Source organism: Bacillus rossius, chromosome 1 (assembly GCF_032445375.1).
Source record: "Bacillus rossius redtenbacheri isolate Brsri chromosome 1, Brsri_v3, whole genome shotgun sequence".
Classification (NCBI taxonomy): domain Eukaryota; kingdom Metazoa; phylum Arthropoda; class Insecta; order Phasmatodea; family Bacillidae; genus Bacillus; species Bacillus rossius.
Window position 1 is genome coordinate 50,318,150 of NC_086330.1, and position 144,179 is coordinate 50,462,328.

Below are 144,179 nucleotides of genomic sequence, written 5' to 3' on the forward strand. Positions count from 1 at the left end.
GTCTTTAATTTTCGTTTGTTTGTGCGGTATGCGTTCCTATACCATTTATTGAATTGCGATGAAATTTTGGTGATTTGTTATGTGGATGCCCGTGAAGGTTACTGAGACGGTATAACTATTTTGCAATAGTTGGAGCACGAATCGTTTCAAAAATTTGTGTTTATTTCATATTATATAGCAGCACTTCGTCTGTTTTTGTTGTCTAAGTGCGCACGCATTAGACAATTTATTTAAATATAAAAGAGAGATAGAGATAGAGTGATATATACAGAGTGAGATTGAGAGAGACAGAGAGATAAGTTGAGATAGAGCGAGGTATAGAGAATGAAATGGGTTGGATAAAGAAATATATAGATGTATAGTGCTATATAGAGATTAAAATATAGAAGATATAGAAGAGAGATACATATATATAGATGTAAATATAGATAAATATATATTTAGAGATATGGATGGATGATAACTACTTTAAACATATTAAAAAACAAAACTGAATGAGGCATTGCAAAGCATGCTGAGCATTAGCTAGATAATGGAATCATTTCAATATTAGTAATCTCTTATTTTTCAGCTTTTTTTCTCTAGTGCTTTATAAAGTCTAAATTACATACAGACCACCACTTTTTCGATATATACAGGTAAATAACTATACACTGGCAGAACGCCTGTCAGGATCTGAAAGTGATATAAATTATTTTGCACACTTGACATTCAAATTAAGTATATACAATTACTAACTACATCTGATTTAGAAAAAGGTCCCCTTCACCTTGTTTTCAGCCCGGGCAACACCGGGTACTGCAGCTAGTTGTTTATAATTTTTTATTTTAAGTTGATGTTTCATTCAAAAATATATTTTTTTAAACCAAGGAAAATATAATCAAATATTCAATCATTTGACTTTATTTTATTAATACTGGAAAGCTATTTAGTGAACGGTTTAAAAATAATTTTAACTATTGGAGGTACTGGGACAACACAAAGCATAAACGTTTGGGTAAGAATTAAGACCCAGTATTACTGCGAACACACTTTTATGTAAAAATTCACAGTTACCTCTAATTTTACATGAATATTTGTTCCATTTACAAACAGTAATTACAGTGTAGGAGTCTGAAGTAATTCGCACAATACCCACATACACAGTGTCTATGAGTGGCTTAAAAGGGAAGCCTTCTTTTCACAGACGAGAGAGCCAAAACCCGAAGTTCCCCGAAGTTCATGTTTTTTTTCCGTATCTTGAATGTAGGCAGGGGCGCAACAACAAGGGGGGGGGGCGCAAGGGTATTTTGCCCCCCCCCCCTCTAAAACCTTGAAGTGGGGGCAAATGGGGGTAAAGGAAGTGCTGTGTAATCAATTTTTAGATAATAAAACTGCTTAAATAGCACCATTTTCCACCTTGAAATACAAATTTTCCCGGGCGAGGACCCCCGAACCCCTCGCTTCAATAGGGGGGATCGATGATTCTTTATAAAAAAGGTATACTGCCCCCCCCCCCCCTTTTGGAAATTTAGTTGTTGCGCCCCTGAATGTAGGTATCGTAACCAAATCAACCGTCCACAATGTTTTAAAGTATTTATAATGTAGCTAACCTAACCAAATTGACCGTTAATATCCTTTTATCAACACCGCCATATTTATTTACAATGAACAAAAAAAACGAAGATGCACGATCGGGCTTTGGCTCTCTCGTCTGTGAAAATAAGGTTCCCGGCTTAAAATGGCTTCGTGGTTTTCCCGAGAAGAGCCTGCGAGGACACGGCCGCGGCCGCCAGAGCTGCCTCAGAGCGCGGCTGTGTGTCGGCGGCGGGCAGGCTTCTCGGAAGCAAGACGCTGAGATGGAGGCGATGGCAGCACGTGCCGCCGGCGATGAAGAGAGGCGCCCCTTGTCGGGCGCCAATTTTCCGCGCGGCCGCCCGCGGATTGGCGGCGCGGCCCACATCTCCGGCCGAGCACCGCCTCCAATTACCTGCATAACTCGGGTTAACTGAGCCGGCGACATTGTTTATATCAGTCATTCGTGTGCATCTTTTGGGCTAACAGTAGGCCTATAGGCGGGCTATTTATGACACAGGTCATCCCAAATATGCGATACGTTAATGCAATATACATATTTAAAATTTAAATAAAAAAACTAATAAAATGTGTAATTAAAACACTGACAAAGTCTATTTTGCATAATAGTACAAAAAAAACAGTGAATACAGTAATCTCGCATCAAAACTAATAGGAATTTAAATCTAAGGTTTAAAAAAAACTAATTTAAATATTTAAAAAAACGTATGCTTTTCCTAATACTATTTCAAAATTTATACTTTCACGTCAAGATGGATAAATTTTTCTACGAAAACTGCTTCAGACCAATGAAACAATTTCTCCCTGCGGTTCATGACTCGGAGCCCGAGGTGAGCATGTTGAAACTGATGTTCTAAAATATTATAGTCACGTGGCTTCCAGTTTAGCCGCAGATGTCGGCGAGTCGTAGAGCGTTCGGACCATAGACTAAATATGAACGTAGACCACACGAACAACTGGGAAGCAGAAGTTTAATTTTGAGTCCATTATTGAACGGTTTATTTGCCAGTTGAACTGTCGAAAAAGTGTCATGGCTGACGGAAATTTGTGTACCTATCACTTAAGGGCCCCGCCTACCTGGGCACACATATGGTGTGCAGAGCTTCAGGAAAAACAACGCGATTTCAAAACTACTCAAGATATCCGAGTGGGGCCTATTTACGAATAGCATTTAAGAGTTCGCTGAGGACCGAAAGGTACTTTTAATTTCGGATTAAGTTTTTAAACTGTATTTTTAGAAGCGTTAAAATGCCTAAAACGCGTGTTTTCAGAGTAATTTTTAGGCATAAAACAATCAGTACAGATTCTTGCAAGCACTTAAGGGGCTTGCATAACACCTTTATCTTCATTTCTCCGCCATATAATGTTACGGTCACCGCTCAAATTTCACAGTTATCCTGTGACGACGAGACGAATGCGCGCCAGTTCAGACACTTGCGCTTAGAGGCGATACCACGCTGGAAGCACCAGCGAGCGTCGCGCTTATCATCCCGCCTCACTAACACACATACACCCCTGACGAGGCGGGCCCCTTAACTTATAAAAGCTCGCGTCTCTTTGGATGTCCGAATTTTAATACAGACAAATTAGGTACTATTTCGCAGAAGTTTCTTGGCTTGTAAGTTTTTAGCCGCTTTAAATGATAACACAGGCCAACAATAGTTTTATAGCTGATTTAATATGAATTTGGTGCCCTGAATTCAAATATGACACTAGTTTTTGTATAGGAGGTCAAATTTATAAGATATAACATTTTAGTGAAATTTGTTTTTAACATTATTTTAGGTTAAATCCATGAATCAAATCTGAAAATTAATCATGAAATTCGTATTATTAAATTACACAAATCTATAATATAAAAATGAATCGCAAAATATGTTGGTAAGCGCATAACTCAACAACGCCTGGACCAATTTGGCCAATTTTTTTTTAAAATGTTCGTTGAAGTTCAAAGATGGTTTTTACGGCGAGAAAAATTCGAATAATTGCCGGAAAAACCCTAAAACCAGCACTTTTCTTTTTCCCATACATAAGTTTTCTAATTAAAACGAGCACTCATTGTTGTTTAAACAATGTAGGTATGTTCCTAACGTCAAAGAGTCAATTTGCACTTTATTACCTCTGTACAAAGTTCAATCATATCTATCAAAACAGTGTGCGTTGGAGCACAGATAAACAATAAAAAAATAAACCGAAATCGAATAGTTCAATTTGGTCGGCTTCGCGATATTATTTCATTTGTTTTACTTTAAAATGCATCAGTTTTCAAGTCATTACATCAGTCAAACAAAACCAGCGTTACCAAAAGTATTTCATAAGTTTAAGTTTTTATTATTTCATTTCCCTATTTTAAATACGGCTTGAAGGATTTGACTCCAAGTCATATCAAAATTAAAAAAAAAAAAGTTGAAACAACAACAAACTGTCAATGTCAGTGTTTTTTTTTTCTTGGATTTTAGGTTACTTACCCTAATGAGTTTGCTTTTGTCAACTTATACACTAAAGAAATTCTTACCTATATAGTGTTTTGTGCAGTGTTCATTTACCTATGATCGCTAATTATTGCATGTGACAAAATAATCTATAATATAGATATGCCTCCTATTAGACGAATCAATTTAGGTAGAAGAACCCGAAATGCTACAAACCAAGCTAATTACCGATCTAATCATGCACTACAATGAAAATAAAAATGATTATGTTTCACATGATTAACAATAAAGAGATTACTTATTTTTTATTTATCTTTTTATTTATATGTTTTATTTAATTATATTTCTTATTCACAACACCCTATCACCAGGGTGACGGTTCTGTTCAGGAGAATTTTTTGCCCCGACTATAAAATATGTAGGAACAAAAAAATTTCACATTACAAATCATTTTGACAGGACTTTATTGCATTTTAATTAGGCAGTACGAAGTCTGCAGGGACAGCTAGTAATATTATACAAATATCGTCATATTATACAAATATCTTTAATTATTCAACTATCCTTCTATTATACAAATATATTATACAAATATTATTAGTAGTCTATATTCTAATATTATTATATACCTATACTAAAGTAGTACCAAGTCATCGATGGAACCAACTATACACTCAACACTTCGGAATCATCTTTTTTGGTGAACTTCTTAAATATTTTGGAACAGTCCCATTTTAAACTTCAGCAATAATCTGCCATCGTGTGCGTATCCCATATTCATTGATAGCGGTCCTCCATAATTTTAATATCTTGATGAAATCTTTCACCTTACTCCTCACTTCTGTCTCCTAAATTATCAGGAAAACGGTCCAGGTGGCTGTGTAAATAGTGCACCTTAATACCCATGTTCCACTCAAGGGATCTGAATTTTTTAAGCATATCGTTTACCAGTTCAACATGGTTTTCTGCTTTTCGTTGGCCCAAAAACATTCCGACAACTGCAACAAATAAAGTTTAGGATTTTCGCTCAGCCTCATTCATGGAATTTACGAAGGCTTGGTCCTTAATGAATTTTATTATTTCTGGGCCGTTAAATATTCCTGCTTTAATTTTTTCGTTACTCAAGTGAGGCATTTTTTCCCCTATAAATGCAAAGCATGATCCTTCCTTATCAAGAGCCTTTACAAACTGCTATGCAGTGGAGGAAATATGATTTTCTCTCGTTCAACTAAGGGTTCATTAATAACGTTTTTTTCTCCAACGACCATGTCTTCTCTCTTAGGCCACTCTTGTCTAACCCAGTTGTGTGTTTTGTCTCATCAATAAATAGGCTCCAATCAACTGGAAAATATTCAGGAAGACTAATTTTTTCCAGGAGTCCTCTAATGTCCTGACAAAATACAAGATTTTCTTCTTGAGAGAAAAATGGTGGCAGACCCTTTTCTCTTGTACGGTAAAAAGTAATTTTGGTTCCATGTTCCAGTATTTCTGTTTTCCTTCAATCTGGAAGCCAGTAATTCAAAAGCTTCTTTCGACAGGTTAAAATCTCTGACGAGGTCATTTAACTCATCATGGTTGATCACTGTCACTTGCATTAGTATCATAAGGGTGGTTATAGAGACAACACTCGTTCTCTGGAAGCTGGTGAAATGCTGGGATCGGTACTTCCTCTAAGTGAGGGACTGGGCGTCTTGCAGAGACTAAATCAGGATAAGTCCACTTGCTACGGATATTTATTAGACGGAATTAAGAATCATCGAGGTGGTTAATTCTTTTTTTTTCACACTTATCTCAAAAAGTAGAGCTGATAAAAAATTACATTTTTAGATTTAGCGGCCCAAATATAGTTAAAATCAGTTCCAAAATCCTAAGCACGCGCACACACACACACACACACACACATATATATATATTCTTGTTGGTCTGTGTAATAGTTCACCAAAGTTTCGGTCGAGTTTGCAGTCCCCATCATCAGGGTAAACAGTCTCCTCTCGATTCTCCTACGGCAGAGACTGGCATTATGATCGTGACTGCAATTGCGACTGAAATGTTGGTGAACTTTCCCCTTTTGACGGGGCTAAAACCCAAAAGCCAATAAACCTCAGACAATGGCCACGAAATTCTTCGATCACTTAACTATTTTTTTTTTTACAAATTTCCACAATAATTCGTGTATGTTGGTGTACAGTTAGTAAACAAAGCGACGTAAGTTTTTTTTTAATCGGCCGAATTCGACAGTTCTGTCAACAAATCGTAAGCTGGCCTCGTGCGCTGACTTGTGTCCGTCTACAAAGTACACTTATAGCCTGTGCGGCTCACAAAGCTCGCTGACGAATCTAGTGAGCAGGCATCGTGGGTGACGCAGGAGGCAGAGTGTTTTGAAACTGCACGGAATCTCCCGCGCGTTTGCACCGGACGCCTTCCCTATAAACAGCGCAATATGTCGCGTAAGAACACGTCAATGACAACTCGGAGTTTGCAGTGGGCTCGGGTTGCCTTCAGCAGGGTTTCCATAAAAAAATAATCAAAAATTACTACGCAAACAGCACACGTAGCTTTCACGTAAAAAAAAAAACTATTAGGATTGAAACCGCAAATTTAAGATTATAATCTTCATATTATTTTAGCTACATTTTCCCAGTAGTAGAAAAAACAAAACGGTGAAACCAGGACATTGTTCTTAATCAATGTTTCGTCTTCGTAAATACTACATCAAAAAATGTGTGTGTCGCGACCCAACAAAAATTGTCAAGGGCGAAGTGCTTTATTGTCAAATTATTTCACACTAAATCTCTGGCTGATGATATTCCCGTCTCAAACCAGGCCTTGTCACACAAAAAAAAAATTCGTCTTCAACTATATGTGACAACAAAGTTGGAGGGGTTAATATTGGTCGAAATCGGGATTCCAATCTTCTCCGCCAAATAGGAGGTGCATACAGCTTCAAAGTTGTTTCCAATAATTCTGTCACACTATGAAAGTTGATTATTGGACTGAGCCAGCTCAAAATCTTCAGTTTTAAATATAACTTAAAATTAAAATAATGCATTACAGTGATTTATATATGTAATCGCAGTTTTAAATCACAAAAAATACTTGCATAATGAAATGAACGTCCTGTGCTCTTGGTTGAGACGGGAAAGGTCGGTTATTTCCGTCTTCGCTAGACTCGATCCTGATTGGCCGACTCCGTCAAACATCCCACAACATTTCTCCGTGAATACAACAACCGGTCTGTATGCGAGACATGCGATGCGAGCGCTGCTATTGCGGCTGCGGCTCACACGCAAAAAAAAAAAAATAGTTTCCGCTGGGGGGGAAAAAAGGGAAACAATTTTCGCAGTCGATGACGCGTAACGCGCGAGATGCGCAGTGTCGAGGTCGCGGAGGTTACGGGGATCGTCGTGCAGACCGCGGAGCACTCTGGCGGATGAACGAGGAGGTTTGACATCGGCGCTGTCCGCCGGGGCTCTGGCGAGGCGGCGGGGCTGCGGCCTTGGACGGCGGTTTTGAAGAGGCTGCATTCACGACCCTCCAAGAGCTGCGTCGCCGGCCTCGCGTGCTCTTCCAACACTCTTGACGAGCAACGACTGGCATTTGTCGCCCCAACATCGAACGCCTTACCTACACGTCTACAGAACCGTCAGCAAACTGACAACCAACATTCTTGTGAATCGTGTTTGGGAAATCAGCGCAAAACAATCCATACGAATTTTTTTCTTTTAATTTTGTCAAGAATGTTTACACCCTAAACTTTACTTAGGAAATACAACCAGCAGCAAAAAACTCTTTACTCCACCCCTTCACACCTCCCAGTCAAACTGTAATTCAGTAATTACGATTTTTTAATTTGTAGAAAGAATAAGTTTCTTTATAGGATTTTGAACAAAGTCTTCCACAAACAAATATTTTTTTTATAAATAGTACTGTACAAATAAATATTAAAAAATAAAAATAAGAAATTTGCATTTTTTTAAAAAAACTGATAATTCTTCATTTTCGTCAGATTTTCCGACAAGGTATGGCCTCCTTATAATGGGTATTATTCCCTCTTGCATGTGGAAGAGCCCTAAGACTGACAGGTTTATAAGAAATTACATTTTGAACGTACTCCAACAGCACAGCATCCCATTCTTCACAAAGAGCAATTTGAAGCTGATGTGAGTCACTAGGAGGAGGTAGGGAGGAGGATTATGCCTCACACGTCTCCCTATATTATTCCACAAATTCTCTGTCGGGTTCACATTGGGAGACGGTAAAGAGGCCAGTCCAAAACTGTAATTCCCACGTGCTCCAAGTACTCGGTGACAATTCTTGCGGTTTGCGTGCGTGCAGTTTCCTGCATGAAAATGAACGGTTGACTAATAAATGGAGCAAATGGAATAACAGCCTCTAGAATCACTTTCTCATCCATACTTCTGGACAGTCAGAGCTCCATTACATAAAACAAAATATGCCCAGTACGTGTGTGGAAATTTGTTCCTCCTCAAACCATGACCGATTGCCTTTGGGAAAGCACAGACGAGTTCACAGACGAGTCTCTCTTCAGTCTGTAACATTCAGACGGTCAAGACAAAGTGTGGAGACGACCAGGGGAGCAATGTCCTCTTCCGAGTCACAGCCTTTCCAAATGAAAAAAAAAATCGTATTTACTAGAATTATAGGGAAAATATATGTGTGTCCGAATTTGAAGACTGTCTACCTATTGTAGCCGTTACATGGAGCGACTTCCGGAAATTTTCTATTTATATTTTTTATGGACCATAGATACAAAATCAATCGTCAACTCAAAAGTTTATATATATTTATAAATCTATTTATGTGTTACATTTTATGAGCACGATAACTGCCGTAATTTTGCACAAATCACTTCCAAACTGATACATGAAATATAGTAATGGAAAATCTCGGTCGAGTTCATTGTTAGGTATAATCCCACCAAAGGGATAGAAAAAATAAATATAACTAGAAGCCTTGAGGAAATTACATGAATGTACTCTTTCAATTGCAATAACTTATGCATTTGTGAAACTCTTTTAATTAATTGGGTGCATAGACTACTTATGGCCAGTTGCGCCATTGCAACTCTCGAACGGAGTTCGCCTATCGTAGTTCGAAAATGATCTTAGCATTAGCAGTCCGAAAGTTGCGCCAAAACCAAAACCAGGATTCTTTGACTTAAGTTCATTCAACTGTAAAAAACGGCAACAGTGTTGACGAATAGTTAGATTATTTCTATTGGCTGGAATAATTTGACGCCATTTTTTTTTCTGGCAAAAGGAATTTGTTTTGGGCTGATAGTTGAAATTTTCGAAGTTGGCTGCATTTCTTAAGCATCCCACACGAGACCATTAGAGAGAGCTACAGGGAAATGGATACGTCATTTCATCGCGAATTGGGGGTGTTTGGGGAGGAGCTGCAATGAGAGGTCGGGGCAACCCACTCCCCTCAACCCATTCAGATAACCCGTGGTTGCCTCAGAGGAATCCCCATCCTAATAGTATCGCAATTCGCTTTCCCAAGTCATATCACATCTCCGGGACTCCTCAGAAAACCCAGAGAGCTTGTAATCTGGCCGAAGTACATCCAGCGTCTACCAGCTCTCCAGGCCAGTAACGGAGCTGTGTCGCCGCTCACTGGGTCCGCCCGTCGAAGGAGTGGGGACTCCTCTGCACATGCTCTTAGCGACACGAGCCACTAACTTCGTATTCCTGATCGTATTCTTAATCTAGATGCTAATCCGACAAGGGTATGCTATCTGGTATTGTTATCATTGTGAAATTATTTTCTTAAGCTGGTCTTAAGATATTTTTCTTGGGGCTTTCGTTACCTAACCATTTTATAACAGGTGTAATGATTTTCCAATAATCTAATATTCCTTCATAAACACTGAAAATTTTTATAAATATAATATATTCAAACACACTACAAGTTTAATGTTGCAATTTGCCTCACTAACATAGTATGTTGGCGTTATTTATTGTTGCAACATTAAGTATATATATTCACATCGCTCCACTGCGCTGTCATATAGACATTTAATAACTATTTCTTGGGCTGTATTTTAAACGATATTAGTATCCTGCAGATGTCTGGACTTACAATTCTTAAAGAAGTCGTGACCTGTTTAAGTTCTCCGTATATACTCTCCTATTTTCTAACCTAATTGCAGGGTCCACTATTGGTTCCATGCTATTTCTACCACCTTAATCTTCAGCATTCTTGCACCATCCTTTGGTGTGCATGTTAAACAAAAATTGTTGTATTTGCCAGCGAGTCACTGACAGTGTGAGCTTCGTCCAGCCGAGTGCCTGGTAGCGGGCGGCGTGGGGGAACCAGCTGCTATATAAGTGCGTGCTGCGGGCCTGGCGGCTCAGTCGCGCCAGACATCTCCTCCGCGGCAGACATGGGCTCCTGGGCGATCCGCTGTCTCCTGTCGCTGGCCTGCCTGGCCGGCGTCCTGGGCTCCGTAGTCGACAAAGGCCACAGGTACAGACACCACTCATCCTGTAGCGCTGTCCGGCCAGTCCAGTCTGTTTCCGGGCACACTTGTTAAGGAATTACAGTCGATTTACGGACTTTCCAGCCAAGAATTCAACTGAGATAAACGAAGATCTCCTCGTAATTTAAAATAACTAATTCTTCTTAGAAAACACCCCGTATTTTGACTTCCCAGTAGTTGGACAAAATCAGAATGTTCTTACTGTAGACTTCACCAGTTTTTTGAAGGTTTTCTTTAGTATACCAAGAACATTCTCTTTGTATTCATGTTCAAAGTAAGTTATCCCAGTGTCCGTACATTTACGATGATAGCCGGAAATTCACGATGATCGCTGGATAATTTGTAACCAGCATTCTTCGTAAATCGAAGGTGAAAATTTTGAACAGTGTACCTCCTTGACGGATTCTTTAGCCTAAAGGCTTCTTATAGCTTTCGTGAAAGGACACCATCATTTATACCCCCTAACCATGAAAAAGGAATATTATCCATTATAAGTTTTGATCAGAAAAGAAAGGAGGAGGGTCATCAGCCCTTCAAATAATATCTTCTCCCGTAGATAAACCTCTGAGTTAATTAACTTCGGCCATCATACCTGTCCTTAAGGGGCCCGCCTCGTGGCCGATTTTTTCACCGCTCGAGCTCAAGAGTTGTAGTTTTTCCTCCAAGCAGGGTGGCGAGTCGAAGAAACACTGAGCAGGGAGGAGGGCAGCTGGGGAGTGGGGGGGACACAGCTCCGGCCACCTTCCTCTTCCCTTCTTCCTTGACGCGACCTTGAACGCAACGCGGGAGGAGGGGAAAAGACAGACGCAGAGAATGAGAGAATGATAGCAGGCCGTGGTGATAAGGAACGTAGCTGGCGACCGCTCGCTTCCCTGTCCACAGCAATGCATATTTGTGTCCTGAATAATCTACACGCTAGGCTATCCCGTACAAGACGCACAGTATAAGCCTATATTACGCCAACAGTTTCCCAAATTATAATGCTCTATCTGCTTATTATAGAAACACAAGTCTTGCAATTTTTAAGATCGATATAATATTACCTAAAAGTACAGACCTATTAAATTACTGGTAACTGAATGATAAAATTTTCTAGCTCTGCTTGAACCAATAAACATGCCCAGTTTAATACATTTTCCTGTCATTAAACTTTAGCGTAGATTTAACTTATATCGGTTTAAAAAAAAACCTTGTTCTAAAGGGGAGTATGTGCAAGTAAAAAAGGTAAACATAATTTCTGATGAAAAGGAATTTTTGGAATTGGTTTTTAAATGACTTTGAAGAAAGCATTTTTTTTTAAAATTTAGTTGATAACCTAATCTGGAACATATGTTTCGTACGTTGGCGTTTCAACTTCTTACACTTCAGAATTTAATCCTCCAGTTATTGTTTGTGTAGGTTAGGACCGCATATTCTTCATTTAAATTAAGCCCATTACACAGCTGCCAAATTTATGCTATACCTTCAATTATACCCATGGGGATAAAAATGAGCAAAAGTTTATCTAGCAGAAGAGAAGAAATAATTAGTTACTCCATTCACACGATACCTAGAATACTAACAGAAAACCTGCCAACGCATTTGCCGACAAATCATGCTTTTTGGGCTAGGATAGACATGTTATTGTCCATTCAACCAATTACTGAAAATATATAAAAAATCTCACAGTGTATTTAAAAATAATGTAACCTGGTGGATGAACTTGGTATTTAATCTTCCTGACTTCACTTGCAAAAAGTAAAACAAATTTGTGCGGTATTAAAAAAAACCGAGCAATTGTAAAATTAATGAAGTTTGCTCAAATGTAGTTTATTTATTATATATTCATAAGATAACATAAATAAGACAGCTCATTCAACTAATTCACAATATTAAATGTGCTATTTGTATTGTACTAATTCCAAATGGTCCCGATTCACATATTTTATACGCACGTACATACTGATTGGTTACTAACTTATTCTACTACTTAAAAGAAATTGTAACTAACAATTTTCGTTAACAAGTGAGACAAATAAACACGCTCAGTTTAATGTAGTAGTTCGCATAGTAAACTGAAATCTGAAGTGAAGGAAAACCATCGCATTTTCGTTTAGACTAACAGGTGTGGGGTTTCTATGATTTGCTAAGTTTATTCAGTAATAATATATGGAGAATAATTTCCTAATAAATTAAGATAATTAATTATTTGTTAAAACTACTTGTATTAAACAATCAAACCAAATGACTAAGCTATAAATTTAATGTTATTATAACAATAGGATAAACAAATAAAATATTTTAGTAGGTATTTGCTGTAAGCATATTTTTTGAATCAGTAATATTTTATCGAAAAAAAATTATATTCCATTACCTAAGTTGAAAAATAGCGCGCTTTATAGACGCACAACAAAGTAAATGAAAACTTTTGTAGGAGATTATGTATTATCAGTAGAGCAATGCTGTGACTATTTTAGTTTACCAAATATATTTCAGAATACTCCAATACCATAAAATTTAATTTGGGAAACTAATACGTTTCCTAATGTTTGCATAAGTTAATATATACAGGTTTATGTTCTTACACGCGGGTCAATCATCTTGGCAACATTGGCTCGTGGGTAAAGCAGAAAAAATCGAACACGTTCTAGTACGGTTTTAGCTAATGTTTTCGGCATGAAAACCTTTATTCCCAGTTCCAAACCCCTTGAAAGGTTGCTGAAATGCTACCCACACGGGAGCAGGCGCACTAACAGAAAATTTTTATGGAAACTGCTAAGGGAATGGGCATCGTAGTGGTCGCAATCATAAATGTATATATATACATTTGATATGTAAATATGTGTATGCATTTACATATATACATATAAAGTGTGTGTGCATATACAACTAGATTTCTTATTGTTAATTTTTTTTCACATGTATTGTACAACTGTGGAGTTGGTTAAAAACCAGTGATTTTAAACAAGGGACCTTACAGTACAATAAGTTCAAATTAAATTTAAATCTACCAAATTTAGACCAAAGTATCACTCACTTAGATTTACTACACCTCTAATTTACGTCATAAACAGTAGGAAATCAGTCATGGCATATCTCATTTTTATGATTCATGCTTTGCCCAAATTTATGTTTCATAATGTATGTGGCAGTATTGTTTTGTTGTTTACTACATAATTGACACTCTACAGGTCCCATTTCTGTATGGTTCTAACTGCTACAACTACAAATATAATATGTGGTTACGCTAGATAAATTGTAATTATTTCGTATGCTTTAGCCCGAATCAAAAGGAAAGGAACTTGTGTGTCACTGTCATATTAAAACTTACTTAAGCTTTGCCTATTCAGAATTAAAGTAGTTCAATATTGCTGTATGCAAAGTTACTTGCTTACGCAATCCTCCAACATACACTGACTGAATTTCTTCATGGTACTTACAGACATAGTTTTTTACTGTAACAATATGTAAAGCAATTTCGGTTGCGGACAATCCATTTATACAGAGAGCCAAGATGTTAAACATCAAAAATTACAACTCGATCACAAAACATACCACTCAGTCACACTCTTCTTGATAGAGGTGCCTCACGACAGAGGTGTAAGATAGCATAGTTCGAGATTCTCAGCCTGTACCTAATTATTAAGTGCACATCAAACTCGGCATATAGACAGATTTACTTGGAAACAATAAAATAATAATTCAGAATCTAAATTACAAAACATTTCACAGTATTAACTTACGTGACATAGCGTTAGCCTAATAAACACTCTCTCCGAGCGACTGGCTCGGCTCGCCGGGCGCAGAGATGCACGACACAGGGCAAAGCACTCAAGGTCAAAATATCTAACGCGCATTATCTGTTTTGTAAAATGGCTGGCAGAAGATAAAAACAAAAATAATATACAGAATGAAGCACCCAGTGAAATACATTTTTTTAAATATAAACATTAATGTTTATTTTCTTATGAATAAAGTACGATTTTTAGAAGTTGAATAATGCTCTTAAGTTAGATGAAGTCATTATATTATTTTCAGCGAGAGCATTTTGAAACATTAGGCAGCGCAAGGAGCCCCGATATATTTGTATGCAACTTCGTCATATTTTTTGAATAGCCTACTATGTCACAATAAGTGAAAAAAATAATGGAAATAAGAATGCAATTCGACGATATTATAAGGGTTATATATTTACTAGCTGCAGTACCCGGCTTTGCCCGGGCTGAACACCGGGTGATATATTGTCCGCGAGTTACAGCAAAATGGATAGCGATATTCCAGTGTGTTGTACATTAAGAAATGATACATAATTACTGTTTGTGTATCTGTGACCTATGATTTTCTGTTTACCCATGGCGATCGGTTGAAAGGTTTAGAAGTTGATGCGCTACAGCGCCATCTAGCGGCGAGTTACAAAAAAAATGGATAGCATAAAAACCTTCTTCATGATAAAAACACTTCGATGTGCCAAATTTCATGGCGATCGGTCAAACGGTGTAAGAGTTTATCGACGTCATACATGCCAACATCCAATTATATATATTCTTATATTTCGAAATTTTAGGGCTTTCACTTTTGCGGAAAGTGGATGTTCAGGACCTCGAATGGTTTGGAACACTCCATCTCGAAAGAAATGATATTTAAAATTCCTGAAATTTTCGAAATTTTGGGGCATTGTCCCCAGAGGGGGAGTGGTGATTTTGAGGACCCTGAATGGCTGGGAAACAATAAAAATCGAAAGAGAATGATATTTGAATTTTTTTAAATTTTGGGGTTTTGACCCCTGAGGGGGGTGGGTGTGTTGTTGAGGACCACGAATGGCTCGTAAACACTCCAAATCGAAAGAGAATAGGCTTTTGGAAATTTTCCGAAATTTTTTAATTATTGGGTCTTTGACTCCTTGTGGGGGGAGGGTAGTTTGAGGACCCCGAATGGCTTGGAAACACTCCAAATAGTAAAAAAGTATTCTTAAATTTAAGAAATATTTCGAAATTTTGAGGGTTTTGCATCCCCCCCTCCCTCAAAATTGGGTGGGTAGTCGACTTTGGGTAAAAGTTCCACCATGCCCCGGACACTTTAGTTCGTAATGACTTAATTTTAATACAATTTCCTCCAATTTTTCGAAATTTTGTGGCTTTCACTTTTGTGGAAGGGAGAGGGGGGGGGGGGTGGAGGTTCAAGACTTCGAATGTTTCAAAGCACTCCATCTCGAAAGAATAGATATTTGAAATTTCTAAAATTATCGAAATTTTGGGGCTTTTTCCTAGAGGGGGGGGGGGGGGTGTTCGAGGACCCTGAATGACTCGAAAACACTTAAAATCTAAAAAGAAAGATTTTTTAAAAAATTTAAACTTTCGAAATTTTGGGGCTTTAACCACCTGGGGGGGGGGGGGGGTGATGTTGAGGACCCCGAATGGCTCGGGAACACTCCAAAACGAAAGAGATATAAAGGAATATAAGAATGTAGGCATTTACTGTACTCCTATCTACCATAATAACAATATTGACAAATAGAAAAACTTATTACCTACCTATTAATAATTTTCTAAATAAATTAATAAATAACTCTATGTTTAAGAATTTACGTACATACATAATATTAAACTTCAAACTATACAAATATAAATATTAGTAGGCCCTACCAACCTATGAATAAATTTCGAAGAAATTTATAAGTTTACGAATTTATATACCAACTTAATATTAAACTTCAAACTATCCACACAATAAAAACCTAAGAATATTAGTGTAATTAATTTTTTTATTTGTCATAATACCTAAAATACGTATGTTTCAAAAATAAAACAAAGTATAAATAATGACCAATTTGACCAAAAAAAAATTGTACAACTCGAATGACATTGAAAACATACACGTGAAATTTAAAAGAATTATGAGTGCCCTAGGTAGGGAGAAAAAATATAGAAGAAATTAAATTTAAAAAATGGGTGCGTGTACTTGGGTACGCGCATGAGAAGTTATACTTCTTTGGCATCATTAAAAAATAGTTTTTAATTGCATGCAAAAATATTGCGTGGAGTCCCTCCGCGCGGAAGAAGTGAAACTTCGTAATGTGGAAATGAAAATAGGAAGGGGTAAAAATAGATTTTTAGTGAAATCATATTGTATCAAATCAAAATAAAAAAATAAAGGAAATAAATGTGTAACGATTCATAGATTGATCTTCAGAGAGAGAGAGAGAGAGAAAGAGATACCTATTGAATGACTATAAAGCTTACTTTTTTATGAGAGCATATTTTCATGAAATAAATCATAAAATCATTCAACGATAAAAGCTGTTTATTTAATTAAGCGGACGGGTTTGCCCGAAGGAGAAAATTGACGCGGCAACACCTCGTGGACATAGAGAAATGACACACACTCACTATTTATGTGTTTATGAAACATGATTTTTTATTATGATTGTAATATACAAAAACGGTATTGAAAATTGAAACAAATATGGTGACACTACAAACTGTCAAGATCTTTATTTTTTTCTTACTCTCTACTTAGTTCCTTACAATAGAAAAACGTAACGTAATGGCTTGAAAGCTATCGCGCGGCAGGCATAGAGGAATGACACTAACAGTTTGTATATCTATGACACACATTACATAAAATTAAGATATATTTTTTAACACGTTTAAATATTTTTTTTTTAGACAAAATATAGCCTATGTCCATCCCCAGGATATAATCTATCTCCTTGCCAAATTACATTACGATCCGTTCAGCCGTTCAGCCGGGAAAAGGTAACAAACAGACAGACAAACAGACAGACAGTCAGACAGACAGAGTTACTTTCGCATTTATAATATTAGTATTGATGAGAATATTTTAAGGAAAAAATATTAACTAAATATTTTTGACAAAAACAATTTTTTTTTTGTGAAGACGCGTCGTTGTAGATGGAAAAGAAAGGTCCATTTACAGTTCAAAAATTTTCATTACAAAATTTTAAGTTTTCCGTACCATGAAACAACTAGGGTCGGCGTTACATTCTACATCAGCATACAGTATGTGCGAAAGATTCATCCTTGGATCGTCTTTCATCAGATACACATTCCTAAAATAATTTCATTTCTAATGATGCATTATTTTTAATTGCACGTTTCCTTTGAATAAGCACAGCAAGTTTAAAAGGAATGTTGCCTCAAATTTACATATATACGTATTACAAAAATTTAACGAACGATTGTTTCGTCAATAGGCCCTACACGTGTTATTATTACATTATAGGAAAGTTTCACAACAAATGCTGATAATCCTTCGATTGTTTAATATTAGTTATATAGAATACGTTATACATAAAACATGTAAAAATGACAGTGTTCATGAATATCGTAAATAGAAAAAACCTGATATACGACAACGGGCCGGTTTTATTAAAGCTTTAAAATTGGTATTATCATTAATATCGATATTAAAGAAGGTAACATAAAAAATCAATTTTAAAATTTGAGATATTTGCTAAATATTTTCATTGCAGGGTTTTAGGTGGTAAATGATTTTTGTATAATTCCAAAGCAAAATTTAGGATTGCAGTTAGCCTAGCATCGGTAGGCAACACGTAGTTCATAGTCAGCAGTCCGGAGTCGCCAGTCAAAATTACATAACATGACCAAGGGAGTATTTGATTAAACCACATCATCGCGAAAGATTTTCTGATAGGTGAAAATATTTTGGCAGCTGGTGGTATGGCAGTCCGAAATGAAGTTAGATGATATCCCACTGCTCGACTGGCGACTGCTGGACTGCTGTCTGTGGAACAGTTTATCTCCGACTGCCGCCTGCCGGTTGCAAGTTGTCAAACTGCGGACTGCGCATTGTGAATAAGGTCCTAGATGCCGAAACGTCCGGCGTCGCCTCTTCGTAAGCAAAAGAAACTAAAAATTGAACATTTATATCCAAATGGTTTTATTCTGCGGGCTATAATGTCAGGCATGCAGTCCGACTGCCGGGCTCGGGTGCTTGATGAGAATGTGACGTGAGACGAGTGGAACGGTATGTGCACAGACGATAACTTTTTTCCGCAATGCGTAACACGCCAGCGCACAGAGAGGTTTAAGTGACACGAGATATTATTAATGTTACGATCGCGCTTGGCTGCAGTGCTTGGCGTCGCCGCGCTCGTTCGGCCTGTCTGCGCCCCCTTCCACCTGCATCCTCTCCCTGGTATCTCGTGCCATACTATCTCGCGACATCCTGACTGTCGCGGCGCGCACCTGCCTCAGATCGAGTTACTTAAGGGAGGCCGCACTGCGGAATGGAGGGACTCAGACATATTTATCGGTGTGTTTTGTGGGAACCCGATGCTTGTTGAGTTTATCGGCGTTCTTTGAGCAGCCGCCGCGTCCTTCGAGGACTCACGACGCGTTTCTGGGCATTTCGACGACGAAGGTCGCGCGATATCTCGGAGACATGCCCGATTGTTCTGGACGGGAACCCAAGGGCTATTTAAGGAGGTTGGGCCGACCTTCGAGTCAGTCTGAGTAGGAGTTCAGTGGGGAGTTCTCCCGCAGCGGAGTTTCCGGGCGATAGTGCCGCGGGTGCGGCAGAGTGGCGAAGTCCTTGGACGAAGGTTCCAGGGCAGAGAGTCTGAGTAGGAGTTCAGTGGGGAGTTCTCCCGCGGCGGAGTTTCCGGGCGATAGAGTCGCGGGCGCGGCGGAGTCCCGAGTGAAGTTCCGAGTGAGGCGTCGAGTGGGATCTCGGCGAAGGGTGTGACGGCGGCGTCGGAGTGTGGCGACGGAGTCCCGCGGCGGAGACCCACGAGGGGTGCTGCGGCGAGAGTTGCGCCAGAGGTGCGGTCCAGCGAGGTGTGTGAAACGAGTGACCAGGGAATTGACATTTATTTAAGTGTAATTAATTATTTAGAAGATTATTTGTAAGTGACAAGTAGTGGTAATAAATAAAACTGTGTGTGTGAAATAAAATCTATTAATTGGGCTATCCTTTACGAACCCCCACAGGTAAATCGTAACAGTATAAACACAGCGTCGTTTTTTTCTTATTTGAGCGGCGGCTACACATTAAATGTCTCAGTAACCTGTGGAATTCGTCAAGGTTTTACAAGTAGCAGCGGCGATAATGCAATATGATACTTTTTTTGAACCGCTCTCACGGAGTTCCGTTTGTCAACTGTGAGTCTGAGCTTAGCGAGATTGACACGTGTACGTCTCCGAACGCATACACTTCCAACTTCCAGAACCGCACGTATGTTGCTAGACTCCGACGTTTATGGTTTGAATCACCGGAAAAAAAAACATAGAAGTGTGAACTAATCGTACGGCCATTAATAACATGCAACAAAAGCTATTTATGACTTATTATTCTTGTTTGCTGTATAAAAATTTTCAAATGTGTAGAGGTGTTCCCACTACAAACTATCACAGTCAGCCATGGACAGCCGGCAAAATACTATTTGTTTTAATTGTGACTATAATGACAAGCTTCTATGTCCAAATTAAACTTACACTGTCTGAAATACTGCAATATTTATGCATGTTTGCACACACCGAACAGTTTGTAGCTAATTGCTTTGGGCACCAAATTCTGCTTACCAAATAAGAACCCCCCCCCCCTCCAAAAAAAAAGGCTCTTCTTATTCTTACGTTCATTCACAATTGCAGTTAAAAAAATACTTTTTTAAATGTTACGTGAAATTCTTTATTTCAACTTGGCGTTTTTAAAACGGTTAAATGCATATTTTGGTTAAAAGTGTTGATTGCATATAAATTTATACCATTAAAAATATTAATGGCCACATATAAAATAAAATTAATAAATACGTAACTAACAAAGCCATATAAAATCGATTTGAATATATCACTTGTATAATGAAATATTACTTATGCCCAACGATTTGGCGTTTACTTCCTTTAATGGTTTTGTTCTTCTTCCGAGGTGCATTTTGTCGTAACCTTGCCTTATGACCCCGCCTGCAGTCACGCTGAATTCTAATGTCGTTCGGCCTCAACACAACTAACTGTGGAATACGCGTGTACTCAGCCCGGTCTGGTGTCCACAGGCCCGCCCTAGCCGGGGTGGGTATTCAGTCCGGGCGAGCGAAGCACAACTGAAGGAGGACAGGAAGAAAGGCAGCGCGGAGACCCCCCTTCCTCCTGCCTCGTCATCCAAGGTCAAGCGGCCGTGGCGGCGCCACAAGTCGGGGAGTACATTCACGCAAAACACGTCGTAGAAATCACGGGTTTTCTCAAAATTTTCCGTTGTGACCTAGTGCAAATTATATACGCAGCGAAAGAGAAAGGATTGGTGCACGATCCAAAAGTGGTTTTACGCAATAGTAATGAAAACTGTGAGCTTGGCGTGACTCTGAAAATACGCTAATTAGGCTTATTCAGCATGCATTTACTAATCGACTATATGTCTGAGACATCTTAAACAACTTTAGGATCATGCCCGGTACCTTAATCTCTTTTATATCCGAAATCGGTAATCGCATGTCAAATAGTTTCGATAAAAACAACTAATTGTTAAACCTCTGCAGCTCACTTTGCACTGCATGTAGGCGGGCCCCTTAAGGGGGTGCCTCCCATTTCAGGTCATGATTTTATTTTATATTAATCACTGATCAACTTTTAAGACTTTTTCAATTGTTTAACTTTCACGAAATGAAAAAATATATATAGCGCATACTTTTTGCATGATTAGCAGCTAAAGATACATTTTTAACGTTTTTTGGTTGTACAAATAAGGAGAACTTAATTTATTGCACAACTGAAATTTTTTAGTTTTAACTGCAATGCCACTAGCTACTTCATGATATGGTTTGCATTTCTATCACATAAACTCATTTCATGTTTCTTGGCTGTCAAAATCGTAACAAATTTGAGAATTTTGAAATGCCAGGTAAAATTAATTAATATTTTCTGAAAGAAATGCAAACCATTTCTTGAAGTAGCCCGTGGCATTGCAGTTAAACATGAAAAGTTTCAGTTCAGCATTAAATTAAATTCTCCTTATTTGTACAACCCTAAAACGTAAAAAATTTAACTTTGGCAGCTAATCATGCAAAAAGTATGCGCTGGTATATATTTTTCATTTCGTGAAAGTTAAACAATTGAAAAAGTCTACAAGTTTATCTGTAATTACTGTAAACATAAAATCTTGACCTGAAATAGGACGCACCCCCTTAATTTCACAATAATTAACTTAATCACAGCCTGGGCGTGTTTGTTCAAAAATACTATATACTCACATACATATATATAAATATTTTAACTCTTTACTGACTTAAAACAAAAAAATAAAAAATAAAAATGCGTTTCAAAGTTTTTACATTAGCTGGAACTAAATACAAAAACAAAATTTATTCAGAATACACGGGCCTATTAATGACATTAATTTACATTTGCAAAAACAAAATTAAATATTAATTTTCGATTATAGATTTACTCACCATTTATAATGTTTTAAACAAGTTCTCCTTCCTAGTATCTGCACTGATTTACGCCCAGCAACGTTAGGTAAATATTAACTTTTATTTCATTTCAAATTTTCAGAAAGAATAATCACCACTTTGACTGTTAATATTTATCAGAGAGCCTACTATCATGATTTTCTCCACATAACTATGCCTCGTAAAAACCCAAATTGAAATTAACTCGTATGTAACTGTCCACTAACGACCAGATTAATTCTGGAATGTTTGCATATATGTCATTATTTGAATTGAATTTTAGTATCGATACATTTTTGCAATGAAATTACCAAATTCTTGGCGTTCATGGGTGCTATTTTGTGATGGTGATGAGCTGTTTATTGGTAAGATAAGAAATACCATAACAACATGTAACAAACCATTAATATTTAAACTATGTGCAAATTAATTTTTTTAAATCTTAACTAAAATCCGGATTTCACTTCGTTATTTTGTATACAAATAATTTTTGAAAATTTATGTATTGCACGTAAAAGGATACGAGGATACCAGAGGCGAAGCAACGAGGCAGGCCAGCCGGCCAGCGCAGGGGGTCCAGGGGAGGTCTCACCTCCTGGACAGTTAGCTCCACTCCCGCTGCGGTAATCCGATTAGGAGCGGCGCCTCTCTCTCTCTCTCTCTGTCTCTCGAGGGTTAGGCACGTTCCCAGAGCTCCGTCTGCGTGAAGTGGCATAACTAGGACGACACTGTTCTCGGAGCTTCGAGTGTTAGGTCGGGAATTATGATGACGTGACACTTCGGAGGGCTGTACAAGACCTTTCGAGTTCAGGGTTCTGCAGGTATTTAAGACGGAGGCTGGCCTAAGAGGCGTTGGAAGTGATGAAAAACTATGGTAAAGGTAACCGAATAGTTGATGATTGTACGTTATTTTGTTTTACTGTGTTCATTGATGTTCGCGACACAGAGCACGAGTGTCTGGAGCGCGTGCCCGCAGCGGCTGCGGCGAGTGCCGGCCGGAGACGTGCCCGCGGAGCCCGGACAAGTGCCCGGCGGGCGCCGTGCCCGACCCGTGCGGCTGCTGCGCCGCGGGGGTGTGCGGCGCCGCGGAGGGACACAAGTGCCACAACGCCTCGCTGCCGCAGCTGCCGCCCGAGGCGCGCAAGTACCCGCCGTGCGGCGACCACCTCGCCTGCCTGCTGCGCCAGGACCTGCGCCCCTACATGGTGAGCACCTCCCGTCGCCAACACACCCGGCACGTTTCCTGATCTGAGCCAATGAAAAACCCTTCACAAAAGAAGTATTGAATCGCATGATTTGGGAGATCGAGCCTTAAACACTTGAGGCAAAAACAGTGGCGTAGCCAGGATTTGTGAATGGGGAAGGGGGGGGGGGGTTTAAGAAGCATAATTCCCCCCCTAATAAAGCGGGGGGGGGGGGAGATTTTAAGGTGTACAATAGTGCTATTTTAGCAGTTTTCGGTACTTAACTTTAAATATTGTAATGGTAAAAATATTATTAATTTTTTTAATAAAAAATATTGTTTGAGTGATGAAGTAAGAAATTAATTAAAGATATTTTTATCAATCCAAATGCATTGTTTACGTCCACTAAAAATCATAAACCATGTTCGAAGCTCAACAATACAAAAAAAAAAGGAATAAAAAGGGTTGGGTTTCGGCAGAACTGATCTATTCCTGGAAACAATTAGCTTTAGCTTGAAGAGTTACATGACACCATGTCGTTGTCTCAATTCTATACACACACAGCGATCCTTACACTTTTGAAAGCCCAGTCAACACCTGCTTATAATTACCGCGCTGGTTAAATACAGTAGGTGTAAGATATTTGAAAGCTTGGGACCAGTCACGGCGTCACAACCTTATAGCATGCTCGTGACAGGGGTAGGGGAAGGGAAGGAGAATCGGTAGGGCTCGCTTACTCTTCCCCTCCAGTGCAGTGGCCGGTGATAGCAGTAAGACACCCAGGCTTTTAGCTAACCTGCTTTCAGATAAGAAAAAATAATTGGGACTAAGGGGGGGGGGGGTGGGGTTAGAACCCCTAAACCCCCTCCCTGGCTCCGCCCCTGGGAAAAAACCACCACCAGTCTTCAGAATTGTCGTTGGTTTCCTGGAAATGTATGTCAGTACCAATCTTAAAGATTTCACGCGGGTAATTCGTTGAAAGCTTTTGTTTCGTGATCAGTGAGGCACACTTGTAGAAACAGAAATGTTTACTACATACAATTGAAAACTACAACTGAACATGACTCACCGACATACATATCTAAGTCGCAAGTTTTTAAATACCTTCCCCTAAAATATCTTCCTCCTGGAGATGAAGCCTCTCTGAAATAACATCGCAAAGTCGAAGCGGTGCTATGTGCCTGAAGAGTTGTTGATAATTCGGTGCCAAAACTGGGCCTAGCCAGCGATCATTTTCAACTGTCGTAGCGGAGGAGTCAACACAATATTCTAATACCTCCTGAACACCATATAACAGCATCACAAAAATAAAAATGTTAATACCTTCGTCCACTTCACGCACATGCGCAAACGGAGATTTCCCCCCCCCCCCTACCACTCTTTAAGTCTACTTTGCCTGGTTGTCGCCAGGTATCTGGTCCTCTGCCAGCTGTACCTCCATCCCTACAAATCGTCACAGCTAAAATATCACTTTTTTTTCGCTTTCACTTCTGGCAGCTGTCCGTCTCGGGTCATTAGTCGGTCGTCAGGAGGTCTCAGCCACTTGGCCCGTGTTCCTGGCAGCTTATACGAGACACTTAAAATAAATGAGTATTTTGAGTTGTATCAACAAAACATATCTTATCTGCGAGTAGGAACTATAACTGGAGTAGGAAACATTGGACTATTGTTCCCGCGCAATCTTTGCAAGATCTAAGACTATCAGTTGATTTTTTTTCTCGGCTGTTTATAAACACTCTCTTACTTTCCTTTACTGTCACAAAAGAAAAAAACAGCCAACAATGGCACATTTTACCCATTTTTCTTATTTTCCGTGAAGTCAAAGGTCGTGGAAGGCTATTATTAGCTGTTTAAAGAAATATTTCTAGTGTTGTAAACACTGAACCTTTAGAACGCACCATCTGCATGCGGGATGCAAATCATTACCACCGTTTCGCTTTATTCTTCCCACACTCTCTGATATGCCGGGAAGCCTACTATTCACTAACGTGTAGTCAAACGTTCGAAAAGTTCCGAAGATATCCGAAGTTTGCCTCTCGCTCACGCAACTTTGTGATCTGAATAAAAGTACACTAATGTTCGAGAATCGATCTATTTTATTCTATTACAATATTTTAAATGTCAATGACCTAAACCAACCAACCTTTCACTTTAGTTACGACCACCCAGACACGTGAAAACCTATCTTCCTGAAAAAAATTTAAAAACGAATTATTACGAGAATTTTAATTTTTTAGCCCAACTTACATAATCTAACTTATTCTTCTGAAACAGCGAAATAATAAAAAATAGAATACACGCGAACACGGATTATTCGTGCATCTGCCTCGGGGTCAATGAATCTTAGGTTTCTCCTGATACCGTCGCTGACAGAGGCCGCGCTAAGAATACGAATGAACGGCGAAGTCAAAACAACCTCGCACAAACGCTCGGAGCGCATTCAGGATTTGTTTTTTTTCATCCTGTTGTTGCTCGTCTTTACTGCGCCCTTGGCGAGAGACCGAGGATGCTCGCAGTCCGATAAAAAAACAAACAACACATTGTCGAAATGTCAACGGGGATCGGGCTTACAGCGTTATTGCGGGATCATAGTGCATGAGTCCCAAAAAAAAGTCATTTTTATTTCACAAATGAGGGCATTAGGGGTACATGTGCACTGTCGGCACACCGATCATAGCCATCCAGTGCGGAAGCAAACGAGTCCTGAATGGCCCGACCGAATAGGGCAATGGCTTCCCTTGCAGGCGTACGCCAACTACAAGGGTAAACAAATATATCTGGAACGGGCATACCTTATTGTTGCAGTCTAACGAGCGATTGAATATTTCCGCGAAAAATACAAGCCCCTTACCTTGAGAACAAATTGTGTGAATTTACACAAAATGAATGTGGCAGATGAGTCTCTACAGATTGTAGTGTAATTTTATACATATGCCAACATTTATATTTACAGTAAAATTACAATGGTTTGGTAAATACACCATAGCTGTGGGTGAAGCGCTTGTAGCTTATAATCCGCACCGTATCGATACCCAGCTTGTTCGGCCGCACGATGACATCCCTGAAGGTCGTGGGATTGATTCTCTCCTGAGCTTGAGGTAGCTTTCTGCCCAAAGTTTCATTTCGGCCTCGCTCCACCGATTGAGGTTCCGCAGTGACGAGACAAGGTACTCGCATTCCAGAGGACTAGGGTGCGATTCCCCGCGCGATCATCATGGTCTCCCGAAATCTCTCCAAGAAAATTTTGTATTTTTTTTTTTTAAAACTACTCGCTATGACTGCTCCCGTCTCCGACGAAATCGCTGCCAACGAGACGTTACCAAAAAATTAATATCGATTATGAAATGTTATATAACTTCTTCTGTGCAACCGATTGGTTGTGTGCAAGCTTGCTGAAAGGACGTAAAAAAATATATATATATATATATATATATAGGATGATTCACAAGATGTACCACCACCACTCACAGGGATTATGCCCTACATCATTTGGAGCAAAATATGTCTTATAAATATGGACAATGTTAACTCGCTAAATAATCTAAACGCCCATTATACTTCAATAAGGCTGTTTATTCCTTGCAATTGGCGGCCGTCTGCAAGAGAAACTTGTGCCTTATGTGACCGGGCCATTTTGGACGCGTTTTCCTCCGCACTGAATTACTGTGATTGGTGTTTAAGCAGCAGACATCTACTTGAAAGAAACTCACCCGATCTCGAAACACAAACGATGCTACAGTGTTGCAACTCTCAGCTAACTTATGAATCTTTTCCGCGAGAAATGCATGCCCCCACTTATCACGCATGCCGCTCCGGTGACAATGACACTTGCGTGTGGCCAAGTGGAGGAGTACGTGCGGCGAATGAGTGAGCGGCCAAATGTGTGGCAGTGGACTGAAACATTTTTGGACATCTTTTGTAAGCTGATTGCACGCAATTGCAGCGCTCAACTGGAAACAGTGTGGTCTGATGATGCCTCACTTTGTTTATGTTTTGAATAAATTATTATTTTTATAATATCTTGAACTACTCTGTATATATTCGAAGTAGGACCCACCTTTAAATGGCATATTTCGCTCCAAATGATGTGATGACTGAGCCTGTGAATGGAAATACCTTCCCTCGTAAAACACTCTCAATTGGCTACTACTAACCTGAAGATGGCGACTGCAAGGTTGACGTCCGAAACGTCGGTAATATCTTTGCCTTCGACGCAACTACAGCCCAGAAGTCAGGGGGCTTTAATATCAAATACTATCGTAACATGTTTATTTATTTTTCGTTCAGTAGGTATATTAATTGTTGGTAGCGGGATTAATTTTTCGCTAAACAATATGATTGCTATCTAGAGTGCATTACGATATGTCTGCGCCAGCAATTTCTGACTTGTGATTGGCAGCCGTCTATACAAGAGAAGCCTTACTTGGCCAGGCCATTTAAAAAGAGTTTGCTTACGCACAGATTTGCTATGATATGTGTGCCGATAGTGGGAGTGTACCTTAAAAGAAACTCAACCAATCACGAATGACAGATTACACTACAGTGTTTGAACACACAACTGGTCTGCAAATCTAGTAGCAAAAAAATACTGCCTGTACTTAGAGACAGGGAAAATTCTCGGATTCATTTCGCGATGTGCTAGAATGCAAATAAATATCACTTCATATTGCTCCTGGGATTGGTTCATAGTTTATCTGAAAGACTTTTAGACGATGAAAAACCTTCAATACAAAAAAAACGTATCAATTCGCAAACACCCCAGTCGACAGGTCTCACGAGTCAATAGCCAATGAGTAGGTGGCATTTTCCTGAGTATGTAGGGTATTTCGGAGTCTATCCTAGGGGTCACTGAAAGCGCTAATTTTTCCATTCCCTACCTATGATTGTAGTGATACTCAAGCGTTTTATGTATTGTTTAGGAAAATTAAATTCATTATTGTGAAATTTCAAATAGTTGCGTGAGAAATGTGTGGCGGGGAAAGTGCCCCATTTCGCGTTCCTGTTAGCTGGCGCGTCTGGCCCGTCGCGACGCGGGACGCATGGGCGGTCGTCGCGGCCGCTCATTGGGGCCAATCTGGCGGCGAGCGGCGAGCGGGCAGGGCCCTACGGCTGCCCCAGTTGCGTCTCCGAGGGGGGCTTATCCCCGCCGCATCTGTTGGGGCCGCCCACCAGCACTACCACCCCGTATACCGTCACCAACCAACATGTTGAGTGTGCTCCGTCATGACTACAGACCAGACATACATATTGGCGGATTCATTTCGCGAGAGGCTAAAATTAAAATAGTTATACCCCAATGCCGTTTCTGCTACTGGCTCACAGCTCATCTGGAGCACTCTGGGCCAATGAGAAACACCCAACCAAAGCTGTAACGAATCAAAGGCTACTACGTTGGGACGTCTCACAAGACAGCAGCCAATGAGTAGGTGACATTTGCCCGAATATACGGAGAACTGTGGAGTCTATCCTAGCGGTCACTGATCACGCGACATTTTACGGCCCCCAGTCATAACTAGGGGCATTTCTTCCTTCACGAAAATTTATCTAATCGCTCATTAGACTGCAATATGGTATTCCCTTTTCCAATGATTGTTTCTTTGTAGTGCAAGAGAAGCAATTTCTAGGGGCATGCAGATTTCGCGAAAAGATTTTGAGACTAGCTGTAAGTTAAAACACTGTAGCATCGTCTGTGTTTCGTGATTGGGTGAGTTTCTCCCAGACACATATCGATTGTAACAACACCAATCACAGTAATTCAGTACGGAAGCAAATGCGTTCTGAATGGCTCGGCCAAATAAGGCAACGACTTCTCTCGCAGACGGACGCCAATCACAAGGAAGAAACCACAGGTGCGGGTATACCTTGTTTCAGTCTAATAGGCGTACATATCTTTTCGCGAAAAATGCCTGTCCCTAGCCATTTCTCTGTTTGGCCTGGCCATTCAGAACACGTCTGCTTCAACACTGGATGGCTACTATTGGTGTGCCGACAGTAATGTACCTGAAGCAAACTCATACCAGTTTCTAGAGGCATGGACTTCTCGCGAAAAGAACTTGAGACTAGCTGTTTTTTTAAACACAGTGATCGGTTGAATTTCTTTCAGGTAAATTTTAACTTTCGGTAAGCGAATCACAGCCATCCGATACGGAAGTAAACACGTTCTAAGTGGCTCGGTCAAATAAGGCATTAGTTTCTCTTGCAGACGATCACCAATCACAAGTAAGAAACCGCCGGCGCTGGCATAACTTAATGCACTCTAATGAGCGTTCAGATTTTTTCACGAAAATTATCCGTCCCTATCAATTACGAAACATAGGTCATGATACAGAGTTTTAACATACAACTGGTGTGGAATACTTTTCATGAAAATTACATGTGCCTAATTTATAGCCCGAGAGAATTGTGAGACTTGTTGCCGTCGAAGGGCAAGCAACTGCTAAATAAATAACTCGCGTGTTTGTTGACTAACGCTTATTGATGATAACAGATTTTTTTAAATTTTACTTTTTTTTTCAAGCACTGAGGTTTTCGATGATTTATAACCACAAACAATTTTTAGTAGTAATTCTTGATAAACTCGTGAATTGCCAAAACAAACTCGGAATCATACATTTACATAACAAAACTCATAAAAGTTCCAAAATTAATTATTGTTTACGTTAAACTTTAGTCTCGATATTTTTGGCTTTCCAACATACTCATTTATATTGAAATAAATTCTGGCCACTGGTGTGTCAAAATCTCAATTAAATTACATCGCTAACAATTTTTCATTGCTTCATACCACCAACTGATGCACAGTCATCTAGTCAGAATTGGGTTTAATGTAATAAACCGTGAAACAATTAAACAGCAACTGTGTGTTCATTAATTTGAGTCATGCTGGAGTGTTGTGATCGAACCCGCGACCTTGGCAACATGATCGCGACGCATTGAGCGATAATCGCCACCTAAACTAAACAAAAGTGTAATTTTACACTATGTGGCACCAGAGTATTTACCGATGTTTGTGTAATTTAACATCTGCACGTGTTGCGTTTAAGCAAGAAACCTACACGTGTTACTGTTGTTTTACTCTTTTGCATTTGTAAAACTACACCAATACGAGTAGGTGTAAAACCACACAAAAATTGGTGAATACTCAGCTGCCACATACATTTAGAGAAAATTACAATTGCTATGGTTTAGTAAATATGACACATTGGGATATACAAGTGAAATTACACATACAACAAATATTAAATTAATCAATGTTTAGGGACAGGAAAAATTCGCGGGTTCAATGACTTCCAGGATGAACATAGTTCTACGTACACTCGGTCAAATGCCACCCACTCATTGGCTGCTGTCTTGTGAGACGTCCCAACGTAGCAGCCGCTGATACGATAAAGCTTTGGTTGGGTGGTTCTCATTGGCCCAGAGTCACCCAGGTGAGTGGTGAGCCAATAGCAGAGGCAGCACTGACGTATAACTATTTGTATTTTAGCCTATCGCGAAATGAATTTGCGAATTTTTCCGGTCTCTATCAATGTTGTATTTATTTGTCAGTACACTGTATTTGTATATACACACACTTATGTTATTGTAAAAGAGAATACAATTTGTCAAAAGAAATTTGCAATGACAAAGGAACTTAATGAATATTTTTATTTTACTATTCATACTGACAAAAACCAATTTAATTTACATAAGGTTGTTACGATTTATTCATCTATTATGTCGTATATCCAACATAAATATTTGAATCAGAAAAATAATTTAAATGATCTCCGAATTTAATGTATTTTACCTCTGACTACTTGGGGACAATCTCAGCACTCATGAATTCCACTCATGCCTGGGACATGGCTTAGGCAGGGGAGGGGTGGTTTTACTCTAACTCGCTTTCCTCGCCATATGATCACGGCACGTCAGCGATTAACAAGCAGTCCGTCAGGTAAAATCTAGGATGCGCACGTCCTCATTGCCCCAACAAAATTTTTCAATTTTGGAATTGTTTGTTTCAGTTCTTTTCACAGGTTTTGGGCGATCATCATTAAGGTGAATGGTAGACTAAGTTCGTACACACAGTATTTCTTTTAATGGAACAGAAATATTCATGTAAAATTAAAGATATAGGGGAGGACGGGGCAAGTTGACGAGCGGGGCAAGACGACGAATGACTTAGTTACACGTCATGTTACTAGATAGCACCACCTAACAGACACTACTAGCGATCCACACTGGTGGGCACTAAAGAATCGCACAGTGAAGCCGCTGCCACCATTTATTTGTTTGTTAGATGATGTTCGTACATTTGGTCTGACGTATTGTAATTTTCAAGAACTTCGAAGTAATATCTCATGGACAAACAGGTAAGATATTTGGTTATTCAATGCCACACATTATTACCTTAGACAATATACTTTTCTTAATCACTATATATTGTTAACCTTTTATATTTTTTTTCTAGCGAAAAAATCCAATACTAATAACATTGCTGATCGGGGAAAGTTGACTGGGGCAAGATGACGACTCGTCATCTTGCCCCAAGTGCTTTTTTTTACAGTTGTTTCTTAATTGTTCATGCCCTACAGGCTTTCATTAAACAAAAATTCCAATTAAAAAGTATTTAGCCTACCTAATTGTATTTTTTTTCTAGGAAATGCCTATTCATGGTGGAAGATTTCGAGAAGTTTTCACTGAATAGCAGCTAGAAGATTTAAGGAACTACTCGACAGCAATGGATAACATGTTTTTTGGGATGACAAAGCAGCAATGTAGAAGACTTGTGTTTTACTTTGCAGAATATAGTGGAATTTCGCATCCGTTAAATGTGGAGACCAGGATGGCAGGTTAGGATTGGTTGCCTAGTTTTATGAAAAAATGTAAGTTCAGTTTTCGGAGACCAGAGGAAACATCCATTGCCAGAGCAATGGGCTTTAACAAGCCAAATGTTGACAAGTTTTTCTTAATTTTGAAAGAAGTGCGGGAAAAACATAGATTTCCAGCTTCTGCCATTTACAATGCAGATGAATCTGCACTTTCCACTGTACCTAATAGGCTACCAAAGGTTATTTCACCCACAGGAAGTAAGAGAGTTTCCAAGATCGTTTCGGCAGAGAGAGGAAGAAATGTTACTATTATTTGTTGCATTAATGCTTGCGGATATTACCTGCCCCCTTTTTTGGTTTTCGCAAGAAAACGGATGCGACCTGAACTTGTGGAAAGAGCCCCTCCGGGAACCGTTGGGCATTGCAGTGATAATGGTTGGAGCAATGGAGAAATATTTGTGTTGTTTTTGAAACATAACAAACTACATGAAAAACCAACCAGTGAATTTCATGTGCTGTTGCTTGTTGACAACCATAAAACACACGTAACACTGGAGGCTATAAACTTTTGCCGGGAAAATCACATCGTTATGGTCGGATTTCCACCCCACACTACCCATCGTCTTCAACTGATGGATGTTTCCTTTTTTGGGCCATTGAAAACCTATTACAGTCAAGCTTGTGATAACTTCATGGTCACTAATCCAGGGCAAGCCATAACTGACAAAAAAAATTGGTGAGCTACTGAGCACTGCTTATTTAAAAGCAGCTACAGTCGGTAATGAAGTCAATAGGTTCCGAGAATATGGAATCGAGCCTTATGATCCCCTTGTGTTTGCTGAGCATGATTTAGCTGCAGCGAACCCCACCGATCATGATCTTGCTATGGAAAAAGCAGTTAATGAACATCAGGCAGAGAAAACTGAAGAACCAGGACCTTCAATAAATGCTACTTATATTGAGCCAGGACCATTAAGAAATGCTACTCTCATTAAGATAGGGCCTAAAATAAATGCTACTCCTGTTGAGCCAAAAATGTGCCGAAGTGTTTTCGATTTCAAACCATTGCCTAAAGAAAGACCCTATGTGAGAAAAAGGATAAGTAATAAGCAATGTGCAAGTGTCATCACAAGCTCATCCATGAAAGCGATGCTGGTTCAGAGAAAAGCTCAGAGGATAGAACAAGAACGTTTGAAGCAATAAAGACATGAGTCTCGAGATGCCAAAATAGGAACTGTTACTAAGAAACTGAAGTTCGATTCTCGAGAAAAATTCAAGAAGCTCCAACTTTCACCAGGCATGACTTCAGCTCAAATATCCGAAGTGCAGTGTCCTGTGTGTGATGAGATTTATGTCGACCCTCCATCAGAAGACTGGATCGAGTGTTGCAAATGCCACACATGGTGGCACGAGGACTGCTCGAACTTTGAAGGAGGAAAATTTGTTTGCGATTATTGTTTATAAAAACACCAACTCTGAATTAGTTATGTAAGTTAACTATTAATTGTAATTTTCAACAAACCAAGCCTTTAATAATATGTCATATATGTAAAAAAGCATGTAACAATGTTAAATTAGTTAGTTTACATTAGTTTGCATTCTAAGAATAAATATGTTTAAACTTTTGTCAGAAATGTCATCTTACCCCGTAGTCAAAGTCATCTTGCCCCGGTAACGGGGCAAGATGGCACATTTGCACTATATTTTTAAAAGGGCAGAACTTTGGAGATAATATAGAAACATAGATTTTTCCATGTAGTTACACCACGACAAAAGACTATTCTAATCGTGTCTGGAGAGAAGGAAATCGTATTTCCAAAATTAAAATTATAAAAAATGGCGAACTCTTAACATCGCCAACTTGCCCCGTCCTCCCCTACATACATTTATACATTAACATGAAAGCAACTATATTACTCCAAAATAGTGTTCGCAGTAATGCTGGGTTCGGATTCAGCTTCAGGTGCTTTGAGTTGTCTCAGTACCTCCAATAATTAAAATGTATTTGTAAACCGTTCTCTAAATAGCTTTCCACTATAACTGCGCACCTAATACGCATGATTAGATACCTGAAAAATTCGCGAATTCATTTCGCGATAGGCTAAAATACAAATAGTTATACCTCAGTGCTGCCTCTGCTATTGGCTCACAACTCACCTGGATGTCTCCGGGGCCAATTAGAAACACCCAACCTAAGACTTTATCGAATCACAGACTGCTACGTTGGGACGTCTCACAAGACAACAGCCAATGAGTGGTTCACATTTGACCGAGTTTACGTAGAACTATGGAGTTCATCCTACAGGTCATTGTACCCGCGAATTTTTCTGGTCCCTACGCATGATACAACAGAATAAAGTAAAATTGTTGAATATTCGATTATTTTTTTATTGGTTAAAAAAATTCTTGAATGAAACATTAATTAAAATGTAAAATTATGCACTAATTTTCGTAAGAAATACTTAGTATTATTTCGAAAAACGTTTCATATATCCTAAAATAACAATAGCATTAATTTTCTTGTTTAACAATTTTTTTTTGCAACTGGTTTCCAAAGGAATCTTTTGTAAAAGTACAGAATTATTAAATTCTGTGCAGACACACTACTGAATGTTCCCCAAAAGCAAAAGTGCGAAGTTTCACGCGCGCGTGTAGCATGCAGAGTACGTATGGATGCTCGGCCCCATCGAAGCTGGGACAGACCTTGAGGGACAGTGGGTGCGTCGCCAGATGCGCAGCGAGCAGCGGCGATCACGTGGGCGGATCAGCTGGGCGCGACCCAGGGCCTCGCCCCAGTGGGCGGGCTGAATGCAACCTCTCTGCTCCTTTGTCCGCTGCAGGAAGCCTGGCGCGCAGACACCCCGGTCGTTTCATTCAGACGGCGGCCATTACTGCGCGCACACCGCACCGGGCCAGCTGATGGCTCTAGTGAAGCACTGTACTTCAAGGAAGTGGCTGTGTCGAACGTCGGAAATCCTCGTTCGTACTTATTACCGTCATCAAGCACGATCAAGCACCATTTCGGCAATGTTTTGGGCGTTTCAATATGGTGATAGTGAAGTAAGACGTGACTTCATCATAGCATGTCATCACCTGACGATTCCTAACTCCATGATTTCTTGTTAAATATTTAAGTAACCAAAGGCTGGTTTGTACCCTATGGACCAGGAACGTAAATATGTAGGATTTTCAAGGAGTACCGACCGAAATTCGCTTTGTGGGAGGGGGTTACCGCATGGCCCGAGAGTTTTGTGCTCGGGTTTTAACCGACACAAGTCATCTTTGGATAGAGTTCATGCATGTTGTAGACTGCCCATATTTTGGCCTTAATGCACGCAATAAACAGAAATGTTAAAAATAAACAAAACGTTTTCCATTAACAAAATAGTTTTGACGTTTACTTTTATCAACCCCGTTTCACAGTTACGATTTTGCAAGAGCAAGTATTCTCCCTCAGAGAGGGGCTTCTTAATTCCAGGGGGGTGGTCCCACTGACCCCCCTCCCCCCCCGAATCTACGCTCGTGGTACGAGCCATTGATAATTTGACACGCCTCACTCTTCGTTCGATTCGGTCTTGTTGCCTCAGTGGGTAGAGCTTCTGTGTGGTGTAGCCGAAGCTCCCAGTTCGATTCCCGACTGTGCCTTTTGGCACTGAACCTTTTCAGCATATTTTTATAGAGCGAAGTGGGAAAGGCAATGTTTTTTCACTGTCCCACCCACTTCTATCAGCCTTAACTTTGCAAAGAAACGCGCATATATAGAAGAGTGGTTAAAATCTCAATAATGAAATGATCTTATATTTGTGTACTTTTACTATTGCTTAGGGAAATTTAAAAAAAAAAAACCTCTAAACGTTTGAAGTCACAGCCTGTACCCAAGTGCACCATAGGACACGGCCAGTCCCTTATTTTTAGGGAACGGAGTTTGTTGTCCTATCTGTTGCCGATCTAATGCGCATGCACAAGAGCTCACTTTTTCGTTGATTACGACCGTAATCTAACTCGCGGGCCGTATTCCAGAACGTGTCCAAAAACGAATCCCAGTAAGCAAACAAATCAGCATTCGTTTTAATAAACGGTGCCCTGAGCGAGGCTAGAAACGTTTTCCGACGCATTCTAGCGGACGTTGAGCAACCATCGATGCATCGATATGAGCCACCTCAAACGCCACTCTCCCGTCACTGAGGAGGTATGAAGAATGATGTTTTAGAAGAGTTCATTAATGGATCGCATATTTACAGCTCGACACTCGAACATCTCCTAACCTGACTCCTTGTCTTGTGTGGACGCGCACTCGCCCTCTTGCCGTTTTATAATCCACTCGCAAGCAGGTACTCTGAATTACTGACCTAATACATACCAAATTTTAGAGATTACAACTGTCATCACAGCACAAACACATCACTATTTTCCAAGTGGCGTGTGTCTTTTCATATCAACGCGAGAGTTAGAAAGTTGCTCTATGACCCTTTTTTTTGCTACCTAAAATTAGCACCCTATGCAGTATATTTTGCCATAAAACACAATATAATAGTTTGTCATGCACGTTTTATTACAAATAGAGTTGCATTGATCCCCCTTTCTTACGTAATGGGTTTGGTACTACACTCCAAACCTTCATTTTATTTATCTGTTTCGTTAATACATTTCAAATTTGCTTTGCTATACTAAACGTTTAGTTCATAATATCCCACATTAGGATATATTTTCACAAGCCCCCTCCCCATTATTGGTACTCTGCAAGTCTGCAACCCTTCTTGTTTGAGATAGACCTTGGGTGGTTTATCTCAAAACTTATAGTTTCGGTCAGAAATATATTGTCATAGTTTGTATGCATATTGATGAAACACGTTTTAAGTTAATTTAAAAAAAATTTCTTGTTGAAATTATTTAGTTTGAAGATGTTCGAGTGAATATATTTTCCATTTATGTAGGTGTGCACTATAGCTGTCTGAACTCTTGAATGTCCGTTAGAAAAAAAAACATCTGTGCCATTCACATCAGATAACACATGCTCGTCGTCAAATGTCAGAGTTCAACTGCTTGTTGACAGTGTCGGGCAGAAGGACAGCAGCGGCTAATTAACTTCCCACTCGGAGGGGCTATTCGTTTAACGTCTTAACATGCACTGCGAGGGCTTAACGAGTTCAAGACAATCCACAGCTATGAAGAATTATGAACCTGAACGAACTGTTGCTGATCAACCTCACGTCACCTAGTGCGACCGGAAAATAATTGGTAGATTACCTTATTACTGATAAATTAATTAAAACGAAAGAATCTATGAAATTATAAGTTCAATATTCTTAAGAGACGGTCCAGCTTTTCATTGCAGTAAAAATAAGTAATAAAAATTAAATAAAGAGATGTTTCAATGTTTTCGATGATTTAATAAATAAGGTTTTTTTTAAAATAATAAAACGTGCCGATAGTTAAACAGTATCCAAGCAGTCGGAATCAACCCTCGGGCGTATTAATGTGTTTTTATACCACCTTGTCCACCTTTACTGCACCTGTCTATTGGCCGGAAGGTCCTGGGTTCAATCCCCTTCCTATCACGTGCCAGGAGAGGTGAACACTTGCAATAATAAGTAGGAGAATGTATTTTCCGTGAAAATATTTCGAGGCTAGCTGAGTGTTAAAACACTGTAGTATCGTCTGTGTTTGTGTTTCGTGATATGTCGAATTTTTTTTAGGTACATGTATATTGTCAGCACACCGCCAATTACTAGGAAGAAACCGCTGGCGCGGGCGTACAATATTGTAGTCTAATGATCGTTCAGATTTTTTCGCGAAATTTATGTGCCCTTTTTCCATAAGTAAATCAGAAAAAAATCTAAGCGAATAGTTTTGTAGTTGCTTAAGCTAGACCGATGAGTATAAATAATTATTTATTGTCAAAATGTTTTCCACCTGTCTGCAATTGGTAGAAATATTTTTTATGTGACGTAGTTATTTTTAAGGCGAATTCGTATTGCAGTGTTTCCCCTATGGGACAAGTTAACAGCGGACCCAGCTTATTTCGCTGATGAGAGCTAATAAGATGATTGTTGTTGCGAATATGGACAAAATGCGTCGAACCCTAAAACATTGCTGAATTTATCTGCCATTCATGCCAGGTATTTTTCAGGAAAAATATTTATTAATCTACAATGAGGTATGCATGCGTTAACGATTATTCCATTGATACTGGCGTATGTTTGCAAGAGAAGCCATTGCCATATTTGGTCAGGCCATTTAAGAAGCGTTTGCTTCCGCAGTGGATGGCTATGATTGGTGTGCTGACAGCGTACATGCACATGAAAGAAACACAGCCAACCACGAAACACGTAGACATTGTTACAAAGTTTTAACACACAACTGGTCTGAAAATCTTTTCGCACGCATGCATATTTTGCTAAAACATTCCGAGACTAGCTGAAAGTTAAATCACCGTAGCATAATCTGTGTTTCGTGATTGGGTAAGTTTCTTTTATCTACATGTTGAGTGTTACAACACCAATCACAGTAGTTCAGTGTGGCAGCGAACGCGTCCTGAGTGGTTCGGTCAAGTAATGCAACGACTTCTATTGCAGGCGGCCGCCAAGTACAAGGAAGAAACCGCTGGTGCAGGTATACCTTATTGCAGTTAATAGGCGTTAAGATGTTTTTTCGCGAAATATTCCTGCCCCTATACATGACTCTAATCATATTCTCTGATGCCGAGGAGATATTACTGCAGGAGACGCGCAATACACTTCCGTCAACAGCAGAGCAGATGGTTCACAGGGCCATCTGACTGGAGGTCGACCACGCTGCGAAGTAAGCAGTTCAAGGTCCAAACTTCGCGACAACACTCGACCCGAGGATCCGCTCACAGATTATCGTCAGTAGTATAGGAATGGGGCTTCTGGCACTGGCTTCTGGCTGTGGAGCTGTGTGTCCTTTCCGCCATCTTGGATTGTGACGTCACGGCGGCCATCTTGGATGAGTGTAACGGGACATAGCGTAACAGGACATGTTTGACCTTGACCCCGGCGGCCATTTTGGATCCTCCATCTTGGATCCGCCATTTTGGATGATGTCATTATGTTCTCGAAAATTCCGGCATTGTGTTTTCCGCCATTTTGAATTATGACGTCACCGTTGCAATTTCCGTTACGGCCGCCATCTTTAACTTTTTTATTTATTATCCGATTTTAAAAAAAAAATTTAAAATTTATTAAAAAATTCATTTAATAAAATTTTTTTTTAAAAATCATACATTAACGACACGGAGCTCGGAGTCCGCGGTTCGAACCCGACGAGTGCAAAAAAAATTAAAAATGGCGACCGATCCTTCCCCCTAGGTGACTGCAGGCAGACTGACTCCCACCACTTTTTTTCAAAGCATATATATCGTCACCTAGTATGACGTCATGTCCGCCATCTTGTCTTCGATGCTGGAGACCACCATCTTGTTTTCGGGCACTAGAGTACGCTGACGCCATGTTAGTTTAACTCTTACCCGCTAGAGTGCAGTAATCATTTATTATTGCTGTGACACCCGCCATCTTGTCATTTGGCCGCCATCTTGAAAATCCGTAATTATTTAGCTAGAAATTCGGGAAAAGGTCCAAAATTCATTAAATAAATCACTCATTAATTTACATATTGATTCGATGGATTCCTGTCCTCGGTTCGATACCCGATCGATGCAATAATGTTTAATTTTATGAAGAAAAAAACAATAACTTCAATAAACCATGTTCAACATTCTTAAAGAGATTTTAAATCCTCTACTACCATCATCCTATAAGCCATCAAGACCAACATATTGGAAATTCGTTATTTTAATGCTAGAGATTCGGGAAAAAGTTCAAAATTCATTAAATAAATTTGTAATCTATATACTGACTGATTAGATCGACTAAGCTCCTTGGTTCGATCCCTGGATGATACAAAACAACTTTAATTTTAAAAAAGTACCACTAATGTGTAAGGTTTGAGAAAATAAAAACACCGCAAGTTCTTTTAAAAAAAACTTTTATTACATACATACTACACTACTACAAGTACAAAAAAATTACACAGACAAATTACTAAAGCCTTGTGGATTTCTCGACGTCTGCATCTGCCACCCACGAATTGAAGCGAGGTGGAAAGCCCCACCACTTGACGTAGGACAGTCCATTTCTTCGTTTTATAATCTTCTCCACCAAGTACGTATCGGGATACAACGTAGGCTGAATCTCTTCGGCATAGAAGCCGCCATGGATAGGTTTGTGGTCCAAATCTTCGAGGTAGTAGGTCCTAGGCTCTGATTCACGAACATGTGTCACACGGAAAAGTTCGGGACTCCAGTTCGCAGTGAAACCTTTCTCGAAGATACCTTTCTGCTTGGAGATTCGCACAATGTCGCCGACGTTAGCTTTACGCTTTCGTGGATCTTTCTTCTTCGTGTTGGGAAAAACTGTTTGAAGCAGGCGATTATCCTTTACATCCTTTGGCTTCATTTTCGTGGTAGAATGCACAGTGGAATTATACTCGCTTATTAGTTTCGGCAAGATGTCAAGCCACTTGTAATTTCCGTTAGCCGTGAACTGCCGCCACATCTTGGAACGCAAAGTTCTGTTAAACCTTTCGACAACGGAGGCTTTGACGTTACTAAATGTAGAGTAGTGTTTGATGCCATACTTCTTCACCAAAGCCTTGAAGGTCGCATTGTAGAATTCTTTCCCGAGGTCCGTTTGCAGGTGCGACGGTACACGTCCATCACGCAAAATATTGTTCATGGCCTTGGCTACGTCAGTTGCAGTCTTTGATTTGACAGGTCTAGCCCAAGCGAACTTGCTATAAACATCGATGACTGTCAACATGTACTTGAAACCTTTATTCAATCGGGAATACGGTATCATCTCAACAAGGTCCGCCTGGAATAAATCATCAATTCCACGAACTATGACTTTGCGACGAAGGTATTTCCGTCTAGCAGGAGCATGAAGTTCGCGAGCGATTCCGGTTCGACTCATTGTATGTAGCCGGCTTCCTTCAGTTCTTCAAGTATGGAGACTATTTCGTTGATGTGCGAATAGTTTCCTACACTAAGCGATGCATGTAGAATTCTAAGGCGATCAACTAATTCATTAGGGTCGTTCCAATATACATAGTCAAATGTCTGACCACTTTCTAGCTTTTTTAAACCTTCGCCATGTATTGTTAGTTCACTGAAGAGATTAGCGAGAATGTCGATTTTTTCATGATCTACGTCTTTATATACACCACTATCTGGATCGTTATCGCGAAAATGTGCATTGGTTAGCTCTAGCAGTTTTTTGTACTCTTGTAAGTCGTTGTGAGAATATCCTTTAGGCTCCCTGCGAAACAGCAATTCGTACAGACCCGGAGTCCCGCGCGTTTTGAACTCTGCTACGCGCACGATATTTCCTGGTAGAAAGTCTATTTCTTTAGCACCGAGGAACCATTTATTATGTTTTCTGTACACTCCGTAGGTCGTGTCATTATTCCGGCTCGTAAACGATATCAGGTATGGTCGGACCATTGCATTAACTTGATGTCCCTTTTTCGGTATTTTCTTCTTGTGCATGGACTCTGTACTTGTTAAGTCCTCTTCTTCTCGATCCGGTTCATACTTTCTCTTCTTTACAGTCGGTATTTCATCTTCAACTTCTGTCTTCACAATGATGGCTGGTTCTTCCTTGTTTTTAAGTTCGTCGAGGCGACTAGTGATTGGTTTAAATATCTCCTCATTTTCCATCTCACGTGCAAGTCTGGTTCGTCTAGCAAGTAAATATTTTTCGCGAACAGACTGTATAGCTCGATGAAGGTCACCGGCCAGGTCCGACATTGTACTGGCTGAAAACTTATTACAAGACCTCCTTATATACTTTTTTATTCGTTCGCAGAAACTTCTTTCTTGTGTTTGGACAAATCTGAATTTGTTGACAAGTGAGATAGCGATGCTTTCAGACTACTTTGAAAAGTCCTCAAATCGTCACGTCTTTGTGCATTCGATACTTCGATCATGTCACGAATGCGGGAATCCGAAGCTTCCACGCGCTGGTCTATGGCTACGAGGTACTCAAGTAATTCCTTTTTCACACTGTCTACTTTTTGAGCCAGTAGCGAAATGTATTTGCGGATAACGTCGTCATGAGACTTGAGAGAAGTACGTAAGTCTCGACTGCTACGTCCAAATTTAGAAATGCTATGACTCATGTTTGGCGATAAACTGATCGAAACCTCGTCTGTACCTGCCCTTATATAGCGGCCAGTCTTTGACTATAACTAGGAATCCGTGTTCTTCTTTCCAACACAAGGAGCACATGTCTTTGAATTCCTGAAACGACATGTCGGTGTTTACGTGATCGTCATAAGCGTGGCGTAAATTAAGTTCGTCCATGCGAAACAAAACTATGACATTCGCGTTGTCTCGTAGGAGATGTTTTGGTATTCTACCGTACGTCTGACACTGGTATACGCAGTCTACCTTGGCGTGTCGACCCATGGAAAAGTACTCTTGTATTATGCCTTGTTTCTCGCACATTACATCGTCGAACACAAACACGGAATTGGCTTTTGCTTCGCTTGGAGGTACAACATCGGTATTATCGCTAAACGGAAAATACTCCAGACCATCCACCGAGCGCAGAACAGCGGCCAAGCGCTGGTACTTTGGCTGTTGCAACGACTTGGAATACAAGTAGACGTTCTCGAACCGAAGACCATTTGGTTCCTCCAGTAAACTCAGTAAAACACACGTCTTGCCACAGTTTGACGGTCCCGCCATTATGCATCGTACGGCGGACGGTAATAATATACCATGTCGTGATTCACGTGCACTAAATACATCGTCTTGCGTAATGCGCACGGGCAAACACACGGCTTGCTTGACGACCTGCATTGTACTAAAGTATTTGTATAAAAGAAGCGTATTTATACTTTCTGGTCAGTTGCATGTAATGTCTCGAAGAGGCAGGAACAAACAACACATCGGTGCGGGACTCGTAAACTCGCTGATAAACAATCTACCATTCGAGCTACACATTCCCGGCTACAGATTTTGCGGCCCCGGCACGAAACTATCGAAAAGGTTGGCTCGCGGTGACGTGGGCATTAATTCTCTGGACGAAAAGTGCAAGCAGCACGATATCGCATATTCATTAAGCAAGGACCTGGAATCCAGACACCGGGCCGACGAGATATTGGCACAGGAAGCCGAAGATATAAGCAAATCGTCGAACGCGGGACTAGGAGAGAAAATCGCAGCGTGGGGCGTATCTAAAATCATGAAGGCAAAGACGAAATTAGGACTGGGTGCTCGTCGAGCCAGCTCCATCAAGTCAAAGACTAACTCACGCAAGACCAAGAAGCGCAAGATCGGTGCAGGCGTGCAAAAATCCAAGCAAAAACTACAGACTCTCGACAAGAAGATTATAGGAGGATTTCTTCCTTTGCTTTTGCCTGCATTGGGTGCTCTCGGAGGCCTTATCGGTGCAACGAGCGGTATAGTGCGGGCAGTCAACACTTCGAAGAATGAGCGCAAGCAGTTAAAAGAAGCACAGCGACACAATGCTAGCATGGAAGCCATTGCCATCGGTAAAAAAAACGGCGCAGGACTGTACTTGCATCCTCACAAGACAGGACGAGGCATGAGAAAGAAACGTGTAAAGAGAAAATCCTAAGTTCCCTACCGAAACGACCGCTCACCAACGTAGATTTAATAAAGTACGCACGCAAACTGAAAATACCAAATTTCCGCGGCGTGTTTATGCGAGACACTTTGCCCAGCAAGCCAAAGACACGTGAGTGCGCCATAATTAATTTAGACACGTCGGCGGGTCGCGGCACGCACTGGGTGGCGTATATAAAGTCTGGAAAAAAAGCTACTTACTACGACAGTTTTGGAAATTTACGCCCTCCGCCCGAACTTAGGCGGTACCTGGGCCCGTCCACTACATTGTTTTACAATTACGAAACGGAACAGAAGCCTAATCAAACAAACTGCGGACACTTGTGTCTTCGCTTTTTAACAAACAAAAATTAGCTGACAAATAAAAAGTGCTACTTAAAGGTTGTGCAGTGATGTTAATTTATTAGTCATGTCGATAACACTTACCCTGACAGGTCACGCATCTGAGCTGCGGGCGGTTCATTTCCCGCCTCTGGATTTAGACGGAGAATGGTGTATCGGACTCGTAGATTTTCAAACGTATAATGCCATACCGAACATTGACGAAGAAAATTGCAAGATCTGCTTCCTGAAAAGTGATGGGACCGCTCATGAAATACGGTTACCTGTTGGCTCTTACGAAATTGACGACATTGCAAATTACATCAGGGATATGTTACCACAGGATGTAGACTTTCAACTGCGTGGAAATCCAAACACGCTACAATGCGAACTTTACTGCAGTGAAAATGTCGACTTTACGAAACCCAGGACCATAGGTTCTATGCTAGGATTCGAACCGAAAATATACGCGGCCAAGACCTTGCACGTCTCCTCGTTACCCGTACAAATAATGCCTGTGAATGTAATACGTGTAAACTGCAATTTGGCAAGTGGAACATACCTCAACGGACGACTAAACAACATGCTGCACGAGTTTTCGCCGATGGTCCCGCCAGGATATAAACTGGTCGAAGTACCGCAAAGTATCATTTACGTTCCAGTCGTCGTGAAGTGCGCACACGAAGTCGTCGTCCGAATCGTTGACCAGCGAGGACGATTGGTGAATTTTCAAGACGAAGAAATTACATTACGTCTGCACTTGAAGCGATGGGCATAAAGTTCGTAACACCGAACAATTATAAAAGAAATCGTATTGCCGTGAACAAGAACAGTTCTCTACCAGACATCGGTGCATTAACACCTGACAACATAAAGTATCTTCTCAGTATTGGACAAGTGCCGAATAAATATGGAAGACGAAATCCTCAACGTGGAAGATCCAGTCATTTTTGATGACAGCATTACGAAAATGGAATTGCACGAGTACCAGCCTTTCCTGCTCGGACCGTACGCACTACCATCGGAAGTACGCATTGCAGTACAGCACCAAGATATTTATACTTTACCTTCGCAGTCATTTCTACGTATAAGAGGCACGCTTACAAAAGCGGATGGTACGCATCCGACAACGACGTCAATATCCTGCAATGGTATTCTTCACCTAATCGAGCGCATTACTTATGTACTTAATGGTGTCGAGGTAGACCAGACGAGAGATGTAGGCATAACATCTGCTATGAAAAATTACCTTTCGCTCACGCCAAATGAACTGTCTGCTGCAAAGATGGCCGGTTGGGCTCTCGAGGATGAATATAAGCTTCCGGTTTATGCCGAAGGGAAGTTCGAAGTTTGTGTTCCTCTGTCCATGCTTCTTGGATTCGCTGAGGACTACAAGCATATAATCATTAATTCGAAACAAGAGCTCGTACTGCTTCTAGCCAACACGCACATTAATGCAATTGTCGCCGCTGCAGAAAACCCTCAAGATGTCTCGCTAACACTACAGTCTATCGAGTGGATGCTGCCCCACATCCAAGTGAGCACCGTTGAACGAGTCAAGATGTTGAAGAACATAGAAAATGGCAAGAATTTCGATGTGCCATTCCGATCCTGGAGCCTGGAAACTTATCCTGGTTTGCCTCATAGTCAGCGTATCAATTGGATAGTAAAGTCCAGCTTCGCTACGGAAAAACCAAGATACATCATCGTCGGGCTTCAGACCGGAAGACAGCTCAATGCAGGAGTAAGTCGCTCCGTATTCGATAACTGTCAAATACGTAATGTAAAAATATTTTTAAACAGCGAAAGTTATCCGTACGTTGACATGAACATGGACTTTGAAAGTGGAAGATTTCTTCTCGCATATCAAATGTATGCCAAGTTTCAGCAAGCTTACTATGGGCGGAGACAGTCACCGATACTGAGTCCCGACAGTTTCAAGAACAAGGCACCGTTAATGGTGTTTGACGTTTCCAAACAGGATGATCGAATAAATTCAAACATCATCGACTGTAGGATCGAGATAACGACTAGCGGAAATATTCCGCCAAACACCTATGCTTTTTGTCTGATACTTCACGATCGGCTTGCATCGTACAATTGTCGAGACAAACTTGTGAAAATCCTGACATAAATACTGTTTCGTTTTCGATAATAATTTAGTTACGACCGAGCATTGCTAGCGACAACATGTACTGCAACCTGCAAGGTTTCCAGAGTCAAAATGGATTCGTGCTCAAGGAAATTGCCGTCACTCACGACGGCCGGACTCGAATCCGCAGCTTCCGACCTCCGTATCCGTGGAAACTACTAGACGAAAAAAGTAAACGGTCGAACGAATGGCTATGTAAATACTATCACGGACTAGAGTGGGACGAAGGAAAAATTCCGTACCACCAAGTGAAAAACACACTTCAAGATTTACTAGTTCAAAACGAAATAATCTACGTTGCCGGACCCGAACAGAAGAAATGGCTACGAGAACTGTGCGACGTTGGAGCAGCTGAAATCGTAGATATACAGACCGACTACGGCTGTCCTTCCCTGCGCAAGCTTAGTGCAATATACGACATGCAGCCATGTGACAAGTTTGAACGTGTCTGTGCCTGTACAAACTTGCAGCTAATGCAGAAATGGCACACACATTGTTAGTAGGAGCCTGCATATATAAATGGCGTACATACGTACGTGCCTTCAGTTGACGTTCGACCTGCAAGAAGATGTTTACGTTTCATCCTGCTAACGTGTACGTGAGCGCAAGACCTAGCTTCAGCAGTGTTGAGTACAGCTACTGGGATTCCGGATATCTACGTACATATACAGAAACCTGTGATGGAGGTGCTCAGCATTGGCGGTTTGCGCACTTTCCTGTGTCCTACGAACCGACTCAGCAGCTGGTAGCTTGTTGCGAACCTGGAAACTGTGCCGTCTATCACATGAGACCACACACAATCCTTCCTGCTAGCATCGATGAGGTAGTCGCCTCGTCTGCATGTGCAACACCAAACATGAGCGTGTTGCAACCTGTTGCGACCTGTGATGCTTCTACGCAGACGCCCAAACGGTGTGTGTCTCGTCGTCGCAGTTCAGGCAGTGAATCTGTCCCAACTAGCACTGAGCCAAAGCCCAGGCGTAGACGTGGTCACAGACGTCATCGACCATGTCTTGTCGGAGTTGTCAACGTCACAGAAGATGACCAGCTGGAAACCTGTGTTCCTGATCCTGTGGCCTGCGAACCAGTTGGAACCGGAGTCAACGAACCAGTTGGAACCGGAGTCAACGAACCAGTTGGGACCGGAGTCGACGTGTCAGTTCGTGCGGCATTAAAGACTTTGCTTGTGAAAATGCTTGATTCCTTAACCTAATATGTATTTGTGTAATTTTTATAAATAAATGTGTAAATCTTGAACTCGTATGCTTTTTATTTCTACAATTTTTAGGTACCTAATAGGAAAAAAAAATAATTTTAAATACAGACATTATTTTGACTCATGAGGTATACCAGTAGACCACGGGTATATAAGCGAGGTTCAGACGACTGGACCCGCAGTTCACCTCTGGTCGCGGTGCAGTACGGGCGTGCTCTCTCCATTAAGTTTCGTGAGATTTAGTTATGTCGACCGGAATAGAATGTTTACCGACAGCAGCTGGGACCTCGATGGCAGCAACGATGATGGAGTCGGAGATCCCGATACTGACTGCAGAGGAGACCACGGTGGCGGTGGAGATCCCGATACCTGCTGCAGAGGAGACAACGATACGTGCTGTTCCATCATCAGCTGAAGTTTCACCATCTGCATTCCAGACTTCAATTCATGAAGAACATACATCGCATCAATGCAAATATTGTGACGCATCATTTACTTTCACTTCAAATGCGCGCAGACATGAAAGAAGCAGCTGTCAGAATAATGCTCAAAGAATACTGTTTCAGTGCAAAAAGTGCAATAAACTAATTTCACGTCTCGATAGCTTACATCGTCATTATAAAAAATGCTCCGAGACGTATAATGAACATGGTTATTGATTTGACTCATGTGTTGTACCGGCTAATGAGACTATATAAGTGAGACCCCAGGTGATATGGACTTCAGTCCGCCTCTGGCTGCGGTGATGAACGGCTCGGATAGTTAGACTTGTATAACATAATGGACCAGTATCTATCTATTCTTGAGAACTCGATGGCATCATTACCAGTATCAACACCAACCTGGATCGAAGGTCTACCATCATCAGTGCAGAGCCCGATGACAACGATGTCTACAGCTACACCTGCTCTCTCAGCACAGCGGGAGATTTCGACGCGTGCAACATCTTCTGCAGAGCAGACCTCAACGGCTTCAGAAGTTAACATGTCAGCAGTGTTACAATGGTTGTCAACAGTTCCAGTGGCATTGATGAAGGAAGGTGCATCCAACGGTGTTCCATCATCCGGCTGCACGTACTGCGAGAAGATCAAAAACTTGAAATTACGTGATTATGTAATACACAATTGTAGTGATAACTCTGAACGCATTAAATATCAGTGCAACAGATGTTTAAGCAAGTTTGTACAATATGGAAGATTAAAACGACACCTCAGGAATTGTGATAGACTGGCTGTACATTCATCGGAATCAAGCTGTATATTTTGTAACAAAACATTGGCAAATATTCAAAGTGCACAACGACACGAAATATATCACTGTCCTTTTAATGAAGTCGATAATTCTGCTTTGTGTGCAAATTGTGGTGTACCAATATGTCGACCTGATAAACTGAATAGACATTTAAAGTCATGTAAAAGGCTTAGTCCGTACAATAAGAAGACTGTTTCAATCGAGAAATCCTCAAGGCTTTAGTAATTTGTCTGTGTATTTTTTTTGTACTTGTAGTAGTGTAGTATGTATGTAACAAAAGTTTTTTTTAAAAGAACTTGCGGTGTTTTTATTTTCTCAAACCTTACACATTAGTGGTACTTTTTTAAAATTAAAGTTGTTTTGTATCATCCAGGGATCGAACCAAGGAGCTTAGTCGATCTAATCAGTCAGTATATAGATTACAAATTTATTTAATGAATTTTGAACTTTTTCCCGAATCTCTAGCATTAAAATAACGAATTTCCAATATGTTGGTCTTGATGGCTTATAGGATGATGGTAGTAGAGGATTTAAAGTCTCTTTAAGAATGTTGAACATGGTTTATTGAAGTTATTGTTTTTTTCTTCATAAAATTAAACATTATTGCATCGATCGGGTATCGAACCGAGGACAGGAATCCATCGAATCAATATGTAAATTAATGAGTGATTTATTTAATGAATTTTGGACCTTTTCCCGAATTTCTAGCTAAATAATTACGGATTTTCAAGATGGCGGCCAAATGACAAGATGGCGGGTGTCACAGCAATAATAAATGATTACTGCACTCTAGCGGGTAAGAGTTAAACTAACATGGCGTCAGCGTACTCTAGCGCCCGAAAACAAGATGGTGGTCTCCAGCATCGAAGACAAGATGGCGGACATGACGTCATACTAGGTGACGATATATATGCTTTGAAAAAAAGTGGTGGGAGTCAGTCTGCCTGCAGTCACCTAGGGGGAAGGATCGGTCGCCATTTTTAATTTTTTTTGCACTCGTCGGGTTCGAACCGCGGACTCCGAGCTCCGTGTCGTTAATGTATGATTTTTAAAAAAAAATTTTATTAAATGAATTTTTTAATAAATTTTAAATTTTTTTTTTAAAATCGGATAATAAATAAAAAAGTTAAAGATGGCGGCCGTAACGGAAATTGCAACGGTGACGTCATAATTCAAAATGGCGGAAAACACAATGCCGGAATTTTCGAGAACATAATGACGTCATCCAAAATGGCGGATCCAAGATGGAGGATACAAAATGGCCGCCGGGGTCAAGGTCAAACTTGTCCCGTTACGCTATGTCCCGTTACACTCATCCAAGATGGCCGCCGTGACGTCACAATCCTAGATGGCGGAAAGGACACACAGCTCCACAGCCAGAAGCCAGTGCCAGAAGCCCCATTCCTATACTACTATCGTCGGAGAGAGAAATGGGAAATTTTTACCCCATACCTAACTAAAACTAAGTTTACTATTTTCTAGGAAGGGTCCGAGTTCGGGAGGTACCTAGGTGCGTCTCAGGGAGAAGCCACGCCATGCAGGGTATCAACCGTACAGTGAGAAGGTAGCCATGTTCGTCAGCCATGGTCAGCCGTGGCGACGAGCGATGCCATGACTAACTCACTTATCTTAAATATATATATGCGTAGGACTGCTTGCAGGACGTGTTGGAGGGCGTAGTATTTCCTGACCATCCTAGTCAAGCCTCCCTCACATAAACATCTACCGCATGGGAGAGAGCGTTAGTGGAGTAATCATTGAGCAAAACATCCTAGAAACTCAGTTGATACGCATGATTTTACCTCAATGATAGTTGAACTATTGGCCCAAAACTCATCTGGAGGACTTTGGGCCAATGAAAAATACTAAACTTATGCTACTTTGGGACATCTCACATGACAACAGCCAATGAGTGGGTGACATTTGCCCGAATATACGTATAACATCGAGTCCATCCTAGAGATAATTGAACCCACGATTTTTTCCGGTCTATAGATCTGTCTACGATTATTTAGCAGATTTATTGAGTGGACAAATAGACTTGACGCACATATGCATCTGTAAGACGTTGACAATGCGCTTGGCACGCTCTTGAAGACATGGAGCCAGTTATGAACAAGAAGTGAGTTAATTAACTACTTGTAACCCGCCAATGGACTTGACCTTGTTTATCGTCGAATGAACTTTCTAACAATGCTTGATTATGTATAGGCCCGTTGAATCCAGCCTGGAGTGAAATGAATCAACGAAACAATCATGGCTCTATTTAAAGAACAAAAGTTGATTTACTTACCAATATGGAGGGCGACAATTGTTTTTATTCCCACAACAACTATTATTGGTATAAATCTTATGTACACCACAGTACTGAAACATCTCAAGCTCAGCGATATCTATTCTATACACTATTCCTTGTATTTTATGTTTCCTAATTGAATAGAGAACCGGGAAGTTCGCGTATTCGTCTGGCCTCAGGGTAGAATTCAAATTCATACGTGTGCTAAACCCACATTTACTTTCCAATTGATTGATTTATTATCTAGAACATTTTTATCCTTGTTAATTGGCATTACCTGATTAACTTACTTTTCTTATAGCTAGGCATCGTTGGCCCATGGTCGTAGAGGGGCATACCCAAATAACTGCGACCCAATCATGAACACAGTGCGAGATGTGAAGGTTTGCGACTAAATGAATGTATGAAATTTCCCATCTCTATAAATGATTGGAATAGTTGAATGTTCAAATATAAAAAAAAATAAAAACATGTGACATTGATAAACGTGAATTACACTTAGAACTGTGTCCTTAATATCGTTTCTATAAATATTGATTTTTAAGTCTTACTGCGCAAAGAGGTGCTGCAAGGATTTTTTTTTTTTGCTTTATATTAAGTGATGCAGTAATACTCAAAGTGTGTTATATTCGGACGTATTCATTACAGTTTTTATTTCTACAACTCCTACTTCTATTTTTAATTTAACTCCTTTTTATATTACAACTCCTGTTTTTTTTTAAACTTTAAACCACTACTCCACTTACTCCTATTTATACTCCTCCTGCTACTACTCTTACTCCTCCTACCCCTGCTATTTCTACTTCTCTTTTTAATGCTACTATTAATAATCCAACTATCTCTACCAATACTCTTATCTATACTCCTCCATGCGTGTGAAGCAACTAGGAAGTGAACCAAGGGGAACAGAACAATGCAGCTATTGCATGCGTGTTCCATGCGCGAGCCCGCACGCCTGACAGGTCACGGCAGTTGCAGCTGAGCCAACTCGGTGAGGAGAAGTGATTGGCGCTGCAACGAGTGTGTTTGACCCGCGCTGAACCCCCTGCCTCCTCGAGGACCCGGGTCTAGCATGCTGTGGAGAGAGCGGCGCTCTGCTTCCAACAACCCTGGCAGCTTGTCGCTAGCTCGAGTACACTCCACTTGCCCTAAAGTCATTCGACCTAAAATGAATTTAGGCTGAATGCCTGTTAGGTCGAATGAATATTAGGGAAAATGACTTTTAGGCGAATTGACTTTTAGGGCAAGTGACGTTTAGTAGATATGACTTTTAGGGCAACTGACTTTTAGGCCAAGTGACTTTTAGGTCAAGTGACATTTAGGAGATATGACTTTTAGGGCAAATGACTTTTAGGGCAAATGACTTTTAGGGCAACTGACTTTTAGGTCAAGTGAATTTTAGGAGATATGAATTTTAGGTCAAATGACGCACACTCGCTAGCTCACCAGTGACAGCCGTACTTACAGAGAAACATTCTGTACTCTTACAGAAGATTCCTCTGGAAACCAGTTTCCAAGGAATAGCAGATTACAAGAAAGTTAAGTGAATTTATACAATTCGTAAATATTTTTCAGTTACTCGTATCCGCCTTGTTATAATTAGGGGCAGGAACAATTCGCGGGTTCAGTGACCTCCAGGATAGAATACCTGATCCTCTGCATACTTGGGCAAATACAACCTGTTGATTGGCTGCTGACTTGCAAGGTGTCTCAACTGGGTAACTTATCCGATTCTTCTTTGATAAAATGGCTTCTAACTATCTGAAAGTCTCCAGATTAACAGTGAACCAATAGTATAAGTAGCATCAAGGTATAGTTAGTTGTAATCACAGCATATCACAAAATGAACTCATGGATTTTTCCGTTTTGGTACTTATAACCGAGCGTTGTGACAACGCGGTGGCCTTGAACGCCTGGCCTCTCACAAGGGTGGCCGTGGGAACCGCTATGGCTATTGCCAGCTGACGACGTCGGGTGACCTCGCACCGATTCTTTTTATTCCATTTTTTAGATTTTTTTAATCTCCCCAGCTGCATCGGCAACCACGCAGCCTACAATGTTCATCATCTTCTTGTGGTCTGTAGCAAGAACGTACGCAAAGGGGGAGCAGGATGGGAGGATATTACCGAAATACTCAAAATCCTAAACTATATATATATAATCCATCATTCCCTCCAAGAAAAGGAAAGAATTGGAAAGCAAACAGCGGGAAAAGTGGTTCCATCTACCTCCCTCTCCTACCGAAATTCAAATTCCGCATACACTCCTGGTCGCCAGCCCACGAGTGATGCTGATTCCTTCACAACTCGTATCGGGTGATCCTGCTGCCGTCTGCGCTCGTCTCCCGCGGCGTGAAGGTGGCAGCACGACACAGCCACCAGTCCTGGACCCGCGAAGGACATTGTCCTCGAGCGGAAAATACCCGACACGGTCAGGGATCCATCCTGGTACCTTAGATTCACTAGCGAAGAGCTCTAACATTGTTTTTCTGTTTGTTTTATAATATTCATTATTTTTATTTTATTTTAAAATAATTGGTTTTCTAACATTCCAACCATTAAGAGAAACACGTAGGTAGTCAGGAGTGTGTTTGTGTTAGTGAGGTGGAATGATTAACGTTTGATACTCACTGGTGCTTCTAATGCGGTATCGTCTCTAAGGGCGTTATGCCATGATATTCGGGTAAAGGTGCGCGCCCACTGGCGCGAGGCGGCCAGCAATACAGCAAGGAACTCGATTCGCGCTACTGCGTATAGGGGATATTAAGGGAATATGGCACACCTTAAAATAAAAGCCAACTTGACACACTGAGTTGTAATTTCAGTTGTGCACAATACACTTTATTAATATTAATTATATATAAAACTTGTACGCATTTTACAATTTGTACTGCAGTGGATGAACAAAACCTAGACTTACCACGGGTAAAATAAAGCATTTATTTGGGCAATATGACGCACAAAAAATTTGGGAGAAAGCCTTATACTTGACATGTAATGGACATAAGTAATAATATATGATAGTAAAAGTTGAATAATTGATATAGTTATTTAATAACATAAAACTGATTTAAATGTAGAAGGATATTTTTGTAGTCCTTTTAATTATTATTATTATTTGTGGAATTGTTTTAATGTTTTTACTACGAGCCGATTGTGGTGAAAATTTCACGTTCATTAATAACTCTTGCTATCTACATTATTTAGAAAACAAAAATAAAGTGCTTAAAATTTTTTGTCTGTTTTTTCCAGCACCAATTGAATTTTTTCCATTAGTTAGGTCTTTGGATAACTGAAAAAATAGGCTATATATAATTACATAATTTCACCCTTAAGGGGGTGAAAAAGAGGTAAATATGGTTTTAAGATAATTAATAATATCTCCGAATATAATCAAGCTGAGGAAAAGATTTTGGGTTCCAGTGATAAACATACGAATACTATCAACAGAAATGTTATCATTTGGCGAAAAAGGGGCAAATATCGGTTTCAGATAGTTAATTATATCACTGAAACTAATACAGCATATCAAGTTACCAATAATGCACATAAAAATAAGTAAACAACCAACCAAAATTTTACGATTTTGCGAAATTCAATCCCTAATGTCTGAAAATAGGTAAATATGGTTTAAAGTAAAAAAAAAAATATGTAAATCTCAATCCAGTCAAGAATTATAAAAGATATTGGGTATCAATAATAAACAACCAAAAATACCAACAAAAATTAACCATTTTTTTTTTTTTTAGATTTTTCATGTGAAAAGGGGTGAAAAAATTATTTCTGAATCTAATCAAGCATAGTAAAAGATTTTGGGTAACATAATAAAAATAACAAACCCTACCAACTACAATGTTGCCATTTTACGAAATTCAACACCTCAACACTAATGAGCACTTCCGATTGTTTTAGAACTATGTGTTAAAATCTAAGTAATAACATTAAAAAAAACTAAGAAAGAACAACGTGCATGTCGAGTTACGTAACGAATTTCTTTCATTTATCGAAATTAATCGTTCAAACGGGTGACATATGGATAGGGTTTAATTTGTTTTAAAGTATATATAATATTGGAAACGAACCGAATAAGAGGTACATAATTTGAAGAATAATGAAAATAAATCATACATTACTATTTTACCACTTTGCGAGATTCTGGCCCTAAGGGGTGTAAAAGAGATAAGCTCAGTTTTAAGAAAATATGCACACTTCCGAACTTACTAGATGTAAGGGTAAGAAATTAAGAATGAACAATAAGCATAACTTAGAGAGTTACGATTTTTATTTTTCCAATTTTATGGAATTTTACTTTTAAGCACTGTTAATTTTTTTGTACTTGTTACAAGGAAAGTCATTGGAAACCCAGTTTCCAACGATATATATCACTTGTAAAACTACAAGGTAGAGCTTTGTAAAATTGCATATATCACAAAGCCCTGCTTTGCAGTTTTACAAGTGATATCGTTGGCAACAGGGTTTCCAAGGACTATCCTCGTAAAAGTAAAAGTAAAAAAAAAAAAAAAAAATTACACTGAGGGTAGATAAGGGGGTTAAGTTTTTATTTATAATGATAAAATTATAGCTCCATAGCAAATTAAGCTGTATGTAAGGAACTGAGTGTGAATAACTTAAATAATTTATTACTTAGGGTGATTTTATTATGTTTCTAAAATAGACCTCAAATGCAGTTAATAGGAGGTTCGTTATTTTTGATAGAAATAGATCATATATCCATGTAAATTAAGATGGATGTTATAAAACTGAGCAAGAATAACGTCAATTATATTATTTAAAAGCATTTTTGCCTTTACCATTTATATATATTCAATTGCAAAAGGTGTAAAAATGCAGTCAGTTTGGTTTTATTATAAAATAAATATGTACTCTGAAGCTAATCAAGCGGGATTTACCCGACCATATATTTGTACGTTCTTTGAATGATTCTTGGAATGAAAAAAAAAATCGATTTAAAATTTTTAGTGAACACGCGCTGTTGCTTGTTTACACAATATGTCATTAAAAAAAACCTAATGATGAAGAAAAAAGAACAGATATCAACAAAGATACTCATTGTACAACCATGAGTTTTATTTATTAACACACATTTAAAACCAGAAATAGCATATAACCAAAAACTATTTAAAATATATACATATATTTTGGTTATAAGAACAAAAGGTTTCTGGTCTTGAATTTTTTTTCTAATTTAAGACCTTAGTTTTTAAATTTTTAATTTTAAGAATAAGAAAGGGCATGAAGTTTCGTGGAAAGATTCATAAGACTTGCTGTGTGTTGTTATTATAGAATGTGTTTCATGACTGGTTGAATTATCTTTTAAGCACAGATAAACTGTCGATGTATCAATCACAACAAATTTTACCCTGCAGCTTATCTTGCAGACGGCCACAATTTTCAAAGAAATGGTGATATACCTCACTTCAGTCTAATAAGAGTGTAAGTGTAATTTGCTGTCGCCTTAGAGTGACCGATAAGGTGGCAATTCAGTGATTCTTGGCTTCTGGGTTAAGGCTTTTGGAGATGACTGCAACAAGTCATGTTGAAACGTAGGGCGTGGTCTCTCAACCCAGAAGCCAAGATGTTGTGTCTCTGGCCACAAGTGTATTTACGGACTTATCAACGAATAAATTACCTTAAATGAACGAAGTTCCTCTAAATTTCAGATAACTACGCCGTATTCCGAATTCCTAGTTCCATGCTACGCTGTAAACAGGCAAGCGTCAATTGCTGTTGACTTGACAAGTTTTTGAATGGTTTTGTTGGTAGACTAAGATGACGCTTGTAGATTCATGTTCAATGAAAGTGAAATCATTAGCCGTAAACTTACGAAGACAACCGAAAATTAACGAAGATTCCTGCACAATTTGTAACCAGCTTTATTCTTAAATGTAAGGTGAAAAATTTTAACAGTGTATGAGCTAGAAGGTTTAGGATTGACAACATGTTTAGCGGCACTCACAAGACCTAGTGTGGGTCGTGTTAAGAGACCTGCCTAGTAAGGGGTCTATTTGTGTTGTTGAGGCGAGATGATAAGGTCGACACTTGCTGGTGCTTCTGGCACGCTATTTGTGGACCGGTGCGCAGTTTCCTCATCGTGCATAGGACACCTATGAGACTTGTGTGGTAACCGCAAAATTTTATGGCAGGGAAATAAAGATAAAGGTGTAAACCAAGTCTCTTAAGAGCTTTCAAAAATCTCAACCGGTTGATTTCATGCCTAAATATTATTCTGAATTCACGCGTTTCAGCCTCTTTCACGCTTCTAAAAAAAAGAGTTTAAAAACGAAAAACGGGAGCAGTACTATTCATCCACCACTCGAATGTGTATAGTATTTTTTAAATCACGTGTATTTTTTTTCCCTGGTGCTCTTCACACCCTGACGTGTGCACTGATAAAAATTTTCACCTCCAATAAACGAAGAACTCCGGTTAAAAATTATACAGGGATCTTCGTGAATTTACGGTCATCTTCGTAAATTTACGGACACTGAGTTAACTTACTTTGAACATGAAATGATGTTTTCTTGGTTTTATTAGCAAATACATTCAAGAACTGGCGAAGACTACAGCAAGAAACACTGTTCTTTTGTCCACCTTTTAGTTACAACTCGTAAGGCGAGATACGGAGTAGTTTCCAGGGAGATTAAGCCATTTGAAATGACGATTGAAGGATGGATGGATTGTTCGTGGTGAAGTCCGTGAAACTCCCGGCTGACAGGAGGTGGTCTGTGCCTCGCCGGCAGGACCTGCCCGAGGCGCTGTGCGCGTGCCGGGAGACGGAGGTCGCGTGCGGCTCCGACAACAGGACCTACGACAGCGTCTGCCAGCTGAAGCAGGAGGCGCGCCTGAAGGGGTTCCCCAACGACCTGTTCCTCAAGCACTGGGGGCCCTGCCGCTCAGGTACTCGCCGCGTCGTCAGCCTCTCGCGACCCGACTCCACCGCCATAACACTCAACATTTCGAGGGCATCATACCAAAAGGGCGTATCAACGAAAATGCAAGTTTACAGGGGAGTCATTTTAAAGTTTGGCTGTTTTTCCCTTCCTTTGTCTACATAACATGGTATTATCATTCGATTCATGGTTATGTTTTTCAGAAGCTCTGAATAAGTGTTTATGAACCTAATTGGGTTATATTACATTTATCTCGATTTTGCAAAAAGTGTTGATACGCCCTTCTGTAATGATGCCCTCGATTCATCTCTGGAAATGCAGCAGAAATGTTCACTGGAAATTACAACTTAACAATTGTAATATTACAAAACAGTGTCCGCAGTAATACACTGTCTGAATTCTTGCTCGGGAATTTATGCTCTGTGTCGTCCCAGTATCTTTAATAGTAAAAAGTTATTTATAAACCTTTCCCTGAATAACTTTCTAGGATTAACTGCGCACAATAATAAGAATAAAAATCAAAATAAAGTCCGATTATTGAATATTCGATAATAGTAGTAGTAAGTATGTCCTGGGACTGGTTCTTGTTCGTGGTGCGTGGTGCCGATTGTCATATGGCGTCACGACGGCCATTTTTTGTATCAAATGTCATCAAAATTCCTCAAAATTTCTAGAAATTCACCTATTTCGAGGTAATAATTCCCGCTGAGAGGAAAAATTTCCCGTTTATATTCCGGAAAATTTCAAAAATTCTGTATGTTCCCAATTGAGACTTAAATTCCCAGATTAAGGTCAAAGGTCAAGGTTAAAGTTCATGGTCATAGCTCCACTTCAGAGGCTTATTGGAGGCTTGACCTTGGGAAATTGAAGCCTCAATGGGAATACTTCGAATTTTGTAATTTTTCTGGAATAAAAATGGGAAATTTTTCCTCAAAATGGGAATTTTTCTCTCGAAATAGGGATTTCTAGATTTTTTTAAAGGAATTTTGAGTACTAATTGAGGAGTTTTGATGAAATTTGACACCAAAAATGGCCACCTTGACGTCAGAGGTCGTTTGGCACCACGTACCACGAATCAGAACCTGGCGCAGGATATTTTAATTTACTAGTGATAATCTTTACCACGGTTTTAAATAATCATGCGCCAATTTTTTGTAAGAAATACTCAGGATTATCTTGATAAACGTGTTTCTTATGTGCAAAAATTAAACATAATCACGTTGTGTGCAAAGTTTTAATATATTTCTTGTAGTATTACAAACTAATTCTTGGCAACTTGTTTACAAAGTAATCTTTTATGAAAGAACAGAATTTTTTTTTTAGTGTAGTGTACATGATCACTAGCCAATGGCTTCACCGCTCCCTAGTGCTCCCCGCTCTGACTTGCGTGGCTGTTGACGCGGTGTTGCAGTGCCGGAGATAGTGTCCGGGCCGCAGGACTCGTCCAGCGCGCCGGGGGAGGCCCTCGCCCTGGACTGCGAGGTGAAGGGCTACCCCATCCCCGCCGTCGACTGGGAGTTCCGCTCCGAGGACGGCTCCACCAGGATGCTGCCCAGTGAGTCTTCTCGTGTCACTCGTCTCGGATCCGACAGTTCTCGAAAATCAGTCCCGGTGGAGCGCGTTTTCCGAATGTCACTTGCGAAGAATCACGCGATGTTTGTTTAATATCGTTGTCGAAAGAACAATACTGACTCAGCTACGCGGCTTCAGGGTAGTTTAACGTGCTGTGTTTGGATGGCAACTACTCCCTGGAGTGAGTTGGCCTTATCACCAACATGGGCTCCCTAGAGCCGTAGGGCAACGGACACGCCCATTCAACGCAACTTAGAGGTGTTTGAGGAGGAGCTACAACGAGAGGCTGAGGAAACCCAAACCAGCATCATTGCCTCCCCTCTATTCGGCTAACCTGTGATTGACTTAAAGGAATCCCCATGCTAAGAGCATCACAAGGCACCTAACCAAGTCTTTTACATCTTTGGGACCCCTCAGAATACCCAGAGAGCCTGACAGAACAACATAGTCAGAAGAATACATAGACCACTTGCACAACCTTTGAGAACTATCAAAGTTGAGACCAGCTGTTTGTTAAAACTTTGATGCATTTTCTGTGTTTCGTGGTTGGCTGGGTTTATTTCAGGCACATGTCTACTGTCAGTAAGCCAATCATGGTATTCCAGTGCGGAAGCAAACACATCCTCAATGTCCTGGGCGTATAAGACAATGGATTCTCTTACAGACGGCCGCCAGTAATGAGGAAACAATAGCTAGCACGGGTATGCCTTATTGCAGTCTAATGAGCGATTAGATTATTTCACAAAAAAATACATGCCCCCAACCATACTCCACAATGTCCCAATCTCTCTCGGACTATGCTGATATTCCCAAAATTTCAAAGAGATGGCATGCTTTCGTATGGATTCAATTGGCTTGTGTTTTTTTTTTAATTTGTGGGAAGGGGGGTGGAGGGCTAAAATTTCGTGAAGCCACTGTTTGTCGAGATCATGGTCTCCGCCATGTTTGAAGAACACCTAAAAGTGCAGTTTTTGATTTTCGGAAACAGCTTTGAAGAAATGTATTTCACAGAAGCAAATATGTTTAACAACCGAAATTTAATTATTGTTTGTTAACCATCTTCACGGGTATATCTGCGCCAATGCTGCAGATTTCACTCACGATTCAGCCACAAAGACAAGGGAAGTATTCGAATGGTTCACTTGAAACGAGAAGGCTTTCGGACGAAATGAGTGTAGCCAACAGATGGAAGGGTGAACGGTAAAATTCACACACCAACGTGGCGACCATTTGCTACATTTATGTAAGCTGTTGTAGACAACATTACACTTTTATTCATTACAAATACATCATGTTAGCAAAATAAACACATGACACCCATGAACCTATTCAGTTAGGCATGGCTTGAAGAGAAAATAATATACGAAATAATAGAGGCTCTATTTGTGATAATGACCGGAGACTTGCTAAATTTGAATTATTATTTGGTACCATAACAGTTTTGATTGAAAAAATGTAAGTAAATTGAATGATCCTAGTTACTAAAGTACATGTTATTTGATACTAGTTGTAGGACCAGAAACCCATGACTGGAGACACGGAAATTTCGCGGATTCCTTTGGTTGCAAGGTTGACAGCAAAAATGTATAATTTTGACTTACTTTGATGATTGTCTCACATTTCTCTTAACACTTCTCTTTACGACTGTAGGATAGCCAGAGGTCGAGTGGCCGAATAACATCGAATACTCAAAATAATGGAGTTCCTGCAATAATAAACCAGCCAATAAGAAAGTTTATGTGGGCAGAGTGTACATAGGACCGTGAGTTTTAGCATTACAACAAATGAATCCGCGAAATTTCCGGGTCTCTAACCATAACTAGGGCCAGTGATTTTTCGCGAAAAGATCTCTAGACAAGCTGTGTGATAAAACACTGTATCCTCCATTGGGTTTCGTGATTAGTTGAGTTACTTAGGGGCATTCCCATTGTCGACACACGAATTAAAGCAATGCTTTGCTGAAGTAAACACATTTTAAATGGCCTGGCCAAATATGGTAATGACCTCTCTTGCAAACAGCTGTCAATCACAAAACAGAAATATCATACTGCAGTCTAGTAAGCCAACAGTTTTTTTTTTCGTGAATAATCAACGCCTCTACGCATAACAAACAATTTAATATCATCAAACAGAATCAAGTGCGACCAAATGAGAGAAATTAGAATGAAGCAGCAGCCTATGATCACCTGTTATTGACTAGTGATGACTAGGGGGATGCATTGTTCGCGTTACAATCTGAGGGTTCGGTATAGACTGCAGTGAAGTTTGCCCACGCCAAAAGTTTCTTCACTTTAATTGGCAGCCACCTGCAAGATAAGCTATCTCCACCGTTGACCAGGCCAATCAGGATGAGTTCTGCGCAAAATTGTTGTTATTCGTGTGCCAACACAGTTCTACTTATACTCGGGAAAATGTCACTCACTCATTGGCTGCTGTCTTGTAAGACGCCCCAACGTAGTAACCTGTGAATCGTTACATCTTTGGTTGAGCGATTTCATTGGCCTAGAGTCCTCCATATGAGTTGTGAGCCAATAGCAGAGGCAGCATTGGGGTGTAACTATTTTAATTTTAACCTAATTGAAAGCGCGAATTTTTCCAGTACCGGAAATTTCGCGGATTCGTCTGGCCACAGGGCAGAATTCAAAGACAAATGTGTCCATGTTTGCTTTCCTGTTGGTCGATTTCTTAGCGAGAACATTTATATCCTTATTAATTAGCTCTACCTGATTCATTTAATTCTCTCCTAGATGAGCATCATTAGTAAGGGCTTGCATTGTTCGCGAAAAGATTCCAAGAGTAGAAGAAAGTTAAGACACTGTAGCATCGTCTCTGCTTCGTGATTAGGTGAGTTTCTTTTAAGGACATGTCTACTCTTACAACACCAATCAAAGTAATTGTAATTCAGTGCAGAAGCAAACGCGTACTGAGTGGCTGAGTTAAACAAGTCAATGGAGTTTCTTGCAGGTGGCCGCCAATCACAAATAAGAAACCGCTGTTAGGGCTATAGCTTAATGCAGTCTAATAGGCGTAAATTATTATTTTTTAAACTAAAAGTGCCTGCCGCTAATCATTAGCTCACGGTCTAAAAAAAGGCGTGTTCAATCATGACCGCAGTGTTAAAGTGTGGCGGTTTGAATTCTAACTTGCGACTAAGTGGATGCGCGAAATCACTAGGGACCGGAAAAATTCGCGGGTTCAGTGACCTGTAGGATGAACTCCGTAGTTCTACGTACACTCGGTCAAATGTCACCCACTCATTGGCTGCTGTCTTGTGAGACGTCCCAACGTAGTAGCCTGTGATTCGACAAAGCTTCGGTCGGGTGTTTATCATTGGCCCAGAGTCATCCAGGTGAGTTGTGAGCCAATAGAAGAGGCAGCACTGAGGTATTTGTATTTTAGCAAATTTTTCCGGTCTCCATAAATAACGTATTTGCAACTGGAAGGTTGGCACGTGGAGCAGTGCAGGCGTGCTTGCGTGCTTGCAGGTGACGACCAGTACGTGGCGGTGCAGGTCCGCGGCGGGCCCGAGCCCTACATGGTGACGTCGTGGGTGCAGATCGCCAGCCTGCGGCACAAGGACTCAGGGGTGTACACGTGCGTGGCCGCCAGCTCGGAGGGCGTCAGCCGCGCCGCCGCCACCGTCGGCGTCAGGGGCTAGCGCTCCCTGGGCGCCCCTGAGACTGCAGTCGAGGTCGGCACACGTGCGCTCTTACAGCGGGTCTCATCCTCAGTCTGCAGCTCGGAGATTAGCCGTGAAGCCTTTTTTCCAGCCAATTTTTATTTTTATTTTCACCCACCAAGTTGGCGAACGTTTATTAAAATCAGTATCAGCTGTTATTGCCTGCTTTTATTAACAACTGTAGTTAAGCAGTACGGAAGAAAATTATATCAAATTATTACTGGTTATCATCAATATTAAAAGTCGAAAACAAATCTTAATAATACAATTGTAATGATATGAGTTGACTCTTTTATCCAATACAGACAGATGATACATTTGTAAACGAACGTCCGCCATATTGGTACGTGTAGTATACTGAAGTCCCCTTCCCTATTTGGCTTCTCCCCCCTCGTCTAGAATAGGACCTTTTTCTCCATCTGTATATTTCCCTAATCTCTGCTGCAGTCTTCACTTTGAGGGGCGTGCCTGGACGGTGCTCGAAGCACGGAATATCCGCTGAACAGGCGCTTAGAGCAACTGTGAGATTAGAGCGGAAACAATAACATTATATGGCGGAGAAATGAAGGTTTCTATGTAATGCAACGCCATGGGGTGATTTGTGTAATCTCTGCCTGGAGTTTCATGTCTAAAGATTTTTCTGAAAACACGTATTTTAGCTCTTTTAATTCGCCTAGAAATGCAGTTAAAAATAAATTCGGAAACATAATTGCTCGTCCGCCCTCAGCGTTTTCTTAAAAGCTTTTCGCAAACAGACCCCACTAGGACATGTTGACAAGTTTTAAATCGCGGGGTAACTTCTGAAGCTCTGCACACCGTATATGTGTTCTGGTAGACGGAAGGTGTCAACAAGTGGCGTACAGAGTTAAGGTTTAAACGCGCCATATACAGACACTTAAAGATTTATTGAAAGTATTTGATTAGGAATAGCACATAAGAGCCCCTGCACTTGCCTAAACAACATTTCATTTCATGTTTTCGCCCTTCAAGTTGTATTTTTTGGACGTCGAAAAAGGTTAAAACAGGTGTTCCCACGGGAGATTTTTGATATGAAAAATTATAGAGTCATCGCTACGAATCTCATAGAGGTGCATTACCGATGAACAGTTCAGCGCCTGGCGCGTTTAGGCGAAGACACGCATGATGTGCGAATCAGTGTAGCTCTTAGCGCCCAGCTAGGCATAGACACAACTCTATATAGTGCAAGGAAAATGTTTTAAAATATATCTGAAATCTCGTATTTCGTAAAGAAAAATTCTGTATGAGAATTCTGGAAAAAAAATATTTTTTGTTGTATTTCATTTCTGGTAATTTCATCTTCAAGTAATATTGAATTATTATCGTGAAGAAGACTAAACTGAATCAAGCCAAGTTATTTTTGACCATTTTTCCAACAAATATTTTGATATAATTTAATATTAAAAATATTTGCCTCTGTTTGAGCATAGTACAGAATTTAATGAATTGTCTTGTTATTTATAGGGACCGACTGTTACAAATGTTGGCGTTTAGCAAATATTTTTTTTTCCTTTCAGAATAATACTGTCACTATACATTATTTTATTGTCTTCAGAAAACTCAACAAATATTAAAATTAAACACATTCAACTTGTTATAATTAATGTTGGTATTCGAAATAATATTTTAAATGTTATCAAGCCGGATAGTATTAATCCCGCAACAGGGGCTGCAACTTACTCTGTAAGGCTAACTGAGAAAGAGATACTCTATAGCATAGACTCACTGAGCTGTCTGCTATTGAACTTTGGTCTCCTACTGTATTTGGTGATGAATTTTTTAAAGCTTAGTTCATCGTGTGGTAATTGGAATAAATAGGTAAGTCCAGTGTCTGAAATCTAGTTTTTTTTTGTAATAACAAAGGTGAAAAGAACACTTTCCTTGTCCAAAAAAAAAGGTCATGAAGTGTAAAACATATCTCTTACAGAAGTTTCAGACATCAGAAAATTTTGAAAAGTACAATTTTGTCACGATGTTATTAACACTGTTTCTGCAGGTCACCACTTTACTTTCCCAATTAACACACTATATTTTTAGCGAGGTACAGGCTCAGTGCTCATGAATTAGTCATGACAAGGGTTGGGATAGAACTCACGACCTTTGTCACAAAAGTGTGATTCTTTAGCGATAACGGCCAACAGTGAACGTATGCATCGCGAAACTTGACTTAAGAATTTTTCCATCAATTAAATTTGGAGCTCACAGACTGTTCACCAAACTTTTTTATTTTATCTTTTTAAAATTCTATAGTATTTAAAATATTTAAATTTTATGTAATTGCTGTGAAAGTCTCATCATTAAAAAAATTTGGTGTCAAGTAACATCAATTCGCACTGCATGATAAGATTCATAATTAACGGTCATTTAAATCTATGATGTCATTCATATTGTCCAGCAATATTATCCTACATTACACATAAAATTCAGATGAACATAATGTAACACATTTACACCTCTTTTATTTCCAAAGCTCCATACACCAATTTAAAGATCCGTTAAGTATGGAAAGGCAGCACTTTTGTGGTTTTTATGAGGTAAGATTGTGCTTGGCTGATTGTATTAAAAGGATTTGAAAGAAATCTAATTTCTGGTACGATAACCTTCAAGATTTATTGGAAGGAGTTGGATGTCAGCAATGTTATGAAGTTTATATTTATATCATTATTGGCAAAAAACTAAAAACTTGATACAGTTATTATTATGTTAGCTGCATGCGATGTTTTAGTAATTTTGGTTGCTATTATAACTCTAAAATTATTATTTATTTTTTTATTTCGCTAAGTTAATTTTTAAATTTAGAAACATAGTATTGATTATAATTAACCGCACTAGGATGTTGCTAAACTTTCCTTTCACACGGATTTAAATAATTTAAGTGAGTTATTACCCACAGAGGAATAGATTTTGTTCTGGGGCCCTCAGAACCCCCCACCCCCCGGTTCCCGTGAAGCGATGACGGAATGCGTGAAAACTCACAGTCCATCAACATACGCTATTAAAAAAAATGTTTGATTTTATACTAATTGTAGGCTATGTGGCAGTAAGGTCTCCACCGATTTTGGTGTAATTTTACACGTATATGTGTTGGTGTATTTTTACTTAAACAAAGGAGTAAAAATACACCAATGCGTGTAGGTGTAAAATTACACTGACATCGGTGGAGACTTAACTACCACACACATTTCGTGTATATTTTTACTGCATAATTGTCTAAATATACAATGAAACATTGAACGTGTTATTTTCCGCTAGTTACAAAACGTGTAATTGAGATTTAATTTATTCTAAAGATCAGCAGTTACCTAGCGGAGGATAGAATAACCTTCTAATTATTAGCAAAGGACCTTAACCTCACGACCATCGTGTACAACATCAAGCAAAAAGAAATGAGAATACTTCTTTCTTAAACTAATTTCAATTAAATGGGGTTTCGTTCAGTATAAAAAGTAAAAGAAAAAGTAGTTTTGTAGTTCCTTGGTCGTTGTTAATCTACTGTAACAAATGTCAAGCATTTTGACAATCACCTAAGTGTGTATATGTGGTAATGCTAGAAGAAGTAAACCCACGTTTGCTTACCCGGGTTAGTTAATCATTATCCAAGTTTGTTGGTTAAAGTCCGAATAATTACTAAAATAAATTTTAATTCAGCATGTACACCAAGGTCTACCCAACGGTGACTAGGTAATGTTAGAAAAACCAAATGATTGATAACTTTAGTTGAATTTAATGAATTTAAGACCCAACAAAACCTTAATACCTTAACTAAACATACATATTTAAAATATTTTGAATGAGAAAATTTGTAACGTAATGGTATCAATATAATTATCATGAAAATAGTTCATAAAATAGTACTCACAGGTATAAGAAATTGTCATATATTTTAGCATGACAAACTGCCTTGACATTTCAAATGGCAAAATTTTCCCGCAACCTTGCATTTACACTTATTTGAAGCACATTTTGTTTTACAATTACACCTTTCATAACCTTGACCTCCTGAAAGCTATTGTTCATTTGCAAGTAGTCACCGGTATTGCAAAGTAGTAGTCGATTTGTCTTATTTTGCACGTTTAACAGAGCTGATTCATTGACCGTTAATTATTAAATTAAAAGCAATTCGATCCCTTCACAGACAATAACTCTTGAATCCTTTTATAAAAAAAAACGCTCATGGAAGGCCGTTCGTGCTCTCTGCTCGGCCGCCATTCTGTCACTGAATGACGGTGGGGAAGGATTGACCTGGGGGGGGGGGAGGGTTAGCGCCCGAGCGTCTTGTGTCACGTGCTCGAAAATGATTCAATATCTAACATCACCCATTCAGCGTTGAGCAGACCTAGGTGTGCACGGGTAAACGCCGAATTAAAATTTATTTGAGTGTTTATTCGGACTTTACACAACAAATTGGATAATGCTAAGTTAACCTTTATATACATATGTTTACTTCTTCTAGCATTACCCGTAACATATATTCATCTACAGTGTGCTGACAAATAAATAGGATTTGATTAATTTAACACTTGTTTTATGTGTAATTTTATATGCACATTAAAATGTGTTGTTTCTCACATAAGTTATAGAAATACAATATTTACATTTGTGTATTTTTAACGAAGCTTGTACCACAGTTTGGTTATCTAGGAACATTCGCGTACAATTACACAAAATGTACTTTTTTAAAAATTACAATAAACATGTAAAATTACTAAACGTTTGCATATGTAAATTTACGAAATATTTTTCAGTGAAAGTGTTAAATTAAAAACAAAATGTTAATTTACATGACAACTGTATTACAAAAGTGTAGAGTTTTAGAATTTAAACCTACATTTGGTATATTTTTACACGGTGTCGAGGTGATTTTGTACTAGGAATGTTGGGTGGCAGGCACACAGAGATAAAAAGTGAGTAAATATAGGGGAAGGTCGGGCAGTACCGGACACCTTAGGTTTTCTTTTAATAAAAATATAACTTACTGCAAAAAATGAAATGTACATATGTCTCTGGAATTGTACTTTAATTATTTATAATGCCTAATAAAGAAAATGGGCCAAAACATTTAGAAATATTAGTATTTTACATTTGAACAAACAGTGGTATTTGGAAGTTTCAGTAAACTGGAGGGTTATATCGGACAGTCATTTCCCCTTCAGATTTTTACAAAATACCGCCTGTAAATAACATTTAGGTTTTCTTACAAACATCACACTTATAAAATACAGCATCCCCTTCAAGGTCAGCACAGTTTTCATGTGCCCATCCTTTACATATGGTACATTGTATCCAATCCTCACTGAAATTTTCACCGCAAATGATACAGTCAGTAGTCTCTTCGTTTGTTGCACATGGAACTTTTGGTTGGGGTGTTCTATGCATTGATGTTTTTCTGAGATGTTTCCCTTTTAGTTTCTTAGTGGTTTGCGACTTTTGATTCACGTTCAACTTGCATCTTTTTGCTTCAAGCTCATTTTTGTATGGGCTAGATGTTAGAACTTCACTTCTGTCTCCCCGTCGTTTTCGTGAGGCCAACTTGGCAACTGCACTGCTAGGAAGTGGAGAAATTTGTTCTACTACATTGAAGGCTGAAGTGTGCAGTACAGTGCTTTCAGAACCTTCCATTCTGGAGCATGATGGAGTTGACATTTGCTGTGTTGTTAGACCTACTGCTTGATCTGAAGTTGAAGGCTCTGGTGAACTCTGTCTTCGAACACACGGTGGAGATTCTTCTTGAACAGTGATTGGTAAGTCATTCAAACTAGTATGGAAATCCAAGTCTGTGAATATGCTACGGTTGAGTGGGTAAATTCCAGTGCACATGAATGCTGATTGAGCGAGTTCCATTCTGCAGACTTTTGCTAATGCATAGTTAACCAGTCCAGCTATGTCCTTGAGAGCAATTTTCAGCTTTGGATATTTTCGCATCCACAAAGAACATGCTTCATTGAAAGCATTCTTAAATGGCTTCATAACTACTCTGTCCAGTGGTTGCATTTTGTGAGTTGTATGAGGTGGTAAACTCAGGATATGGACGTGGTGGGAACGAGCAAACAGAATCACTTCTAAGTCCTTGTGACTTGAATGACCATCAACAATTAACAGTGTAGGGTTCTTTTCACTTGGCACAACTCGTTCAACAAATAATTTGAACCATTTTAGGAATCCATCTTTGGTTATCCAACCACTTTGTTGTCCGTCAAACACACTTCCAACAGGAGCATCTTTAGTGAGATCCTTATCGATGCGAACTCTGGGGAAAACAAAGAGTGGGGGAACAAACATGTCTCCAGAAGCATTGATGCATAAGAGAACAGTTACATTTCTTCCTCTTTCGCCTGATGTTAATTTCCCCACTTGTTTCTTTCCCTTTATTGTCATGACTTTCAGTTGATTGTTGTGAACACAGGATACCCCAGTTTCATCTGCATTAAAGATCCGCGATGGACTAAATGAATATTTGTCCATTAATTCAGTCAGCTTTTCATAAAACCGATCAACTTGTTCTTTATTAAACCCTGCAGCTCGCTGCAAACTTGTGGATTCTGCAGACCTTAGGCTCAAATCGGGGTGCCTCTTCATGAACTCATAATAGAAGTCTTTCCCAGCCCTCTCTTTTTGCTTATTGAAGCGATGATCAATATTTAGGTGTTCTGCCAAGTCAAAAGATAATTTAAGAAATTCATCTCGAGTTAATGGCATGAGTTGTCTATCTAAAGCTTTAACATGGTTGTATAACTGCTCCTCGTGTGCATCACTGAATGTATTACTGAAAGTACCCATGTGTGGTTTCATAATTGCCTCATTTCCCGAACCAAGTTTAATGAGTCGATCACCTAGTGTACTCTTCGGAACAGAAAATTGTTCACTTGCTTCTCTAATGCTCATTTCTTTATTTATAACATGCTCTACTGCTAATTTCATATCTTCTTCTTTCCACCTTCCCCTTCTTTTCTCCATTTTCTGCAAATAGAAAGAATACTTGAATCAGAATAGACGGGAAATTACTCTACCATTGTGTCCGATACCACCCGCAACCGTCCGATATAACCCTCCAGCAGGTTGTCCGATATTACCCGACGGACATGCCATCGAAATTACGTCATAAAATATTTAGTATTTGTCGCACACAGATGTTACACTGTATGGTAATATATAAATGGTTAGTACACAAGTTACTATACTTAAACTTATAAATATCTTACTTGTTATGTTGTAACAACCCGGCAAAGTTATCTTCGTGCAGAAGATCTTGGCCTAAAATCAATAAAACGTAGCACTACTCAACAAGCAGACAACGCACGAACTCATAATGGCGACACTGCGTGTCCTTCACAGAGACCTACGAGACAAACGACCGACTGGTGCTGCCCCTAGCGCGCACCTCTGGAAACTGGTACTGTCCGGTATCACCCGCTGTCCGGTATTACCCGACCTTCCCCTACACTTGCTAATAGTGTTTTTAAAGGCATTCTGTTTTTTGTAAAATTACATATACCCATAGGTGTATTATTGGGGACATGTTTTTTTCGCGAAAAGGTTTCGAGACTAGCTGGAAGTTAAAACACTGTAGCATCGTCCGTGTTTCATGTTTGGACGAGTTTCTTTTAGGTACATGTTTACTGTCAGTACACCAATCATCGTAATTCAAAGCGGAAGCAAACGTGTCCTGAAAGGTCAGGTCAAATCAGGCAATAGTATATCTTGCATACGGCCGCCAATCACAAGTAAGAAACCGCTGGCGATTAAATACTGTATTGCAGTATAATGATCGTTCAGATGTTTTTTCGTGAAAATTTACTACCATTGTGTATCCCAACAGAACGTATTATTTTACTTCGAGTTAATAAAATTGTACTATCACATTGTGGGTGTAAAACCTTCAGAAGAATCGTTAATTTACACGGAAACTGTGTATTTTTTTTTACAAAAATGGTAAATATTTAAAATATAAACCTACATTTGGTGTAAAATGACACGATTCAGTTCTTCTTTTGTACTAGATATGTGCAAAAATACACAAACTGTATGATTTTTTTCCGAATAGCACGACAGAAATGTAAAAATACACTAACATCAATTGTGTAACTTAACATTTTTACAGGATACGTAGAGACAGGAAAAATTCGCGAATTCATTTCTCGATAGGCTAAAATACAAATATTTGTACCTCAGTGCTGCCTCTGCTATTGGCTCACAACTCACCTGGATGACTCTGGGCCAATGAGAAACGCCCGACCAAAGCTTTATCGAATCACAGGATACTACGCTGGGACGTCTCACAAGACAGCAGCCAATGAGTGGGTGGCATTTGACCGAGTGTACGAAGAACTATGGAGTTCATCCTACAGGTCATTGAACCCGCGAATTTTTCCGGTCCCTAAGGATACGTTATCCTATTCAAAAATCTCTTTTTCAACTTAACTTTATTTTGCATTATTAGGGACAGATAATTTTTTGCAAAAATATTTGACCACTCATTAGACTGCAAAAGTTATGTCGGTTCCGTCCTTTGGTTGGCGGTCGTCTGCAAGAAAAGGTTGGTTTTTCCTTCCGCACAGAGTCACTCTGATTCGTGTGTTTACAGGAAACTTGTGCGTGAAGAAAACTCAACCAATAATGAAACAGAGACGATGCTAGTATTTTAACATGCAACTAGTTTGGAAATCGTTTCGCGAAAAATACACTTTCCTATACATTAGTAAAGAAAAGTTAAAAACCATACATACGTAAATCTAAAATAATACTAATTTTCAACACAAACCCATGAAATATTTCATGTCTACGCTATTACAACCAAAAGCGTACGTAGAAAGGTGGGGGAAATCGGAAATATATTACCCTAAAATCCTAAAAAAAAAATATATATATATAATATATTATTTCTACCAACAAAAGGAAAGAATTAATTAAAAGACAGCGGGAAATATGCCCCCCCCCCCCCACTTTCCACCTGAAGGGCAGTGAGGATGAAAACTTACTCCACTCCCCCCCCCCCCCCCAAAAACCCTATAACTAAAAGCAACTGGGGTGATAACAAAAATAATCAACTCCATATCACACCTATACTTTGAACTCAGATGAATTATAATAAATTGTTGTAAAATATGTGTAATTCTTCATTTATTTTAGTGCTACATCACTATGTATTTTTTATAAAACTTTTCAAGTCGTTATAAATGAGTTAAAATAGGTTTTTTAAGTTTATATATGTATATAAACTTATAATTTAACTGGAAGGTATTTATTCCACACCCCCCAAAAATTCACCGGTCATCGGGCCCTCCCCAAAATTAGAGTTTTAGTTCGCCACTGCCCCCAGCCTCCCCTAATCGAAATGTAACACTTTTGATATCTACTAAGAATTATCCATGGATGATGTTTTATTGCTCGATTTTTATCTTATTTATATTTTAAATCTGATCCATTGTTTTGCATTTAAATCAGCTTAATGGGAATTTTCTTAAAGAATCTAAGTATATGTTCAGATGTTAAGCTAAATTTTGATGCCTCAGAAATTAATATGAACTCTTTTATGTTACAGGTGGAAGATTTTGATTGGTGCCGCTTGATTAACAACAAACTGCTAAATAGAGAGTACCTGAACTAATACGTTTAGTATAATAACAATGTAGATGATAAGTTGACTAAATATTAAAAAAAGTGTGAAATGTTTAAACGTGCCATATGATGTAGAATATTTTGTTTTTAATGTGTTGCACTATCAGAAAAGGAAATTGAGAATATAACGAATAAGGTAGCTGTTGTTAATTTTGATACAGTTGTACACATGTTTCTATATTTTGTTGAGCTGATGTGGTAACAAATTTTGTAAACATTTTATACAAGTTTTCACTAAATATTAAAACAAAAAACTCAAATTGCAAAGTTTTGTTTTATTAGTTTACATTTATATTAGTTCCAATGGCGATATTATGTAACTGAGTTAAAAATTCTGGACACCCACCAATGATACACTTGTTCACTCGGTTACTTCACCCACGCTAAAAATATCGCTCATGAAAGAAGGATTTTATTAGCCTAGTAGTAGGTGCGGTTTTTCAAATTTCAATTTAAACTCCATTAGGCTGCTCTATTCATATTCAACCATGAAAAATGCCCAACTTCATGAATGATTATAATTAACTCATACAAAGGCCTTCTCTTTTCCTGACGATGGTTGAAATTCAGGCTGGTATCACGTAATATATTGATATTTTTATTATTATAATGCACATATAATGATGTTCGTTAAAATACGTGTTATTGAAGTCACGAAACTAAAACCATATTTACAAAAAAAACAACACTTAAAGCCTATTGGCTGTATGTTCAACTCTAATAGACCAGAAATTACAGCTAATTAAAAAAATGTATATAGGGTCTACCTTGCATGAACAAGCAAAGAATGACTTTCGATGTCAATACTGTCAGGATAACAGTGATTTTCTAAACAAACAAAAGAGAACTAAAACGATGTCTATAAAATGAAAAGCTACACCGCAAGGTTTTATTGGATCTAGACCGTGGCCTGGCCACTTGAATAAAGTGCCTTTAAAACGGTTGTCGCCTAGAACCCCGCAGCGTTTTCTAACCGTTGATTAACTATTATTTGTAGTCAATAATTTATATACGTTGACAGAGAACTTTCGACTTTCTGAACACGCACTAAATATCTTATCGGTAGGGGGAAGTATTTTTTGCGGAAAAAAAAAATCGGATAGTCTATTCAACTGAAACAGAATGTACCAGCACCAGTGGTTTCTTCTTTGTTATTGGTAGACGTTTGCGAGAGAAGTCGTTGCCTTATTTTACCTGACAATTCAGGACGTGTTTGCTTCCGCACTGAACTGCTGTGGTTGGTGTTGCAACAATTGACATGTACCTGAAAGAAACTCAATCATTCACGGAACACAGACTATGTTATAGTGTTTTAACTCTCAGCTAGTCTTGAAAATGTTTTCGTGAAATATGCATGCTCCTACTTATGGGCCTCAATTTTATTGACAAGTAATAAAATGGAAGTTAACTGGTGACTATGGTTATGCAAAACAAGTGTAGTGACAGCCAAAATTAGACAAATAAACATATTAAAACATTTATAACTAAATTCACGTATTAAAAAAACACTAAATTATCTGAATTTACTTGTTTGAAAATTATTAGTGTAAAATATATTAATTTATTTAGTTCAAGTTAGTCATAAATGTACCAACAGTTCATCACGGCTCCGTGAGCTTCAAGCGCTACTTAAGCAAGAGATAGCATGTGGAAGAATGACCATCCATTATCTTGCTATTCAGGGAAGATATGGCAGCTGGGGATAGTGACGTCATCTTGCTCAATTGTGGCCTACCAGCGCTTGTGCTGCGCTAACGTCTAGGGTCACAGCTATTCGCGACAAGCAACTGGCCAGTTTGACTTGACTGTCGGGGCTTTCTGCCACTTACATACTTATACCACCATGAACGTTACTACTGGCAAAACTATGTTCTTCATTTAACTACAAAATAAAATATTTTTAGATATTAACCAAATTTGACCTCTGGATCACTGTTACATGGTTTTCTTGACAGTGGCCTAGAAATAAATGACTCATACTTATAACAATATGGAGACTCCCACTTTTAGCAGTATTTTAACATCGAATCTAAAATGATTGGGTAATCTTACATACACTTAATATATCTAAGTTGTAGGATGGTTTCCGTTTTTTTAACATTTCAAAACTATGACAAGGAAAATCGTTACAGTTAACCTGCAAATAGTGAATCCTCATGATTGTGTTTTGATGGGTATCTAAAACAGTTTTAAAATACCCGCTGGCCTTTTGTATGGATGGACGGGGATACACAAATTCACTAAGTCACAAGTAATTTAATAAAACACTCAATTTTTATTAATATAATTACATTCGATGACATTTATTCTGTACTTAAAAATATCACTTTCATACATTTGAAGTTACTACTGAAATAGAGCTAACTCTACAATAACTGGAGGACAAAACATAGATGCTGAATATTCTATTAAAATTAACAACCATATGTTTTATAAGCATTGCTTGACATAATAGACATTTCAGAGATATGTTAAATTAACATTTCTGAAATATTTTTATTATTCAGTAGTTGTAATTAACAATATTAAAATAATAAGATACACAGAGAAATATAAGTATGGCTTTAAGACCCAAGCTTCGGCATCCATAACTTACTTAGAATGTAAATATTGAGACAATTTTCTGAAGAGTTGTAGGCACCATAAAGGCTGGGTCTGAATTGACCAACGATCTTCGGCTGTATATTCATCACATAAAACTAAATTGAAAATATTGACGACACTTGGTTTTACGTGCTTCCCAGGACTTGTATACGCCTGTAAAGTTTCAGCTGAACCGGTTGGTTTTTGAAAATAATAAATAAACCATTTATGATGAAACGCCAAACATCTGGTTTATTTTTTAGTTGAACCAAGTTATACAAACACTGAAAATCTTGAAACTGTAATAATATTAAGTAGTAGAAATAATTTAGAGTAACACCCTTATTTCCCATACATTTTTGTGACCGGAAGGAAAAATGCGGTTTTTAATGGCTGATTATTTATCTAAATGTCAAAAGTAACGAAAAAGGTCACCGTTTTGTACTACCCTTTACCACACCGATTTCAAGGAAAATTAGTGTAAAATTTAGAATGAAATACTTCGACGCCTGGTAGGTTTGTTAACACTCACAACACACAGTTTGAAACAGCTGCCAAAAATCAGGGGCACTGATAATTCATCTTAAATAACTGCAGATGTAACTTAAAGCACATGAACGTGAATTCTGAACAAACCATGAATGTCACCAAATACTACAAGAAAAAAATGTGGCTACGCCTTTATTTGTGAAGAAATATCTCCTCATAAAACATAACTTGTTAATTAAATGGCATTTTACTTTAGTTCACAAAATTTACCACTAAAAATCTGAAGATTACGTTTTAAATATGGAAGTCAGGCAGCACGCTTAATAACTGCCCGCACTTACATCAACATGAACACTACTATTCTTAGTGCATGTCAGGGCTATGATACATTTACATGTTCCGGCGGTAAATGGGGCATCCTATTTCAAGCGGCCGTGTCTTGTGGCGGGCGACTTCCATAATTGGAATGCATTCACCACACTTTACATGCTGAATTTTGTGAACTGTGCTCTTAAAAGTAAAACGTCCCTTTATTAATAATATGTATTTGATGAGGAGATAGTTCTTCACAAATAAAATGTAGCCAAAATGTTTTTCTCTTGTGGTATTTGTTGAAATGCATGGTTTGTTCAGCATTAAAGTTTATGTGCTTTAAGTTATATCACCAGCTTTTTTATTTTAATTATTAGTTCAATGTTTTCTTCGATATACCTTCATTGGCGTTTACATCACTTAACAATCAGTGTCCCTGATTTTAGGGAAGCTGTTTCAAAATGGGTGCTGTGAATGTTGCACAACTCCCAGGCATCCAAGCATCTCGTTCTAAAATTATATTATATTTTCTTGAAAATGGTACGGTGAAACTTTTGACATTATTACTTTTGACGGTGTTACTTTTGACATTGATATTAATAATTAGCCATTAAAAACCACATTACTCATTCCGGCAAAAAAATGTTTGAGAAATAAGGGTATTTCTATAAATTATTTCAACTAATAATTTTAATTCAGCAACAAGATATTCAGTGTTTGTATGACTTTGTTCAATTCGACATTATCCAGATGGTGGTAGTTTCATCATAAATAGTTTGATTCTTATTCAAAAATAACAAATGGTTCAGCTGCAACGTCAAAAGCGTATACCAGTTTTAGGAAGCACTTTAAACTATATGTAGTAAATGTTTTCAACTTATTTTTACGTGGTGAACATGCGATTCATCGGTTAATTTCAGACACATCCTGTACAACTGTTTCTCTATTTCACAGAACTGTTTTATTGTTTGATTTAGTATTTTCTATGCTCAGATAATTCTGTTGCTGATAATAAAGTTTGGTCAACGCTGAATTTGTAAACCTATTACAGTTTCTGTTGTCATTTCACTACTCGTTTATCTCAGTGAAGTAAAATGTTTTAGAAAATATTTGCTTCGAAACCACTAAAATACCATTTTTGTGACAGCATTCCACAAGATTCGCAGGTAAAAATTGGTAGAGTCGAAAGTTGTTGCAGCGTTGCCAAAATGACGCCATCCCAAAGCGAGGACCACATTTGGGCGATGTTTCCACTTCGTCACCAGCCGTCAGATTCGACTGGCCTGGAACATCAAGTAACTTTAACCATATGATCATAACTTAAAGTCATGAAACAGCACAAAGAAAAATTGAGAACATATCAAAGGAACAGAAGGCATGAAGCTTGTTGTACACCAATTAGTATAACTGAGATATTAACAGATACACTACGTTTTATTTATCCAGAAAGGTTTTTAACAAGTGGTGTCAACAAGTTTGAATGATTAGACAAAGAAAATATGGTTTTAAATTATTCAAAACTATATAAGATATGTAATTAAGAATCAACTGTTAAACAGAATCTAAGGCATCTTGATTAACTTAGTGACATGGCTAAACGATTTTAAGTTTGCCAGTGAGATTTACATGTTTACTGCTCTAGTCATTTTTATTGTTACACAATCCCATTGACTCTTGGAGTCTTCTGAAACAATTAGATATTTATCAACTTTGTAAAGCATACGATTCAGCTAAACTTTATTACGCACCTAAATGATCTTGGCATTACGTTCGTGTGGCTTAGTAGATTGTGTTATTATGCATGCTCGAATAATTTTCTTTCATAAAAATATTGGAATTGACGAAATATTTTTAAAGGACTCAGAAATATCGTCCATTTAATTGCCCATTATGGTTTGATAAGGTATAAAAATAATTCTTATATATCATATAAATAGTTTTTAGCTGTGGACTTGACATTGTGTAGTATTATTTATACCTACCCTTGGTATAAATTAATGAACAGTTAATCTATTAAATGAGTGAGTTAGGTTAGGCCTCACCTAAATTTAACGGAATGTAGTTATACGTGAGTGGTCTCCCACTAAGTCCACAGCCATAACAGTTTCTAACAACGTTATCTAAAGAACTTTAAAAAAATTACCCTCAAAAATGAAGGTTTTTTATTTAGTATTTAACCACGTCAAAGTCTTACCGATTGTTAGAGGCCCAGGTATTGCTTTCAGGCATCATCAGTGCCTCAGATGGGCTGCTGTAACATGCACAATTCGGTAGTGTCAAACATAATGCTGTCTCAACATCACACAGCACAGAACTGACAAAAATATCCCTATCAGCTCAGCCTACAGGTGGGTAGATTTATAAGTTTATAAGTATTACTTATGGAAGATTATATAAATTTACGGAACGTTCTGGAATCTTCTGAAACATTCTGGAAACTTAATTTTCAAATCACCATACATGTCTTCAAATTTTCCAAAAGATTCTATCGAATATTTTCTCTTATTCCATACTACCAAAATGTTTGAAAAGTTTTATTTTCAATACATCCAGAATTTTCATAAAACTGTTTTTAGAATAAGTATTCTAGATAAGAATTATGTTTTAAAAATGATGCGTGAATAAAACATTAAAACTCAGTATTATCTCGAAAAACGTGTTTCATACATGCAAAAAAAAACTATAGCCAGGTGTTGTACAAAATTAAAATACATTTATAACAGTATTACAAGCTATTTCTTGGCATTCTGTTACCAAACGAACATTTTGTAAACGCACAGAATTTTTTTTCTGTGTACAACAGTGCACACCTTAATATATAAGTTCCTCATTGTTCCTTCTTATGGTCACCTAGACTGTAAGGCCTGTAGCTTCATTACTACGCTGTGCATTCAACGGATAACTCGACATTCTCATGTAAAAATAGTTGAAGTGTCAAGTGCAACATTGGGCACTACTAACAGTTCATGTGCGATCAGCTGAGATTATGAACAGAATTGGTCCGGAACACACCATAACACAAGAATACCTCTTGTCTTACCGAGAAAAGATTGGAACAAAGTGAAATCATCTTTTGCAAGACTGTAAAACACATCCCCTAAACAATGCCGTCAACCAATTCTAAATAATGCTTACTCTCAGCCCACACACACACACTGGTTCACTCACCAATGAATTCGGACAGAAAACTGGGCACACTAGTCCCAATTACTAGGGCCATCCACTTTTCGTCGCGAGAATATTTCCAGACCAGATGTGTGTTAACACTTTGTAGCATTGTCTGCGTTTCGTGGTTGGCTGGGTTTATTTCAGGTGCGTGCCTGCTGTCAGCACAACAATCATAGCCATCTAGTGTACTGTACAGTACAGTATCAATTCCATAGGGAGTTACCCCTAGTTTTTTTTTTGACCCGGCTCTCTTAGGCAAAGTCCCTTCCATCCTGGGGCCACCACGGGCGTTGATACGGAATACGCCGTATATGCGAAACAGGAGAGGTGTTAGAGATCCAGCTATGTCCAGAGGCTGAGGCTACCCATCCCAGCTTAGACACCACCTTCACCTCCCGCCTCACTCAGCTAACCAGACAATTGGCTGCGTCCTAAGCTCTTAGACGTTATCAGCACTGCTGGCGCCTACCCTGTTCTACCACATAACACTGGGAACCCTCAATCACCCAGTCAACCCGTGGTCCGGTGGACTGTCCAACCTCTCCTAGCTGTCCAGGATAGTACTGGAGTTGTATCGCCACTCACTGCGTCGACTCCGCATAGGGCTAGAGAACCCTTGGAGTCTGCACCAAGAGATCGGAGCACCACCACCAAGTACGAGTACTACCCAATCAGATCCAGTGCCTAGAGGAAACCTCAACGGGGAACCATTCACTTTCATTGATCGTTCCCGTACTACTACCAATTTCGGTGAATATACAGTATAAGACTGTTTGTCATAAAGTCAGCCTGACCGCCACAGTTCAGAGTCACTCCGCTGGATGTCCTCGTAACCTCGGACTATCTTCTGTCCTGCCGTACCTCAGTCCGACAGGTTTACTGCCGATTAAGGCCAGGACGCGCCTGGACTCCTCCGGCGGCGACCGCGAAGGCCCTAGCCATCTAGCGTGGAAATAAACGCGTCCCAAGTGGTCCGGCCGAATAGGGCAATGTGGCTTCGCTTGCAGACGCCTGCCAAATACAAGAGAGCAATCTTTAGCACGGGCATACCCCATCATAATCTAATAAATTATAGATCAAATTATTTTGAGAAAAATGCATGCTCCCACCAACTACACGTTATTGCGCATCAGCTGGCTAAAAAATCGTGGAGGTATAGGAAAATGTAAATAATTCCAGTTTCTTAATTCTTATGGAAGTTTGTTTGGTGCCATCCGCAAAAGATGGCAGCACCGTGGTTACACATTTCCGTTCCATGCGATTTCCATTATATTAATGAAATCACTCCTACAAAGTATTGCATACCTACCGAGAGCTAAGATGTTACACATAAAATAAAGTGAGTGTGTGTGGAGTCCATGCGCTCTTAGAAGTGAAATGTCTTGCTTATTAGGTGTATATAGAGATAAATTATTAGAATTTTTATCGAAAAAGAGATAATAATTGAGAATAGTAATACTGTGGGTATATATGATATGAAAACAAAAATTGTGGAGTAGACAATTACATGCAACGTTACGAGGATTCCGTAGCATCACTGCACCTCTCCCCTGCCTTGTCCTCTTCCGAGCGTTACAACTAGCATGTAGCCCTTTTCTGTCTTCTCATTCGACCGCTAGCGCATGCGTTGGAGTAGCGTCGCCGCTGACGCTCTCTCCTGCTCTACCGGTTCCCCCACCACGAACCTGACTATTCCCCTCGTGCTATCGGAATTTTATTAACGCTCGAAATTGTAGCTCCCTCAGTTAAGAAGTTAAAAAAAAAAGGAACATAATGTTCGGTGCCGCAGTCAAAACACGAGTTCAATGAAAAGCACAGCCACAATCGATGGCGGTTACGAAAGGACTGTTTCGTACTGACTCGGAGCTGCCGGGCTGCATGAGTCCCCCGTCGCGGCACAGGTCCGCCAGCTTGAGGCACAGCGGGCAGGCGACCAGGAATAGCAGCAGGCAGCACACGCACGAGAACCAGAAGCCATTCTGCAACACAGCCAGCGTTCCGTCACGGCACCCGCACATACGGTGTGCAGAGCTTCACAGAAAACCACACCCAACATATCCCAGTGGTATCTGTTTACAGAAAACATTTTTAAGAATGCGCTGAGGGCACATGAGAAGTTATGTTCACGTATTTTGTTTTAAAACTGTAATGACTAAAACGCGATATAATTTTCTTTCGGAATAATCTTTAGTCATGAAGCACCCGGTACAGATTCTTCAAATCACTCGAGAGACTTGCATTATAACTTTATCTACATTTCTCCGCCATATAATTTTATGGTTACCGCCCAAATCTCACAGTTGCCCTATGCACGACGAGAAGGCTGCGCGCCAGTTCAGAGCCTTGCGCTCTAGAATCACCAGCGAGCGTCGCACTTATCATCATACCTCATTTACACAAATACACGTTTGTATAGGCGGGCACCTTAAGAATATAACGTGCGTTGCATCGTTCCATGCACACATAGAGGATTATGAAAAATAACTCTTAAGATCACAGTGGGTTCCAAACCACTCGGGGTTTGACACGGTGCTCATGAGTTTTAATATAAGTCCTGCTGGAGGCCTAACTGATCACAACCAACGAGGTTCTCCGCAAAGAGGAGGCCAATCGACGATCCAAATCTGAACGCCAAGTAAGATCAAATCTTAACGGTTGGGCAACATGAACACCACTGTGCATCTAACATGCCAAACTTTATGTTATCGGGTACGAGAATCCCGTGGTAAACACAACCTGCTTGGAGATACTGTCTCCCTAATTTTTGTTGAATTCAAGATGTAATCTTAATAATTGGCAGGGAATGAAAAGTTTACCAGTACTTAAGAATGCATAGGACTATGGAGCCCAGCCTCGAGGCCAAACAATCCCCCAAATCGCAAGGTTCTCTATCGACTAGACGATGCGCAGGTGGCCGAAGTAAGCTCACTCCGCCACTGGTTTAGGGTATATTCCCTTCAACACTACCAGCAGCTGAGGTAACTTAGACAAGCAATCCTTCTATGTCTTGAGGCTGCCGAGTGGCAGATCAGGAATGATGCTTTAGGTGTCTGGATCTGCATATACTGAAGTACATAAGGCTAGGCAGGTTCAGCAGTAGCATAAGACGAAATAAATTGGTGGCCATAGGAGACGCTCCTAATATTCTGCATGTTTCAGGGAACTGGTTTAGAAATTAAAATTGTAAAATTGTAAAAGTGTATTGCCTTTATATATTAAAAATTTATACATATTTTTTTAAAAGAGTCAACTTTGAAGCTACAATGATTGATGATGTAAAAAATTTAGGTTCAAATTCCAGAGCAGACGTAATTTTTCCTGGAATGTTAAAATTCTTCAAAATCAATTGTTCAAGATTACAGGAATTTTTTTATATATTTAAGGGTACTTCTTTCACTTTATTTTAACAAAAGACTTTTTAAAAAACCTATTTAGTCTGCAACAGAAACGCTCTTCCTCCTACAACGTGCATGTTTACATATACATACATTATATTTTTAACAGAACACAGAACTAGGAATTCAGAATCTAACGTAGTTTCTACGAAGATGTAACCATCTGGGAGTTGTTTAGAAGCAAACGTGTATATGAGTCGCATTATTCTTTTGAAAATCAAAAAAAAAATTAATGTAATTTCTAAAATTGTCATCAATACATAGACAGAATAAAAATTTTCTCAGACATCTCTTCATAGAACATATGATTGATTCAGAAATTCAGGGTTTGTGTTCTGCTGTATAGTTGAAGAAAAACGAGTTTTTTTTAAGTAGACGTAACAAGTTTTTAAAGGTTTGGTTAACAATTCAATTATGGTTTTGGTAAGTTCGTGTCCAAAGTAAGTAACCTCAGTGCTTATTATCTGGAACGAAGATGTGTACGAATATTCCTCAACAGTGCATGACCAATATTGTTGGTGAATTTATGGTGACAGTTTAATTAACAGTATGCCAACCAGAACGACGTTGGCGTACGAACGCTAACGTTCTTGCAAAGTTTTTTTTTGAAATGAAAGCAACAATAGCATAGCAACTGCGGGAAACAAAAGGTGGTGGCTAAATGGATACTGCATGGATAGGGACTGGAAAAAATTCGCGGTTTCAATGACCTTCAGGGTAGACTCCATAAGCCCCTACCTACTCGGGCAAATACAACCTGATCATTGGCTACTGACTCGAGAGACCTGTCATTTGGGATGCTTGCGATTCGATACATGTTTGGTTAATGTTTTTTTTTTTCATTGGAGCAGAGCCCTTTGTATAAGCTGTGAGCCAATCGCAGAAGCAATAGGGAGGAGGCACGTGTGTTTGGATTCTAGCTTAACGCGATTTGAACCTGTCTCCATGCACGGAACGTCTGAACGTCGCAGTGTTTCCGAGTGCGTCCGGACGGGTCCCCGCTCACCAGCGGGTCCAGGATGTGGCGGCACAGCAGCTGCCGGAGCGCGTGGAAGACGTCCCACAGCGGCCGGCAAGGAGCCAGGCGCTCGCCCGTCGCCGCCAGCACGTGGTCGCGGCACTGGTCCGCGTAGCCCAGCAGCCGCCGCGCGTACTCCTTGGTTTTCTGCGGGCAGCCGCGCCTCATCATCGACACATCTCAGTCACGACAGTGCTTCAAAACTACACCGGAGGGGCCTTTTACCTTAAATCCCACTTGCAAACTATCAATAGATTATTATTTTTTGACGTGACAACGTCTGATAAATCGCTGAACGCCGACTGCACGCACGAAAAAGGGTCCCGTTACGCACATTGTCCCATTACGCTGTGTCCCGTTACGCTAACTGTACGCTTGCGCCGCATCTATCTCTCTTCCACTCGTTCGGAACAACCATCGATTTGGCATTTTCGATGCACATTAATCTTGAAACACTCCCATTCGTTTCTTACTTTTCCTATCATCGTCCTATCCTTAACAGAATAACATAGATTGGAAGAAGTTAAATTGCCAACATGTATAAAAGTTATAGTTCAAATAATATCTTCGTTAAAGTAATAAACATATTTGAATTAATGAGTGCAAATAAAAGTAAATTTATCAATTAAATTGTAGATTTAATTTCACTCCTCCTTTGTATACTTACAAAATAGCGATAATTCAATAAAAATGAATCAATTTTATTTATAAAAGTATGCAATAATTTCATCAATGTTTTGTTATGACGTTGTCACGTTAAACTATCGTCCGTAAACCGAATTTACAGACAACCAATTTTTTTTAACTAAAACTAACAATCACATGAAGTTGTTGACAAATATAATTTTTTTCCCGGAAAGACAGTGACAGAATGATCTTTAAAAAACTTTTGTATAACTAAATTGGTATGAGTTTTATTACATGGGTTCTTCATGGAAAGCACAGACAATCGAAAAATTCTCAGAAATTTATCACTACTACTACATGGATGATACTGCATGAAGATTCGTTCGTTCAGCTGATGGTCTGCACCGGTTCTTAAAGTGCAGTGTTTGCACACTGGGAACAGTTTTAAGGCCAGTTATTCATGGATAAAGTTTTTTTTTACGGAGGAGAAAGTAATTCGTACTCATTAACTGTCATCATGCGTGGCTAAGTACCATTCTCGCAATGTTTTGGGTGTGACTGGTGATGGCCAGATGTAAAGTGACTTTACGTACGTGACAGAATCCCATCCACTGACCATTCCTAACCTATCAGGAAACCAGTCTTCTTAAAATTAATTCTGGTGCTATATAGCTAGGTCTCCAAAGTCATTTGTAGGGTTTTTATTTTCATTTTTCTTCCATTTTAAAAAAAAGTTATTCAATTTCAATAGTTCTTTTGCAATTTAAGTTTCATCAAAAATGTCGTCACCAGATACTTGTCATCTTATAGCGCTTTGCGTGGTATTTTACAGCTTACAAACATTTTCTCGTACCTATTCTATTCTGACGACCAAATCTGCGAACGAAAAACAAGTGCAAAATTTCAATAGTTATTTCTCTATAACGATATTCTTAAACGGAATAAATCTCATAAAAATAAAATAACCAATAGGTAATATGAAATGATTCTCAAAAATCCTACCTGCCTACCCTCAGGCCTGTAACCTGGCGGAATGATGTATATGAGGTCCAGGCACTTGAAAATTTTCCTGGAAATTCTAAAAAATTAGTAATAAATATTATACAATAGCTGATCAGAAACACTCCTATATGAGTGTGTTTTAGAAATATTCCGCAGAAATTACTTGTTCAATATTTTAAGTATAAAAATTAACAATTAGAATATTATAACAGCCTGGGATAAGAACAGCACGACTGTTTGAAACTCATTTAAATAAAGTCCTGGAAACTATAGCCTTTATCGTAAAAAATATGTGTTTTGAAAAAAAGGGTTTTGAGAAACTTCACAAGTTCGTATATTTTGTTCTGTTTCTTTAATGCTTGGTAAGTAGTCTTATAATGCGTACCGTACTAAAAATAGGTTAAAAGTGTAATTTTGAAGCAAGTTTTTAATGAGAATATATCAGATTTTATTATACTTAATCACTAAAGAAACTCAAAGACCAAATGTTTGTATCTGGCCGAGTGCAACACAAGTGTTGGGTTATATCTTAAAAGTCCTACAGTTACAGAGTTGTAGTGTAATGAAAAAAAAAAAAAAAACAACCTTCCACGTCTGTTCGTGCATTGCACAAATGAGTAATACGAACCTGATGAGCCAGTTGGTGCCAACTTTTCGCTTTACAACAAATATGGTTTGGTGGCCACGAAACCAATTTTTAGGATTGATAATTACCAACATTAACTTTATTTTGGCTTGACGACTAAATTAACAAATATAAAATTTACCCACAAATTGAACAACTACCATGCCTAAACACGAATATGACCCCAATATTTTAGCACAATAAGTTTCTCTCACAACCAACACTGCTTAGCGGGCACCAAAAGTAATTTAGACAATGTCACGAATTTGTACTTACTGGACTAGAAACAAAACGTGGCAGAGGTTATTATTAAACATATTCAGTTAATGTTTTTAAATATGGTTTTGTCACAATGCCAAATAAAACAAATATCTGAAGCACACCGTGGGTACAGATTTTTAAGATCACATGTTCTTTCATACTAAAATCCTGATTGTTAGAGACATGCAAAATTCGCGGATATATTTCGCGATAGGCTAGCATCAAAACAACTATACCTTCGTACCGCTTCTGAGATTGGCCCACATTTTATCCGGGGAACTGTAAGCCAATGGGAAACACAAAACCAAGAAAGTGCCGAATTACGGACAGCCTAGTTGAGACGTCTCACGCGTCAGTAGCCAATGAACAGGTGTCATTTCCGCGAGTATTTAAAGGACTGTGGAGTCTATCCTAGAGGTCAATGAATCCGCGAATTTTGCAGGTCTCTACTGATTGTTGATGAAGCAGTTTGTAAATAACTTCTCCTTGATTGTTGACGAAGAAGCACTACCTGTTTGCAGATACTGTCTCTCTGATTGTTGATAAATAAATACTACATGTTTGGATATACTTGTCCCTAATTGTTTGCGAAGTAGTACTACTTGTTTGGAGATAACTTTTCCTTGATTGTTGGCTAAGAAACATTACCTGTTTGCTGAAACTGTCTGTCGGATTTTTGACGAATGAGAGACCCTGTTTGGATATACTTCATCCCTAACATTTGACGAAGCAGTACTACCTGTTAGGAGATACCTTATCATTATTTGTTGACAAATAAGCAGATATTGTCTCCCTGATTGTTAATGAATGAGTACTACCGGTTTGTATATACTTTATCCCTAATATTTTATTAATTAGTACTACCTTTTTGGAGATACCTCCTCCTTGATTGTTGACGAAGCAGCACTACCTGTTTGCAGATACTGTCTCCCTGATTGTTGATGAAGTACTGGATGGTCTTGAGGTGCGACAGGGACTGGTTCACCTGCCTCTGCAGCGGCTGCATCTGAACCTCAAGAGCTGTCAGCTGGTACACCAGGTCCTCCTGCGCAGTCCGAGCATCCACGCTCGTCAGCCATTCCAAACCACGCATCATATCATAAGTACTTCAAACTAAACGGTTTGTGTTCCCTACGTTCGCACTGAAATTTTTTGAAAATGGATCAGAAACATTAATATAAAATTACAGACATATATTTTTTAATTTGTACATTTACATTAAAACTACTCTATAACTACAAAATAGTGTTCGCAGCAATACTGGTTTCAGATTATTACCCGGGAATTTATACTTTGTGTTGTCCCAGTACCTCCAAACAAAACGTTATTTGTAAACCGTTCCCAGAATAGCTTTCCAGTTTTAATTTCGCGCATTAATAAGCATAACAACACAAAATAAAGTTCAATTAGTGAATATTCGATTATACTTTCTATGGTGTGAAAATATTATGCTTGAAAAAAATATCAATAAAATGTATAGTTATGCGCTAATTTCCGTAATAAATATACTCAGTATTTTCTCAGTATTATCTAAAAAATTCAAGTTTCCATAGGAATATTTTTTAAACATACAGAAAATATTATTTCTGAGCAGGACATTCAAAGCTTCATACCGTTGGGAAATTGTTTTACGAGGCTAAAATAACATCTATATGTACACCGTTCTAATTTTTTGTCTTAAATTAACTAAGAACATTGTTTACTAATTATACAGGGATATTCGTAGATTTATGCATATCTTAGTAAATTAACAAGTACAGTGTTTACTTATTTGAAAATGTACTAAAAGTCCAATTGGCATGTTAAAAAAAACCTTCAAAAATTGTTTAATTGTTCAGCAAACCAACTGTTCTTTCTTCTAAGTATCTGTTTAACCTTTTTGAAACGTAAAACTGAACTCGAAGAATGTAATTTAGCGTAGTTTCCTTGAAGATCGAGTTATTTGAAACAGCGAAGAATTATTCGTGTGTTTAAGGTGTACTTTTCGTCAAAAATTCCGTAAACTTACTCCTTTTACTAATAGTGTAAGTAAAGCTTGTTCGGAGAACCCAGATAAGTCGTTTACGGGTGTGTGAAAATGATTAGACTTAAGATGATTATCTTTATATATATATTTCTTGTGTGCGTGTGTATGTCACTGAACTCCTCCTAGACGGCTGGACCGATTTTGATGAAATTTTGTGTGTGAGTTCACGGGGATTCGAGGATGGTTTAGATTCACAATTGGATATTTTATCTCGATTCTGAGTTAAGAAAAACTAAAAAAAAACACGCTTTAAAAGCAAAAATTGCAACGCATTATTAGAAGCCATTAGGTTTTGCTATTGTAAGGAACTAAGTAGAGAGTAGGAAAAAAATAAAGATCCTGACAGTTTATAGCGTCGCCATATTTGTTTCAATTTTCAATAACCTTTTTGTATATTACAATTTAAATTGCAGAAAAAAAATCATGTTTCATAGCCACACAAAAGGTGAGGATGGTTTAGATTCACAATTGGATATTTTATCTCGATTCTGAGTTAATAAAAACTAAAAAAACACGCTTTAAAAGCAAAAATTGCAACGCATTATTAGAAGCCATTATGTTTTGCTATTGTAAGGAACTAAGTAGAGAGTAAGAAAAAAATAAAGATCCTGACAGTTTATAGTGTCGCCATATTTGTTTCAATTATCAATACCCTTTTTGTATATTACAATTTAAATTGCAGAAAAAAAATCATGTTTCATAGCCACACAAATAGTGAGGATGGTTTAGATTCACAATTGGATATTTTATCTCGATTCTGAGTTAATAAAAACTAAAAAAACACGCTTTAAAAGCAAAAATTGCAACGCATTATTAGAATCCATTAAGTTTTGCTATTGTAAGGAACTAAGTAGAGAGTAAGAAAAAAATAAATATCCTAACAGTTTATAGTGTCGCCATATTTGTTTCAATTTTCAATACCCTTTTTGTATATTACAATTTAAATTGCAGAAAAAAATCATGTTTCATAGCCACACAAATAGTGAGTGTGTGTCATTTATGTCCACGAGTTCTCGCCGCGTCAATTTTCTCCTTGGAGCGAACCCGTCCGCTTAATTAAATAAACAGCTTTTATCGTTGAATGATTTCATGATTTATTTAATGAAAATATGCTCTCAAAAAAATTAGTTAGATAGACATTCAATAGGTGTCTTTCTCTCACTCTCTCTCTCTCTCTCTCTCTCTCTCTGAAATGTATGTAGCTTGCTCGCGGGTCAGTAATGCAGACAATCTTTACATTCTAGCTCAATACGGAAAAAACAGTAAATGTGGTTTACAAAGACATTTTAAGTGTCTTCCCGTCATTACATTTGAAAGTAGAAACATATTTACTCAAAATTTAGGTAGTAACATATTTTTATTGCAAAGACTGAAATAGAGGTGAGAAAAATTATCATTTGTGAACATAAGAAAACTACTAAAACTGTATCAACTGTTATGTTATAATGTTTAAATTTCTAAATGGTGCAAGATAATACAAAATTCCATGCGGAAAAAGTCGTGGGCAGCAGATACGTATAGTTATAGGTGTGGGGCTATGCATGCTGATATTTCATTAACTGCATGGATGCGAACATGTAAGAATAATCTATCTATCTTACTATAATAAAACAGTACTTTTTCTGTCTGTTTGTACGCGATTTTGATGAAATTTTGTGTGTGAGTTCACGGGGATTCGAGGATGGTTTAGATTCACAATTGGATATTTTATCTCGATTCTGAGTTAAGAAAAACTAAAAATACACGCTTTAAAAGCAAAAAAACTAAGCATTGTTGATAATTAGCCTCCATGGCAACGGGCTTTTGCATTGTTGTTGCCTTCTGCGTAACCATTTGAAAGGTTTTTGGTAACGGCAGTGGCGTGCCCAAGAGGAGGGGTATGTATAATGAGAAGATACAAAATGTCCAGCGTAGAAATACTTACCGCCATATCCATATCTCACAAAAAGTACATTTGGGCAGGACAATGTCTGTCGGGTCCGCTAGAAAGATATATAGAGAGATAGAGATATAAATAGAAAGATAGAGAGAGTTATAAAGATATACATAGAGAGATAGAGAATTAGAGAGATAAAGAGAGATGCTTAGTATACGTTTAAAAAATTACAAAAAAAAATTGATTGAGGCATTGCAACGCATGCCGGGCATTATCTAGTCTTTATATATATTTCTTGTGTGTGTGTGTATGTCACTGAACTCCTCCTAGACGGCTGGACCGATTTTGATGAAATTTTTTGTGTGAGTTCACGGGGATTCGAGGATGGTTTAGATTCACAATTGGATATCTTTCTCGATTCTGAGTTAAGAAAAAACTAAAAAAAACACGCTTTAAAAGCAAAAAAACTGAGTATTGTTGATAATTAGCCTCCATGGCAACGGGCTTTTGCATTGTTGTTGCCTTCTGCGTAACCATGGGAAAGGTTTTTGGTAACGGCAGTGGCGTGCCCAAGAGGAGGGGTATGTATAATGAGAAGATACAAAATGTCCAGCGTAGAAATACTTACCGCCATATCCATATCTCACAAAAAGTACATTTGGGCAGGACAATGTCTGTCGGGTCCGCTAGAAAGATATATAGAGATATATATGTAGAAAGATATGTAGATAGAGATATAAATCGAAAGATAGAGAGAGTTATAGAGATATACATAGAGAGATAGAGAATTAGAGAGATAAAGAGAGATGCTTAGTATACGTTTAAAAAATGAAAAAATTGATTGAGGCATTGCAACGCATGCCGGGCATTATCTAGTTTTTTATAAAATGAAAACATTTTACTGTCTAATAACGTTTTCACCAACTAAACAGTAGCTTAGTATTTTGTATTCATTAAATTGAGTTAATTTCTTTAATATTGCACAGATGAGTGATTATAGAATATTTTAGAGTAAAGGAAACTAGAAAATATAAAAAAAAATTATATGTTTTTACTGAATAAGAAATAGAGAGAAAATACGTTTTCTGGGAAGGTATTAACTGTTAAGTGAGCTATTAAAGATTAAGTGAGTGACATCACAACTCCTGCTATGTTCCAGAGAGGCATAAAGGTTGAGAGTGTTACTCTGACTGTACCAGATTCTGGGTATCATTTGGGTACTTACACTCTAAATTATAACTAGCCGAAATTACTCCAAATCAGCTATCTCAACTGACATTTTGCTAAAACTAATACCATTTTAAAAAAATATTTTACAAAATTAATTTTGGTGAATAAACTTGATTATTTTACAGTGGTGATTACTAATTTTCCGATTGCAGTACACACTTGAAAATCGGTGTCCTGCGTGCGATGGAAGCTGGTTTCAACGCAATATAGCGGACGTTTCGCCACCATCGATACAATTGTTACAGAAAAAAATTCTAGAGATAACAGCAGAGTCACCCGAATTAAATTGTGTTATTTTAATACAATCAAGCACTTTTTAAGTTGCGATTGTTTCTTGTTATGACTATTAAAATGTAGATACAAAATGTATTCCAGAATTTTTTCGCTACCATACATCTTCATTTGGCACACTAATGAGTTCGGTATGTCCCTCGAGATTCATGAAATAAAATAAAATATATACGAGTTAATGGCGCCAGACGTGGGTCCACCCGCCATCTGGACGAAATCAATGAAAAAGTGAGCTCTGCGCATGCGCGGAATTCGGACAACAGATTGGTCACAGATAGGACACCGAAAAAACGTTCCCTAAAAATAAAGGACTGGCCGTGTCCTATCGTGGACTAGGAATACTACTAGGGAACAGGTGTAGTATATTCAAAATCTAAACCCTTATTTTTGTGTATTGTAATTCCGGCCTTAGATTAGTTGTTGTAATGTGGGATGTGTGTTGTGTGGCAAATTGTTGAATAAAACACTTTTTCTTAAATTCATAATTCCGTCTCTTCCTGTTATGTTCCTCATAATTTCACAAGACAGCGCGTACTGCCCTCTAGAGCTTCACTGGTTAAGTTCCGAGCAGATATTGTATATTGACCAGTGCTTGTATAGTTGTATTTAATCATCCCCTAAATTATCTACAAGGAATTTTCAAACAGTCTGTATATAATTCTTCACCAAGACTGACGTTGCTAACATTGCCCTAAGGGTTAGTCACCTATTCTCATTGACGGGTCTCTTTACCAGACCAATAAACCTGACGAACTTTTATCCTCCACGCACAGCCAGTGCCGGTTCTACGGTAAGGGCTACCCCTCTCCCCCGCAAACACCCAATGGATCTGAAAAATTGTAGAGATAACAACAAATAATCTAATTGGTATCTATAGTAGTGAATTTTAAAGATGTGAGAAATGCGTTCAATTAACCTTTTAACGAATTTTTCTTTCAAAATTTATGAGCTTCCTTAAACTGGCTGGTATTTCATACTACCCCAAATCCTCCATCATTCACCCCTCCTAAGATTCGAAGCTGGATCAGCGACTAAAACCAGGCAACACGCGAAACCTAATGACAATAACCTGAACAGGACGATGCTCACACCATGTCATTCACACACCATTGACTTGACGACATTATGCTGATCTATGACTAAATGCCAATGACCTCACAATTCCAGCCAGTCGCTATTATCTTCAACGTTCCAGTAGATTTTGTACTAAACTCTTTACAAAGCAAGTCTTGAAATTAAAATGACAAAAATTGTATATTGTCTTAAAAATATTGAAACCAATATGTCGTCTTTTGTTCTTATCACTCTCCCCCCTCCTTTTAAGGCTTGTATCTATGTGGACTTTTTCGAAGACGAGTGGTTACCAGAAATTAAAGGATATGCGTCGTAGCAATGAAAAGGTATGTGTAATCTTTATGTTTAGGCGTAGTGAAGGAACACGCCCTTCTCTAAATAAACTTCTGCACTTATCATATTTTTTCTGCAAGGCTCAGCTAAAACGTCAGAAGGGTACACATACGGTGTGCAAAGCTTCATAAAGAAAAACACAGCGCGATTTAAAAACTGCTCAGGATATCCGAGTGGAGTCTGTTTACAAAAACCATTTAACAACGCGCTGAGGGGGGATAAGTAATTATATTACCGGATTTTGTTTTTAAATTGTATTTTTATGAGAGTGAAAATTATTTCAGAATAATTTTTTGGGCTCGAAGTTCCCGGTAGAGATTCTTCAGAACACTCGAGGGACTTGCATTACACCTTTAGCTTAAGTTATCCGCCATAATGTGATACACTTGTCAATCAGATCTCGTAGTTGCCGTACGCACTTCGAGAAGACCGCGCCACTCCACGGCCTAGAGGCGACACCGCGCTAGAAGCACCAGCGAGCTAACACCAGCTGACACAAATACACCGCTGACTAGGCGGGTCCCTTAAAAGAAGCCAGCTTCTTGAGAAGGGTAGTATTTTACAGGGTTACTAGTGTTTGAGTCAGGGCCCCCACATGGCCGGTGCTACCGTTGCTATGGCAACGGGGCCCATGGGTCTAGGGGCCCTGCGAAGGAAAAAAAAAAACCTAAAACAAAAAAGTAGACAATTTTAAATAAATCATAGAAAACAATTAAACAGTAAGGACTAAATTTAGTTACCGATGAAATATTACACCAGAGTAATATTATTCGGAATATGATGTGCGTACAGAACGTGTCTGAATCTACAACTGTGAGTAACAAAACCACCACCAATTGACGTGACACCATGTTGACAGTGCAGAACACTTACACTCATTTATTTGCCATTATTCAAAATCAATTTACGTTGACAATCGGAACACTGACTTGTTTTAATGTGTTTTAAAAATAATTGTGAAAAAGTTAAAAAAATATATAACTAAAACAATGTACATAAAGGAAAATAAAAACATTTTTTTAATCTCTGTTAGAAAAAAAGGGGGGGACTTCTAGCAACGGGGTCCACAGAATGATGTGGGGGGTCTGGTTTGAGTAAGAGATGACGTGTTTCCGTGACGCGATGAGGCGCAGGCTCCGCGGACCGCTTCGAGTGTTCACCTTGCGTTGCTCCAGCGGCTGGACGTGGCTGACGAGCAGCCGTCTGGTCCTGGAGGCGAGCGTCTCCAGCCGGGAAGCCGTGGCCAGGTCCTTGATCTGATTGGCCACGCTCTCCAGTTGGTCGGCGAACGACGACAGGTCTTTCCCCGTCACTGGCCGGGATAGCTGACGGGAAAGAACTAATATTAATAACCTGAGCGAGTCTCGCAGTACTCGACAGAGATCTGTAACATCCAACTTTGGTAACGAGTAAATTCACATGTTATCATGTTTCATATACTCTTACAATACACAACTTGGACAGGAAATATAACGTAGAATTCTTTAAAATAATGCCGAGCGTGATAAATATACACTTAAATGTGTATTTAACTAAATTTCTGGAGGCGAATCACACGTAGTTTCCACACCGGCCACTAGAATTCGTTGTCGGAGCAGCTACGTTGACTATCGTATCATTACATTTCCAAACCGTAATTGTTAACTATATAATGAAACTGATCTGATGAAAGAGAGAAAAAAAAAAAAAAACACTTCTGAATATACTAAACCTAGGCTTTGGACCTGATTTTTGTCTAGGATGTTTTTCAAAATACTGCCCATCTTGTTAACATTTATTAAACAGTTAATACTATAAAGTTTACCCTTGTATTTGTGAATTGCATTTCGTGCCATCTGCTACAGATGGTTACATTTCCGTTCCATGTGACTTTTGTTTTATTCATCTAATTACTCCTGCCAAATGGCGTATACCGAGAGCTAAGATGTTACAAATTATTAATATACTTAGGTGTATGTTTATTTTCAGGCAGGCTGATCTCCGTAGCGTAATTGAATCAACGTCGGCTTTCTAAGCGAGGGATTCTGGTTCGAGTCCCGGGAAAGACGTGGGTGTAAAATTGTCACAAAATTAGAGGGGGCGGCAGTTGGGCAGACAAATATTTTCGTACTCTACAAAAAAAAGATGACATGTAAGACAAATTTAACAAAAATATATATAACTCTAACACTTTGTGATTTGCTACACATAAAGAGTACGAGAAATAAAATATAAACTTAAATGTGCACGGATGCTCAACGAATTATGCCTGGAACGTCTATTGATGTTTCGGTCTTTGGAAAAAGGATGTGGTGGATAAGGTGGGGAGGAGGGTGCTAAACACAATTTCAGCCCCCGGCGAAGGAGAGTTTCGATCCGTGTCTGGGCCTTCGTTGGATTGAGGAATGGTGCGCACGAACGAGGACTTGGTGCAATCTCGCGAGTCCTCGACGGAGGGGAAGCCAGAGGACGTGAGCCAGCGGCGCGGGACAGTGGGCACCTGGAGGCGGTGCGCGGTGAGGTTGACGGCGGAGGACGCGACGAGGCCGGCCAGCTGGCGCTGCAGCTCCGGGGTCAGCAGCTGCAGCCCCGTCAGGTCCACGCGCAGCCGGGACAGCTCCTCGTGCAGCGGGTCCCAGGTGCGGTGGTCCGCCGCCGCGCCCACGTCGTACACGGTCCGCAGTCTGAAGGTCGGGTAGGCGGGCCGGTTGTCGCGGCACTCCCTGCCGCACCGCGCCACACCACCACCATGCCACGTCACACCAAACCATGACAACACGTCACACTATTATATATCACACCATACCATGTCACGCCATTACCATATGTCACAACATACCATGTCACACCATACTAAGACACGTAATACCTTGTCATACCGTGTCACACCATACCATGGCACGCCATTACCATATGCCACAACATACCATGTCACACCATACTAAGACACGTAATACCATGTCATACCGTGTCACACCATACCATGACAATACGTCACACTATTATATATCACACCATACCATGTCACACCATACTAAGACACGTAATACCATGTCATACCGTGTCATACCATACCAATACGTCACACTATTATATATCACACCATACCACGTCACGCCATTACCATATGTCACAACATACGATGTCACACCATACTAAGACACGTAATACCATATCATACTGTGTCATACCATACCATGACAATACGTCACACTATTGTTTACCACACCATACCACGTCATGCCATTACCGTATGTCACAACATACCATGTCACACCATACTAAGACACGTAATACCATGTCGTACCGTGTCACACCATACCGTGGCACACCAAAATATAACGGACCATGATGTAATTAATACAGCGAAAGATCGTTTAATCTTTAATCCGGCACGTTACAGGACCACGGCAATGACGTAGTAACTATTTATCACATGTCACTATAGTTTTAAAAGGGAGCTCAGAAGGAAAATTTAAATAATACATAAACCGTTAAGGGGTATTTAAAATATATTAGAAAAAAATTACGGATGAGCGTTGGCATTTTAAAACGAGTCCCTGATATCACTTTGCTTCCGTATTTTAGAGCTATTTTTAAAAATCATTACGGGAATGTAACCCACCAGAAAACAGGAAACCCTGTATTGAAATGAAAAGTAAAGACAGTAACAATAAACTCAAGTGAAATATAAAATTGCGTTAATATTATCTGGAGAGTGGTTCAGTTATCGCTGGATTACTAAATGTGCCGAATCCCAGAATGCCGTATTATACACCTTTCATTGCTATCTATATATAAAAAAACAGGACAGATTAAAGGTTTGTGTACACACACCAGGCGTACGAATGGCACAAGTGTGAAATATTAACTATGGAGGTCGAAATCTATGAAATGGGAGTGTGATCTAAAGTTGAAGTATCTGTGGTTAGCAAAAAATAGCGCAGCAGTACAAAGTCTGATGCTAAAAGTTTGTTTAATAGATTGGAAGGAAATCACTTGGAAGAACCGCAAAAATGTCATTTTTCTAGTGATATTCTTTAGACAGCCATTACAAATTAGACATGAATTACCATGCAACTTTATTATAAACAAATCTTTTTGCTATTTAGTACAACCAATAGTGGGAAACGTCATTCTCATTTTTTTTTTTACTTGAGTTAGTAACATAACAAATATTAAACACACTAAATCCCTATTTTTTCCCTCTTACCTAATAATTTTATTTGATTAAAATTTATGACACTACTAGCTGCACCCCGCGGCCTCACCCGCGGTTTAACAGTGAAAGTTTGCTGAACAACCGGTCAAGTGCGAGTCTGACTCGCGCACCAAAGGTTCTGTAACTCCACATCATGCGGCGATTAGCTCGAGTCCGACTCGCACTTGGCCAAGTTATATTATTTGTTGTTTTTGCTTTAGAGTTTGGACTATACTCACACTAAGATTGACTATTGCATGTATTTACGATTTTACGATATATCTAAAACAAACAAAAAAATAGTTGAAAAAATTTAAGTTATCAAAACCGCTTTATTTGGAAGACTTTTCTCACACATTGTCAAGAGACACTAATGTTTCTGTAGAGACAGGGGGACCTCAACACGGGCTAAAAAGACTGTACATAATAGTTTCAGGGTGTTTTGAGAGCCAAAAATTTACTGCAATACGTCTATGTAAACACTGTTTCGAAACTCATTGTTTTTGGTGTATATGTAGAGATTTTTGGCTCTCGACGCACGCGAGCAGCCAACATATAGCTGCCAGTGCGATAAAAACATGGGGTCCCCAGATGTATTCCTGCCACTTTTAGTGTTTGTTCTTGACTTTTGTTAACAGTAATTAATAAAGGGCGCTTTTAAAGGGAACTAAATCTTCATAATAATATTATGTACATTAATAGGTATATATATATATATATATATATATATATACACTTTTAGTTGACGATGGTTTTGGGTTCTATGGTCTATGAAACGATAAACTATATAAAATTCTTCCAGAAGTCGCACCATTATAATGGCTATTCTCCAAAATCTACATTAAATTATGTTTTCTCAAATTCCTGATGATTACACTTTAAAGCATTTTAGAAATTTTTTATATTAAATAAAAAATTAATAAAATCTGAATAAATTTAAAGAACCATATATAAACATTTATTCGTAGTTTTATTATGAATTTCGAAACATTATAAAAATGCTCGTATTGATAGAAGAGGTAACAATTGAGGTCACTACCACCTCAACATACATCTCGGAAGGTATCAAGCATGGAAATATTTACACCCGGCTGTATGCCCTCCAGGAACCAGGCACCAGGAAATAACAATGGATCGACGGCGTGCAACGAGATAGCGATATATCGACGACGTGCAAGAAGCTAGCGATGGATAGAGAACATGCAAGGAGCTAGCGATGGATCGACGCCGTGCAAGGAGCTAGCGATGGATCGACGAAGTGCGAGTAGTTAGCGATATATCGACGACGTGCAAGAGGCTAGCGATGGATAGATAACGTGCAAGGAGATAGCGATATATCGACGACGTGCAAGAAGCTAGCGATGGATAGATAACATGCAAGGAGATATCGATATATCGACGACGTGCAAGAAGCTAGCGATGGGTATATAATATGTAAGGAGATAGCGATATATCGACGACGTGCAAGAAGCTAGCGATGGTTAGAGAACGTGCAAGAAGCTAGCGATGGATAGATAACATGCAAGGAGATAGCGATATATCGACGACGTGCAAGGAGCTAGCGATGGATAGAGAACGTAGAAGGAGATAGCGATATATCGACGACGTGCAAGAAGCTAGCGATGGATAGATAACGTGCAAGGAGATAGCGATATATCGACGACGTGCAAGAAGCTAGCGATGGATAGATAACATGCGAGGAGATAGCAATATATCGACGACGTGTAAGAAGCTAGCGATTGATAGATAACGTGCAAGGAGATAGCGATAAATCGACGACGTGCAAGAAGCTAGCCATGGATAGATAACGTGCAAGGAGATAGCGATATATCGACGACGTGCAAGAAGCTAGCGATGGATAGAGAACGTGCAAGGAGATAGCGATACATCGACGACGTGTAAGAAGCTAGCGATGGATAGATAATGTGCAAGGAGATAGCGATAAATCGACGACGCGCAAGAAGCTAGCGACGGATAGAGAACGTGCAAGAAGCTAGCGATGGATAGATAACGTGCGAGGAGATAGCGATATATCAACGACGTGCAAGGAGCTAGCGATGGATAGATAACGTGCGAGGAGATAGCGATATATCGACGACGTGCAAGGAGCTAGCGATGGATAGATAACGTGCAAGGAGATAGCGGTATACCGACGACGTGCAAGGAGATAGCGATGGATCGACGACGTGCAAGAAGCCAGCGATGGACCGACGACGTGGAAGGAGCTAGCTGTGGATCGAGCGACTCACGTGAGCACCTCCTGGAGCGGCACGTCCAAGGTGTCGTTGCCGTAGAGCAGGCCGGACAGGAAGCCGCCGCCGGGGCGCCTGAACAGCACCCCGGGCCGGTCCAGCAGGCCGGCGAGCGCCGGGAAGCCGGGCTCGTCGTACAGGGGGCGGCACACGAACACCTCGCCGTGGCCGCCCGCCGCCAGCGCCGCCAGCGCCACCAGCCACAGCGCCACCGACAGCAGGCTGGTCGCCACCGCGCTCCTGCACGGACACGCGTCTCTCAGCACCGGGACCGAGGGCGTATCCGGACAGGGGAAAGGGTCAGGCTGGGTCGTCATTACGTCGTGTAACTGGGAACTTTAAATCCAAGCTGGGCGACGTCCACCGTCTCAGATTTGTTCCTCTCCTTCCAGATTATGGTACGTTCGACACAAGTGGGTCTTTCTTCTAACCGTCCTTTCCTTGCGATTCCTAGTGTATAAATTCGCCATCTGCCTCTACGTTGTAATGTTTTTGCACTGTTCTCTATAATTTTGTCCACATTTGTTTTATCATAAAAATTTTTTAATTTTAAACCTGGTTTTATAAATATCACTTATTTTGCGATGAATAAAATAAATTTTATTTAATTCGAATTGGAAAATGCGTGTGTCCAATATTTTCTCTCAGAGTTGATGAGTCACTCGAAATAAAAAGTTTGAGAAACTTGCCTACTATTCGTAGTAACTTTAATATATATAAAAAATGTTTATAATGGCTCATGCTTAAAAAACTTTTCGTACAATTATACATACACACATCTTAACTATACTGATATATTTTTTATATTTTATACAGTTTCAAAATATATCTTATTTTCGTTACATTCCACTTCTCAAACTCGAACTCCTATTTATAGGACGTATTAACGACAAAAATAATAAAACAGAAGTGTATTTATAAATTTTTAAACTAATTAACACACAAATTATTAATCAATTTTTTAATAATAAAAAAGTTATATTTCTCTAATTATTGTTTGTTATTATATGGCATCATGAACAAACCTCCCCCATTCCGCAACATTGTCACCCCCCTTCCCTTCATTCAGTTCGTTTTTAGTTGGGTACGCTCTTGGTCGCAATACCTCATCGCCATATAAGTCATATACAAGTGGGGAATCCCACTGGTTCGCCGTAAGGGCCGCCAAGTATCCTTATATTTTGCGGAAAATCCCGCGTTCAACCCCGCGGGGAATTGAAGCCACACTTCGTGAGTATGCGAGTGATGTGACTTCTTCTAGTCTGGTAGTATTATTCCATTAAAGAAACGTATTTGAAAATTGCGTGTTGCTTGGGGATGATATCTCATGTGATGATGGTGGCGCTGGCGGGGCTGCTGGCTCCAGTCATCGCTACGAGGAGCAGGCTGTGCCGTGACTGGGGGAAATGATACTGCGGTGGCTCGACATTGCCTTAAAGAAGTATGGATGGAAGGTACATCACAGCTGCCAGAGTTGAATATTGAATGGAAATATTCCACAAGCGAAAAATTGTACCGAGCAGGAATCGAAGCGTACAGAGAATTTCATTTCAGGCATTTGCCTGCTTTTTGCTTTCAAGTCATTTCCTCTTGTTGATGGAAATTATTATTATCATTATTTTTTGAGGAATTTCGGGGTTAGGGTGAGGGTATATCACCCTCTCCCAGTGTACGCCACTGGTATCTTTGGCTCATCAAGAAGCTCTAAATACTGACTGAATGTAGCTGATAAATAGTTCACCAATGCCCTCAGTATCTGCAGGGCTATGAAGTCCACCGCGGTGGTTAAACTACAGACTGCAGACTACAGACTACAAACTACAGTCGAACTAAGATCAAGCAGTGGCGGTCATTAGCCCAGTCATATTATGTAAAAAAAGGGGTCAACCTCGGAATGAAAGATAATAAGCTGTAAATTGGTATAAACCTTTGTTTTGTCGTTCTAAATGTTGTCTCAAAAGTCACAAATTTTATTGTGTCCGGGTCTTAAGATATTGAAGGTCAAATGTCATAAAAGTCGAATTTTCGCGAATATCTCGCTTTCTATTGCTTAAATGAGATTTGCACCTATTATAAAAGTTATAGAGTAAAACAATTTTCTACAACTTTTGTTCGAACTTTTTTTCATACGATCAACCGTTGTTGCGGTAGACCGCGAAGAGTGCGCCGCGTACAGTCATATATGGCCTAATGCAAGGTCAAGCATGAGTTACGGTTATCAGTACGATGTATAAAGTTAATTATTTACTAAAAAATTATAATTATTAAACAATGCCCATTATTTATGCACTAATTATTAATTATTTATATTTAATTTAAATAAGTGACTTAATTATTTATATTTAATTTACCTATTTAACTATAGTATTTTAATAATTCTGGAATGTATATTTTAGTTATATTTTAAGTTAAAACGACATTATATACGTTTTCTTTAAAACGTGTAAATTTTTTAATACTTATATATCTGGAAATACTTGTCCCTACCATATGACCTTTTCTATTTATAGCCGGGACAGATGTTCTATTGTATTCAAGGCCACTTTCTCTTTTAAGGGACCACTTTGTATTAGTCAAGATTATTCGTTAGTTTGAAATTGTATCTTCGCAACGACGGACGTACGGTTTTAAGACCTATGGCTGATTTGTGTTTTATATGTGATAAGTTACTTTCAGAAGGGTTTCTGTGAATGTCGTACGTGGCCATATATGACTGTACGCGGCGCACTCTTCGCGGTCTACCGCAAAAACGGTTGATCGTATGAAAAAGATGTTTAAACAAAAGTTGTAGAGAGTTTTATACTATACAACTTTTATAATAGGTGCAAATCTCATTTGAGCAATAGAAAGCGAGATATTCGCGAAAATCCGATTTTTATGACCTTTGACCTTCAATATCTTAAGACACGGACACGATAACATTTGTGACTTTTGAGACAACATTTAGAACGACAAAACAAAGGTTTATACCAATTTACAGCTTATTATCTTTCATTCCGAGGTGAAATCCCTAATATGACTGGGCTAATAGAGGAGGGGCGATGGGATGGATCCCTCCCGCCCCTGTCATACTTTCCATAAACCCCTTAGAACTTAAAGTAATGGAGTGAAAAAAACCACATTATGTGGACTCGTGAAAAAAACCACATTATGTGGACTCTATTCCACAGCATACATTTTAAGTTGAAGTAGGTAACTGCTTCCTGATGATGGCGACTGCATTGTCAACCAAAACGTTGGTGAATTATTTGCCAAGGACACGGCTACAACCTAGAAGCCAAGCTACTTCAGACAATGGCCGTGAAAGCCTGCGAACAATATTAACATTTTAAGTTGGTTAGTGTTTTGTAAAATGTATTATTTTACATTTTAATGATAATATAATGTATGCATTTCTTAATACTTTAGCACACTTTAATATTAGATAAAAAAACGGGCTTCGATTCTAGTAGGAGGAGGCAGGGGGCCAGTTCCCCCTGGACTCAAAATGCCCCTCTCAGAAGGGGGCCCAGTTGTGCTTGCAAAATCGTAATTTTGAAATGGGAATGATAAGCGTTAACCTCCGGCCCCTTCTGGGAATATTACAGATTTCCACAAATGAATAAAACCCATAATTTTTTATTGAAATCTCAATACATCAGAAATGCGTTAGAAAAAGGCCTTTAATGAGTTATTATATTTTCAAAGTTTCTGACTTCTTATTAAACTGTACAAGTATTCCAGAAGAAACAGTATCTTGTGTTCCTCGGCCCTCTCCATAATCCTATGCCGGGTGGGCCACTGCGAGCAGAGGGTTCAACTGCCCAGGAGACTCACGCCAGCAAGACAGGGGCCGCCTGACGCGGGGCGCCGCAGCAGCCACACAGCAGTCCCGCCACCATCAGCAGCCACAGCGCCAGCACGCAGATGGACGCCCCTGGAACAATGCCGGCCGGTCCGAGAGCCTGTCGGCGCTGCTGTTGCTGCTAGACGCCGGTCCACGCGCAACGTTCTGAGCAACGATCTACCTGCGCAGTTCAAGTTTTGGACAGGAAAACTCTTGGGAGTGATCCTGACTCCTGCGGGTGAAGGTGTCAGAAATGTTGCTGGTTCTGTTATCCAAAAACGGTAACGAAAAGGTTGCATGGATGCGAATTTTTATAGCATCTTCACACCAAGACAACTTATTATCTCCTCGTGGTACCAAGGGTGTTTACCAAAGTGATCTATGCCGAGCGTTATTGTTCCTTAACATCCTCAGATGCTGGAAAGAGGTATCTGGTGAGGTGGTAAAGTACCTATCTCCAGGAAACCACAAAATATTCGGAAAATTTACAATGAAGTCAGCACGGCCGAGCTCTCAGGCCGTTGGGTCCAAAATACCTTGGCTCTTCGTGAAGGACCAACGATGTAATGGAGAAGTCTAGTCTGGCTGCGGCTTATGACAAGTGAATGAAAAATCTAGGCTCCAGTGCGGGTCTATCCTTGTTGACACTGGGACGTGGGACTACCCACTGAGGTTTTCTCTACCGGCCCAAGTCACATGGTGAAGACTCGCACTGGCAGTTGGTGGCTCTGATCGCTCAGAGCACGCCCGGAGAGGTTCACACCCCGTTGAAGGACTCAAAGAGCGGCGGGCGACATGGCTTGGCACTAGCCTGGACAGCTAATTGTAGCTGGATGCACTTCGGCCATATCACAGGCATTCTGGGTTACCTGGGGAGTCCCAGAGATGTTTTAGACTTAGTTAAGCTCCTTGTGATACTCTTAGAATGGGGAATCCTTTAAGTCAACCATAGGTTATCCGAATGGTTAAGGAGAGAGTGGGGGAGGAGTAGTGATGCTGGGATGGGTCACCTCAGCCTCTCATTGTACCTCCTCCTCAAACAATTCCAAGTCACACTGACATGCGGCATACATTTCCCTATGGCTCTAGGAAGCCCGTGTCGGTGGTGATTTAGCCCTCACCAGAGAGCAGTTGCCAACAAATCCAGCAGTTTAAACACCGGCGCAGTCGTAGCTGACTTAGGGCCGGTTTCACCAAGCAGGTTTAATTTTGTTACAAAACGAGATTTACAAATCTAGATGAAGAATAATCGTAAGTTTAATTCCGACGTGTGTTTCACCATCGTTACATAAGTTTAAATTAATCTAGATTTACAAAACTGGATTTATAAATGCCTTCCACATAAAAACACTCATTACCTAACGAATATACCCTAATATCTGTCGGAGATACCCGAATATGTATTTTTTCCCCCTCTTGTAGATGCAGCTTTTGGTCGAGCGTAATTTATGGTGGCCGCATCAACCTAAAAAAACTTGTTTTTATTTTTTTGAAAAATTAGTAATACCGTGGAAATTGTCAGATCGCATATAAACATGATTGGCAATGGTGCAGTTTCAGCTGCAATTAAAGAAAAGCGACAAAGAAGTCGAAATCTTTTGCCACATGAGAAGACAGTTTTATTAGATCAGGTAACGGAACATTTCTCTGTGATTGAAAATCGTCGTACAGATGCTGTCATATAAAGCAGAAGGCGAAAGAATGGGAGATTATTGCGGCCGAATTCAATTCGATTTGCAATCAATACCACCGAATGCCAGACCAGCTGAAATCGTCGTGGGAGAAACTGACGAGAAAGATACATGCCGACAACCGAATTGAAACGTTATGCACAGGTAAGGTATTTTATGGCATTCATGCTGTTTGTTTTAGTTGCAGTGGCCTTTTTTTTCTCCATCCGAATCTTCTTCTTCAAATATAACATTGTAAGCTGCTCGAGCCATTTGTTTACATACGTTAAGCGAGATTAGCTGCGCAAACTGGAAGAACTTGGCCAGTTAATATAAAATCTCGCTTTACTCTGGAAAATCGAGATTACGCATGTGGTGAAACGCACAATCGACTAAACAAGTTTATATTGAAACTAATCGAGATTAATTTGCTTAAAATACGTTGGTGAAACCGGCCCTTAGTGTGGCCTGGAAAACTGCGCAGTACTGTCAAAAGACGGAACACGGAGTCGCAAGACTGAGCAGATTAGCTAAAACCTCATATATTTACGACGATACGTCGCGCAGGTAAGTTGGTGCACATGGTCCGTCTCCATTCTGTTTAGACAGCTGTTTTCGTTCGAGGGTTGCACAAAAATTGAAGACAGTAACATGGCTGACATTCGTCAGTGCTCTAAAGAGTGTCTGATAGAGTTTATTGAACTGTTTTAAAGTTACCCTTGTTTGTGGCGAGTTAAAATTAGAGTGTAATAGTGATAGGGATAAGAAAGTGCAGGTGTACAAAGTATTGATACAGAAATGTAAGGAGGTAGATCGTGCGGTAAAAATCTTAGAGTAATTCTTGAGCAGAACATGTTTCAGATATTTTTGTACTCTGACAATGTTTGAACATAATCTTCGTAATTTCTAAGTCCGTGTAGCTCCTATCCATTCTGCAAGAAACCTTAACGTTGAAGCCAGCCTCTCATGGGCAGAAAATGACTATCTCATACCGGTGACTTTACTGTTTGATATGCGTAGTCACTAATAGTAGTGAGTGATTTATGTACTGACGTACAGACGTAAGCAATCTTCAAATTCACCTTGCAATTCTCCAAGTAATCTTATTTGGGCGGTCAGTGACTGCACCATATTGAACATTGTTTCCTGACATGGTTTGTCCGTTGAAATTTAATGAATAAGTTTGAAAATAATTTACCAAAGCAGCAATTCAACCATGAAGGTCTCGTAAAAATCGCTGGGTAAAACATTGTGTATGGATGTTCCCAGCTGTTACAGTTTTCTCTGCACAGGTTTAACTGCGCAGGGGTAGATCGTGGCTCAAAACATTGCGTGTGGACCGGCCTTGGAAGAGGAAGGCAGTATCAAAGCGTTACTGATCTCACATTGACTGAAGTTTAGTGTTTGTATCGTGGAAAAAGTTTTTAATTGATTGTATTTGATGGAAGTGACTCTGTTTAACGGCGTAAATTCTAGTTCATAATCATTAACCATAATCAGGTGTGGTAACGCACCATTTTTGCAATGTTTTTGGTGTTGCAATTATGGACACTGCAAGGCAGGGCCATCAATACAAACTAAGGGGCCGGGGTCAAATAATCACTCAATGTACAAGTTTTCAAAAAAAATATTAAAAAAAACCTCTAAAAACTGGAAACCTTGCAGTGGCTATAACTGCAAATGTGATCTGTGCTACTGCATGTAAATTAATTATTTTAGCATTAGATTTTTAATTTCGTGATACTTTCGGGGTAAGTTGATGCATTCAAAAAATCATGAAACTCAACCGGGTCCTCTGCGCCACTGCCATACCACCCACCCCCTCCCCCTTCCCACCTTGTGTACTCTCGACGGCCCTGCAGTTAGGTATAGCGGTTCTCGCCCTTAGTTTCTAGTCTACATTAAAATTGGCATTCATTATAGCTTTCCAATGTACGATTGCTGCCAATATCGCTGTTTTTTTAGACCATAGATCACAAAAAAAATAAGTTTAGACACAACTTAGTAAATGTTAGAGCAGTTTTTTTTTTCAAAAATTGTATCTGAAACATTTATTTCGTAAAGTAAAATTTGGAATGAGAATCTTGGAATTACATTTTCCTGTCTAAATTTCAACAAGAGAATCATATGATAACAAACTACATATTGTTTAAAATCTAAAAACAAATTTTTTTTTCTTTTTAGCATAGCACATAATTTAATGGAATACCTTGTTATTACAAATCACCGACTGCTACAAACATTTTAATGTGGGATGATAATTGGTGTTTAGCATCAAAAATTTTTTTTGTCAGAAATATTCCAACTGTAATAATTCTGTCAATACGCATTAATTTATAGTCTTATAAAAATCAACAAATAGTGAAATTATGGAATATGAAAACTTATTATAAATAAAGACAGTACACAGCTAACTAGCCAGATGGTGGGAAACCTACAACTCACGTGGTTTCGGTTCCCTACCACGTTCGTGCAACTTCGGATTTCTCTCAAACATTGAAATTAAAAAAATCGAAGGGTTAGGTTAGGTTAGGTCAGTCACAACATGTTTGTTTTCATTGGAAACTTCTGATTTAGCGGCTGAAGTGGCGTTAATACCGAAACGCAAAACTTCGGAAATCTTCGGAGATTCTTGCAGGGAATCGAAACTACGTGAGTTGTAGGCTTCCCCCAGATGGTATCAACCAGGCCACAGTGCACGAGATGGCCAGATAGCGCGCGACATGTACGGCACGCACCGAGTCCCGCGAGCCAGCGCCAGCGCTCCACGTCGGCGAGACCGCGAACCAGCAGGAGCGCCTTGTCGCGGGCGGCTTCCACCGCGGCCGCCAGGTCACGCGCCACGGCGTCCAGCGCCCACGCGTCGTCTTCCGCCTGCGCGCGCCGCCGGTCCAGCTGGCGCCGCACGGCTGCCAACACACGCGTCACTTGTCGCGTCCCGGGCAGCAGGGTGTCCACAGTCAGTGGCGTAGCCGAGATTCGTGTATGGGGGGTGTTAAGAGGCCACTCCAGTGTATCAGGGGCACTACGCAACCCGCGTTAACATCATAAGATTCAATGCTATTTTCATTTTGCTTATAACTTATTAACTAATATAGATTTAGAAATGATGCTTGCTTGATATGTAAGACAACGATGCTCTTATCAAAGCCCCTTTCTTCAAAAACGTGCATAAATTATGGTTTTATACTAATCTTTACTAATATGCATAAGTGTATTGTCTAGGTTTGAACCATAATTTATGCACATTTTTGAAGAAAGGGGCTTTGTTAAGAGCATCGTTGTCTTAAATATCAAGCAAGCATCATTTCTAAATCTATATTAGTTAATAAGTTATAAGCAAAATGAAAATAGCATTGAATCTTATGAGGTTAACGCGGGTTGCGTAGTGCCCCTGAAACACTGGAGTGGCCTCTTAAGAAGCATGGACACCCCCCCCCCCCGTATTAAAGCGGGCGGTCCGGGAGTCCTCCTCCGGGAAAATTGGGATTTTAAGCTGTAAAATAGTGCTATTTTAGTTGTTTCCCGTACTTAAATTTAAATATTGTAATGGTAAATATTTTATCAATTTTAATATGAAATTTGTTTGAGTGATGAATAAGAAGTTAATTAAAGATTGGTTCCTAAGGGGGTGGGAGGGGGGGGGTTTAAACCCCTAAACCCCCCCACCCCCCTGGCTACGCCACCTGTCCACAGTTAGTTCTTTCGTACTAGATCTAGTACTTTTATCAAAAAAAATTTTTTAGTGGTCTAGTACAGATCTAGCACATTTTTATTTAATATAATAATACTATAGTAACTCCAATATGTTTTATTATTAAGCGTAATTATTTTTAAAAAACTATGGAATGTATGTTTGTGTGGTGTGATATTTAAGTTCGAGCATTGCAATATCATAATAACTTCCTAAATTGTTAAAAACCATAACAAATTATGATTTAGTACTTTTTTTTTTTTTCAAATCTAGTACTTTTTTCTCACCTAAGTTGGTACGAAATATTTTTTTCCTTGTGGACACCCTGCCGGGCAGTCTCCGCCACGGCGACAACATGACGACCACGCCCCCTCTTACGCACGCGCGTTAGAAGTTATACTTACTTGGCGTGATAAAAAACTAAATTTAATTTTGCATGCAAAAGGACTAGAGGGATATTATAAATACGGTTGGTAAATTTTAAAATCAATCAAAATAAAAATGTGAAATAAAAACTCAGTGTACAATATTAATATAGCCATGCGCAAAAAATAATTTTTTTAATTTAGTAAAATAATCTAAGTCAATTTTAGTCAGTTAAGAAAATCTATAAATATGTTGATTGTATATTTCACTTATTAATTTGGATTATTTACTAAAAAAAATAATGTAATAATCTATAACGCAAATACTTTATATGTATGGGAACATAACATCGCCCATACAAATACACTTGAAAAAGTTTATAAACACCATTTATATCACCAATATTCACAATAAATCAATGTTTTTAATCATATGAATTATAATTCAGTATCGTTAACTTAAGTGTAAGGTTTAATATATATGTATATATATAATTTTTATTTATATGTCGTTATTTTTCGTCCTGTGAAAATTTCGTTGCATAATTTTTTCTTTACTCGTTTAAAGAAGTATAACTTCAAAAACATTTTCTTCTGGTTATAATTAGAGACCAAAAATGTTCACGGATTCATTTCGCGATATGCTAAAATTACAATAGTTACACCCCAATGCTGCTTCTGCTGTTCGCTCACAACGCATATGGAGGAATCTGGCCCAATGAGAAACACTCTACCAAAGCTGCAACGAATCACAGACTACTACGTTGAGACGCCTCACAAGACAGCAGCCAATGAGTGAGTGAGATGTGCCCGAGTATACATATGATGTGGAGTCCATCCTAGCGGTCACTGAAATCACGGATTTTTTCCGGTCTCTAGTTATAATGAAGTGGCAACGTCTGTATGGTTACATGGAGGCCAAGTGAAATCGTTTTTGTTCCAGCTCATCATCAACTCCACGTTAGTTGGACGCCCAAAAAATTTTCGCAAGCGCAGTGCTTACATTGCGGAAAATGTTCTAAATGACTGTATTTCATGGAGGTGATTGTGTCTGACGACGGAGATTCTAATTCATACTAACCATCAGACGTGGCCAATAACCATTTCCCTCAATTTTTCGGGCATATACAATATGGCGATGGTGAGGTAAAAATGTGACGCCACAGCATGCCGTCTCTTGACAATTCTTAATTCCGCGAGTTTAACGCTTATTCCATATTACTCACTTCACAGTGTGGATTTTTTTTTCCTTCTTGCGAGTTGCTTCCTAGCATTGGCTTTTATATGGTGGCGGTTTTTTTTATGCCAACTGCGTATTTAATAACCAGAGTCACCTCAACATCAGAACAGACCACCCAATCCACAGACTAATGAATACATCAATTAGACGGACACGCTCAACATCTCAGTTTAAGGGAACTGGAGGAAGAATAACCCCATTGCCCATAGCGATTAACCATCAGCGTTCGACCGGCGTGATTTCGGGCAAACCACAGAGAACAGAAATCGGGTGGTCCGTGGCGGTATTCGAACCACGGTCTTCTGGAAGAGAGTCGAGTGCCTTATCTACTGCGTAGCCTCTCTCCCACCGCATCACACCGCAGTATCACTGCATGGGCACTTGTCCAAGTCCTGGCACTCGGAGGAGAGATGAGAACGGAATTAAGTCCAAATGATCTATTATTTATAATTAAAAACCTGGCTGCATTGAACATTTCGTACGCATAATTTAAATAGAAAATGCCTTTAAGCGATTGTAATTTACGGCAAGTGTTTTTTTCCCCGCCTTGAAATCATCGACGTTCAGCAGTGAATTCCGTTAATTAGCATAATTATAACTCTCATAACATTATCACCAATGATCAGGTAATATATTGATGAGTGTGTTTAATTTGCCATAACGAAGGGAAAGCTAATAATAAAAAATTGGTTGTCTGTGAAGTCGGTTTACGGACGATAGTTTAACGTGACATCATAACAAAACATTGATGAAATGATTGCATACTTTTAAGAATAAAATTGAATAATTTTTATTGAATTATCACTATTTTGTATGGATACAAAGAAGGAGTCAAATGAAATCTACAATTTAATTGATAATTTTACTTTTACTTGCACTTATTAATTAAAATATGTTTAATACTTTAACGAATAGATTATTTTAACTATAACTTTTATACATGTTTGCTATTTAACTTCTTCCAATCTGTGTTATTCTGTTAAGGATAAGACGATGATAGGAAAAGTAGGAACCGAATGGGAGTATTTCAAGTTTAAAGTGCCTCGAAAAAGTCATCGATGGTTGTTCCAATCGAGTGGAAGAGAGATAGATGCGGCGCAAGCGTACAATGAGCGTAACGGGACAGCGAAACGGGACAATGTGCGTAACGGGACACTTTTTCGTGCGTGCAGCCGGCGTTCATCGATTTATTAGACGTTGCCACGAATTTTTCCAGTCTCTACCCATAGGTAATTCGTAATTAATTAAAATAGTTAACCAATGATGAGCGCACTCTAAGAGAAAGAAGAAGAGTAGGGGGACTGTGCTTACCGGGAGAGAGAGAGAGAGAGAGAGAGAGAGAGAAGCGCGAGTTACTAGGTACTGCTTACTGTCTCTCAGCGCGCCAAGAGTATAAGGGGGCAAGCAGCAGTAAGCAAACGTGTGTGTATGTGTGTGTGTGTGTCTGAGTAAATGTGTGTGCGTATTATTTATTTCTTAAACAAATTAGATTTTAACTTCCTGCTAAAAGAAATTTAGTTACAATGATCAAATAAAGTTTTTAAGACCTGTCTCAGAAATTTATTCTCTATCTGATAAAAAAAAAAAAAAAAACGTGTGTTCTTTCACGGACACCCTATATATTTGTAACGGAAGTTGTAAAGACATTTTGAAAATTCTGTGTCTAGATAGCATTAATATTTAAAAAATATATATTTGTTAACATTATTGTAAAGTGTCATACATTTCAGTCGGTTCTGTTATCGAGCAAAGTTTTTGAGTTGTAACGAAAACATTTTTTAGCGTCAGATATATTTGTAATGATGAAAGAGAAAGTTTACTTAAAAATCAATATTTTTGCTCTCTTTACTGTAACCGTGCCACCAGCCGAAACTTAACAAAGTATTATTGAATTGTCCATTTTATCTGCTCTGCTGAGCTCATCAGTAGTAATGTTTTCGTACTCCTTCACACTTAATGACATAGGACTTGTGATTTAGAATCGTCAGGTAACACTCTAAAAAAAATTGTCGCGAGGGCGAAAATGGGCCGTCAAACATGGGTATTTGGTACTTTAACTGCTGTGAATATTAGTGGTGAGCACGCTCTTAAAGCAATCACGATGCAAGCAGCTTTAAACAACTATCAGGATGAAAATAAACACAACAAGCTAAGATCTAGTTAGAGTCACTTAATGGAAATCTAACTAAGAATCTGGCATTAGCTAGAAACGTAGCAAACAAAACCTTTTTTCTTAAAACAAAATTGGCCCTGTCCAACAGGACTAAGTTAAAAAATGTGTCCAATTAAACATTTACGAACATAATTAAGCTTAACCAAACACTATTATGAATAACTATATAAACTTACCGTGGCGTTCATAGTTATGGTTAAACATTTTTAACACGGAACATTGAATTACTGAGGTAGGCTATTTAAGAATAATCGTCACTAACTAAGCACGACTGAGCGAGGAAAGCTTCAACGCATCGGTTAGGACTTTAGTGCATTGGAAATACCACCGTCGTGTGATGCCATCTGATATTTATTTTGCACGTAAAGGACGTAAAAATGATATCCATTAACATTAGCATACAGTACAGTTAGTGTAATACGGTTAAAAGTAAAAAAAAAACATTAGAAATAATTTCATCACTTTATGAGCACAGGGGAAATAACGCTGATTGTATTTTGTTTCATTGGATGCTGACTTATCTCAAAATTCTTGAAAAAGGTTTTATTTTTTTTTCGAATTAACTTAACGTAGGGACATATTAAACTTTTTTTTCTTCAGCGTTACTTTGCTTATAAGAACACCGGTAGCGAACATTCAACCTCATAAGTTATTCAAGGTTTCACATAAATTATTCAGGATTCCAGAAAATGTTTTTTTAAGGACTTTATCATAAGTCTTATTTAAGGTTTCCGCTTTATAAATTCTGAGCCGACTGTCCTAAGTACTTTGTTTTTTACACAATATTTTTTATTTATATAATTTTTTAAATAAATTACTAGCTGTCAAAAATAAAATAAAAATTAAGAAAAGCTTTGCAAAATTTATTATCCAAGATTAAGGTGCTTATTCGCACGTAAATAAAAAAAACAGCCAAGTGCGAATTGCGAGTTGGATTTACGCACCAAGGCTTTCGTTCCACATGCTTTTTTGTTTCAAGCCTGAAAAATCTTTTAGATACAATCGTTTTTATTTACTTTTGTTTGCACGATGAAAACATTTTATTTCACATAACTATACTTTTCCAATATGAGTGGAAAGGAAAATTATTTCTAATTAGCAATTAAGATGATTTCTCACGTCCTTGAAATTTATCTAAAAGAAAATTAAATTAAATAGTTTCACTTCACATGGTTCCGGGTTGTACCCTGCCAGAAATAGAACACAGTATGCTTGATAGTGATAGAGGGGGACAGAGATCTGACCACCCATTCACAGTATCCTCTTCCTAAAATAAAAATTATTCTAATTAGTTAGAAATGTTTTCTACATCCATTTTTAATACTCAGTACCTACCACTGTAAATTGCTTTTAAAATTTTTTGGTTAAAATAATTTCTTATCTGTAAAAATTCTAACTTTCACTTTTTTATCATGTATTAGCTAATAGTAACAGTCAGGTGGACATGCAGGTTATCGGAAAACAAAGGATTTCTTTGGACTATGTGTGTATCAAAGCATAATCATTATTAAAATATCCCTAATGTAATTTCAACAATTTATTTATCATTGTAAGTGTAAGAAAAAAGTAAATATTTACATAAGCTGTATGTAATTCTAATAAATATTTTGCTTGGTTTTTTAAATAGCAGAAATCCAAAATAAACCTTTACATAACCGTATGAGGACACAGAAAATATTTTAAAGAAATGTTTAATAATAAATAAATTTTCGTTTCAAAATGCATAGTTAATTAATTTACAACCTTTGTTTTTTGTATCAGCTCCATGGTGAAACTCATTTTTCGAATGATCTGAGCTGGTGACGCTCTGGACACTGACTTCCCACCACGTGACTGCTATTGAATACCAGAGTCGACGTTCATATCGACCTGGACCAACAAAATCGCGCGCTATCCAAAGATGTTCCAAGAACTTTTGTTACAAAACATATTGATGATCAAATATCGTTAATGAGTCTGTGTGTTTCAAATAACATTTAAATAGTTTGAGAACGCTAGCAATTTTCTTTTACATTTATTTTTTTAATATCCTGTAGTAAAGTTACAAAACATTGGTTACATTTTATTAACACATTTGAAGAGTAAAGATACTTTTAACATATAGCTTGTGGTAAACATATCAAATAGGGTTTAGTACGAAAACGTTTGGTTTTTGTTAAGGGTTTAGCACGAAAACGTTTGGTTTTTGTTAAACATTATGTTTGTAAAAAATACCCAAATATCGGAAAAGAAATAAACAAAGTTTAAAATATTTTTAACTAACATAACATAATAATAAAGAGTGGTTCGAATGTCACCCTTAAAAATAATTTCACTGATTAGTTGTTTGATATTACTTATAAATGTTGTTATTGTAACAAACAATACACTTAAAAATATTTTTGAAAACGTTTTTACACATAATTTTTTAATAGTTTCATATTTTGCTTGTAAACGTTTTTACATAGATTATAAATAACTGTTTTACTTTTTCAGTTTATTTATATTTTGTTAAAACGAAAAAAATGTAAATTTGCTTGAACTACTCAACCACTAGAACTATTGTTTAAGTGGGGAAAGAGTTGGAAAGGGGATAGCGTGGGTCGATTCACAAACACATCTTTCAGCACAGTTCCTGGCTATGTATCTTACTCGACTATGCTTTTTAATCGTGCGTGCAATCACGGGATTCTATTCGCTTGCTGCCTACAGATCTAAATCATTAATCGTTGGACAGTCCGCAGCATAGTTCCTTACAGTTCCTTGGAGAAGTTTACACAATCATTAATGTGGCCGGTGGCAAAGATAATTTTTTAGCGGTATACCGACACCATTATTTATTTTTGAAGGGAAATAAATTGTAATAATGCAATCAATATACTTTTAAGGGAATAAAAACTCCCATTTTTGGTAGAAAAAAAGGTTTCTTAAATAAAATCCGAGTATAACTATTTGACATTATTCGAAATTTTACCTAGAAGAATTTCACACACAGTTTATTCCCCCACCAAACTTCGTTAGCTTCAGTATATATTTACAAAACAAATGAATAATTAAGCTTTGTATTTAATTGTTCAAAATAACTTTCATCTTAAACCCAGGTTAAACCCACCCATGATTAAGATTGAATCAAATTATTATTGTAAAAACCAGCTAAAAACGATTTATCATGCACGTAAAAATTTCGATTACAACGGACTATGTTCAACACCCATTAACAACTTAAACTGAATAGTTTTTTTTGTTGTAATTCTGACGGTTGGAAAGATTTATACAATTACAGTCTCCAGGATTCAGGATCATTTTTCACCGCAAACATAAAAACTAGCCAGCATAATTTATTAAATATCAGTGAGTTTTTGCTAGTGTAGTAGGACTTAATATATTAACAATTATGTTAATGTACAAAGCGATAGTTTTCATTCGCCTGTAAATAAGTTAGAAAATAAAAGCCGAACTTTTTTTTAGGTAACTGAAAATGAAAACCACCTTCTACCACGGACCTTAATTCACCGCTGTAACGTAAAAAAAAAAGCTTGTAAAATACGTGCACTTATGAAAAATTTGAGATTTTATCATGATAATTTAAAAGTCAGATTAGTCTCTCGAGATTTTTTTTTTTTACAGAGAGGCAAGGTTACCACTCGAAATACTGGGAACAACTTATTTCCTGGACGTTGGCACAGCGACGTCATAAAACCAAATATGAATTCCGTCCGCGCGCGTAGCTCGACTTTATCATTGTTTCCCTTTCCCCCCTCTTTCACCAGCAGGGCCTTGGCCTGCCATCTCCATGAACGCTTCACGTGACTCTCGCAGGGAAGTAGGCACACACACACATACACACTCACACACCTCTTTCCTGGAGCGGGTGGGTTACTCTTGTACCGGGGAACGCTGAGTGGTGAGTGAGACTGTGAATTTGCCTCGCACATGACGTTTGCAATAAAAATAATGTGTCGGTGTGTGTGTATGTGTGTGTGGAGGGTCCACGCGCGACTGAAGTGAAGCTGCTTGCTTATTACGTAGGTAAAGATGGAGATATATTACTTACATTTCCAATCGTACTATTCACATAAAAAATGAATGATACTTATAAAGTTGATTGCATATATCAATAACTCTTTACCACATCTTAATATATATAAATCCAGCGTCCTGATGTTTGTTTCCAGTGAACTCTTCACCAAGTCAACCGATTTCAATGAAAATTTGCATTTATGTGTAATTTTTTCCAACTTGAGGGATAGGATAGTTTTTATTTAGATTAATGGTCTTAATAATTTATAATAAATAATAAATAACCGATCGCCATGGGTAAACAAAAAATCATAGGTCATAGACATACAAACAGTAATTGTGTGACATTTCTCTATGTCCAACACACTGTCATATAGCGCTATCCAGTTTGCTTTAACTCGCAGAAAATAAAGCTCCATGTGTTTAGCCCGGGCAACGCCGGGTTCTGAAGCTAGTGAATAAATAAATTGTAGATACTTTAAATGAAATAAAAAAATATGATACCATCAATCGTTAGCCATTTCGAAAAATGAGTAGACAAACACAAGCAGCGTTACGATAATTCCGTAGCATCACTGGTGCGTGTCATTTCTATCTCTCCCATGCAGTCTTCTCTTTCGGCCGTTACAACTAGCATGCGATCGGTATTTTCGTAACGCTCGAAAATTGTAGTCCCCTTCAGCAAATCAGTTTCATTAAAAAAAAAATCCAATTTCCTCGTGTTTATGATAAGTACCTATATTTATTGCTATACTTACTGTAACGCAAACCCTGCAATATTAACGTATTATCATAATGCAGAAAAAAACTATTGCTTAAAATGGCATGTAAGAAATACTGTCCAAAAAGGGGGAAGGCATACCAATAACTTAAAAGCACATTTTCTTTTGGCAATTTGGCATTTATCGCTACTAAACACATTTTTTTTTTAGTTTAACTTCTTTTCTTGAGGGGGGGGGGGGGGCGCTACAATTTTCGAGCGGTACGAAAATTCCGATCGCATGAGGGGAATAGTTAGGTAAATGGTGAGGGGGGGGGGGCGGGTACGTGGTGGGGGACCGATTAGAATACTTTTACACACTTGCATACTTGTGTATTTGCATCCAGCTTCCCTCAGTTCTTTAAGTATAGTGGCTACTTCGTTGAGGTGCGTTTAGTTTCCTGCCCAAAGCGAAGCTTGCAGCAGTCTCAGACCATCGACCAATATGTTAGAATCTTCCCATGACGAGTAATCAATCTTTTCTGTTACTGTCATCTTTATTGTGCGTTTATAATTAATATTTTTTACTATCTCTCAAGTCTTCCGTTTTAATACCGGCCTCAAAGTCACTTTCGTTTTAGTCCCAATGACCATCACTAACTTGACCAAAGTAATTTATTTTACCACGTCGTTTCCAGCATTTTGGTCAATTGAAATTATATTTAACTAAGTTAGTATTTTTCGCATTGACCAAGGATCAGAGAGAGGACAGGGATCCATCGAATAAAATTAATAAGTATTTTTTTTATAGTTTTTCCCGAATTTCGAGCTTATTAATTACGAATTACTAATATTGCGGCCCAGATAGCCAACATGATGGCAATGGATGCCACGATGGTCTGGTAATAAATACTTTAGTAAAATATTAAATTGATGTTATATTTAATCATATATAGCCTATGTATATATTTTTCCTATTATCCAGGGATCCAACCAAGGATTGAAATCAGTTTTTTTCAATGAATATATTAATGCGTAAATTTTAAAATGATATATAGGATTAATCCTAAAGTTCTAGGTTAATTATTGCAAATCTCCAAGATGGCTGCCAGTATAGTCTACAAAATGGTGGATGTCAATGTAATAAATATTACTGAACCCTAGCAGGTAAACGTTAAACTAATATGGTGGCAGCGCACTCTAGCAAAACTAAAAAACAACATGGTGGATCCAAGATGGCTGCAATGATGTTAACTTGGCTGCCGTAATATGACAAGAGTCTAGCGGCAACAATGCCACCTTCCTGCAACTGGCTGCAAATGCCGATCCTTTCCGAAGTTGGCCGATCGGGAGCGCCTACCCCCTGGATGTTTTTTTATTTTTACGCGCGCGTTTTTTCTCTCCAGTATAAAAATGCTACATAGACTGTTAAGTGGATGGTTGGTTATGTTAGGTAAGTATAGCTACATTAAAAATACTGTAAAATCATTTTATGGTTGCTTAGCAAATAACTTTTTAATATGTAGCTATCCAGCGCAGCGCTAGGAAACCGTTTACATGATTTCCAGGTATCTTTAATGTAGCTATCCTAACCAAATCAACCGTCCACAAAGTTTTAAAGTATTTATAATGTAGCTAACCTATAGCCTAATTGACCATTAGTTATCATGTCCGTACCTGAAAATTACAAGTTGCGTAAAATTGCAAGGGAATATAGGGCGTCCCGAGAATATTTGTGGAAGACAAAGACTTTCTAGATTTTATAAGGTATGAAAAAATATACAAATCCACGAAGTACGTTTCTTCAATTAGGTATTTTCCTCTAAAAACAATTACAAATAAATGTTGTTGCCTTGTTTATGGTCTTTCCTTTTATCAACAGCTCCATATTTATTTACAATGAACAAAAATAAAGAAAAAGAAAATGCACGATCGGACGTTTTGCTCTCTCGTCAGTGAAAAGGATTCGCTTCAGGCTTCCCGTTGCGGGATCGTGCCGCCGGCCCCGGAACGAGCGTGAGCGGTGCGGCATTTGCAGCCAGTTGCAGGAAGTAGCATTGCTGCCACTAGACTCTTGTGTAATATATTCCTCAATATTGGTGGTGGGAGGTCAGTCTGCCGGTGGCCTCCATGGAAGAAGGATCTGTCGTCATTTTTTTACTGCCCTCACTGGGTTAGAACTGAAGACTCCGAGCTCCATGAAATAATAGTGTTTTCTAAATAAAATCTTATTAAAATTGTATTTCAATAATTTTTTTAATTAAATTTTTTTAAAATTTTCTAGCTTAATAATTTCGGGTTTTCAATACGGCAGCCATAACGAAAATCAGAACGGTTACATCATAATTAAACATGACGGAAAACAAAATGACAATTTTTTAAAATAAAATTTTAATATTAAATTGTTTTATAAAATTTACAATTCTTCCCTATTTTTCTGATAATAATTACGGATTTTCAAGATGGCAACCATAACGAAAATTGCAACAATTGATCATAATTAAAAATGGCGGAAATTTCTAGAATAAAAGTTGTTGGAAAACAAAATGGAATTATGTGACTTCATAATTGAAAATGATGTAAAGATATGTATAGCAAAAAAAGGTGGATGTGACATCATAATTCAAAATGGCAGAATCCAAGAAGGCAGTCGGAGTCAAGGTCATCCAAGATGGCCGCCATGACGGCACAATCCAAATGGCGGACCGACAATTCAATCCTGGCACCAGCACCATTAGCAGGAGCCCCTTTTATATACTACTTAAACTATCTTGGCTTGCGAGGTTCACATTCGTTTCAATGGTAGTGAGTGTATACAGACATTTTACTCTACACTGCAAGAGGCACCTTCAGTGTAGGTGGGGCCCTGCCGCCCCCCAGCGCTCAGATGATTGATCGATCCTGAAGTTTCCAGCTGTAACGCAGAGCGAAACTTCAGCACATAATAACCACTGCGATGCATCGAAAGTAGAGGTGGTTTAGTCACACAAACGCTGCTGAAGGCTGCAGTCTAATTTTTGTGTTAAATGATTATTTTCTTTTCTAACCTAACTTTTACAAATGTTTTGGGTTGCGAGAGGTTTGTGTTAGGGAATACTAGGCGCATACACCTTATTATGTAGGGTTTCAAACATGAATAAAGGGTAGGATTCGCCTGTACATTGGGATGGGGTGAAGGGGAGATTTAGAAATAAATAAATAAATTCAAAGTTTAATACATATATTCAAAAAAGTCTATTCCTACCGATACTTACACAACGCCATATGGGACCAGTGGCGTAGCCAGGATTTGTGTATGGGGGGTGTTAAGAAGAATGCCCCCTCCCCCCACGTATTAAAGCGGGGATCCGGGGGTCCTCCCCCGGGAAAATTAGGATTTGAAGGTGTAAAATAGTGCTATTTTAGCAGTTTTCTGTTCTTAAAATTAAATATTTTAATGGTAAAAATTTTATTAATGTTAATATGAAATTTGTTTGAGTGAAGAATAAGAAATTAATTAAAGATTTGGTGCTAGGGGGGGGGGGGGGTTAACCCCTAACCCCCCCCCCCTGGCTACGCCCCTGAATGGGACTACAGTAAATGTTGTAGCGTAGGCGACGTGCTTTATCCCACAGTAAAACACTGAGTTCACTCATATTTTGCCAATTTTTTTCATTACTTCAAAGGGGAAACATCACCCCTATCACTACTTCTTAGTCCTCCATTGAATGTATTTAATTAGGGATTGGCCAGCCATGTTATCGATTGATGTCATGGGTAACTCCCCTATCTTAATTTTTGACTGTAACTAGTTACGTATGGCCCAGGTAAAACACCTGCAAGGTGGTTGGTCTTGGTGAAGTGTTGGGATGGGCTGGAAAGAAATCTTAAGTATGAAATAACGTCGTGTAACGGGAAACTAACGGGTGCTTACCGGCAAACATTAGAATTAAGATGGCGGCCATGACGTCATGCAAAATGGCCGTCAACGCAAACAACAGCAGCAGGCGAAATCAGGGACTGGCAGGTGTGGGAGGCCAGGTGTAACATAATTTACTCCTTTGCCACAAACAGCGAAAAGTGAAGCAGGAAAAACAATAGTCCGTCGCCTCCGTTCGCCTGTCTTCCTTCCGTCGATAACATGACCTACAGCCAACCATATGGTCCGAAAAACCTCCATCTTTCTGTCTCTTAAAAGCTTGGTAACTTTATACTTTTGACGGATGGATGAATTTATAATCTCCAAATGGTTGCAAAGGTTTTGGGTGTCAAATTTTATTATATTAGACGTTTTTGAAGTTTGGTTTAGTGTTAAAAATGTTTACACAATTATTTTAAAATTCTATTTTTAAAGTTTGTGTTTTGAAACAAAAAATTGTCCGATTCACAGAAGTGTAATTAATTATTCACGGTAACTCGGAAATTGTTTTAAAAAATATCAGAGTGAAAAATATTGAGTTTAATGAGTTATAAGAGAAAAGCTTACATTATTGTCAAAATAATCCCATTATACGAGATACTTTTTCTCCAAAGTTTACGTTTTCTCAATAAGGGATTATTATTATTATGACAGGAAACTGATTGTTGCAAATCGTCGGCGGCTGGCTGACGAATGAGCGACGGACGGAAGCAAAGGGTTTAGTAATTCCAACTTTATTTCTCACTTACTTGTTCAAGATCAGCATACTATAATTTCCTCCACTGCTTACCATAATTCCCTCCACTGCATACCCTAATTCCCACACAACACAACATAAATCCCCACAACTTACCATAATTACCACACAGCACACCATTATTCCCTCAGAATACAATACTTCCCCCACAGTACGCCACAATTCCCCAGGATACCATAATACCCTCACAACGTACCATTATTTATACACATAACACCATAATTCTCCCCACAACATACCATAATTCCCCACAGTACACCATAATTCCCCTAAAGTACACCATAATTCAGAATACCATAATTCCACCACAGCATACCATAATTCCACCACAGCATACCATAATTCCACCACAGCATACCACAGTTCTCATAGGAAGTGGGCAGTAGCTGGTGGGGTCGGCGACGCTCACCTAGCCTCGCCTCGCGGGTCTGCTCGGCCACGAGCTGCGGCACCTTGTGGAACTCGGCGCGCACCTGCTGGGCCAGCGAGCTGAGGTTCGCCTCGCGCAGGTCGTGCAGCTCCGCCAGCCGCCTGTCCCCCAGCAGCTGTGGAGCACCGAGGTAATTATGGTATTTCTGCTCCACAACTCACGTGCATCTATCTGTACCAACTCATGCACGCACAGGAAAAAAAAAATTTCCTTTGGAAACAAGTTGCCACAAAAAAAGTTCAAACACGTGGCTATGGTTATATTTGTTTATACGAAATGCTTTTTTTTTGAGATAATAATGAGTATTTCTTACAAATAATTGGCTCATAATTTTATATTTTAATTTATGTTTAATTCAAACTATTATTTAGCCTAAAACATGGAAAAATATATAATAAATTAAATATTTGAACTTTTATTTTATTTTGTTATGCTTATTAATGTGCGCACTTAATACCGGAAAGCTTCTTGAGATAAATCTGCGAAAACCATGGTTGACATTGAAATAGGGAGGGTTGATCTGCCCCAGAGAGAAAGACCGTGAGAAGGTAAACGGGGGACAGGGCGCACCTGGTCGAGCCGCAGGGCGGCGTCCAGCCCCGCCGGGTCCACGGTGTCGCAGAGCGGGCGGTCGCGCGCCGGGCACTGCCGCCGGAAGGAGTCCACCTGCTGCCGCAAGTCGCGCAGTCGCGCGCGCGCCTCCTGCACCAGGTCGCGCGTCTCGGCGGCGTGCGCCAGCGTGAAGCCGGCCTTGGCCGCGACTCCCGCGGCCGCTGCGCACACAGCGCGCACCGCAGCTTAGTCACCTCTCTAGTCACTCACTCACGATCAGACACCTGCAAAATTCGCAGGATTCATTTCGTGTTATGCTACAAATTCAAATAATTATACCTTAGAGCTGCTTCCGCCATTGGTTCACTGTTAATCTGGAGGACTGAGGGCCAATTAGAGACCTTCACTCATAGACGTGTCGAATCACAGGCCACCCAGTCGAGACGTCTCACAAGTCAGCAGCCAATGAACAGTTGGCATTTGCCCGAGTGTGTAGTGGATACTGGAGTCTATCCTGAAGGTCATTGAACCCGCGAATTTTTCCGGTCTCTACTTATAATTAGAGACCAAAATAATTCGCGGATTCATTTCGTGATAGGCTGAAATTCAAACATGCGTACAATTCTGCTGATTCTGCTATTGGCTCGCAGTTTATCTGGAGCTCTCTGGGCCAATGAGAGACTATCGACCAAAGAAGGGTCGAATCACAAGCTACCCAGTTGAGACGCCTCACAATTTAGTACCCAATGAACACGCGTGTTTACTTGAGATGTGTAGAGGATAATGGAGGCTATCCTAGAGGTCATTGATTCCGCGAAATGTTTCCGGTCCCTACTTATAATATAAGATATCGACTTACTTAGTTATTCACGCTTGATACAGAATTCGCGGATTCATTTCGTGATATACTACAAATTCAAATAATCATACCTCAGCGCTGCTTCTAGCACTGGTTCACTGTTAATCTGGATTAATGATGGAAAATTAGAGACCCTCGCTCAAAGAAGTGTCGAATCACAGACACTCAGTCGAGACGACTCACAAGTCAGCAGCCAATGAACAGGTGGCATTTGCCCGAGTGTGTAGAGTGTAGTAGAGTCTATCCTGGAGGTCATTGAACCCGCGAATTTTGCAGGTCTCTACTCATAATTAAATAATTATTGAAATGTTTAAAACCGAATTAAACGTAGGATTTTAATAATAAATAGTAGTCAAACAATAAATTATTATTTAATATTACTGTTTTTCAAAAGTGGTTTTTTTTTTACGGTAATGAGTTACCGCCTGATCGCTTCCATAATAACTGAAGAAAATGAATTAGCAGGTTTTATATAGTCAATAACGTAAAGAAAAAATTGTTTTAAATTCAGCATTCTGATACCAATACGAGTCTGAAAACTGTTGGTAATCAATTTGTTTTAATACATTCCATCCCACGCACTATTAAGGACGTTACTTCGTTTGCAGATTCACACATGACTGTGTAGTCGGTGACTGTATGCGGGTACAGAAAAAAAAAACTTTGAGTTCCCAGTATTTCAGAGGTATAGTCTCGGCTTCTCGCTACGGAGCATTAGTGTTCAGGCGTGATTTAACGTCATTCACCGGCTTTATCGTGGCCCCATCACATTTCCTGCTGTACCGTGGTTATTTGAGCGCTCCAGGAAGGTCATTGGGAACTTAGAGATGAACCGACAGTCGTGGCAATTCTTCACAATAATCTAGAATCGACGCTGTGAGAGCTGACTTGTCCAGAATATTTACCGACTTTTTGCAAGTTAATGCATTAATTTAGCTTTTCATTGCAAAATGCACCATGAAATTTTGTTGGATAACTCCAAATTCGGATTCGGCACCCAAAAAGAAAGGAATGAAAATGAAAACGACTACCTACTGGATTTTGTGCAACGTGAAAACACCATTTGCCTATATTAAACTTCTAACCTCCATTCGTAGGCATAGTAGCGGCGTGACTGTTGCAAATCCATAAAAGAATATCAATGACAATTCCTGAGCGAAAATAGTATAGGGTGAACCTGTAAACTTTATTTGGCAACAGGATGGAGCCCCTTCCCATTGGGATGTCTTTGTACGAGAGTGGTTAAACGTCGAATTCCCTATCGTTGGCTTGGTCGTAATGGTCGTAACGTCAGAGCTCTTTTTCGCTGGCCTCCATGTTCACCTGACACAACGCCATGCGATTTTTTTTTCCTTTGGGGCTTTATAAAAGTTTGTGTCTACGTTCGCAGCTATCTTATGATTTGCCAGAGCTGAGACACAGAATTGAAGATGCTATTGCTTCCATTACTCCGGACTTGTTAACCAAAGTTTGGTAAGAATCTGACTTTAGGTTGGATGTGTGCCGTATAACTAAAGGTACACATATTGAACATTTGTAAGAAAAAATAGGTTATTATACCTTAAATTTGATGTATGATTTGTTGTTAATAGTCAAAATTAAACTGTTATACCATTGAAACTGGGACATTCTTTTATGGGAATTTTGTATAATCCTGATCTTAATATCGAACATCCAGCGGAAGGTTTCCAAACCACTATCTAGACTTTGCAATTTAGTATCCTTGTGTATAAGTGCAATTAAAAAAATTAAATTCATTACTTTATTAGCTTGTACATTAGACAAATATTCACTAGAATACATATTTAAATATTTCGACTACAAATTTCATAACACCATAGCTTCTTTAGGAAAAAAAAAATAGTTACGCCGTTGTGGACATAACAAATTTTAGACAAACAGTATTTCCGCTTAAAGTCCAAGATTTGTCATGCGGGCAAGAATAAAACCCCCTATTTATTTTCTTCACACACTCTCTCACACACATTCACACAAAACACCTATACGTATACTCAGGGCGAGTCAGAATTCGATCGAGAAACTTCGGCCGCAGGTACATCATGACCAAATAAGTTGAAAATATCTATACGACATATTGTCTGGTCAAGGCTGGTATACTTATTTGATGCTGGGGCTTAACAATACTTTATTGCAAATAATAGAGACAGTATTTAAGATGGCGCTCTGAGAGTCCGGAATTTTGCGGCAGTAGAAAAAATAATTTGTTGAAATAATTTGCGGTAGAATCACATCACAAAACTATGTATAAAACAACCATTTATTCCCCATTAATTCAATAAAATAACTATTTTTATAGCCAAAAAAAATTCTTCGTTCAGTTAAACATAAACCAGCATGTCTGTGTTCCAGCTTAAAAAAACTTTCTCAATCATTTACAATTAAATAGTTGTTCAGCCCCAACTTCAAATACGTATGCCTTGGAAAGCACTCTAGACCATAGCTCGCATAGAGTTTTCAAAACTTATTTTGTCGTGATGAACCTGCGCACGGAGTTTGTCGCCCGAATACAGACTGTATATGTAATGATTGCACTGACGCTTTGATGTAAACTAGCAAGCAATTTTTTTTTGGGAAAGTAAACTTTTGTTTTTTGGAGCGAACTTACCGTCTCCAGCAGTAATAATCAAATAATCGACTTAATCGACTTGTATCAAGGTCTAACCTGATATGGTTATCCAAAGTCAAATTAAAATAATCGACTTGTATCAAGGTCTAACCTGATACGGTTATACACAGTAAAATTAAAATAATCGACTTAATCGACTTGTATCAAGGTCCAACCTGATACGGTTATTCACAGTCAAATTAAAATAATCGACTTGTATCAAGGTCTAACCTGATATGGTTATACACAGTCAAATTAAAATAATCGACTAAATAGACTTGTATCAAGGTCTAACCTGATACGGTTATACACAGTCAAATTAAAATAATCGACTTAATCGACTTGTATCAAGGTCCAACCTGATACGGTTATTCACAGTCAAATTAAAATAATCGACTTGTATCAAGGTCTAACCTGATATGGTTATCCACAGTTAAATTAAAATAATGGACTTAATCGACTTGTATGAAGGAATAACCACAGATTTCTCCAATAAATAATAAAGGCATTATTTCTATTGCTTCATTCCTATATGTAATCCCTGTTAGGGTATAATAGGAGATTTATCAATCTAGTAATATTTTATCTTCAAATCATATAATCTTTATATTAACTTATTTTCAAAAGGTTTATCGGGGTTAGTAAGAGATTATATTGACTTGTCCCCATAGTTAATGTTATATGCATATTATATATCTTCATGTAAGATTAATTTCCTCTATCCAAATAAATGTTAAAGTAAACATAATAAATAATATTAAACAAAAATTTTCTTCTTTCTTCAGAATCTTCTGAACATATACCATCACCAAAAATTATAATAAATATTTTCTTCACCTAAAATGGGTTTTAGACTATTATATTTATCACATCTTGAAAGTGAACAAATTTTCCTTCTTGCTTCAAACCTTAATTATATTCCATAACCAGAACTAAGTTTTCTTCATCTATATTTAGAGTTTATCTTCATAATGTTTATCACATAAATCAACTGGAGAGAAATTCCTCTAAAATTTTCTTACAGTCAATCTTCATCGCTGTCCGTTTCCACAGATGCATACCACCGGTCAAATTCTTCTAACCGTTTCCCCATTTCTGTTAGGTTTCTCCAAATTTCAAAAGAATTCTTATTATGGATAAGACTTCGAAGATCTTGAAAGTCATATCCTAGTGTCAGTAATTCTTGAGTATAGTTTTCTCTGATATCTTCTGTCTTCTTACATTGATTTAAAACATGCAGTACTGTATCTTCTACTTCACAAATCTGACAAAGAGGTGACTGTACTAATCCAAGTGAATAGAGTTTTGATTTAAAATTTCCGTGGCCACTGAGAAATTGCGATACATAATAGTCCGGTGTGATCCACCGACATTTAAGTCTTGCGTTAATGTCAGGTATAATATTGTACGTATGTCTTCCTGTTGTTGAGGAGTCCCAAGCTTCCTGCCATCTTGATATAACATTCCGCCGAAGTTCCTTCTTCTCTGCCACAGAGATCTTCCTATCCCTATTTAACTGGGATACTTGCCCACGTTCATATATAACTAGGTCAATGGGTATGAGTCCGGCTATAACTAGGAGTGCATCTGTTGAAATTGTTCTATAAGATTTAGTTATAGCAATAAGTACAGTTCGTTGGCTGGATAATAAAGTTCTTCGAGGATGAACTTGACAAGCAATGCGACTCCAAGCACCAGCTGCATATGTTAAAATACTCACATAAACTCCTTTATAAATAATCTCTAGGGTCTTATAGTTTAAGCCCCAATTAACAGGTGTAGTAGATCGTAATCGGTGGAATAATATTGCAGATTTCTTCGTTATGTACTTGATATGCTCGTGGAATCGGAATCCAGTCCCAATCTGTACTCCCAAATATTTAACAAGTTGTTTAATTCTTACAACACGTCCCTCGTAGCGAACTGTGGGAGGTCTATTAACACTAAGTTTACCCTTGAGTAAAATACCTTCCATTTTTTCTGGAGCAATCTTTAGTTTAGAAGCAGTTGCCCATTGGTGAACAATACCTAAAGCCTCTTCAGACTTCTTTTCTAACATGAATCTTGAATTAGCAGGGATTAATAAAAATCCATCATCGGCGTAGCCGTATATGACACAATCTTCTGGTAACTCTTCTCTAAGAAGTGGATCAAATAGCACATTCCAAAGAAGTGGACCAAGGACTGAGCCTTGAGGACAGCCTTTGGTTAATGTCTTATTATATACTACGTGTCCCTGTTGACATGTACATTCTCTATCACATAAGAAATCAAGTATCACTTTATAAATGTTTGAGGGACACCTCAGTTGCTTCAATCGAAACATAATCTGGGGCCACCAAGCATTGTCGAAGGCCCCAGATATGTCGATTGTTATTCCCATTATATATTCATAAGAACTTGATTCAACTGTAGAAAGCACATCCATCAGAGCCAGCTCTGTACTTTTGCCTCTGCGAAATCCATATTGGCGATTATGTAAACCATGAACTTTCTCCAAGTAAGCATGTAGTCTTTTACTTATTAGGCGCTCATATATTTTACCCAAAATGGGTAACATAGTAAGAGGCCTGTAAGATTTAACCAGCGAAGGGTCCTTCCCATATCCTTTGTATATAACTTTCAATAAACCCTTTTTCCAGGCACTGGGGAAAACTTCTTGGAGCAAGGCCCTATTATACATTTTCAACAATACATCTTCCATTCTAGTATATACTCTCCAGAGCATTTCTACAGTTACATTATCCAGTCCAGGTGCTTTCTTCGGCTTTAGCTCCTTTATAATTTTCCTTAACTCCTGTATTGTAAACTCAGGTATGGGAAGAGTAGCAGGAACTTGATTCATTTCTTCCCTCTTCTGTTTGCATAATTCATCCTCGTCTGCAGAACAATCATCCGGTAGAAGTCCATCCAGAATAATTTTTAAATTCTTTGATATAGAGCATATCTGTAATCCATCAACAACAAGGCCTGGTATTTCTGTAGGAAGCTTATTCTTCTCAGCACATAGTCGATATATTACACCCCAAGGATCTTCATTTCCTTTCTTGGTAACTAAATTAAGCCAAGATGATCTTCTTTTTTCTCTAATTAACATCTTGTATTTTTTCTTCGTATCTTTATAATTTTCTTTAAGTGTGTGCATTACTTCATAAGTCCACATCTGTTTCAATTTTCTTCTTAAATTTTTAAGTTTGATCCTTAGTTTCTCAAGTTCATCATCCCACCAGGGATGTTCAGGGCTTTTGGGGTGCAAAACTTTAGAATATTTTTCAAATAGTTCAATTATTAATGCAGTTACATTATGAACAAATAATTCTATATCGTCAGGAGTATCTTCCAGTAATATTTGCGATCTTCTGCATAAATCCTTATCAAATAACTTCCAGTTAATATCTCTATGAGAGTATCTTTTCCTATAGGCTTGATATATTACATCTTCAGCATCCAGGTTTATTTGAAATAGAATTAATCGATGATCACTACTACTCTCCTGGCATACAGTCCACTCCGAAATCTTAGGATAAGTCCTTCTGTCGCAAATAGTTACATCAATATAAGTCTCAGTATCCCATGCCGGTGAAACATATGTAGGGAGTGTGCCAACTCTATTTAATACTTCTAGTTCATTTGCAATAAGTAGATTGTTAACTTCTTCTCCCTTATCATCTGTAATAGGAGAGTTCCATAATGCAGATTTGGCATTTAAATCAGCAGAGAATAATACTCTAGATTTCTTAAGTACATCCATTATCTTCTGCCAATGTTCCAGATGTACTGATATATCATCTGAAAATTTAAAATATGAAGAAACCAGATTAATCTTAAAGATTCCACAATCGACTAATAAACATACATGGTATTGATTTGTCAGTCCTGCTAATGGCATACAGGTTAATCTTTGATTTCGAATCCAAATAGCAGCTTGAGGATGTTCACCTGCACATATTATCTTGCCAGGTATGCCAACAATCTTCCCACGAACACAATATGGTTCTTGAAGCATTAGAATATCAAGATCCTTGTCTTGAGCAATTTGAATTAATTCATTAGTTACCACAGCAGATCTTTGCATGTTCAACTGTCCAATTTTAATAATTTGTTGTCTATTCATATGTTATCTTTACTTGTTCTTTTTTGAGAAATCTTTTATATACCGGGCATTCCGTAGAATCTACTCGGTGACAATATTCCCGATTTTCCTTTCTACAATTAATACATTTATCACCATCTTGTTTCTTTCCACATTCCTGATATTTATGTCCCTGTTCGCTGCATATCGAACAGGTTAAATTTCCATGGCATTTAGAGGCTATATGACCATATGATTGGCATTTATAACAGCGAGATACAGATATGAAGTCCTTAAAATGGCATGATGAAAATCCAATATATATAGATGATTTTCTCTTCAGAAGACTTCTTATTTTAGGTGTTATCTCTACTATCATGTGTATTCTGTCTGTCTTATCCTTACGTACACGTTTAGTTCTTACTTGGAAATCTTTGATAAACTCTTCCTTAGAAATATCCATTTCTGAGAGATTTTGTTCATAAAGGTCTTCTGAAAAATTTTTAGAGTCATACTCTTTGGGCACATCAAAAATTATAATTTTTGGACCCCTTGACTTAGGTTTTTCAACCCGAATCCCCGATTTCTTGAATCTTTCATCCTTCAATAATTTCGCAATAGTTTCCTTATCTTCAGATTCTATAAGAATCCCTCCTCTTGAGATCTTCCGAATACTCTGGAACTGCATTTTCTCTTTGATAGGATTAATTATTCTTAGAAGATCCTTTTTTGTACCTTCACTTGTTTGATCTTCCTTTTCAGGAAGAAGAAACACAATTTCCTTCTTTGGCTTCAACATAGGCCATTCTGTTGTTTCGTCAATTTTCCCACTTATCAAGGTAGATGAATAAGTTGGTCCAGCAGTAACAGCTCGTGAGGCCATCTGTTGTTGGGTTTCAATAATACCCTTCATTTTTGCATTATCAAGTAATACTCTGTCTACTAATCCTTTTAATTCCACAATTCTTGGAAGCATATAGTTTGTAGCACTCTTGTTTACCTTAGAAATCTCAGTAGTTGAGTAGTAAGTAAGATCTTTAACAAGTTTTTCAGCTTGAAATAACAATTGTTGCTCATCCCAGTTTGTTGAATCTAAAGATTCAATTTGACTAATATCTTTATCAGAATGTTTCTTCTGCATTTCTTCACTCAAAATATCTTTTAGCATTAGTCCTACGACTGCACGATCTTGTCCATGGATAATGGGCCATATATTTACAATCCATTTTCTTTCTTCTCGACCAGGAGTTCCAATACTTGCCAAATTAATATTTGGTTCCAGCAGTTTGTCCACCAATACAGTAATTTTCTTTGCATCCAGATTTTTTCCAATTATGGCATCAGCCATTGCCTTCCGTCTTTCTGACCAATCGCCTTGAAAAGGCGCACTAGGAGGTTCCAATAGGTCTTCGAACCATTTCTTCTGTTCTTGTGTCATTATGTGCCGGACAATGGACTGTTCAGTTTATCGGTACTATTGACCGTCAGGTCTCTGCTTACTGCAGTGGGTTTTAAACCCCCGACCTGCTGCCCTCTTAGCCGTTGTTGGAGCTTATGGCGGCAAAGCTCACGCTCTCAACTGTAAATAAACCAGCTGGCCGACTTATTGCCAACAATCGTTGCCACCCATTGGCCCAACGATGAGGGGGGGCAGAGTCCACAACCTCTTAATTCAATTCAATTCAATTCAATTCGTAGCCAAACCGTCCGGTACTACGAACGAATCTCCTCAATTTCAGAGATCGCAATAGTCACCAGGCGGTATGGAGGTTTAGCTCGAGGTAATGAACAGTCCAGTGGGTAATACCCCGAGAAAACCACAGCTAGAATGATCGACTTGCGCCGAGGGCTCACCTGCCCCGACGTCGACGAGCGTGTCCGTGGCGACGACCACGCCGGTCTCCTCCGCCAGCTCGTGCTGGATGGGCTCCCCCAGCAGCAGCTCCACGTCTGCAAGTTCAAGCAGCGGCGCGTGTTGCCGGGTTCACAATACACGCAGCAGCGCAAGGACGCGACACGAAAACATATCTAGGAAACAACCATCGTCTTCAAATTGATATTGTGTTGCAATATAATACAGAAATGGTAAAACGTTAGATAAATACACCTTTCTTCCAATTTTTTATACTTAAAGATTAGTATAATTAAAAATATTACATTCTAACAATAATAATTGTTTTCAAAGTGTTGTTATAGTTCGCAGCGCAAAATTTATGCATGGAAAACTTATGCACGCAAAAAAAATAAAATAAATTGTGTACACACACCTTCACATACAACAACCACCACCAACACCACCGTTGAACTTTATTTTTTATACTTACTTAGCTCCAGATACACGAGAGTCATTCAAACATAAACCGGAATTTGGTTCATTTCGACTCAAGTAGTGACGTGAGACAGGGAACCGGTGTTGGGAGAATGGAGAGGGGACAGGCATGAACACGACCCTCTCACTCACGCCCGTCATGCCAGTGTCGCTGTGATAGCACCGGCGTCAGTTACGCAACGCGTTATTATTCGCCATCTCGCCAACGAAGGTGTGAAATCGTAAAGAGACTCCAAGCACAGTTCAACGATGCTGCTCTGAGTAAAATCCAAGCGTTCGATTGGGCCCAGAAATTTCTAAATGGTCGTGCAAAGTTGTGAAATGAAAACCATGAACGGCGTCCGGCGACCAGCGTCAAATGAAGACTATACTCAGGCCGTACGTGATCATGTGGAAGGTCCACTGAAGGAAGCATTGGGAGAAGAAAGATTTGAAGACGACGCTGCGGTCAAACAGTTTGTGCGCAATTGGCTACTGGGGCAACCATCTTATTCTTCTCATGAAGGGATCATAAAGCTTCATATCCGATGGAGAAAATAAATTACTGTTAAAGGAAATCAAATTGAATAATTAATAATATAATATATATTCCATAAATTACCAATAAATGTGTATAAAACAATTCCGGTTTATATCTGAATGACCCTCGTACGATGAAGAAATGCAAGCTGAAACGCAAGAAGTTGAAATTTTGGCAATAATTAGATTGACTTTCAAACGTTGCGTAATTTATAAACAGGTACTACGCAATAACATTATTCAAATTATTTTTTTAAAAATCGCTTTTATTGCCTAGTTACTAAACCCAGCCTATCAGCCTAAATGGCGATTACTGAAGTTTCACGAACACACTTTTCTGTAAAGCGGTGTTATTATTTTTTACGGTTCATAATACCACACAGACTACCTTCATTTAATAATTGTAAAATGTAGTTTTTACTTACTAAGTTTTGCAATCTTTGATATCAAATTATCCTTCCGCCTCCCACACAGACTTTTGTGTATGAATTAATTTTTTTTGACGCTTTGCAGCCGTTTAAAAAATCTCATTTCTCTTTTTTTGTTGTGTGTATATGTACAGAATTAAGAAACACGAATTGTAGTACAAAACATTTATTAATAATGTAGCTTGCACAATATATCTGGTCCACCGGACTATTTAACTGACTGCTTATAAACTGCCCCATTTGTCTTCATAGGGTGCCACTTTATGTATTTCTTTAGAGCCTAGAGTAATAAGATTTTAAATAAACTACGGCAGTAGTATACAAAAGTTTCTTTTGACTTAATGTATTTATAATGGGACTAAGATTTTTGGTGGTGGCTTTGTGGTGACTTGCCAATCTTAAGGATTCGGTTATGTTCGGACGGGTCCGCCTCTCGATGTCTATGATTGGGAGTTCGTCGGTAACATTCGCATTTTTCTTTTTTATCCGCAAACCTGCTCAGTGGTTTGCTAGTTAACTAGTGTCACCTGTAAGGCACACTGCTGTCGCCATATGCAATATTTTATATTTTTTCCTGGTATTGGATACTTCTGCTGTAAAAATCGATTTATGTTTGTCCTTATGATGGTTCCTCAAAATATTTCAATAAGTTAAAAATGTTGGAGGTTTGTGGATTCGAACCCACTAGTTATCAACTCAGTGCTTTGACGCTCGACTACTGGGTCAAACAAAATTCTGTATAACTGTATAAAAGACGTAATTTCGAACCTTAACAGCTCTGGACTGAAAACAAATAGGCCTTTGATCGCACCGGCATCGAGAAATTTAGCAGACCGAGAATTAAATAAGGTAAACAAAAAAAACACATATTCGTAATTGTATTTTTTTTAAATTGGTAGGATAATAGCATCACCTGCTAGAGGAAGTTGCCAGCCATTTTTTTTTCAATATTTGTTAGTTAACACACATCGTCTGCTAGAGGCTGCTGCCACCATGTTGTTTTCAGTAATCGATACAACGAGCACTAGTGTCACGAAGTACACACATCATGTGCTAGAGTGCACTAACGACATTTTAGTTTAATTTTTACCCGCTAGAGAGCTAATGACCAGACCGTTGTAGCATCCGCCAGTTTGTTGGCCGTATTGGCCACCATCTTGAAAATCTGTAATTATTGCCCCACCTCGTCACTCTCACCTGATGACTGAGGGGAACGAGTGGATCGTTTAGTTCCAGAAGGTAAAATAATGATTTCGTCCAGGCGTTGGTTTCTCTGTTTTTATTTTATTTTTGGTTATTTGTAGTAATATAGAGTTAAAACATGTGATTTAATTAACAGAAAGCATAAACAACCTGAAATTGAGATTACATTAATACAATAATGGGTACAAGAAAGGTTACAAGAATGGGTACAAGAATGGTTACAAGAATGGGTACATGAATGGTTACAAGTATGGGCACAAGAATGGTTACAAGAATGGACCGGCCCTTATTATGTCATTGACGTAAGGAGCTTAACCATTTTTTACTTAAAGTTTATGACAAATAACGTGTTGAATTATCTCAGTGAGGTTCTTGATTTAAGGTCGAAGAGACGTCGTGGCTGGATACTAGTCCGAAAAGGTTATAAAAAATGCAAGGCTGGCGTTTCGGAGATTGAAGGATGAAGTGGGGCAGCTGACGAGATGTCAGAGGGCCTGGGTCATCTTCCCCGATGGAGGCTGATCCGCTCCATGGGAAAGTACCTGGGTTCGGTAATCGGTGCCTGAGTCCAGCACTTGTACAGTGTTACTTGGTCCCTGTCTGTGAACAGATCCCAACACTTATGTTTAAGACTGAATCACAGACAGTAGGTGGAATAGGCAGAAAATGCCTTCTAGTTACTATGACAGGTGGGGGAGGGGTGGTGCTAAAAACTTAAAACTCACCAAACAGGGTGATGTCTTCCAGGGTCTGCCCGCTGGTTGAGAAGACGAGCGCGACGCGGATGATCCATGATTCTCAAAAAAAAAAAAAATCTGCGATGACTTCTACATTACAACTTTAGTTATATTTACGTGGACTGACTAACGCCTAAACGCTACTATGTTGGGAAACATCCCTTGGCTAATCTGATCACATCTTCTGAGAAACTGTGAGGTGTCCCGATGACGTTTCGTTCTATGCAGTCAGTCGTGAATCGCGGCGCGCAGTGCAGTAAATTAGAGACAGCCGAGACTCGTAATTAAAAGCGTCGTTAAAGAAAGAAAGGAGGGGTCTTCGGTTTCGAACATTACCGAGGTGCTTGCCGAGGAAGGAAGACTTCGATATTTCGAAGTTGGTGGTACTGCCCGATGTCAGCGTGACCTACTGAGGTGTGGCTGAACTGAGTAGAGATCGACTCACGCGGGTCACTGGTAGCAGCATTTAGCTTATGGAGAGGACTGAGCCCGCGCTCTGGTGGCTTGAAGGGTAACTACTTGAACTGGCTCCTGCGGGAGACGCCAGAGGGCAAGCATTCCGCTGGCGTTCAAACTCCCAGGGGATGGGGGTTCGCAAAACTGCCGCCAAATGGCATGAGTATGTACTTCTCGTACTACAGCCGTGGCCTTGGGGAGAGGTGGCGCCTGGCCAGGGTTGGTGGCGGGTCAAAGACTCGGGGTGGTGTTCCCAGGAAAACCTGGAGAAGGGGGGGGGGGGTGTTAAAACTGTGGTGCCAGTGGGAAAGTTGGTCTACAAGACCCGTAGGCGTGACTATACTTTGGCGAAGATGATTCGCGATCATGCCAAGGAGTGCTGGCATCAGGCGAGGTCTAGGAACTGCCCGGTCTTGAGAGTTCGCAGGCCATTGCAGTTATCGTCACGAATCGGGGACGAATTACAGGAGACGACTGTGCGCCAAGGCGGGAATAATGGGATCGTCCTGCTGGGTCATTGAATAGTATACAAAATCAGATCTTGAGCTGGGAAAACTTGGGGAGACAAGTCTGTCAAAGGTTGGATGGGAATGCACAGGAGGAGGAACAAGTTTAAGTTCATGCAGCAGAGGAATGCTTGGAGACATTATTTAAGTTGAAAAAAAAAATCAAATTTAAAATTTTGCCTAAAAAATACTAGTTGGTGGCATATTATTAACCAGAAATTCGAAAAAAAAAATGCTAAAATTCATCAAAAATATTACTAATTAATTTACTGATTATTTCAATCTATTTCTGTCCTTGACTAGATTCCTGCTAGAAAAAAAAGTTGAATGTAGGTAAAATATTATTTATTTGTTTTAATTTACCATTAAAGTGGCAGATACGAGAAAAACAACTAATTTACGAATAAAAAATTATTACTTAAAAAACTCTTGATTAATGCAGTCTTCTTTGACGTTGAAGCGATTACTTTGCATGCCTTTGAATGTTTTCAAATCATCTCCACATGACAGCGGCTTAACCAGTCACAAGCAGTTTGTGTCCAGACACAACCCAACACGCCAAGTTGTTGGCTATACACGACCAGTTGGTGGTTAGGCACTTCCAGTTTGTGGCCTGGTTTGTCCAGTCGGCAGCCAATCACAATCCAGTTTGTGGCCAGATGTTGGCTAGACACCTACAGTCAATGGCCATGCACATCAGACGGTTGGTCAGGCTAACACGTCCAGTCGGTGTCAAGTTACGCCAAGTCGGAGGCCAGGCACGTCTATTTATTGGCCAGGATTGCACGTCCAGTTGGTGGCCAGACACATCAGACAGGTTGGACAGACACATCTAGCTTGTTAGACAGGCACAACTATTAGATTGGCCAGGTATGCCCATTTGTTGGTTAGCCACATACAATCGACCTTCTTCGTCGATACTTGACGGACATTTTAAACAGGCCATATTCAATGTTAGGCCTATAGGCCAAACGTCTCCAAGAGATCAAGAGGTCTAATTTTTCGATATTTGTAATACCTTTCAAACATTTCATTTATATTTTAGGCGTATAGGCAAAGCGTCTCTGAACCAAGAAGTATAATTTTTCGATACTTGAATTAGCTTTCAAGTATCTAATGTACAATGTCAGGCGTTTAGGCTAAGAATATCCTAACCACGAGGCCTTCTTCAATGATACCTGTTATTGCTTTCATACAATTATCCTATTTAAGCAGACAAGACAAAAGGCTCTGAATTGTCAGAACTACAGTATTGATACATCATATCACAAAAAAATAGGCCAATAACTAAGAATGTTTACGCTTACAACAGGACTGAAAGTTTTTGATCCAATAAATATTCAGTCCTGAGTTCAGACATGCATACATACATTTAACGAAAATGACACAAATTTGGATGTAATATAAAGAAAAGGAAGCACATTTAATGGAAACGACCTACATTTACACGATCATTCAACTGGGTAGGATACGGTCCCATAAGTAGGCTACGATACTACAGCTTGACAATGAGCATTTAACGAAAAGGACGTGCATTTACACAAACATTAAACTCAGTAGGAAACGATAAGATACAGCTCCAATTGTCTTTAGCTCCAAATGCTCCAACTATCTTTGGCTGCAACTGCTCCAACTGTCTTTGGCTTTTACAGTCTTTGACTCCAACTGCTCAAACGACATTTGGCTACAATATTACAACACTACATGGCTACGAGGATACAAACATACTTGGCTACGAAGCGACAAGTCTACGAGGCTACATGGCTACGGGACTAAAAGTCTACGAGGCTACGAGGCTATATGGTCACGAAGCTAAAAGTCTACGAGGCTACAAGACTACAAGGCTACATGGCTACGATGCTACAAGTCTACAATGCTACAAGGCTACGATACTACGAGGCTACAGAACTACGAACTACAAGACTACAAGGTTACGAGGCTGCGAGTGTACATTTCTCAAACTGGCTCAATTCAGCTGCGAGAGTTAATTTATCTCTTGAAAAATAATTGTTGGTATTTATTTCTAATTCTTGTCAACATTGTCGACAGATTCAGTGTGGTACAGACCGTTACTTATTTATGTGGGATGCAGGATACTCACACACGATCGCAAGAGGAGGGCTTTGCCAGGCCTCAAGGAAAAAAAATCGTAAGTTTTTTTAAAGACTAAGTAATAGTCTGAGTAATGAATCTATATTTTTTGTTTAAATTTCACATTATTAGAAATTTTTAGTTTTATCTCGGTAACTGGAATACAGCGATTAAAGTTAAACCTGCTTTCAAATGCAAGTCTCATATAGAAAAAAAAGCTTGCAACGATTCTTTTTTTTCAGAAATAACCTGGAGCACACAGAGAGCACCAACAGCAGTCTCGTTAGGAATAACCAGGAGCACATGGAGAAAACCAACAAAATATTGTCAGGTGTAATCAGGAACACAAGGAGAAAACAAATTGAAGTCTTGCCAGGAATAATCAGAAGCACACGGAGATATCCTACAAAATATTGCCAGGTGTAACCAGGAGCACATGGAGAAAACCAATTAATGTCTTGCCAGGAATAATCAGGAGCACATGGAGAAATCCAGCAAAATAAAGCTACGAATAACTAGGAGCACATGGAGAATAACAACAGAATCTTGCAAAAATCCAGATCAGTGAATATTTCTGCTGTTGACCATGAAATCGCGAAAAAATAATTAGATAACCACTTCTTTCAGCTTGTCAACTTTTCCTTGGCTCAACGAAGATAGAGTTCTTGTACAAGCCAGAACATCAATGCTCTTCATCTACTTTATGAGTTTATTCGCAATCATTCGAGCGGTTTGATCCCAACTACACTTCAGGCCCTGCCTACCCGGGCACACAATCCGTGTGCAGCAACTTCAGAAAAACAAACTGCGTGATAAAAACTGCTATACATATCTGAGTGTTGTATGTTTACGAAAAACACTTAAGAATACGCTGAGGTCGGATTAGTATTTTTATTTCCGTATTTAGTTCTTAAAACGTGTTTTTAGAAGATTGAAAATGGCCAAAATAAATGTTTCTTTTTCTCAGAATATTTTCCTGGTATGCGACACCAGGTACAGATTTTTGATAGCAGTTTATTTATGTGCATTACAACTTTATCTTCATTCATATGCCATCAAATGTTATGGTCTCCACTCAAATTCTCATAATTGCCCTATGTACGAGGGTTAGAGTGCGTGACAGTTTACTGCCTTGCTCTTTAGGGGCGATACCGCGCTAGAAACACAAGCGAGCGTCACATCTATCATCCCGCCTAATAAACAGAAATACACCGATGGCTTGGATGGGGGGGGGGGGGGGGGCTTAAGAGGTTCATCTCCCCAGGAGTGTACTTGTATTAAGCGGAATGATAAGAGCGGCGCTTGCTAGTGTTTCTAATGGGGAATTGCCTCTAAGCGCAAGGATCTGAACAGGCGTGCAGTCTTTTAGTCCAGCTTAAAACGACTATGATTTAACTTAAAATATTATCATGCAATTGACTTAAAACTCTGACCTGTTTAAGTAGTAAATCCAACATTAATTTATTCTTTTAATTTTAGTGTGATGTCTCAAACAGTTCCAAATAAATGATAATTATAATACGAAGTTAAATAGATTATATCATTACTTATATTTTGATTTTGAAGTTATAAAAACCAATGAAAATTAGTATGTTATGTAACACAAGGTTTGTGATTTATTTTTAGATTTTTAAAAACCATTTTTATTTTGTTTTTATAATTAATTCAGAGTTGACACCAAGTTGGGCATATGTAGGTGAATTATATGTAGACGTAGCATGTTTTCAATTAAGTTTAAAACTTAGACTTTTTTTATTATCCTAAACGTATAAACAAAATTTACTTTACACGAAAGCTTTCATACAACTTTAAATTTAATACATATATTCGTACAGAAGAACTATATATATTTTATGAGTAAATTCTTCCTTCCACACGAAGAAGTCGTGAGGACAGCTATTTTAAAATAAATTTTGTAGTGTGCCACTGTCAAACAAACATTACCGTAGCATTACAAAACTACAAATACGCATTTAAAACTATCACTGTGTGCAAATTATTTGACAATACTCACGCAAAAACTGACTCAAAATCACGTATCATTTCCAAATATTTCGATAAAAGAAAAGCGCAGTCCGGGTCCACTTGTAGAGTTTTCTTGAAAACGTCGGGGTGAAATTATAACTTGTATTTAGTATTCATTTGTAATTTAATAATCAATCGTAAAAATCACCCATGCGCCTACTCTGGTACGATGACATCACAGGAGAAACAAATCCTGCGCATACAGACATGATCTATCCATTGTGGGCTTAGCGATTAAAATCTGGCGGTATTTTTTCACACAAAAAGGTTTTGACCAACTATCACTGTAAGGAGCGAATAGACATTTTAACGTAAAAAAACCACACACACACACACACACAACGCACGATCAAAGCTCTTACCATCTCAAACGCAAATTTAATTTGTGAGCTTGCGATTTATCCAGTTTCTCGCTACCCCTAGGATATCCGAGATACAAATGAAAAAGCAAATGCAAAAATTTCTACGAGGAAATTTTTTTGGCAGCAAACACAGACAACAGTTGGCGTATGCAAAAAAAATTGCATGACTGCGGGCATGAGTGCGAGGTTTGAACCCTGAGGGAGATCGATGCGACCGGCCATCTGGGTAACCATCCCCCCCTTCCTTACGAGCAATCTGAAGTAATTTAGATGACCGTGAGCGTGAAACGAAACCGTGACAATACATATACGTGAGAGGCAAACGGAACGTGGCCCATGCCGATACGCGCGCCCTTATTTATGGCCCAGGCAAGCGGAGATTTGCTGGCCTCGCTTGTTTATGGCTTGTGGCACGGAAGATATGAGGGGTTGCGATAATAAACGTCCCCAAACGTAAGTATGACATTTTTAGCACTTCTCGTGAACGAGGATCGTTCATCGTTAATTCTATCAGACAAGGATCCAAATGCATTACTTCTTTGGTGACTGAAAAAAAAAAACCTCAATTAAGGTTTAGCCATTACGAAACTGCTATGTCGACTGTTTAAGAATGTTTTAGAATTCACAAATAGCAATCGATGAAATCCTAATTTTCTCGAATTAAAATCACAAAGAGTACATAGAATATACCATTTGAATCTGAATTCAGGCCAATCTAGCAAGCCATATAATTTTTTTAGTCATTATTTTTATTCAAGGTCAATTTCTAATATTTTGACTCGATACCTCTTACCTTTTATTTATTTTTCTGTCACAAATATTTTCAACAGATATTCACTTAGCGAATTTTTTTTGTAGTTGCGTTTTTTTACATCCATTATATTATTTGATAAAACACCCTTAAATAAAAGTAATGATGAAAATAATCAATACATATGTCGCATGAGACCGAATCTTTATGAAAAAAAATTAAAATAATATTTAAGAAATAAAAAAAAGGCTAAATGATTAGTTTAACTCTCATCATTAAGTATTAACAAGACCATTTAAATTTTCTTTTTACAAACATGTCATGTTGAATTTTGGAATTTAATTAATTTTCTCAAATAATTACTTAAAATTTGATTTTCTTCGTACCTCAATTTCTTTCAAATACTAGAGATTCGATGATATTCGAGGGTTTGAATATTCGATCGGCCCAACCATAATTATTACATATACCAACTTTGATATTCAAAAATCACTTTTGTGGAGTTTACGCAGGGCTATTATTTTACAAATAGTAGTATGTTTCAAAAAGTGGTTTATTTGTGATCATCATAGTTTGTCTGGCTCGGCGTTATACAAATCATAACATAAACCCTATTTTAAAATAGTTTCAACATTGGTTATTTATATACTTTAGAAAATTCTGCAAGCATTACAATGTGTTGTAAATTACTGTCGCTTTTGAAATACAAGTGACACAAATATTTCCAGAGACGTTTCCCATTTAATTTGTGTGAGTACCTTCCAATGTAAAACCAGCGTACAAAATCAGTTGTGGTTATTTGTACTAAAGTTTAAAATATTCTCCCTACTCACTTTCCCTTTCAAAGACTTTAAAACCTTTGTTGGGACTAAATATTTCTCATAAAATGTTATAAGTAACATTTAATTGGGATGTTTGTGATAAAAATTTACAGAAAATGCATTTGTACTATACAATTTTTTTTTCGGGCTGTCAGTATCAATTCGATACAATGTTTAATATGAATGATTGCTATCAATATAGGTGAAGAGGTTCTTACAAACGTGCCAAAATCTGTCGTGCATAATTTTTTTTACTAATTTAACATTGCCTACGTTGAGTTTTTGCTGCTCACTTGAGCTTATGTTCTCCCCAATCCCATATTCCTTGTTCAGACCACTTGAAGGCACTCTTAAGTAATGACTCATTCCACGCTTGGAACACTGATAAAATTTTCAACATATAATTTCTTAACAACACTTGTTACAAACTATCCATTGATATTCGTACATTTATGGGTATCTTTGTAAATTTATGGGTAACAAGTTTACTAATTCTAAACAGGAATAACCAGAAGAATGATAATCTTGATGTATCGACAAAACATTCAAAACTTTTATGAGTCTACAACAAAAATAAAAAGGGCTTATCTTTCTTCAACGGGCATGTGTATCATGCTTACAACGAAAAACGTAAAACAGAAACGTCAGAATCAAGCGTAGTTTCTTCGAAGTTACAGCTATCTGACGTGTAACTCTTCGTGTATTTGAGGTAAAATTCGTTTTTGAAAAGTCGGTAAAAATCTTGCAATTTCTAACAGTGTAATTTCCTGCCACTCTTTTTTTTTTTTGCTTGAGAGAGCGTCTAGTTCCATTTTATCCTCTTTGGGGCGACGCTCTTCTGTTTGTTTGCCGCCATTCAAACTTGCACGATCCTTTGAGGAATCATATTTTCGTCCCGGCTGCCCGGTTCCTTCCTGCGAAACTTTCCTTTCAGCGCGCGGAGCACGACGTAAATGGCACACAATTATTCGCTCCACAGCACATTTAAAATGGGAACCCTGATGCGTTGTAACTACTTATTGACTCAGAAGTAAGGAATGATTCTTTGAAAGTTTTTGAGGATGGAATATATATATATATATATATATATATATATATATATATATATATATATATAAAGTTAGAACCTCGCAAAGCGTAACGTTGTTTAACAAGATCTACAAGACCGCCGGCACCCCATCTGAAAACATAGAATTGCAACTCCTACATTTTAGTCACGTGCTGAAGTAAATATATCATTAAAATATCGCGTGCAAAGAAATGCTTGTCATAATATAACGTTAGCTTCCAAAGTTAAAATGATTTAATTTGTTTAAAACATTGCTAGTTTTTTTTTAACTTGTACAATAACAGTTTTTTAAACAATTCAAATTGCAGACACAAAAGAATATTAGTATGAAAAATTTAATGTGACTTTTAAGTTTAAAATTTTTTACACAATATTCCGTAAATTATTTAAAGCTATAAATTTTTTTCGACAAACTTCAACGAAAGAAATTAACGCTGATTTCTATGATTTAATATTTTTCGATACAACCCTCGAAGGAAAACACTTATTTACTAAGTAGTAGATGCAATCATTTGTTTGACTGATAAAGACTAAGAAGCTGAGTCAAATGAGAGAGGGTGTTTCTAAATGATTATGATTACATTAGTATAGAATTTGGGATGTGATTTCAAATTTAACACTTAGGTCTAACAGGTCAGAAGCGAGAAAATAAAAGTTGTTTGGAGAAAAAA

At 38.7% G+C, this 144,179-nt stretch overlaps 2 protein-coding genes across 3 annotated transcripts; one reads left to right on the top strand and one right to left on the bottom strand.

Moving 5' to 3' along the window:
• Positions 1-10,388: 10,388 nt before the first annotated feature.
• Positions 10,389-72,875, top strand: LOC134535856 (insulin-like growth factor-binding protein-related protein 1). Of its 2 annotated transcripts, none has more exons than XR_010075720.1 (6): positions 10,389-10,496; positions 22,887-23,115; positions 57,575-57,731; positions 59,136-59,279; positions 62,782-63,048; positions 72,532-72,875. XR_010075720.1 is itself a non-coding variant. In XM_063375193.1 (6 exons), the coding sequence occupies exons 1-5, from the start codon at positions 10,414-10,416 to the stop codon at positions 62,952-62,954; spliced, it is 786 nt and encodes a 261-aa protein (XP_063231263.1). In that variant the 5' UTR covers positions 10,389-10,413; the 3' UTR covers positions 62,955-62,987; positions 72,532-72,875. The 2 variants fall into 2 exon arrangements, 1 of the variants encoding a protein (XP_063231263.1); XM_063375193.1 differs by having other exon boundaries at positions 62,782-62,987.
• Positions 72,876-74,866: 1,991 nt separating this feature from the next.
• On the bottom strand, positions 74,867-94,743 carry LOC134528072 (prominin-1-A). Its single transcript, XM_063361341.1, has 7 exons — positions 94,723-94,743; positions 94,079-94,243; positions 86,999-87,133; positions 83,562-83,720; positions 81,021-81,139; positions 78,187-78,243; positions 74,867-77,275 (listed from the first exon to the last, which is right to left on the bottom strand). Exons 1-7 carry the CDS (start codon positions 94,741-94,743, stop codon positions 77,251-77,253), a joined length of 681 nt encoding a protein of 226 aa, XP_063217411.1. The 3' UTR covers positions 74,867-77,250.
• Between the last annotated feature and the right edge of the window lie 49,436 nt (positions 94,744-144,179).

Bases quoted from the DNA above. Each gene is read 5' to 3' on its own strand.
- LOC134535856 (XM_063375193.1), top strand. From the start codon at position 10,414: ATGGGCTCCTGGGCGATCCGCTGTCTCCTGTCGCTGGCCTGCCTGGCC. The intron at 23,116-57,574 runs GTGAGCACCTCC...CCTCGCCGGCAG, and splicing joins AGGACCTGCGCCCCTACATG to GACCTGCCCGAGGCGCTGTG. The intron at 59,280-62,781 runs GTGAGTCTTCTC...GCGTGCTTGCAG, and splicing joins CTCCACCAGGATGCTGCCCA to GTGACGACCAGTACGTGGCG.
- LOC134528072 (XM_063361341.1), bottom strand. From the start codon at position 94,743: ATGCAATTCACAAATACAAGG. The intron at 87,134-94,078 runs GTGAACACTCGA...CGGACTGCGCAG, and splicing joins AGCCGCTGGAGCAACGCAAG to GAGGACCTGGTGTACCAGCT. The intron at 78,244-81,020 runs GTCAGTACGAAA...TGCATGTTACAG, and splicing joins ATGCAGCCCGGCAGCTCCGA to CAGCCCATCTGAGGCACTGA.